The sequence below is a fragment of the Cololabis saira genome, chromosome 1, assembly GCF_033807715.1.
Source record: "Cololabis saira isolate AMF1-May2022 chromosome 1, fColSai1.1, whole genome shotgun sequence".
Classification (NCBI taxonomy): Eukaryota; Metazoa; Chordata; class Actinopteri; order Beloniformes; family Belonidae; genus Cololabis; species Cololabis saira.
The window spans coordinates 7939090-8083268 of NC_084587.1; the positions used below are offsets into that span (position 1 = coordinate 7939090).

At 39.7% G+C, this 144179-nt stretch overlaps 7 protein-coding genes and 1 long non-coding RNA gene across 10 annotated transcripts in view; 2 read left to right on the forward strand and 6 right to left on the reverse strand.

Annotated features, from left to right (window-relative positions):
* Window positions 1-11715, reverse strand: part of usp43a (ubiquitin specific peptidase 43a) — a 305451-nt gene extending 293736 nt beyond the window's left edge. The window contains exons 1-2 of the mRNA XM_061733346.1: window positions 11445-11715; window positions 6535-7133 (exon numbers count right to left, since the gene is read on the reverse strand). Of these exons, the coding sequence (XP_061589330.1) occupies window positions 6535-7128 (594 nt within the window). The 5' untranslated portion in view covers window positions 7129-7133; window positions 11445-11715. The remainder of the gene's footprint in view (window positions 1-6534; window positions 7134-11444) is intronic.
* A 27614-nt stretch (window positions 11716-39329) lies between these two features.
* Window positions 39330-40272, reverse strand: LOC133450636 (uncharacterized). Its single transcript, XR_009783118.1, has 5 exons — window positions 40158-40272; window positions 39983-40071; window positions 39704-39865; window positions 39499-39561; window positions 39330-39390 (listed from the first exon to the last, which is right to left on the reverse strand). It is a non-coding gene; the product is annotated as an uncharacterized LOC133450636 (long non-coding RNA).
* Window positions 40273-52352: 12080 nt separating this feature from the next.
* LOC133450641 (tripartite motif-containing protein 16-like) lies at window positions 52353-54602 on the reverse strand. 2 transcript variants are annotated; one of them, XM_061729433.1, is made up of 2 exons: window positions 52898-54602; window positions 52353-52816 (listed from the first exon to the last, which is right to left on the reverse strand). In XM_061729433.1, exons 1-2 carry the CDS (start codon window positions 54563-54565, stop codon window positions 52772-52774), a joined length of 1713 nt encoding a protein of 570 aa, XP_061585417.1. In that variant the 5' UTR covers window positions 54566-54602; the 3' UTR covers window positions 52353-52771. The 2 variants fall into 2 exon arrangements, with proteins under 2 accessions (XP_061585417.1, XP_061585408.1); XM_061729424.1 differs by having other exon boundaries at window positions 53342-54580.
* Window positions 54603-58024: 3422 nt separating this feature from the next.
* On the reverse strand, window positions 58025-81231 carry LOC133454688 (cilia- and flagella-associated protein 52-like). The gene is made up of 14 exons (XM_061733446.1): window positions 81174-81231; window positions 79322-79521; window positions 77259-77395; window positions 77043-77171; window positions 75188-75287; window positions 71869-71985; window positions 71681-71781; window positions 69122-69289; window positions 66252-66400; window positions 65954-66099; window positions 64723-64874; window positions 63364-63466; window positions 59146-59257; window positions 58025-58248 (listed from the first exon to the last, which is right to left on the reverse strand). The coding sequence occupies exons 1-14, from the start codon at window positions 81229-81231 to the stop codon at window positions 58067-58069; spliced, it is 1854 nt and encodes a 617-aa protein (XP_061589430.1). The 3' UTR covers window positions 58025-58066.
* A 1224-nt stretch (window positions 81232-82455) lies between these two features.
* Window positions 82456-92161, reverse strand: LOC133454788 (zinc finger protein 501-like). Its single transcript, XM_061733546.1, has 3 exons — window positions 92120-92161; window positions 89299-89356; window positions 82456-87936 (listed from the first exon to the last, which is right to left on the reverse strand). The coding sequence occupies exons 2-3, from the start codon at window positions 89345-89347 to the stop codon at window positions 86780-86782; spliced, it is 1206 nt and encodes a 401-aa protein (XP_061589530.1). The 5' UTR covers window positions 89348-89356; window positions 92120-92161; the 3' UTR covers window positions 82456-86779.
* Window positions 92162-95613: 3452 nt separating this feature from the next.
* LOC133450069 (cilia- and flagella-associated protein 20-like) lies at window positions 95614-102465 on the forward strand. The gene is made up of 6 exons (XM_061728811.1): window positions 95614-95697; window positions 96028-96107; window positions 99278-99389; window positions 99499-99687; window positions 99779-99916; window positions 102460-102465. Exons 1-6 carry the CDS (start codon window positions 95614-95616, stop codon window positions 102463-102465), a joined length of 609 nt encoding a protein of 202 aa, XP_061584795.1.
* Window positions 102466-103812: 1347 nt separating this feature from the next.
* On the reverse strand, window positions 103813-117548 carry LOC133454884 (TBC1 domain family member 24-like). 2 transcript variants are annotated; one of them, XM_061733715.1, is made up of 11 exons: window positions 117370-117548; window positions 116486-116688; window positions 114624-114876; window positions 112645-112758; window positions 110895-111311; window positions 108550-108789; window positions 108278-108433; window positions 107954-108017; window positions 107472-107570; window positions 105546-105876; window positions 103813-104401 (listed from the first exon to the last, which is right to left on the reverse strand). In XM_061733715.1, exons 1-11 carry the CDS (start codon window positions 117528-117530, stop codon window positions 104235-104237), a joined length of 2205 nt encoding a protein of 734 aa, XP_061589699.1. In that variant the 5' UTR covers window positions 117531-117548; the 3' UTR covers window positions 103813-104234. The 2 variants fall into 2 exon arrangements, with proteins under 2 accessions (XP_061589699.1, XP_061589620.1); XM_061733636.1 differs by having other exon boundaries at window positions 112645-112761.
* Window positions 117549-124910: 7362 nt separating this feature from the next.
* Window positions 124911-144179, forward strand: part of stx8 (syntaxin 8) — a 100091-nt gene continuing 80822 nt past the window's right edge. The window contains exons 1-6 of the mRNA XM_061734623.1: window positions 124911-125029; window positions 128025-128124; window positions 128953-129047; window positions 129276-129386; window positions 138915-139045; window positions 141565-141657. Of these exons, the coding sequence (XP_061590607.1) occupies window positions 125013-125029; window positions 128025-128124; window positions 128953-129047; window positions 129276-129386; window positions 138915-139045; window positions 141565-141657 (547 nt within the window). The 5' untranslated portion in view covers window positions 124911-125012. The remainder of the gene's footprint in view (window positions 125030-128024; window positions 128125-128952; window positions 129048-129275; window positions 129387-138914; window positions 139046-141564; window positions 141658-144179) is intronic.

Consider the following 144179-nt stretch of genomic DNA (forward strand, 5'->3'; position numbering starts at 1 on the left):
GAAGGAAGGAAGGAAGGAAGGAAGGAAGGAAGGAAGGAAGGAAGGAAGGAAGGAAGGAAAGAGGAAGGGAAGAAGGAAGGAGAGAGCAGGGGGAAAGAAGGAAGGAAGGAAGGAAGGAAGGAAGGAAGGAAGGAAGGAAGGAAGGAAGGAAGGAAGGAAGGAAGGAAACAAGGAAAGAAGGAAGAAAGGGAGAAAAGAGGAAGGGGAGAAGGAAGGAGAGAGCAGGAGGAAAGAAGGAAGGAAGGAAGGAAGGAAGGAAAGAAGGAAGGAAGGAAGGAAGGAAGGAAGGAAGGAAGGAAGGAAGGAAGGAAGGAAGGAAGGAAGGAAGGAAGGAAGGAAGGAAGGAAGGAAGGGAGAAAAGAGGAAGGGAAGAAGGAAGGAGAGAGCAGGAGGAAAGAAGGAAGGAAGGGAAAAAAGAAGGAAGGAAGGAAGGAAGGAAGGAAAGAAGCAAGGAAGGAAGCAAGGGAGAAAACAAGGAAAGAAGGAAGGAAGGGAGAAAAGAGGAAGGGAAGAAGAAAGGAGAGAGCAGGAGGAAAGAAGGAAGGAAGGAAGGAAGGAAGGAAGGAAGGAAGGAAGGAAGGAAGGAAGGAAGGAAGGAAGGAAGGAAGGAAGGAAGGAAGGAAGGGAGAAAAGAAGGAAGGAGAGAGCAGGAGGAAAGAAGGAACAGGAGAATTAGGTCATTTTGACCCAAAGACAGCACAAGGGTTAAAGTCCAAGACAAGAGGAACACAGCCAGATGAAAACTTATTTTGTCTAAAAACAACGTGGAAGCACGACTGAGGATCAAAACAAACCAGAATGCTGACAGAAAGATGTCTCATCGTTTATCGGCCTTAAGGCACAGAGTTTTCCACAGAAACAGCTCATACCCACTGTCAAGCACGGTGGTGGAAGGATGATGATCTGGGCCTATTTCTGAAACCACGGGGTCTGAGAAACATGCAGATCTCCTAGAATATTATGGTATACAGTTACTCTGGATACCAGAGTGTTTCTAGAGATGAACGTCAGGCCGCATGGAATCCTGTCTGAGAGCTCTGGTAACGTTGCGCTGTAAATAGGACGCAAATCCAGGGGAGCAGGAGGCAGGAATTCCAAGAATGGTGATTTATTAACCCCAAAAACAAAACCAAAAGCGCTGCAAAGCAGGGTTGACAAAAAAAGAAACACAAGAGCCAAAATCCAAAAACCTGACAGGTCACATGGAGGGAGGAAACAGTACAGACCAGCGCGGATCAAGAGAAAAACAAGACCAGATACACGGAAGGGTTGACGAGACACAGGTGCAGACAATCAGGGCAGATGGGACACAGGGAAGTCGAGACAGAACTCAAACACCAAGACACGGGCTTAGGAATGGCAGATATTTTACCGTTCACGATATACCGTCAAAAAAATTCCCCACGGTAAGAATTTGTATCTCACGGTAAAAACGATAAATTCCCGTTGATGACGTTTTTGTGTAAAGCTGATTTATGGTTCTGTGTTAAATCCACGCACATGAAGGAAGGAAGGAAGGAAGGAAGGAAGGAAGGAAGGAAGGAAGGAAGGAAGGAAGGAAGGAAGGAAGGAAGGAAGGAAGGAAGGAAGGAAGGAAGGAAGGAAGGAAGGAAGGAAGGAAGGAAGGAAGGAAGGAAGGAAGGAAATGAGCCAGAAAGAAAGAAAGAAAAAAATGAGCCTGTAAGAAAGAAAGAAAAAAATGAGCCTGTAAGAAAGAAAGAAAGAAAGAAAGAAAGAAAGAAAGAAAGAAAGAAAGAAAGAAAGAAAGAAAGAAAGAAAGAAAGAAAGAAAGAAAGAAAGAAAGAAAGAAAGAAAGAAAGAAAGAAAGATAAATTCCCGTTGATGAGGTTTTTGTGTAACAAACATGGCGGATCTGAGTCATTAGTCATTATTAGTCATCGGTTTGTACTCATTTAATTGGTTTTTATTCATTCAATTTAATTGGTGTAGTTTAGTAGCATTTAGTATTATTTTAGAGCAGTGTTTTGGCTCCAAAGACTGAATGTGCTGATAGATTTATAGTTACAAAGGTGGAGTTGCTCTTGGCCAAAACTTGGTCAGCGATCCAAAGCTCAACGGTCAAATCTACACGAGACGGCTGAGAAATGAAAGAATCTGTGATTGAATGTGTTCCTCTGAGCAAGAGCTGGGTTGCAGGTTCACCGCCGTCCTTTAAAAACCCGGGACGGATGCAGAGCGTGAATCTGCTGCTCATAACAACTCGACCGACTGTGTGTGTGTGTTTGTATATGTGAGTGTGTGAGTTCCTTCACACCATGTGAGATATTTCAGGAATGCAGAAAAACCTCTCGACGGGGGGAGACAGGTGAGATTACTGCAGTTTGAGACTAATCAGTAACCAGGTGGCATGTAAACACCAAACTCCTCCCACTGATTCAGACAACGAAAAGTGTCACGTGACACTCGGGCGGAAACGAGACCTCTGAACCCCCATCCGTCGAGTTCTCACCTCCAGCGTGTTGTTTTGAGTTGCTGATTGGGAGATTTGTTGCAATTTGAACAAGATGCTTGTGACACATCCCCACGAGGATCTGCCCACACAGCTCTCACCAGCGCCGTCTGCACAGTCGAGCAAACTCCGTCCCTCAAGTGACGTCGGACAGAAATAACCAGTTTCTGTGTTTTTAATATCCGAATCCTCAAATGAGGCACACATGGAAGACAACTTGGTTACATCTTCCGGTTGCTATGGTAACTCACGTGCATAGATTTAAACAAAACTTAAGTGGAAGGTGGTGATGATATTGGAAATGTTTATGCGGAGTTATGCAGCTTTAGCGTCCAGAAAGACTGCCTGGATCCAATATACAGGACTGTCTCAGAAAATTAGAATATTGTGATAAAGTTCTTTATTTTCTGTAATGCAAAAATGTCATACATTCTGGATTCATTACAAATCAACTGAAATATTGCAAGCCTTTTATTTCAATATTGCTATCATGTCTTACAGCTTAAGAAAACTCAAATATCCTATCTCAAAAAAATTGAATATTCTGGGAATTTTAATCTTAAACTGTAAACCATAATCAGCAATATTAAAATAATAAAAGGCTTGCAAATATTTCAGTTGATTTGTAATGAATCCAGAATGTATGACATTTTTGTTTTTTTAATTGCATTACAGAAAATAAAGAACTTTATCACAATATTCAAATTTTCTTAGACAGTCCTGTAGGTGTTTTGAAATCAGATGTGGGCTGGCAGTGTGAAGTTCATCAGTCCTTCCTGCAGCAAAGTAAAGTTGCTTTCGTCAACGAGAATTATGACTAAATATCGTCGTCAACGAACCTTTATCACCTGAGGAAAACGAGACGAGACGCAACAAGATGGGGAGAAATGCAGAAAAATAAATATGTTGTAAACTCAAATTAGAGTCTTCTCTGTCTGGAATGAATGTATTCTTGAGTCTATAAAGTCACAATAATATAATAATAAGATAACCTTGTTTGGATTGTAAAATGGGTTTGCCTAAATACAATTTTTAACTAAAATAAGACTAAAATGGTCAGACTTTTAGTCGACTGAAATTTGACACGAATAAAAGGAGAATGAACGTGACTAAAACTAATAAAAACTAAAATGATAGCTTGACCCAAAGACTAGACTAAAACTAAAATTGAAACAGGCTGACAGGAACAACACTACAGGAAAGCTACCCCACATCATGATACCACCACCCCCGTACCTCACAGTTGGGGATGATGTTCTGAAAACCCCCCTCCCTTTTATTCCACCAACCTCAACAACGATAATTCTACCACGGGACGCATCTTCAGAAACGTAAGATCTTTGCTCCCATCGGCTGCTGCAAACTGTAATCTGGCTTTTTTTGTGGTTAGTTTTGGAGCAGTGACTACGTTTACATGCAGTCGAAATTTGTGTTATTGGTAATATTCCGGTTACTGAAACATTCGGAATATTACGTTTCCATGCGTGAGCAAACAGGGTTATCCCTGTATACATGGTAATTAATCATTTGGGATATCTCCATCAAACTAGCGACGCACGGAGAACATCATGACGCAATTTCCGTCATTTCCGCTTCTTCTTCCTGTATCCAAATTCAAAACAAATGCTGCTTCGCGCAACTTTTCGCTCACCTTCTTTTAAATCTCGCTATCCCGGTACTTTCTACCGTCTACAAATGCAGAAATGTTCATATCCTTCATTACATTTATGAAGTGATTAGTCTCCTCCTGGTCTTGCGTTCTCCGTGTTTATAAGAACTTCCTGGACTCAAAAGACCAGGATTCCTTGCAAACAGAGCATGTGCAGAAAACAAATTCCTGTTCCGTTTGATGGGGATATTCCGTTAGGCGTTTACATGACCGAATATTCGGGTTTTAAAAGGAGTAACCCAGGGGTCATATTCGGGTTTTTACATGAATTTTACATGAATATGAGCAAATTTGGGTTATTCAAAGGGGTTATTGGTGTTTACATGGCCGTGCAAATTCCGGTTTTTGCCAATATTCGGATTTTAAAAGGGTTATTGATGCATGTAAACGCAGTCAGTGACTTTCTGCTCATATCAGAACTAGTTCCTGGTTTCAGCTAGCATCTCCACGAGGTCTTTAGCTGTTTGTTCTGGGGTCCGTTTGCACTTTTAATCCAGGACACAGGAGCCCGGTTCTGCCTGAGCGGTATGATGCTGTTTATACGCCCAACCGACGGAGCAGACGAGCGTGGGATGTTCTGGCTTTTGGAAATCAAACCAAATGAGGAACCGGACTTGTAAAGCTCCACAGTTCTTTTTTTTCCCATGATGTCTTGAAACAAGCCCCTTGCATTTGACTGCATCCACATGTTTGCCTCCAATTAACTCAGGTGGTATCAGTTAACCAATCAGAAGCTTCTAAGGCCCAAACATCAGTCGCCCAAATGTTTCAGGCCAGAATCAACTCCAGTGTTTTTAAATAAAAACATCTGGGAATCCCTATCGACTTAAAGCAGAACATTTACTTAACTTTCCGGTCAAACATGGAGAAAAAATGGTGTAACTTTATCTAAACTACAAGTAAACTTCCAGCTGCAGCTACCTCATTTCTGTATTTTTGAGTTTTTCCATCATTTTTCTTTTTATCTGTTCAGTTTTTGTTTTCATTTATTTATTGTCTACCTCTGCTTGAACTTTGAGTAAATTGGGTTCATGCATGATTTGACCACTTTGTTTAATATTTTGAGTACTTTCATGTGGCGACTAAAAATACAGAATTTACTGCACTTTAATCATCAAAATCCGTAGGAGGTAGGAGATAAATGTGGAGATAAAGGTGGAGATAAAGGTGGAGATAAAGGTGGACCAAATACTGTATATACACAGTTTACCCTTACAATTATGATATTATCGTTGTTTTTTTATAAATGTTTTTACTTCTATACATTTTTATTTTCTTTTGTAATTATATATTATCTTTTTATAGATTTTTTAAAATTTTCTCATATCATTTTTGTTTTTTTTTGTTTGTTTGTTTTTTAAATAATGCTACTATTCTTTTCTTAGTTTCTTTTTGTAATTCATTTAAATTACTTTATTTTATCAATTTACTTGTATTTAGATTTGATTTGATTGATTGGACACCATCATTCCATAAAGTAGTGATTCATTGTCTTTGGACGTTCATTAACAACGTAATTAAGGCTGAATCGGCTCTTATTCAGCCACCCACCGGACCCAGTGGCGCCACCAGGAGGGGGGCCAGGGGTGGCCATGGCCCCCCCTACAAATTTGCTGGCCACCCAAAGTCCACTGGCCTCAAAAAAAAAATTTTTTAAAAAACACTTGCCGGTCACATAGATTCTATCGTCAGTTATGCGTTTCATCTCAAAATGCTCATTTGGGCAAAATGCATATCAGAAGGTGTTTCTTTAAGTATTTCTGAGCCTAATAATAATAATCAAAACAGACATATTAATAATATGTATAAAAAATGCATATATATATATATATATATATATATATATATATATATATATATACACAAACAACCAGACACACTCACACTCACACCTAGGGGCAATTTAGAATCATCAATTAACCTAGCATGCATGTCTTTGGACTGTGGGAGGAAACCGGAGTAACTGGAGAAAACCCACGCAAGCACGGAGAGAACATGCAAACATATATATATATATTATATATATATATATATATATATATATATATATATATATATATATGCCTTTAGGTTTTTACCAACATGGTATTAACCATTAATATATATGCAGACAAGTTAGAAAGTAAAAAAAAAGAAGTATTTCTGAGCCTGTATACTACAACAGTATAATAAAGTCCTGTAATGATGGCTTTTAGTTTTGGTGTCCACCCCAAGAATTGAAGTGGCCCCCTCTGGCACCCCCTAGGAAACATTTTTGGAGGCGCCCCTGACCGGACCTGGAGCTGAAAAATTATTATTTTAGTTACTTTTTTTAAGTCCATTCAGGTTTATTGATTCTATATGTCAAAAATATTGCAGGAAAACGTGCCACAGGAATCTGTCAGAAAAGCCTCACCTTGAAGTCCACGGACAGCTGCGGCGTGTACTCCAGCGTCCACAGGGCTCGAACCAGCGACGCCAGCTGCTCGGTGACCTCCCCGCGGGCCCCGTCCTGGACGCCCCCGGGGACCCCGGGGCCCCCGGGCACCCTGGGGTCCCTCCGGGGGCCCCAGGGTGCCCCCGCCCCCCCCTTGTACTGCTCCAGGCCCAGGTGCTCGGCCAGCAGGTCGGTGTTGCTCAGACACTGCACCACGGCGTTCATGAAGCAGGTGTTTCCGTGGTTCTGGAGCCCCAGCGCGCCGGGGGTCTGCTGGTCCCCGGGGCCCCTCAGGACAGAGCCCCGGGGCCCGGGTCCGTCCCGGGCCCCGGGGCTCCGTCCTGAGGGGCCCCGGGTCGAGAAGCCGCCCCCGAAACCTCCATCATCCTCGTCCTCGTTGCGCGTCTGCGGCTCCGGGTCCCCCAAGTGCGCCAAAGTGCCCAAAGTTTTCAGGATCCGCTCCATGAAATTCCCGAAGGACCGCAGCGACTTCCTCCTCTTCAAGCCCCCGTGCTTGTATTTCTTGGACGTTTTGGGTTTGAGCGGCTGTTTCCGCACCTTGCGGGCGTCCATGGCTCCTGGAGGTATGATATGATACGAATACTTTATTACGGACTCAAAAGGTTCCATATAAAAATTACAGGTCACACTTTAAAATACATGCAAACATCTGTTCTTCTGTTCTTACACTTAAAACAAGAGTCATTACCAGAAAAATAACTTGTTATTTGACAATTTTCACCTGTTTCAAGTCAATTTTCACTTGAAATAAGTAGAAAAAATCTGCCAGTGGGACAAGATTTATCTTCTCATTTCAAGCAAAAAAATCTTGTTCCACTGGCAGATTTTTCTACTTATTTTGAGTGAAAATCTACTTGAAACAGGTGAAAATTGTTGTTTTTTCCAGTGATGAGTCTTGTTTTCAGTGTAATGAGATTTTTTTTTTACTAAAAATGAGACATTTTAACTAGAAATAATAATATTCTTGTTAAGATTTTGAGTTTTTTTCTGACTCATGGAGTCGACACGTAAATTTAAACATAAAATTCCTCAGCAGAGCATGGAAGGTGGGGACATAACAATTAACAAATAAAGTGCTTGCACTTGTCCATCTTGGAAGCTTAAGGAGGATCCTGAACGCATCATTACACTGCAAAAACTCAAAATCTTACCAGGAATATTTGTCTTATTTCTAGTTAAAATGTCTCATTTTTAGTCAAAAAATCTCATTACACTTAAAACAAGTCATTACCAGAAAAATAACTTGTTATTTGACAATTTTCACCTGTTTCAAGTATATTTTCACTTGAAATAAGTAGAAAAATCTGCCAGTGGGACAAGATTTATCTTCTCATTTCAAGCAAAAAAATCTTGTTCCACTGGCAGATTTTTCTACTTATTTTAAGTGAAAATCTACTTGAAACAGGTGAAAATGGGTGTTTTTTCCAGTGATAAGTCTTGTTTTAAGTGTAATGAGATTTATTTTGACTAAAAATGAGACATTTTAACTAGAAATAATAATATTCTTGTTAAGATTTTGAGTTTTTTTCTGACTCATGGAGTCGACACGTAAATTTAAACATAAAATTCCTCAGCAGAGCATGGAAGGACATAATTAACAAATAAAGTGCTTGCACTTGTCCATGTTGGAAGCTTAAGGAGGATCCTGAACGCATCATTACACTGCAAAAACTCAAAATCTTACCAGGAATATTTGTCTTATTTCTAGTTAAAATGTCTAATTTTTAGTCAGAAAATCTCATTACACTTAAAACAAGAGTCATTACCAGAAAAATAACGTGTTATTTGACAATTTTCACCTGTTTCAAGTCAATTTTAACTTGAAATAAGTAGAAAAAATCTGCCAGTGGGACAAGATTTATCTTCTCATTTCAAGCAAAAAAATCTTGTTCCACTGGCAGATTTTTCTACTTATTTTGAGTGAAAATCTACTTGAAACAGGTGAAAATTGTTGTTTTTTCCAGTGATGAGTCTTGTTTTCAGTGTAATGAGATTTTTTTTTTACTAAAAATGAGACATTTTAACTAGAAATAATAATATTCTTGTTAAGATTTTGAGTTTTTTTCTGACTCATGGAGTCGACACGTAAATTTAAACATAAAATTCCTCAGCAGAGCATGGAAGGTGGGGACATAACAATTAACAAATAAAGTGCTTGCACTTGTCCATCTTGGAAGCTTAAGGAGGATCCTGAACGCATCATTACACTGCAAAAACTCAAAATCTTACCAGGAATATTTGTCTTATTTCTAGTTAAAATGTCTCATTTTTAGTCAAAAAATCTCATTACACTTAAAACAAGTCATTACCAGAAAAATAACTTGTTATTTGACAATTTTCACCTGTTTCAAGTATATTTTCACTTGAAATAAGTAGAAAAATCTGCCAGTGGGACAAGATTTATCTTCTCATTTCAAGCAAAAAAATCTTGTTCCACTGGCAGATTTTTCTACTTATTTTAAGTGAAAATCTACTTGAAACAGGTGAAAATGGGTGTTTTTTCCAGTGATAAGTCTTGTTTTAAGTGTAATGAGATTTATTTTGACTAAAAATGAGACATTTTAACTAGAAATAATAATATTCTTGTTAAGATTTTGAGTTTTTTTCTGACTCATGGAGTCGACACATAAATTTAAACATAAAATTCCTCAGCAGAGCATGGAAGGTGGGGACATAACAATTAACAAATAAAGTGCTTGCACTTGTCCATCTCGGAAGCTTAAGGAGGATCCTGAACGCATCATTATACTGCAAAATCTCAAAATCTTACCAGGAATATTTGTCGTATTCCTAGTTAAAATGTCTAATTTTTAGTCAAAAAATCTCATTACACTTAAAACAAGAGTCATTGCCAGAAAAATAACTTGTTATTTGACCATTTTCACCTGTTTCAAGTCAATTTTAACTTGAAATAAGTAGAAAAAATCTGCCAGTGGGACAAGATTTATCTTGTCATTTCAAGCAAAAAAATCTTGTTCCACTGGCAATGTTTCTACTTATTTTAAGTGAGAATCTACTTGAAACAGGTGAAAATTGTTGTTTTTTCCAGTGTTGAGTCTTGTTTTAAGTGTAATGAGATTTATTTTGACAAAAAATGAGACATTTTAACTAGAAATAATAATATTCTTGTTAAGATTTTGAGTTTTTTTCTGACTCATGGAGTCGACACGTAAATTTAAACATAAAATTCCTCAGCAAAGCATGGAAGGTGGGGACATAACAATTAACAAATAAAGTGCTTGCACTTGTCCAGCTAAGCTTAAGGAGGATCCTGAACGCATCATTACACTGCAAAAACTCAAAATCTTACCAGGAATATATGTCTTATTTCTAGTTAAAATGTCTCATTTTTGGTCAAAAAATCTCATTCCACTTAAAACAAGAGTCATTACCAGAAAAAGAACTTGTTATTTGACAATTTGCATCTGTTTCAAGTCCATTTTAACTTGAAATAAGTAGAAAAATCTGTCAGTGGGAGAAGATTTATCTTGTCATTTCAAGCAAAAGAAATCTTGTTCCACTGGCAGATGTTTCTACTCATTTTAAGTGAAAATCTATTTAAAACAGGTGAAAATGGGTGTTTTTTCCAGTGATGAGTCTTGTTTTAAGTGTAATGCGATTTATTTTGACTAAAAATGAGACATTTTAACTAGAAATAATAATATTCTTGTTAAGATTTTGAGTTTTTTTCTGACTCATGGAGTCGACACGTAAATTTAAACATAAAATTCCTCAGCAGAGCATGGAAGGACATAATTAACAAATAAAGTGCTTGCACTTGTCCATGTTGGAAGCTTAAGGAGGATCCTGAACGCATCATTACACTGCAAAAACTCAAAATCTTACCAGGAATATTTGTCTTATTTCTAGTTAAAATGTCTAATTTTTAGTCAGAAAATCTCATTACACTTAAAACAAGAGTCATTACCAGAAAAATAACGTGTTATTTGACAATTTTCACCTGTTTCAAGTCAATTTTAACTTGAAATAAGTAGAAAAAATCTGCCAGTGGGACAAGATTTATCTTCTCATTTCAAGCAAAAAAATCTTGTTCCACTGGCAGATTTTTCTACTTATTTTAAGTGAAAATCTACTTGAAACAGGTGAAAATTGTTGTTTTTTCCAGTGATGAGTCTTGTTTTAAGTGTAATGAGATTTATTTTGACTAACAATTAGACATTTTAACTAGAAATAATAATATTCTTGTTAAGATTTTGAGTTTTTTTCTGACTCATGGAGTCGACACGTAAATTTAAACATAAAATTCCTCAGCAGAGCATGGAAGGTGGGGACATAACAATTAACATAAAGTGCTTGCACTTGTCCATCTTGGAAGCTTAAGGAGGATCCTGAACGCATCATTACACTTCAAAAACTCAAAATCTTACCAGGAATATTTGACTTATTTCTAGTTAAAATGTCTCATTTTTAGTCAAAAAATCTCATTACACTTAAAACAAGTCATTACCAGAAAAATAACTTGTTATTTGACAATTTTCACCTGTTTCAAGTATATTTTCACTTGAAATAAGTAGAGAAAAATCTGCCAGTGGGACAAGATTTATCTTCTCATTTCAAGCAAAAAAATCTTGTTCCACTGACAGATTTTTCTACTTATTTTAAGTGAAAATCTACTTAAAACAGGGGAAAATTGTTCTTTTTTCCAGTGATGAGTCTTGTTTTAAGTGTAATGAGATTTATTTTGACTAAAATGAGACATTTTAACTAGAAATAAGACAAATATTGTTAAGATTTTGATTTTTTGCAGTGATATGCTACCTGCAACTTCTTTATCTTGGCTTTGGTGGTATAATTCCACCAAAGGTGAGCTGTTTAAGAGGTGTACAAAAGGCTGTGAATAGACTTACCTTAACATCAGCTGCACGTATGGAGAGACCGGGAGGAGGAAGGAAAGAGCGCACCTTTGCGCTCCCGGACCTCAGCGCTCCGGACGCACCGAGCCGCCGCCAATAAGGCACATAATCACGGTTATTGTTATTATTCCTCCACCTTCTCGCTCCCAATCCGTGACAGAAAAAAAACCAGAACCAGAAATCCTCCAGAGTCCCGAGGGGTCGACTTCCTCGTCGCGGCGCTCCGACGTCCTTCCGCCGGCAGCTCGGCTCTCCCAGCGCCGCTTGTCCGTCCCGGTGTTCTGACAATTTCTGCTACCTGCCGAGAAATGCTACTTTGTGGTTCTGCGCATGCGCACAGTCGATTTTCAAAGTTTCGACCGTCATTTCTTGCACGATGTAAAATTGATAATATGGGATGTTTGAGTATTTGATCCTTCAAAATACACTACCCATAACATGAATTGCATTACACTTTGTGAACATTATACGATAAAGAGAAAAAAAACGCAATTCTTTTGCTTTATTTGTTAATATTAATTCAGTCATTCGCCTTTATTTAGCCAGACAGGTCATTAAGAACACATTCTTATTTACAATGACGGCCTGGCAAGTGACAAGGACCACTTGGGGGGGGAAGGAAGTGGATTTAGGGAGTAAAACAATAAAACTGTAGCTCTACAAAAGGTAGATGCTCCATTAGGGAGCATTTTTTGATAGGGTAGCAAAAATCGACAGAACACCAGGACGCGGCGCGGATAGACCGGGAGGATTCATGTAAAGCACTTTGTGTTGCACTCTACCTGTATGAAAAGTGCTATATAAATAAATAAAGTTTAAAGTTTAAAGGAAGGAGCACTCCCAGACCTCAGCGCTCCGGACGCACCGAGCCGCCGCTAATAAGGCACATAATCACGGTTATTGTTATTATTCCTCCACCTTCTCACTCCCGATGACAGAAAAAAAAAAACACAACCAGAAATTTCCTCCCGAGTCCCGATCATGGGGTCCCGATAGGACCGACTTCCGCGTCCTTCCGCCGGTGTTCTGTCGATTTCTGCTGCTTTGCCGAAAAATGCTCCCTAATGGTTTTCTACCTTTGTAGAGCTACAATTTTACTTACTTACTTTACTTACTCCCTAAACCATTTCCTCCCCCCCCCCCCCCCCCCCCCCAGTGGTCTTTGTTACGACGGAGTATTAGGGCCAAACAAAAAAACAAAAAAAGGAAATTACGAGAATAAAGTCATAATGTGATTAGAATAAAGTCATAATATTACGAGAATAAAGTCGTAATATTACGAGAATAAAGTTGTAATATATTATAAATATATAAATATAACTTCACAAGATGCTCAATATTCTTCATTTTAACACATGGAGAAGACTCCTCTTCCTGTTAGAGTTCTCATAAATTACCACTTTATTCTCATAATATTACGACTTTATTCTCGTAATGTCACAACTTTATTCTCGGAATTTTACGACTTTATTCTCGGAATTTTACGACTTTATTCTCGTAATATTACGACTTTATTCTATTAGACTTTATTCTTGCAACATTACGACTTTATTCTCGTAATATTACGACTTTATTCTCATAATATTATGACTTTATTCTATTACGACTTTATTCTCACAACATTACGACTTTATTCTCGTAATTTTACGACTTTATTCTCATTATTATGACTTTATTCTCGTAATTTCCCATTTTTTTTGTCTTAGTTTGGCCCTAATACTCCGTCGTACTTTGTCGCTTGCCAGGCTGTTATTGTAAATACTAATGTGTTATTAATTACTTGTCTGGTTAAATAAAGGCAAATGACTGATTTGAATATCAAATAAAGCGCTAGAATTGTTTTTTTTCTTCTCTTTATCGTATAATGTTCACAAAGTGTAATGCAATTCATGTCATGGGTAGTGTATTTTGAAGGATCAAATACTCAACATCCCATATTATCAATTTTACATCGTGAAAGAAATGATGGGCGTGGCAATCAAACTTTGAAAATCAACTGTGTAAATAACTTTCACTATGAGCTTTGGAAGAATGACAAAAAAAAGCTTCCAGTCCTAAATCTGACAGGTTTACTTCGTGACAAATACGGGTGTTATTATTGTAAATAAGAATATGTTCTTAATGACCTACCTGGTTAAATAAAGGCGAATGACTGAATGCATATCAAATAAAGCGATTAATGCAATTCATGTCATGGGTAGTATATTTTTTTTTTTGTATTTTAAAGGATCAAATACTCAAAATCCCATATTATCAATTTTACATCGTGCAAGAAATGATGGTCGTAGTACTCAAACTTTGAAAATCGCCTGTGCGCATGCGCACAACCACGAAGTAGCATTTTTCGGCAGGGAGCAAGGATCGGCAGAACACCTGTCTGCTGCAGGATCCCGCCCATCGGCCGCTGAGCGACCAACCCCGGGTTTCGGTGGTTAGTTATTATAACAGGGAGTTGTTATTATTCCCCACCTTTCCTCCTCGACAGGTGAACAGCGCTCACCTTTGAACCTCTGTTTTTACAACACAGGGGAAGAAGGAAGTTGAACTAAATACTAGGTGTCAAAAACCGCCCCCTGCAGGACCGATTACAAAAAAAAAAGAAAGTGGAATCAATTCAACTGAATTGAATACAGGACTGTCTCAGAAAATTAGAATATTGTGATTTTCTGTAATGCAAATACAGAAACAAAAATGTCATACATTCTGGATTCATTACAAATCAACTGAAATATTGCAAGCCTTTTATTATTTTAATATTGCTGATCATGCTTACAGCTTAAGAAAACTCAAATATCCTATCTAAAAATATTAGAATTTTCTGGGAATCTTAATCTTAAACTGTAATATTAAAATAATAAAAGGCTTGTAATATTTCAGTTGATTTGTAATGAATCCAGAATGTATGACTTTTTAGTTTTTTTAATTTCATTACAGAAAATAAAGAACTTTATCACAATATTCTAATTTTCTGAGACATTGAGTCCTGTACTTTAAATGACACTTTGCCTAAAAAAAGACGTTAAAATGCTCAAGGTATTTATTGCATGTACTATTATTCATTGTAAGAAAAATGATTACTGGTAACTGGATGAAACCTGACCCCCCTACAATTGCTCAATGGCTGCAGAGGGTAAAACTTGTATACCAGATGGAATTTATGACTGCCCAATTACAGCTTAAAGTACTAACCATTATTGTTATGCGAATTGCTTCTATCCGTATGCTGCTGTTTGAATACTGAACCAACAATGTATAAGTGCATTGTATATGCAAGAACCATTTATGCTTGAAACGTATGACCCAATCTCAGGATGCGTTTTTGTTTTTTTTGTTTTGTTTTTCTGTGTCTCAATTGTCAATTGTCACCCATTATGTGGATATAAACAAAAAAAAATGATGAAAAAAAAATGCTCAGGGTGCTGTGACGTCACAGATCCAGATGATTAGATGATTCAACTGCACGTTAAACCCTCTGTGATCTTCTGATGTTTTTGAAGCTTCTTTCTGAGCTGAAGCGGGGGGTTGGGGGGGGAATAATAATTTTGAGAATAAAGTTGAAATACAATTTCGTGAATAAAGTCGAAATGTACTGAAATTGTACTGCAACTTTTTTCTCGGCATTTTGACTTTTTTCTCGAAGTGCATAATGAGAAAAAAATCCTCTAAATTATTTTTTTAATTTTTCTCCTGCCTGGCCCTAATACTCTTCTGTAGGTTTGTATGGGTCAACGATGACAGCAAGACATAAGCTGTGCTGGTTGCCAATCAAAAGGCCACGCCCCCCCTAATTAATAATGACTTGGATTTATATAGCGCCCTTCTAGGCACCCAGAGTGCTTTACAGAAATCATTATTCATTCATACACATTCTCTCTGGTGGTGGTAGCTACATTGTAGTCACAGCTGCCCTGGGGCAGACTGACGGAAGCATGGCTGCCATATCGCGCCTAACGGCCCCTCCGACCACCACCAACATTCAAACACATTCACACTGGGCAAGGTGGGTAAGGTGTCTTGCCCAAGGACACTACGGCAGCAAACTGGGACAGAGCGGGATTTGAACCGCCGACCTTCGGATCATTGGACGACCCGCTCTACCACCTGAGCTACTGCCGCCCCAATTATTCAGTATTATTTTATTTGTTTTGGAAACAGCAACGCCTACAGGACCCCCCTCCCCCTCCCTCCCCCTCTCTATTTATGTAAAGTGGTTCGGTCCAACTGGAGTAGATAGTTTGTCACAGACAGTTTTCAAAGCTCAGTTCTTCCCCTACTGTAATATATGTCAGCTGTCATGTTGTTCTTCTTTCACAAATATGGTAATTATAGTAAAAAATACCATCAAAATGCATAACTGTATGTAAAATAGCATCAAAAATTTGCAGCTGTGTTGAGGGCCCTTTAAAGATTCTTTTCATGGGGCCCAAAATCCCTAGCGGCGCTGTTGTCTGTGGAGACCAAAACCTTTTTAAATGTTTTATTATTAACTGGTTGTGAGGTTGACTCGGGTTCGGAGCCGGCCCCTAGTGGTCAGTGGCAGAATTGCAGTTCTTCATACTTCCGCCTTGATCTCAACCCGGGTGTTAGATACGGGATGCTTCATCATTCATTTTATCATCTGAACTCGTAATATCAATTATTAATCCCTATATAGTGCACTCAATGTATCCCACAATGCATCATGATAAATAGTGTGCAAGCATCTGGGCCGTCATGCTGAGGACAGACCTGGACCGAGATCAGTGATAAATGAACTATAAAAGTATTTAGAGGTTTAACCTTGGTGATGCGCTGGAGTTGGTTTTATTATGTTCAAAATGCTTAAAGCTGGTTATTAACAACACCAATTATTAGCTGAGTTCCTAAGACAAGCAGCATCACGCCTGGAAAGCAGCTGGTCGAGTTTTTCCACATCAAGAAGTAATTAAAGAAGTTTGTGCTCTTGTTTACATCAGAGGGAGAGACACAAACAGGTCCGGCTGCTTCATCACGGAGAGCAGAACATTAGCGTTTGGGTCCAGTATTGATGTTCGATACAACCGACTTCCTTTTTGATCCAATATTGAGTAAAATTCAGGCTGATATCGGCGATACCGATTCGATACTGATAAATTGTGCAAATACACATAATGTGCTGGTAAATAAAAAGAATTGGTGTATTTTAGATTAAGAATAGAATACATCAGAGTTGCTTATTTAGCTAGTTATTTTAAAGTCAGAAGTATACTGAGGCTGTTACAACAACAGAAAGCCAGAGTTTGAAAAAGGTGTTTCCATCACTAAAAAAAGATCCTTAGTAAAACAATAAAAGAATAATAAACTAAATTAAAGCTGCAAGCAGCGATGAACGGGCCCTCACGCGTGCAATTTTCACCAATAAAGGTCAAGGACTCAAAACTAAGTCCGATGACACCACCCACGACTCTTTATGTCAAACCATTCAAAAGTTATGGCAGAAAGTAGGAACTATCAAATAAGGACCAATCAGATGAAGGGGGGCGCACTTTTTGGCGTCTATCGTCGGCGCCACAGTTTGACGCGGCGCCACGGCCACGCCATTTCACGAAAAATCATGATTTTGATAACTTTAACGTCTTTTGTGTCTCCTGAGCGAGTTTTATGTCAAAGTTCGTTAAAGTAGGACACGTGAAAATGGCATAAAATGCGCCAAAATTACACAATTAATTCAAAATGGCCGACATCCTGTTCGGTCTCGGCCATGGTGCCAAGAGACTTTTCTTTAAGTTGCGACATGATACAGGTGTGTACTGATTTTCGTGCATGTACGTCAAACAGTATTGTGGGGCTTGAGGCACAAAGTTTTTAAGGGGGCGCTGTTGAGCCATTAGGCCACGCCCATTAATGCAAACCATTAAATATCACATTTTTCGCCAGGCCTAGCTTGCGTGCAAAATTTGGTGACTTTTGGGGCACGTTTAGGGGGAAAAAAAGGCCCTCCTTTCGTTGGAAGAAAAACAAGGAAAAAAGTAGTTCCTATGAGCAGCGTGTCATTTACACAAAATCTGAATAGTTTAGTTACTTTCTACCGTATTCCTGATAACGATAAACATTACCACGACTGAAGTATCAAAAGTATCGATATTTTAGTTTGAGAATTGATTTTAGAGCATACGGATCTGGTATCTGAAGTGTCGATATTTCAGTATTGATCCACACATCACTACCATCCAGCCTGCGTTACTGCCTAGGATCATTAGAGGACACCGGTGGACACAATCCCCTGGATTACTGACTACCTGACAAACAGGAAGTCGCCGCTTCTCGGTCAGTTGGACGGCGCTGAAGTGATGGAGGATCTCGGGCTGGTTCTGGTTCTGGTTCTGGTACCTGCAGGCGCAGCGAACGCCATGATAACATGGGCAATAATACGTTGTCACATAATGTGATGAACGTCTTCCTGGCTGCTTCTGTCTTGCCAGACGACGGTTCGTGTTCATATCACAAGACGGTTCACGCGTTGGAACCAAGAAGCAACATTTCAACTTCCAAGGTGAAGATTAAATTGATACACATATTCTACCCTGCAAAACAATATTTATCAAAATTTAAGGAGGATATAGACGTTAATTGTTCTTTTTGCCAAAAGCATCGTGAGACATATTCCTACTTATTCTGGTCATGTGAATTCACTTATAAATTTTGGAGGGACTTCCACAAGTATATTGTTGATTCTGTCTTTTCTGATTTTCATCTTTATTTTAAGAATGTTATTTTTCATAATTTTAATCACAAAGATAGGGACGCTTTCTTTTTTATTAATCTGTTTTTATTTTTAGCTAAATTTCACATAGACAAGTCCAAATTCATCCACAGAAAGCCTGAACTCCTTGTACTAAAAAAAGAACTTGATCAATATATAAGGACAATTTACTCATCAAAAAACACAAAGGCACAAAAGACCATCGCCATCTGTAAATTGCTCAGTTTGACGACATGAAACCTACTCTCGCACATTATGTTGTTTTTATTTTTATTTATCCTTTTAATTTACATTCAACTGTCTTGTCCTTTATATATTCTTTTGTTTATTTCTTTTCAATATGGTGTTCGAATCTCTGTATTTGTATGTTACCCTTGTTCTTAATTTTTCCTTGTATTTAAAGATTTAAATGAAGAATTAAAAAAAAAAAAGAAAAAAAAAACTTCCAAGGTGAAGAAAAACTGGTAGCAAGAAAATGTTGAGTTCCTCAACTGACCACTAGAGGCTCCATTAACCTCCAAGTCCAACTTTATAGCAGAAATAAACACATTTACAGGCTGGTTAAAAAAAAGTAATTATCCTATCACTGAAACCGTTGCCTGTAACTACTTTATATGTATTCTAGACATCTTAAAGGAGCTGTATGTAAGAGCAATAATAAAACGAATCATAAAATGACCCCGATATGTCAACAGACATTTAAAAATCATGTTTTAAAAATCATCATTTCAATCATTGGGCCGGAGCTTCAGGAGCTGTGTGCTGGCCTGCGGTCCCCACCCCTGGTCATCCCGTTGCTGCTTCCACCTGCCTGCTGTGCTGTTGCCGTCCCTGACCCACCAGTCTGGCCCTAGGCAGGAGGGTCCCCCTTATGAGCCTGGTCCTGCTCAAGGTTTCTTCCCTCCTAAAGGGGAGTTTTTCCTTGCCACTGTTTGGCTTAAGGTTTTTCTCCCACTAGGGGAGTTTTTACCTGCCATTGTTTATGTAATAACTGCTCGGGGGTCATGTTCTGGGTATGGGTCTCTGGAAAGCGTCTAGAGACAACTCTGTTGTATTAGACGCTATATAAATAAAATTGAATTGAAAAATTGAATTGAATGTTCATTTCAAATACTTATGTCACTGACAACAGCACTCAAGCCAGGATATTCCAGTTTAAAAAGAGGAGTTGCAGCCCTCAACTGATGTTTATGTTGTCATTTTTTGTTTTGGCCTGAAGCTCCACCCTCCACCTATCTCCCAATCACCAAGTCAGTATTGTTTCTGAAGCTCCACCCTCCACCTATCTCCCAATCACCAAGTCAGTATTGTTTCTGAAGCTCCACCCTCCACCTATCTCCCAATCACCAAGTCAGTATTGTTTCTGAAGCTCCACCCTCCACCTATCTCCCAATCACCAAGTCAGTATTGTTTCTGAAGCTCCACCCTCCACCTATCTCCCAATCACCAAGTCAGTATTGTTTCTGAAGCTCCACCCTCCACCTATCTCCCAATCACCAAGTCAGTATTGTTTCGGCATCCGGGTTGCCAGCTCGGCTCTAATTATGGCAGCCATGGCACCCTACGTTCCTGCTGCATTCTGCAGCCTACCTGGCAACCTCTGGTCGGGGGGAGGAAGGGGAGGGTACACGCCACTCAACAATATTTTGAAAGTGACTGCAGTACCAGTTTTGGCCAATTCTTACAGACGGCTCCTTTAAGATCCAGGGAGGGGGGTCCTGCATGGAGCAGGGAAGAGGGCATGTACTCCGAAATCAGCCTTGGCATCTGAGACGGGGTTTTCCAGCTGGACAAAAGCCTCGTTTAAAGACGTGGGGTTTAAGCTTCACTCACAATCTGAGCAACACGTGAATGCCGTGCAGGCCTGGAGTCGATGTAAAAGGGCCGTTAAGAGGAACAAACAGGTATCGGTTGCCTTAGATGGGGGAAGAAAAAGTTGAGGAAAATCAAAGTTATGTAAATACGTTTGCCAAGGTTGTACCATTAAGGATATTACACAGAGTCATCAGGAATCTGATGCATCTGACAGTAAAGGCTTTTTCTTTTTTTCTGCCACTTTGGGTCAAATTGCTAAGTATGATCCCTTTCCTGAAAGAAAACTAGCTGCAGACGGCGGTGCCAAGTTAACTCGCCACCACATTCACAATGAGCTTTTCCAGGAATTAACGGAAATGGTCCGAAAGCAAATCATTGCAGAAGTCAAGGAGAGTGAGGTGTTTGGTGTCTCGGATTCACAAAGGAAGGATCGGGTGGCTTTAGTGGTGCGTAGCTGCCGTGCACGTCCGCTTCCTGCAAAAAGCCTGGATGCAGAGAGAGTCTGACTGAAGTAGTGGAGTGTCTTGAGGTCTGGATTACAAAACACTGGTGAGTCTGCACAGGTCCAGAGGAACGCAACATCTGCTTTCTACGTGTAATGGACGCTGGTTAAACGCAGTCTAGATCTGGCAAAGGCTGCAGAGCCAGTTGGCACATTGCAAGGCTACAAAAAAGATGCTTAAATGCAAAACAATACGTAAGAGACGACCTAAAGCCAGTTTTAGGTTTCTTGACTCACCAACACTGAGCTCTGCTGGACTGAGGAACAGACCGCCAGAGAAAATGAGGACGTCAACAGAGCTATCATCTGTCAGCCCTCAGAACTGAGAATGGTGGGATAATGGAAAGAGGGGGGCAGTCTCTTGAAAGAGGGGTGTCTGTTTGCCTTCACACAGACCCAGACTCTCAGACACGAGGTCCATTAGACCAGGAGGAGAGACAGACCATCTCCTCCCCTTGATGTAGTTGTTTCTCGGGCCGTAACAGGATGTTTTCCTCGAGATGTGAAATAAAACTGATAGAACCCCCCCCTCAGGACACGTTAGGTCACTTCTAGTCTGAAACTCTTGAGATATTTTGGTTTTGTTGCACCAGTTTACCTTCAAGTTGGTTGTTGAAAATGTGACGTAGAAAAAAAAAGAAAATGTGACGTAGAATCCTCTGGTTTGTATGTTTCATACCTTTATTTTTTACTTTTTTAACTGTAATAATTACAACTTTCACTCCTCGGTGGAGGTGGAAAGAGATGCGTCCATGTTATAGTTCAACGTACGTAGGTACCAGATTAAATAAACAATCCTTTTGTTTAATCTTATAAATGATGGATGGATGGATGATGGATGGATGGATGGATGGATGGATGGATGGATGGATGGATGGATGGATGGATGGATGGATGGATGGATGGATGGATGGATGGATGGATGGATTGATGGATGATTAATGGATGGATGGATTAGTGGATGGATGGTTGATTCATGGATGGATGGATGGATGGATGGATGGATAGATGGATGGATGGATGGATGATTGATTCATGGATGGATGGATGGATGGATGGATTGATGGATGGATGATTGATTCATGGATGGATGGATGGATGGATGGATGGATGGATGATTGATTCATGGATGGATGGATGGATGGATGGATGGATGGATGATTGATTCATGGATGGATGGATGGATGGATGGATGGATGGATGGATGGATGGATGATTGATTCATGGATGGATGGATGGATGGATGGATGGATGGATGGATGATTTTTTTTTTTTTTTTTTTTTTTTTTTTTAACCTTGTCTGCACACATATTATTGATTGATACCATGACGGTAGAAACCAAAAGTGTATATATGTGCATTGTTACTATATTTAATATATATACATATATATACGCACACATATGCGTACACATACATAAATATACACATACAAACCCAATGTTTTTTTTTTGTTTTTTTTTTTTGTTTTTTTTGGGGGGGGGGGCATCCACTGCCAATCCAGGAAGCAGGAACACACGGAGACACACGTCAAGCACTGGAAATCTGCAACAAAAAACCACAAACAAAGCACGAAACCGGCACGGAGCCAACCAAAACAATAACAGCAATCGACCTAAATCTTGAGATCTGATTGCAGTCTGAGCTAAACTACCGCTACCGCTACCTAACCCCAAAAACTAGAGAGCCAGCATGCAGGTGAACAAGCCAGTGTGTATGTCTATGTGTGTGTATGCGTGTATGTATATGATCATGCGTGTGTGTGTGTGTGTGTGTGTGTGTGTGTGTGTGTGTGTGTGTGTGTGTGTGTGTGTGTGTGTGTGTGTGTGTGTAATAAACCAAACAAAGCTCCACCTGAAGTGTATCTATAGTGGGGGAGGGGGGGGAGCAACCCCGCCACCCGCGAGACCAGAGGCCGACACGGAAGAGCCCGGAACCCAGGCCACCGGCAGCCCCACAGAGGGGAGAAGTAGGAGGGAGGCAACCCACCGCCTGCGAGGACCCCCCCCCCCCCCCGGCGGTGGCCGAGGGGGCCCGCGGGCGGGGCCCCCACGGCGCGGGAAGAAGCAGCCAGGGATCCCGCGGCGGCGGACCGCGACCCAGGCAATCCCCGGCCACCCGGTCCGGGCCGGACACGCGGCCAGGAGGCCCTCACCCTTCAGGCCAACGACCCCCACCCGGCAGGGGTGGATGGATGATTGATTCATGGATGGATGGATGGATGGATGTTTGATTCATGGATGGATGGATGGATTGATGGATGGATGATTGATTGATTCATGGATGGATGGATGGATGGATGGATGGATGGATGGATGGATGGATGGATAAATGATGGATGGATTGATGGATGGATGGATGGATGGATGGATGGATGGTAGGATGGATGGATGGATGGATGGATAAATGATTGATGGATGGATGGATGGATGGATGGATGGATGGATGGATGGATGGATGGATGGATGGATAAATGATTGATGGATGATTAAAGGATGGACTAATTAGGGATGAATGGATGGATGAATTAAACAAACAATGCTTTTCTTTACAAGTACGTGGACCCCTGATGAGGACTTACAGGTCCAACCCCCCCCCGTCACATAAAAGTGTTGTTCCTCCTCTGGCAGATCTGCATTAGGATGGGTGTGGGGGATCTGGACGTAGCTCCGCCCCCGTCGGTGCTGACCACTCTGCGCTTGTTGCAGCAGATCCTGGTGATGCTGCCGCCGTGACCGACGCCGGCGTGGGTCACTTCACCCGTCACGTAGTCCCACACCTTCAGCAGCTTGTCCTCACCTCCTGCAGGAAACCAGCACAAATACATTATTAAACTGAAAAGTGCAAGAATCTATTCTTAAAATAAAAGACAGTCCGGAGCTACGGCCACAAAAATAAATGAATAAACCAGAATGTGTGAGCAGAACCGGGGATGAAGGAGAGAGAGAGAGAAACGAGGACTATCTCTGTCAGGGGCATCAATGTTTATAGAAGATAAAAAGAGAAGGACGCAAACGTGATGATAAATGTGCAAAAAACTCCTCCTTTAATCATTTGTTTCTTCTTTTCATGAAGGGAACCTGATCTGATTGTTGGGGGTCTCAGTGTCAGACAAATATAATCTCTGATGAAAGGTAACAAAGAACAAAGAAACCATCATCAATTTAACAAAAATGAAGCCAAAAACAAAAGAAAATCGTGTGGGTAATATTAAGTACTCCCTTGTTTCTTCCATAGGATTTAAGAGAAGAAGTAAATAATTACCTGAGTACTGACACTTGTGGTTGTGTGCTTGGGAATTTCCGTCATTCATGCCAGCGGCCATCAGACCTTACGACACTTTCATCATGCAATACTCCCAAAATGCACTTTAAGTAACATCCATCTGTACATTTACGATATCAGAACATAAATATTTGTATATACTCTACTGTATAAGTGTGTAATATATGTGTATAGATGCATACACAAACTATTCATACAGTTTTCTCTTATTTTGATTTATACAGATTTTTCTCTTTCGTCTTTTTATTGTGATTTTATTCCTTTGCTACGAGTTGAAGCTGCTGCACAAAAGCTGAATTCCCACCGGGGATTGATTTCTGATTCTGTAAAAAGAAGACTGGTCTGAACCATTCAGGTCTGTGTTAACTTAAAGCCAAAAGAGAAAGACATAAGTTGTCGCTAAACATCAAATTGGACCATTTCTGAACGATGTGGAATTCAATGTGCCTCCGTGAGGAAGATTATTTTCAAGTGGGAAACATTTGAGACGTGTTCCTGTCTTAACAGGAATCGATGTCCACGATGTTCCCCAGAGGGACTTCTGGGAAAACCTTCTGTGGAAAGATGAGGCGAAAGTGATGATGTGATAAAGTGATGCTGACAACACCAAACATTTGAACAGAAACACTTGACAATCTTCCATCTACGTCACCCTCCACCAGCGTCCAGCAGTGTTTTCAGGAGGCAAATCTGAAGCAGCTAGAACCTGGTCAGAACCGGGTCCAGAAACAAGACAATTACCTGCAGAACTTCAACCAAGCCAACCAAAAATCAACCAAGTTTCTTCGACAAAGTTTTTAGGTGTCATAGTTGATGATAAATTAAACTGGAAAGAACAGATTGATCATGTTTGTAAAAAAGCAATGAAGTCTCTAGGTATTATTAGGAAGGTGTGTACATTGTTAAATAGAAGTTGTTTCTTAATTCTGTATTATAGTTTAATTTTTCCTTACATATCGTACTGTAATATAATATGGGCTAGCACCTATTCATCCAATCTTCAAAAAATAATTTTACTTCAAAAAAGATTTGTTAGACTGGCTACCTTTTCGGATCGATTAGAACCATCTGCTCCTCTCTTCAAGAAGCTAAACATTTTGTCTGTCTCTGAGGTGAATTCCTTGCAGATATGTTTGTTTGTGTACAAATGTATTTACAACTGTCACAACCTTCCAATTGGTTTTAAGTGTTTTTTTTCTTTGAATTCCGATATTCATTCATATCCCACTCGGCAAGCCAAGAACCTGCACATACCCTATAGTCGTACTTCTCTTAGGCAGTTCTCAATAAGACATCGAGGGTCCATTCTTTGGAATGCTACTGATCCTTGGCTAAAAACATCACCATCTCTGTTAGCTTTCAAAACAAACTACAAAAAAATGCTTTTGCAGTAGAATAATGTAAGGTCACTCAATCATATTAAGTTCAATAAGAGCTTATTATTATATGTATTGTAATAATCTGTACTGTGTGTATGTACTGGTATATTTGCATCTAAACATGTGAATCTACAACTGGTATTTTGATGTGTGTTCTTTTGGGAGAAGTTCTCGATAAGCCTTCTGGCTTCCAACTTCTCCTACACAATATTAACATGTATGTATCTTTTTGTTTTTAACTTGTATGTGGGAATAAATAAAACAAAATAAAACAAAAAAAACAACTTCAGCAGATCTGGGTCAGGGCAGCTGAAACGTAAAACAATGGAGGTTTAGGTACCCTGTGGACCTTAGGAGCGCTCTGCACGCCCGACTGCCCCAGAACCTCAACAAAGTGGATCAATGTTGTGAAGCAGAAGGGGCCGATGGCAGCAGCACACGTCCACACACAAATAGCAGCAATCACATAATAAACATTAAAATGAGAGTGCAAACTGTTTAGCTGTTTAGTGTGACTTCAGTAATATGTAAAAAACAACAACTTCAGAAATAATTTAAAATTTAAGAACACGGGCACATGTAGTTTAAAAACACGGGCACTGCTGAAAGGATTCCTGTTGTCGGTTTTTAAGAAGTGAGCGAAAGGCTTCAAATGAAACAAGTTCAGGCATTTTCAGTTCAAGTTGGAGGGTATTCCACGCAGAGGGTGCAGAGAAACTAAAAGCTTTTTTCCCCAAGTTAGTCCGAACACGAGGAACAGTCAGGTGCAAAGTGTCATTCGACCTTAAAGCATAATGGCTTTTAGTTCTCTGAAGAAATAAACATAATTAAAGCTGCAAGCAGCAATGAACGGGCCCTCGCACTCACGGCCACCGCCCCCCATAAGTATCAGAAATGACACCACCCACGACTTCGTATGTCAAACCATTGAAAAGTTATAGCAGAAAAAAGGGACAACCAATCAGAAGAAGGGGCGGGGCTAATTCAGGCCAATGAAGGTCAAGGACTCCATACAGAATCTGATGACACCACCCACGACTCTCTATGTCAAACCATTCCAAAGTTATAGCAGAAAATCGGGACAACCAATCAGAAGAAGGGGCGGGGCTAATTAAGGCTAACGAAGCTTGAGGACTCATTACAGAGTCCCATGACACCACCCACGACTTCCTATGTCAAACAATTCAAAAGTTATAGCAGAAAAAAGGGACAACCAATCAGAAGAAGGGGCGGGGCTAATTAAGGCCAACGAAGCTTAAGGACTCATTACAGAGTCCCATGACACCACCCACAACTCTCTATGTCAAACCATTCAAAAGTTATGGCAGAGAAAAGTATTCTAGGGGGCGCTGTTGAGCCGTTAGGCCACGCCCATTAATGCAAACCATGAAATATCAAATTTATCGCCAAGCCTGGCTTGCATGCAAAATTTGGTGACTTTTGGAGAACTATCAAATATGGACCAATCACATGAAGGGGGGGCGCGCCTTTTGGCGTCTAGCGTCGCCACGGTAAGACTTTTGAAAGAGAAAAGTAATGCGTGGTGTCGCAGGATGTAGACGCACATTTTGATGTATAACACACCTGGGTGCACGTTGCGGTTCGGGCTGAATTAACTGCCGAATGAATGGCATAAATTTCGCCAAAATGACACAATTTATTCAAAATGGCCGACATCCAGTTCGGTTTCGGCCATGGCTCCAAGAGACTTTTCTTTAAGTTGTGCCATGATACAGGTGTGTAGTGATTTTCGTGCATGTACGTCAAACCGTATTGTGGGGCTTGAGGCACAAAGTTTTCCGGGGGGCGCTGTTGAGCCATTTTGCCACGGCCATTAATGCAAACCATGAAATATCAAATTTATCGCCAGGCCTGGCTTGCATGCCAAATTTGGTGCCTTTTGGGGAACTATCAAATATGGACCAATCAGATGAAGGGGGGGTGCGCTTGTTGGCGTCTAGCGTCGCCACGGTAACACTTTTGAAAGAGAAAAGTAATGCGTGTAGTCGCAGGATGGAGACGCACATTTTGATGTATAACACATCTGGGTTCACGATACGGTTCAAGCTGAATTAACTCTCGAAGGAATGGAATATATTGCTCCAAAATTACGCGATTAATTCAGAATGTTCAAAATGGCCGACTTCCTGTTCGGTTTCGGCCATGGCGCCAAGAGACTTTTCTTTTAGTTGCGACATGATACAGGTGTGTACCGATTTTCGTTCATGTACGTCAAACCGTATTATGGGGCTTGAGGCTCAAAGTTTTTTCTGTCTGAACCAATCAGATGAAGGGTGGCCGCGCTTTTTTGCGTCTAGCGTCTCCACGGTAACGCTTTTGAAAGAGAAAAGTAATGCGTGGTGTCGCACGATGGAGACGCACATTTTTATGTATAACACACCTGGGTGCACGTTACGGTTCGGGCTGAATTAACTGCCAAAGGAATGGCATACATTTCGCCAAAATGACACGTTTAATTCAAAATGGCCGACATCCTGTTCGGTTTCGGGCATGACCCCAAGAGACTTTTGTTTAAGTTGTGCCATGATACAGGTGTGTACCGATTTTCGTGCATGTACGACAAACCATATTGTGGGGCTTGAGGCACAAAGTTTTCAAGGGGGCGCTGTTGAGCCATTAGGCCACGCCCATTAATGCAAACCATTAAATATCAAATTTTTCGCCAGGCCTGACTTGCATGCAAAATTTGGTGACTTTTTGGGGACGTTTAGGGGGGCAAAAAGGCCCTCCTTTCGTCAGATGAAAAAGAAAGAAAGAAAGAAAGAAAGAAAGAAAGAAAGAAAGAAAGAAAGAAAGAAAGAAAGAAAGAAAGAAAGAAAGAAAAAATCCTACAGATACAATAGGGCCTTCGCACTGCAAGTGCTCGGGCCCTAAATAGACAGGAACCAAGCCAAGAAGAGCCTTATTAATCAGAGTCATCCAGTGTGTAAATCTTCTAACATTCAGAGAAGGCAAGCCAGCTTTAGCGTACAATTCACAGTGGTGAGTGAGATGCTACAACTAGTTATGAACCGTAGAGCTCAGTGGTAGACCGGAGTCAAAGACTGTAGCTGGCTGAGACACACGTCTACACAATATCGCCGTAATCGCCGTTTCTCGTATTAAAGCATTTGCTACTCGTCCCTTTTCTATGAATGGTGATGAGCTGGTCTGTGTTTGGACTCTCAGCTCATCTCAACCACCTTTCTGATCCGGATGAGGTTTGATCATCCTGCAGCTTCAACGGCCGTCAAACAACCGAGTCTCACAAAAGACAGAAGTTATTTATAACCCAGAGAGCAGAACAATCGTAGAAACACAAACCCAAAGCACTTTGTTCTTGTTGTTTACTAATCTCACAGATAACGTGCTATAAATAGACCAAAGCGGACCTGATTACCCCGTGTTTGGAGGCTCACCTTAAATAACTGAATGATAAAAGACCGTTTCATGGGACGTAGTTGGGATTTTGGACCCTCCTGGTCGATCCTACCAGCTAGGCAGTGCTGGTTTCTCCCTCTGACATCAGCAGAACTTCATGAATAAACCTGATCACAACAAACCTGCCATGTTTCACAGACTAACGCCACAGATTCGAACCGTCACCACCAGGAACGGCTATCTGAGAATGGACCGTCGCTGGTTCCTCTGCTGGCGCTGGTTCCTCTGCTGGCACACAGACGCCTCACCAATCAGGTCAAAACATTTAGCTTCTTGACGAGTTTTATTGTAAATAATAAATGATAAGACATCAATAAGTGAGTAATTGCACGGCGCCCTGCAACAGATCTGATTGACCTGTCGGACCTGTCCGGGGTGGAAACCTCCGACCTGACGTGACCTGGAATACAGGAATAGGAGGAAGCAGTTATGGATGGATGGATGGATGGTTGGATGGATGGATGGATGGATGGATGGATGGATGGATGGATGGATGGATGGATGGATGGATGGATGGATGGATGGATGGATGAATGATGGATGGATGCATGGATGGATGAATGAATGAATGATGGATGAATGAATGAATGATGGATGGATGGATGGATGGATGGATGGATGGATGGATGGATGGATGGATGGATGGATGGATGGATGGATGGATGGATGGATGGATGGATGGATGGATGGATGATGGATGGATGACCTGATATATAAATGTCACCAAGAGGTTCTGTGTAAATATGAAGGACGACCTTCCAGCGACCTCCTGTCATCGTGTGTTCTTGTTCTCTGAATCGTTACAGGAGATCAAGTCTAACGAGTTTTACATTTTCAGATTTTCAGATCCGTAAACGTCCCTGCAGAGACTCTCTAAGCCTCTGAGACTCTTTCTGAGGCCTGAATCTCGGCTGAACGCAGTAACCACCTCGGGACGTTGGACTTGTTGGTACGTCGGTGCAGCTGACTGCGTCTCAATCTGCATTTAGACGGAACCAGCGTTCTCCTCCCTCGCTGAGACGAAAGCCTCCCGCCGGACCAAGGTCACGTTCAGGTGACGTTCAGGTGACGTTCAGGTGACGTTCAGGTTACGTTCAGGTGACGTTCAGGTGACTTTCAGGTCACGTTCAGGTCACGTTCAGGTGACGTTCAGGTGACGTTCAGGTGACGTTCAGGTGACGTTCAGGTGACGTTCAGGTCACGTTCAGGTGACGTTCAGGTGACGTTCCGGTCACGTTCAGGTGACGTTCAGGTGACGTTCAGGTGACATTCAGGTGACGTTCAGGTGACGTTCAGGTGATGTTCAGGTGACATTCAGGTGACGTTCAGGTGACGTTCAGGTGATGTTCAGGTGACGTTCAGGTGACGTTCAGGTGACGTTCAGGTGACGTTCAGGTGACATTCAGGTGACGTTCAGGTGACGTTCCGGTGACGTTCAGGTGACGTTCAGGTCACGTTCAGGTCACGTTCAGGTCACGTTCAGGTCACGTTCAGGTGACGTTCAGGTCACATTCAGGTGATGTTCAGGTGACGTTCAGGTCACGTTCAGGTCACGTTCAGGTCATTTTCCGGTGACGTTCAGGTAACGTTCAGGTGACTTTCAGGTGATGTTCAGGTGACGTTCCGGTGACGTTCAGGTCACGTTCAGGTCACGTTCAGGTCACGTTCAGGTGACGTTCAGGTGACACAGACTTCCTCAGAAAGAGGCGGGATTTCATTTCTCTGCAGGACCGTGATGCCTCAGAGGACGGGGAACATAACGCAGTAGATGGCTAGTGGATACCCCAGGCTAGTGATGTGCGAATTAATACTGAAATATCAAGACTTCAAATACTAGATCTGTATGCTCTAAAATCGATTCTCAAATGAAAATATTGATACTTTTGATACTTCAGTCATTTGTAGTAATGTATAACATTAACAACAATACAGTGGAAAGTAACTAAACTATTCAGATTCTGACTAAATGACACTGCTAGTAGGAACTACTTTTTCATTTTCTTTTTTATTGTAGTCCTTTTGTTTATTATTCTCTTATTTATTTTAATGGTTTTACTATTTTACTAAGGATCTTTTTTAGTAATGGAAACACCTTTTTCAAAGACTGGTTTTTCTGTTGTAATAGCTCGACTGTATTGTGAATGAGGCCACTAGTTTACTAGTTACTAGTTTACTTCTGACATTAAAATAAATAGCTAAATAACTGATGTATTTTATCCTTAAAGTATCTAAATTACACCAATTTGTATACATTTACCAGCACATTATGTGTATTTGCACAATGTATCGGTATCGAATCAGTATTGCCGACACAATTTTACTCAATATTGGATCGGAAAGGAAATCGGTTGTATCAAAGATCACTACTCAGGGTCGTACAAAGGAGAAGCAAAATATCAGAAATGGAAAACAATCTCTTTTTTTTCATAGTTGTAGAATCACTCGCTCTTATCATTTCTGAGAAATAAGACGCAGAAAAGACTTCACAACGATCGATTTCACAGCTGCACGAACCCTCTTCGTTCATTCACAAAGTTATCGTCTCCAAAAACTCTGTCAGGGATGACTCCTGCTTCAGTTTTCAACGGCTCGTCTCTATCTTTGCGTCCGACTGGAGCGTAAATCTCAGCGTTTGCTGACTAAGTAACAACCCGAGTTCTTCACAAACACGTCTGTGAGCGATAAGAGCTGCTAACACCGCTGGGAACTTTCTGCAGTTATCTGTTTCACGCTGCGTGATGAAAGCTGCCGTGACCTCCCCCCTCCGACCTCCTCCTCCTCCTCCTCTCCCGTCTCACTTCGGCAGCTTATCAGAGACCTGTGTGAGCCGTCGTGGACCATCTGTGTTCCCTCCATCCCGGCCAGAACTGGCCCTCCGCCTCCACCCGGGCCTCCAGGAAATTAATTACAGGGAGTACGAGCACGTCTGAAGTGCCGGCCCGGGACCCGCTGTCGGCTCACCTCAGATGCACCGCATGTACGAGTCTTCTGCAAGGACATTTTCACTTGTCTTATCGTCCTCACGGACCATTTACACCTGCTATTAAATCATCCTCATGCAGAACGCGTCCTAAAGTCATAACGATCAGTTTAGATGAAGGTGTGCAGAGGGCAAAGCCTCCGTCGTAGCAGACTGACAGTCTCTCCAAGGCTTTTCCACTGATGCGATGCATCAGAAGTTCAATCATCAATATCTAATGATGGAAAGTCGCCAGCGGGGAGATGTGGGCGACAACTGGTCCCTCAAGCAGACAAATGTGACGTTTCCTGTTGATGCCGGTCCAAATTCCCGGAACTGAATGGTATGAGGGTCACGTCCACACCATTTCAACGGGCCTTATTTTATCGAGGAAAAGCTGAGGCAGAGCGAGGGCATGTCTAATTTCCCTCTTTTGAGGTTAATAAAAGTTTTATTGAATTGAGCCCGTGGCACCTACGGAAGAGTATTAGGGCCATGCAGGAGAAAAAATATTTGAGAGGGGGAGTTTTTTTTTTATTGTGCACTTCGAGAAAAAAGTCGAAATTTCGTGGATAAAGTCAAAATGTCGAGAAAAAAGTCGAAAAGTCGAGATTAATGTTGAAGTAGAATTTTGAGAAAAAAGTCGAAATGTCGAGAAAAAAGTCGAAATGTTGAGAAAAAAGTCGAAATGTCGAGAAAAAAGTCAAATTTTAAGAAAAAAGTACAAATGTCGAGAGAAAGGTCGAGATTAATTTTTAAGTACAATTTCGAGAAAAAAGTGGAAATGTCGAGAAAAAAGTCAAAATTTTGTGAATAAAGTCGATATGTTGAGAAAAAAGTCAAAATGTCGAGAAAAAAGTCAAAATTTCGTGAATACAGTCGAAATGTTGAGAAAAAAGGTGAAATTTCGACTTTTTTATTTTTTTCTCAAAATTGTATTTCTACATTAATCTCGACATTTCGACTTTTTTCTCGACATTTCGTCTTTTTTCTCGAAGTGCACAATAAAAAAAAATCTTACACTCTCAAATTTTTTTTCTCTTGCCTGGCCCTAATACTCTCATCCCCCCTCAACTCCAGTACTGCCTACAGTACTTCAAGCAACGTTTTAGTTTTCAGCCAGTGTCCTTATCTTTGTGTTTAGAGTTTTTTGTGTTTTAATTGTTTTTATTGCTTGCTTTGAGCCAGTGGAAACAAAATTTCGTTCCACTTGTACTTGGACTTTTGGTATATATATATATATTTTGGTATTATAAAGTGAACCTTGAACCTTGAACCTTGCATCATCTTCAGCATCTGCATCATCATCATCATCAGCATCTTCTGCATCACCAGCATCAGAATCAGCATCAACATCATATCATGGATCTCTCCCTGACCCAACCTTCCATTTATTTCACTTCTCTTCTCGCTCCACATTTAGATTTTTCACGGCCTACAAGTGTCCTTGGGGGCGGGGCTTGTAGTGGGCGGAGCATGCAGTGGGCGGGGCTGAGAGTGGGCGGGGCTTGGGGGTGACGGAGCGCCGTAGCGCCACCAGGAGAGACGGAGCATCGCTATCTGTCGTCTCAGGCTCGGAGCCCGAGTTCAGGGACGAGCAGATGGTGGATCTGGCTGGTGCTTCGGCGGCACAGTCACATCCGCAGGAAGACATGAACACCCCCCCCCCCCCCCACACACACACACACACACATACACACACATACATTCATTCCACACACACACACTCACACACCCTTAATCAGCACAACTTACTTCCTGCCTCTCAGCGCTCCGGCGGGTGTTAGCACGTGGCCGGGTTCGAGGGCCGTGGTTGAAGAGAACAATCAAGCCAGCGAGAGTCTCGCCACCACGGCTGTGAACTTCTGACCTTTATTGCAAATTCACGTCCCTCAGTTAGTCGAAATTACCCCGTAAACTTGGGGAATGTCTTTGCCCCGGCGGCTGGCGGGCAGCACGATGGCCTCATTACACCGAGCCGAGGAACCAACCGCAGGGTTTTACCACTAATGTGCGGTGGGATCCTCCCACTGCCTCTTGCTCTCACCATCACACAGTTAAAACAAACACAGATACAATATTCAAACTTCAAAAAACAGCAATAAGAATTGTAAATAAAGCGGCCTTTAGAGAATCAACAAACCCACTCTTCATTAAACTGAGAACACTCAGATTTAAGGATCTGGTCGACTTCAAAACTATACAAATCATGCACGAAGCCAATCAGCATCAGTTGCCACAAGACATCCAGAAGTTGTTTCAAATAAAAGAAAATAAACACAATCACAGGGGAATATGTAATTTCAAAAAACAGCATGTACGAACAAACATCAAAACCCATTGTGTATCAGTGAAGGGAGTTCATCTGTGGAACAACTGCAAAGATGAAAGTAAATCATGCAAATCACCAAGTAAGTTTATACAAATCTTTAAAATCAATACTCTTAAAGCAGCACAACGTAACTTTCAGCTTTTCTGAGTTTGGCGGCATCTTGTGGACAAAAGCGGTATTGTTTTACCAGAAAGAACACTACGTTTCCCATGAGCACCAGCTCGTACTGCCGGAAAAATCCTGTCCCGTCGCTGCATTTGTTTTGATGAGAGGAGACGGGACGCTTTTCTGTTTCACCAAGTGAACAGAAGGAACGCAAAAAAAGATGTTAAACTGCTGGAAAGGAACTGGAATTTACCGGGATATCTTAAACAAGGAAGCCAGGGAGCAGTATATGGAGAAAATAATGATTATTAACGGTCTGGATCCATATGAAATCCCTAAGAGATCCCTGAATCCCTGAAGAGCCATGTGTTTCAATAAATTTGTATAATAGTACAACATACAGTACATGTTTTGTATCCCTCTTACTTCTCTTTTCTTTTTTTTTGACTGCTATATTATGTTGAAGAGGCGTGAGCAATATTTTTGTTTTCCTCGTGAGATTTTTTTCCTCTGCAGCTACAAATAAGAGTTAATATTTTTTCCTCAACAAACTAGTTTTATCTGAAGATTGGGGTTAATTGCACCGCAGAGAGCTGGCCAGCAACTGCGTTTAGCTGGAGAAGTGGGGAATAAAACCCGTGTTTTGATCCGACGCCCATCTGTGTGAGTGTTTGTAGTTTAAGGCTGTTTATGGTTCTGCGTTAAATCGACGCAGAGCCTACGGCGTAGGGTACGCGGCGACGCGCGCCGTACGTTGGGCGTCGCCACGTACCCTACGCCGTGGGTCTGCGTCGATTTAACGCAGAACCATAAATCATGCTTTACTGTGTGTTTGGTCGTTACAGCCGCGATCCAAAGCGAGCCGACGGCTCTTTCACTCTTTTACTTTGTTATATCAGATACTTGGCCTGCGTGGTTCTGCCTCCGAGCAGGAAACCGTTGAAAAGTTAAACCATTAGGGTCTTTTCCCCACGTCTGTTATGTGGAGCTGCTGCAGCCATAACGCAGCAACAGCTTCTGCGGAGCTCTGAGCTCCAAGCCCCGCCCATTTTCGTCTCGACTGCGAATAGGGAAGGAGGGGGAAGTGACGTATGCCGTAAAGCAGTCAAAGTCGTAACGATTTGTAGTTTTTTAGTGTGGCAGGGTTCCTACCATGCTCCTCAAAGTTACATAGTGCCAGTGAAGGCGATACAGACTCCCTCAGACCATGACAGAGGTTTCATTAAACCTGTTGGAAGTTGATGTACCATCACAATGACTCTGGAAATATGATATTAAGGTGGAAAAGTTACGTAGTGTCGCTTTAATGGATACAAAATTGAAATGGACACATGAACTGACAGCTGGGAGGGAATTCATGAAAATCGTGCACTTGGTGACAAGTTTTTGATATTTGGCATGGTGTTAGGTATGGACATAAGGTTTTCAAAAACCACCGCAAACAAATTGGGATGGCCCGCACTTTTCCTCAACTGTGGCTGTGTGGTTTCCTGTAAGGGAAACTGTAAATGCTACCGAGCTGGACTCCGCTGTACCACATTTTGCAAGTGTGAGGGGGGCTGCACTAATGATGAAGAGTGAAGTAACTATGATTTCATACTCTGGGCCCAATAAGCGAGGCGATAAGAGGCAGCATTGTAGGTGTTAAGTGAGTTTAAATATGCACAGCTGATGTTTTTTGTGTGTTATTTTAATAAAATCCTATTCTTTCACTCTGACTTAGTTCTGAGGTTCTGTTCATCTTAAGCCTGAATGAAGGCCACTGTGCTCACCCAATGAGATTGACACTACAGTGATAGTGACCTGTCCAATAAACAGAAAATTGCATTCCTTGGGGGGGAGAATAGGGGTCTAGACCCCTATACAATATTTTTATGTGACTTAATTCTAGAGATTTTTCTGCAAAAAATGACCTTGAAAATCAAATTTGACCTTCAACATGACCTTGAAATAAGAATTTTATCTCAGAATTGAATTCTTAGCACCAAAAAAGTAGAGAAAGTGACAATATACAACAATCTAGGACTAAGAGAAGCTGAGACATGACCTTTGGTCTTTTTGGCGGGAGCCATTTTGAATTTTCTGCAAACCGGCCACTAGGGGGCGTCACAATTTGTTTGCGGTGGTTTTTGAAAACCTTATAACTAACACCATGCCAAATATCAAAAACTTGTCACCAAGTGCACAATCTTTATGATTTTTGACAGATTCCCTCCCAGCTATGACAGCCAGTGACCAAAGTGCCTTGCTCAGCTGAACCACCTTTTCTTTCTCTTTTATGCTTTATCTTTTGGATTTCTGTGAAATGAAAAAATTGTAAAAACAGAACATTAGAAGGAGTAGGACTAGAAAAGTTTTTTGAAACTTCATTCTACACCCTTTCAAACAGGAAATATTTATCTACATATAGATTTGTCTCTTTAATTTGCTTTGTTTTACTTATATTATTTTATGTATTCTGATTATTTTTTGTTTTAACCTATTTGAATAAATAAATAAATAAATAAATAACAAGTTTAGAATATAATAACATCATAATGTAGCACTTAGATGGTGAGCGGCGAGTTGCCTGCAGGATCCTCTAACCACGGCCGATGCTCAGTGATTTATTTATTTATGTGTTTTTGGTCTTCAGGCACATCAGCTCAGCTCTACACTAGTGTTGTTTTTGTCAGCTTGTTTCAGTTTTAGTCTAGTCTGTGGGTCGAGCTATCATTTTAGTTTTTATCAGTTTTAGTCACGTTCATTCTCCTTTTAGTTGTGTCAAGTTTCAGTCGACTCAAAGTCTGAGCATTTTAGTCTTATTTTAGTCAGAATTGTCCAGGACCATTTTAGTCTAGTTTTATTCAAAATTGTATTTAGCCAAACCCATTTTACAATTCACACAAGGTTATCTTATTATTATTATTATTATTATTATTATTATTATTATTATTATTATATTATTGTTACCTTATAGACTCAAGAATACATTCATTCCAGATACAGAAGACTCTATTTTGAGTTTACAACATATTTATTTTTCCACATTTCTCCCCATCTTTTTCTTTTTCAACGACACATTGGGTTTTCTTTTCCACGTCTATGTAGGAAAGTGGATCCAAAGATGGATCTTCTTCTTCTTCTTCTTCTCCAGCCCCAGAGCAGATCCCTGCGTTTCTCTCTGTAACTTTGTTTTTAATTGACGTGAAACTAGAGCTCTGCGTTAACGGCATCAGCCTCTAACTCTGCAGCTGCATCTTCTGGATCTGATTCCTGCTGCAGCGACTGGGATTGAGGACTAACGTCACCCAGCAGAACTAAACCAGAGAAACTACTGGAAACATGGACATTAAACCAGAGAAACTACTGGAAACATGGACATTAAACCAGAGAAACTACTGAAAACATGGACATTAAACCAGAGAAACTAATGAAAACATGGACATTAAACCAGAGAAACTACTGGAAACATGGACATTAAGGATCTTTGGTAGAACATTTCGTCTCGTTTTGGTCAACGAAAATGAGAGTTTTTATTTTGTAATCTACATTTTAGTATCGTTTTTATTCCTCTACGATATTGCATTATATATGGTGGTGATAAAGGTTCGTTGAAGACGATATTTAGTCGTTGACGAAAGCAACTTTACTCCAAAGCAACCTAGGAAACTTTTACGTCTCCAGATCTTTCTCGTGTTTGTTCTCATCACCTTCGTGTCATTTCTTGGTAGTTTTGTGCCTCTCAGGTTATCCCGAAAACACGCGACGGCTACTTTTCACTGATGAACTTCCTTCCCACTGCCGTGGAGATGTGCTCAGGTATCGAGGACTAACAATGAGGCGCTCAGGTGGTGTTTTGCTCCTTTCTTCCTGCATGCTTGTCTCAGGATGTGTAACGTCGGTGCCACGCTCTCTCTTCGTTTCACCTTTCTCTACTAGAAACAGGTCCGTCCAGCGTCAGAGCCGAGGCCTTTTGTCCCTCGGCCACGTCTTTGTGTGGGAACAAAGACAAACGGAGGGTTTCAGCGCAGGGCCGGTTCTAGAAAATGATGATCAGAGGGGGTGCACGTTCCTGGCGCGTTATTCAACACTAAATTATGCATTTTCTCATAATTTCAAGTGGAATGATACTAGCAAAACAAGAATATTTAAAGTGTATTTCAAATGCTTTATTGCAGCAATATTGCTGCAGAACAAAGAAAATGCTACATTTAGTCTGGGCTACCTCACCCATCAGACAATCTAGCAACAGATGTTTTTTACCCTGAAAATAAAACATAGAAATTCAAACTAATTTTATCTATACTCAAAACCAGTCATTTCAAGTGGAATGATACCAGTCAAACAATAATATTTAAAGTGTCTTTCAAGTGCATTTTTGCAGTAATATCGCTGCAGAACAAAGAAAATGCTACATTTAACGTGTTAACGGTGCAGCAGAGAGCAGCGTCTTGCTGGTGCAGGTAACGCAGATGAGTGATGTACACTAAGGGCCAATCCCAATTCTCCTTCACTCGCCCTTCTTTTCTCCACTCGCCCTTCTTTTCTTCCCTAAGCCCTAAAAAAGAAGGGGGAGATTTTAGGGCACTTGAGATCTAGGGCACTTGGCCCAGGTGCCTGTCCCAATTCTCCCCCTACCCCTCGTTTCCATCCCTAGCCTGATCAGGAAGCTGAGAGCCAAAAGCTGTTTTAATTTCAGCTGTAGCGCTGTTAATATGGCACGTATATTCCATATAAAAAAATGTGCACAGAAATATTTACAAAAAAAAAAGTTTGCAGTGTATGTGCTGCTACTGCTGATGAGGTGTCCTGTCCACCATTTTCTCTAAAAGGTTTAGGAACCTGTCCATATGTTCTTCATATAGTTTTGTACTTGTGTGGTTTTACTCACTTGGAAATACTTTTAAATTGTCTAATAAAACTTGTTACACAACAGTTTTCTCTTCTGGGGTTTCTCAAAGTAAGGTAATGTCTCAAATTATAAACTGTACAACGAGATCAATAGTAAAATAAGGATAGTGAGAGAATCCGCAGTAAAAAAGGCTTTATTTGCTATATTCAAATACAATTTTTAAAAAGAAAAGAGTAAACATTGCACGCAAAACAAAGAAAGGTGCTGTTCCATATAAAAAAATTTGCACAGAAATATGTACAAAAAAAATAAATTGCAGTGTATGTGCTGCTACTGCTGATGAGGTGTCTGGTCCACCATTTTCTCTAAAAGGTTCAGGAACCTGTCCATGTGTTCTTCATTCTTTTGACATCTTCTGTCTTCTTTGGCGGCCTCAGCTTGAAGGAAGTCCTGCATAGAGAATTTCTTTTTTTGGGAAAGTGAACCTGATGCCTGAAGCTTCCAGCTTCCTCTTCCAGCTGGTGAGGCAGAGCTTGAGGCCGATGTGCTGGCGTCTTCCAAAGTGTTCTGAGATAAAAAAGATGGATACACATGTTGATTACACACATGACTGGACTATCATACACACCCACAACATCATACCAGGTTCATTATCACTGTATGAATAAAAATTACCTCTGTGCTTTCCTCTGAATTTGTCAGAGAGGACACCGGTGAGGATGGAGGGTCGATTATGTTCTGAAAAGAAAATAACAGTTAGATCTTCAGGTACTGTAGTGTTTTATTACTCACAATCAGGAGAACCACCGGTCGTAGCACAAGCTAGCTATAGGAAGAAGGACTGGGGAATAAGATTGTGCTTTTTTACTGCTAAACTTACCATGAGTATTTGCGAGGGATCTTCATAAGACGCCAACAAACATGGAGGCTGGATTGAAGGTCTGGACCCCAAAAGCTCATGCATATCTTTGTAGAAAGGCCATGAGGCTGCTGTGGCCTCCCCACTGTCTGTCTCGGAGCCGGTTTTAGGGGTTTTGAGGTCCTGCATAAGACACACACACACACAATTTACAGAAGATTATTAATAAATACTTGTATTTTTTTTTGTTAAGCATCATCTCTTCAGCAGATAATATTAATTACCATAACCATTGCTTACCTTATATATCTTTTTTAAGATTTTCCAATTTTTTGCCAATTTGTGCTGTGGTCACCTTCCCCTCCAGTTCCAGCTCTTTGATGAGTTTCCTGTAACAGAAAACAGTGATGAATAGTAGTTATACCATGGTTAAGGACCCCATCACAGATATTCTGCAAGCAGATAGATCACTCACTCCCACAGTGGTTTAGCAGCATATTTCTTCTTAGTAAAATTCTCCTCGTTGTTAGTCCTAAAGCTTATTAGGTGTCGGACCTGATCCGGAGTCTCTGGAGTGAAATGTGATTACTGCAATGCACAAACGTCCTCGTAAAAAAAAACAAACAACAAAAAGAAAACGTTTGAACTATGATAACAAGGCAGCAAGCAACGTTATTACTTCGTAACCCCCCCCAAATAACGTTGCTGCCTTATAGTAATGTGAAATATCCAACAAATTTGTAGAAAATATGAGAGTTAACGAGTAGTTAACAGGACACGGCAATGTTATCTAGCCGACTCATCATGAACAGCCACATATTGCATTATCTTACGTTAACTCAGAATCAGAATCAGCTTTATTGGCCAGGTTCTAACATTGTCCAACAAGTAATTTGACTCCGGTAATTTCACTCACACACACACACACACACACACACACACACACACACACACACACACACACACACACACACACACACACACACACATCGGCCTGACAGCTGTCAATCACGTGGCGCTGAAAACTCAGATAGTCACGGACTGACTCAGTTCCATCTTTGATACAGCTTAAATACAAAACAAACTGGTCTAAAATTACACTATCTATTTAGATAGATATAGACACAGCGGTGTATAACATGAGCTCTATAACAGAGAATATACTCTAGTCTAGTTGACAACAACACACAGCTAATTCAAATAGGCAGGTGGTCAAAGCTACCACAACATTCTGATAAAGAAATTATTTATGAAGGTTACACTCAATCACCAATGGCAGTCGACTCTTCCATAAAACTTTGTACATGCTTAGTCCTCTTTTAAAGTTTAGCGCTCATCTCCTTCATGGCCGCAAATTTGCCGAGTCGGCAAATTGGCTCTAACTGATTTATGGTTGTGCGTTACACTAACGCAGCGCCTACGGTGTAGGATACGCGGCGATGCGCGGAGGCTCTGCGTCAATTTAACGCGGAACCATAAATCAGGCTTTCCAGCCAATCAGCGTTGGCTCACGGCCCCGATGCGTTCAGGACAGTTGTAAAGTAAGAATTACTCTACACTGGCCGCACAATGCACATTTTATCGTAATTATAGCCTACAATTTACGATTATATATGAACGTATCACACAAAACGGGGCCCTAACATTGGGCCCTATGAGCTTGTAAATTTATTTTAATTTACACATGTTTGAAAGCCGAGGGCCCCCATTGGCTCCAGGGCCCTGGGCACACGCCCACTTTGCCCATGCGGTAATCCGTCTATGCCTGCAGGTTTCTGGGAGTTTGTTCCAGATCTGTGGAGCGTAGAAGCTGAATGCTGCTCCTCCGTGTTTGGATCTGGTTCTGGTTCACAGACTAGACCTGAACCAGAGGACCTGAGAGGTCTGGATGGTTGCTATGGCAGCAACAAATCCCTGATGTATTTTGGTCCTGAACTATTCAATGAGCTATAAACGAAAAGTATTTTAAAGTCTATTCTCTAAGATACAGGGAGCCGGTGTAAAGACCTAAGAACTGGAGTGATGTGCTCCACTTTCTTAGTTCTGGTGAGAACCCGGGCAGCAGCGTTCTGGATCAGCTGTCTGGTTGACTCTTTAGTCAGACCTGTGAAGAAACTGTTGCAGTAATCAATTCGTCTGAGCTAAACGCTTGGATGAGTTTTCCAACCTCCTACTGAGACATTAGTCCTTTAATCCTGGAGATGATCTTCAGGTGAAAGAAGGACGACTTTGTAATTGTTTAAATGTGTGTTTAAAGGTTCAGCTCCGAGTCCATGACTACACCCAGATTTCGGGCCTCATTACTGGTTTGTAGCTGTAAAGCTGTGCGCTGACTCTTAAACGCTCTTCTTTTGGTCAAAAAACAACTACTTCAGTTTTGTTTGTGTTCAATGAAGATTATGTCACATCCCCTCATTGATTTGATCTCTGAATCTACTCAACGTATTGTCTCCTGGTAATGTAGAGTTGTGTGTATCATCTGCGTAGTTATGGTAACTTAACTTGTTGTTTATTAGTATTTGAGATAGCTGAAACATGTAGAAGTTAAATAGGAGGGGTCCGAGTATAGAACCTTGGGGAACACCACATGGAGCTTTTGGTCATTCCAATATAAAGTTACCTATTGACACAAAGTAGCCCCTGTCCTTTAACTACTCAAATCAATCAACTACTGTGCCAAAAAGTCCGACCCAATTCTTCATGCGTTCTAGTATTATACCATGATCAATGGTGTCAAATGCTGCGCTGAGGTCCAATAGAGGGAATGCATTGACGTCACTTTCCCACTGGACCAGCCCCCTTACTCGCTCTGAGTGGCAAAAACAGCTGCAACTAGTGGAAAAGACGTGATACCATTATCGGCTTAAATTAAAGGCAGTTGGACTTGACAGTGACCCGTACAGTTACCCCAAGAACCAGTGGTCCATGGACATTAATATTTGGCCACGAATCCAGTTTCCTGATATTTATATGTACTTAATTACGCCGGGGAAATACACGAAGCAAAGCTTGAAGGCTTACAAAAGTCTTGACGCTTGGTCCGACTTCAAGGCAGGATTTGTTGGTGAAATTAAAGTGATGAGGACACCGAACTTTATGATTTGACCGTTAAACGTTAGCTACCCAAAAATCCAACATTACCTCAGGCAGTCTGTAAAATGATCACTCAAATTTCTTGCTAAATCTATGAGTACAGTCGATCGCAAAACAGCTCTTTCCCATTTTAGATGTTTTCAAATGCTCAAACTGAAAGTTTACGCTGCCACTCAGTCTTTCTGACACTCAGTCTTTCTGCCACTCAGTCTTTGTGCCACTCAGTCTTTCTGCCACTCAGTCTTTCTGCCACTCAGTCTTTCTGCCACTCAGTCTTTCTGACACTCAGTCTTTCTGCCACTCAGTGGGCGTAGCCCGCTGTGAAGTCGCATCTGTGACGTCATGCGCATTCCCTCTATTGTACCAGCAAGGTGGTTCTTCCACAGTCTGTATTTATGTGGAGGCCATTGAACACCTTGACAAGGACAGTCTCAGTGCTGTGGTGAGCACGAAAACCGGACTGGAGGACGTCAAAGCGGTTGGTCAGAGTTAGGAAGGTATCTAACTGTTGAAACAGCTTTTTCAGTAACCTTACTGATGAACGGAGGATTTGAGATTGGTCTGCTATTTAGTATTAGGAACTTGTCCAGATTGTTGCTGTTTTCAAGGTCTGCGGGGACAACACCTGACAAAAGAGATGAGTTTACGATCTGAATCACATCAGACGCCACGACGGTTAAAACATCAAGACAACAGGAGGTTAAGTTTAGCTGATCCATAATATCCTCCAGTTAATTGCGTAAAATTGTGTCATTTGGTCGGGATTGATTTTAATTGGATATTTTCTTAGTAAAGAACTTTATTGCAGCCCCTTGTAGAGTGGAGTTAGGATGCTGCTGACACAGGAGGGTTCGTTCACCGGTCCGTAGCAGCAAACAAACAATAGCAGACTGTTATTGGTGTTTTTGTTGATGATTTCAGGAAAGAAGAATTCCCTTACATTCCTCAGTTGTAAATTATATCTGTGAAGTCTGTCTTTATAGATATCATAGTGAATCTGAAGCTTTTCAACACTCCCTTTTTCCACTTCTTACTAGTGGGACATTTCACCGGAGACAACTTTCACCTTAGTGGGAGTATTGACATCTGAAATGTTAGAGTGGACGTTATCTAGTAGTTCATTTACTGAGTTACAGGACCAAGTGGGGGCAGGAGAGTGGTTAAAGGTTTCAGTTGAGTTGTCCTTAAAAAAGTGTTTTTTATGACTTCTCTTTGGGTACTTGAGTCGATGGAAATGGTGCTTTCAAAGAAAACAGAAAAGTGGTCAGATGAGGCCACGTCAGTCACAAAGACCTTGGAAATGTTAAGACTCTTACTGATGATCAGGTCCAAAATATGTCTGTTTCAAATGTTGAGTCAAAGGGCCAATCCCAATATAACACCCTACTTTCTACCACTAGCCCTCACTCACTAGCCCTTGTAATCTTCCCTAGGGATTGGGACACCACTTGCTACGTCACTGCGTGGTTTACGTTCGGGTACGTAAGCGACTGCGTAGTTACGTTTGCACATACGTCACACCATATCAGGAAGCCGAGAGCTAAAAGCCGTTTTAATTTCCACTGTAGCGCTGTTAATATGCCACTTTATTAAGTTTTAATATTTTTTCAGGTGTAAAAGTAACCGTTAAGATCCCCAACCTGGGCTCAGTTTCAAGCCTGTTAAGAAATTTGCCCCAATGTTTTCAGGGGATGAGAAGACCCGCCGGCTCGGGAGCTGATTTATGGTTACGCGTTAAATCGACGCAGAGCCTACGGCGTAGGTTACGCAGCAACGCGCGCCGCACGGTGCGCGTCACCGCGTAATCTACGCCGTAGGCTCTGCGTCGGTGTAACGCGGAACCGAAATTAGCCTTTATTCTGGCGAGATCTGAAAAGACTTCGCAACAACGGGCAAGCGAGTGATTATGTACATTCACTGAGTGAATATTATGAACGTAAAATATATACTTCTCGCTAGAAATGTAATCAAATAGCATTTTTTTTCAGTCTGCAAATGATGACGTAAAGCATTCTGGGAAATGTTTCTGGCCCTCGGTCGCGAAGTCAGCATCTGAAATCCCTCGCTGTGTAGGGCTAGATTCATACACACTAGCCCCTCGTTATGCCCACTAGCCCTAGATGCAAAGAGGAATTGGGACACCACTACCCTCACGGGAACGCGCAAAGTTTAGGGGTAGGGGTGAAAAGTAGGACTAGGGGGGGATTGGGACTGGCCAAAGTTGTGATTGACAGTGTTGATGTTTGTATTCGGCTTTCTTTTTCTGGGACCTATCAGCACTTTACGGCGTTTTTCCCTGCCGGTAATCTCACCGCCTGAACTCGGTACATATCAGCTTCTCTCTGGAACGTTCTGAACTAAAACAGCCTCGTCATCGTTGATATGCCGCGGAGACGGATCGTGACGCCACCGTGAAAGAACAGTTTGTGGAGGAGGTTGGGGGGGCGGATGATGGACGTTATCAGGAGAAAACCTGATAACGATGACCTGCAAAATCTCGTTAATATTTCTTGCTTATTAACTGTATATTATTCTATGACTTATCCTTATTTGATTTATGGTAATATTGTTTGGGCAAATACATACCCTTCCAGTCTTCATCAACTTTATTTAATGCAAAAACGATTTGTAAGACTTTACTTTTTCTAACTCTACGGAACCCTCTACTCCTCTGTTCAGAAAACTCAAAATTCTTTCAGTATATGACATAAATATTCATCAGATGTGTGTTTTTATACAAACATACGTTTTTGCCTTTTTCTTTACCACTATCGTTTAGTAATTTTTTCACATATAATTCTCAAATACATTCATATAATACTAGACAGATTCATCATCTTCATCTTCCTTTTTATAAAACTAAACACGGCCAGTTTTCCCTCAGATATCGCGGTGTACAGATATGGAACTCCAAATCTCACATTATCAAAAGCTCTGTTTCTCTAGAGATTTTTAAAAGAAATTTATCATCTCATTTCATTCACATTTAAAAAATGTCACACATTTTCTTTGTTGATTTTTTTTTTTTTTGTTGATTTTTTGTGTGTTGATGATCTGTAACTTTGTAGTCTAACCTTCTTTGTTTTTTGTTTATAGTCTTCGTCTTGTTGTGTTTTTGTTTTTGATTTTTTTATAATTACTGTTTTACTTCCTAAATTGAGGGGAGGTCCACTGCATAAGCCTGTTGGCTTTTTGACCTCTCCTGTCACATTTGCTTTACTATTTTGATTGCAAGTGTTACTTTTATTGTGTGCAAACTAATAAAATAAAATAAATACAAAATAAAATAAAAATAAAAACATGAGATCTGGGCGTGGTGCGAGTCTCATTCCAATCCTGACGAGGTTTTTCACCTTGTCGGTGAAATCCAGGAGTGGAGGGAGTGAGGAGGAGGGTGGAGTTCGGGGGGAAGGTTTGGGGCCCTCTGTATGGGCCGAGGGGGGCTCCACTTGTCCTGTAGGATTCTGGGAAGACTCCACTTGTTGTGGTGACGTATTCGTCTCCTCCCGCCGTCCTCCGTGCTCCTTCCTTATCTCGGCAGGCTGTCGTCCTTCAGAACGTCGTCTCACCAGTTGTTGTTGATTTCCACGCCTCCTGTTTTTCGGTTCTGATTCACAGAATAAAACCTGTCTGAGAAAACAGCTGCGCTCCGTATTTATTAGGACTGAATCCATCTGCCTCAAAAAGATGTCTGGTTCCCAGGAAATGTTGAAGTTGTCAATAAAGCTCACTGGTTATTCAGCAAAAGCATCTTTAGGCCCTTTGTTGAGCATCAGGAGCTCTTTCTGGAGCCTTTTACGGTATCTGGTCTCCTACTTTCCTCTTTAATACCATTGTCATATTTTTATTTCTTTGAATCAAAAAAGAATACGACTCTGTGTTTGACGACAGCTATTTTGTGTTATTTTATAACTTTGTTGTAGTTTTTTTTTTTTTTAATTACGTTTATTGGAAAGTGTTTTTTTTAAATTGCATAATTTGTAATTTGTTTTTGCTGTTTTTTATTATTACATTGATTGGAATTTGATTTCTTAGGAAAAAGGGACAGATAAAATAACCTTAGTCTTCTTTCTGTTCCCTTTCATTCAAGGAAAGAGATTTGTTGTAATTATATTGAACTGTTATTTTAATGAATGAAATAAAGAATAAAAATAGATTAAAAAAAAGTAAAAAATACTTTCCTCTTCTGTTTGTAGACGACTTTTCCTTCTGGGAGTCAAGGTCTTGCAGAAGTGGAGCAAACCTGTTTTGTCTGGGAATTCCTGTGTTTTTCTGTCGGTTTGCTCCCATCGTTTAGCCGTAGCCACAGTCTGCTGGATTGATGACCACAGTGTTCATGCATTCACATTGTGCATGCTATAATAAAAGCTTGTATTAACATTTGATTCCGTTCTCTGGTTTTCTTATGGTGCACCAGACAAACGAACACGAGGATCTTTCATTCTGTTTGTGTTTCTTCTGCGTTCTTCTTTTTCATGTCCTTTTTATGTGAGGATCTGCAGCGTATTAAGAGGAGACACGAAGGCTGAAGGTGGCCGAGGAGGCGGTCGGCCCTGTTTGGAGGTTTTATCCTGAACTCTAGTGGAAACACACTAACACTGACTCCTGAACACGTGTGAACGTCAACATCCGCCATGAACCCTGAAGCACAGCTCTGCTGCCATCTGGTGGTCGCTGTGGAGAATGCAGACAGTCAGGGACTATTACGAGCAGAAAAAACAGAGATTAGATCAACCTTAATCAGATTATGTCCATGTAGGCCAGGGGCCAGATTCACCAATATGTTCTTAAGAACAATCTTAAGAAAGGTCTGTATGATCATATACATACACTCATACACACACATAGACATACACACTGGCTTGTTCACCTGCATAATTGCTCTGTAGTTTTTGGGGTTAGGTAGCGGTAGTTTAGCTCAGACTGTGATCAGATCTCAAGATTTGGGTCGATTGCTGTTCATGTTTTGGTCGCCTCCGTGCCGGTTTCGTGCTTTGTTTGTGGTTTTTTGTTGCAGATTTCCAGTGCTTGACGTGTGTTTCCGTGTGTTCCTGCTTCCTGGATTGGCAGTGGATGTCGTCACCCCCGTCACCCCACCCCCCCCCAAAAAAAAACAAAAAAAAAAACACTGGGTTTGTATGTGTATATTTATGTATGTGTACGCATATGTATGCGTATATATATGTATATATATTAAATATAGTAATAATGCACGTATATATACCTTTGGTTTCTACCGTCATGGTATCAATCATTAATATGTGTGCAGACAAGGTAAAAAAAAAAAAAAAAAAAAAAGAAATGTCTTAAGATCTAAAATTAAGCAGTTCATAAGGAAGTTCTCAAGTGAAATTCCTCAATATTTTCTTAAGAACCGTCTTAAGAACTGTCATTTCTTACGAATTTCTTATTTTTCCTACTTAAGAACTTCTTAAAATATGTCATTGCATTGCACGCGCCAACAAACAACATTTATACATATATTACAGGTAGTTTGCGTCTTAACCGTCAGTCACTCACTAAACATGGAGAAGGAGAAAAAGAGATGCAGGAACTTTTCAAGGTTATGGTGGATGAGATTAATGTGTTGAAAAAAAATACTATTGGGGAAATTTATAATAATTAACTACCACGCTAACTAACATGCTAACTAGCATTTAACAGGCTCTTTGTGTAATTAATTACAAAGTATATCCTCAAACTATGACCTACTAGTCTAAACTTGTCTAAAATGTGTTGAAAAAGGTGATATTAGAGTCTTATTATTATTATTATTATTATTATTATTATTATTATTATTATTATTATTATTATTATTATTATTATTATTATTATTATTATTACCTTTTCACAGAAGAAATTTTAAGACAGGTCAAGGTTGTCTTAAAGTTAAGAAAAAAGTCAAGAACCAATTTGAGAACTTTTATTTCAAAAATACCATTTATTCTTACGTTTTTTCTTAAGAAGAAACTTAAGAATAAAGTTGAGAAAATACTTAGAACTTTTTTGGAGAATATGACTTCTTCTCTTTTTTCTTCTTAAGCCTGAACTTAAGAAAAAAATGACACTTAAGAAGATTTTTTTTCTTAAGAATGTTTTTTGAATCCGGCCCCAGGTTTATAAAGTGTTTGTCCGGATTTTAAGCCACAGGTTTCGCCGCTCTGGTGCACGGTTCTGGAGTGAAACATCCAATCGTGCTGATTGGTGGAAGCCTGCCGTACGGAGCAGTAATCGTCCACTTTCTTCAGTTCCACCAGGGACATCTGTGGAGCGAGTGTGGAGCCAGAGATATTTCCTCAGGGGCTGCTTTGATGTTCGGCCACTCTCTTGATCAGATGACAGTCAGCCTGATAGATGGTCATTGATCCGTTCGTAAATGTGAGCGCAAACTCTGCCTATTAAAGATCAGTGCACGTCCCCCGTAGGTCATCAAGCGCGGATGTAAGAACCTCTGGTGACATTCTAGATATGGATGGAGAACTGTTATCGTATAACAATGTTTGTGCTAAATTAGTTTTTTTTTTGTCTCCCTAAGCAATTCTGCTGCCTCATTAATGCTATTCCAAAAGCATTCTTACTCTTGGCGAAAGAGGTGGTTTTACATACCATGCCACTGTTAACTTTACCAAACCTATTTATTGGTGATATACAATTCCTTGACAAAAAATGCAACAACCGTTTAATCAGACAGAATTTGACAAATGACTTATACCCAAAATAGATAGAGTACTTGATTTCAGAGATATAGATCCTGACAAAGTACTACAGTTAAAAACTGAATTCTTATGTTATCCTTTACCACCAAAGAATTACATTTTAAACTAATTAATGATATCTATCCTTCTCAGGAATTCCTTAGATTAAGATTCAATTTTGAAAGTAATGTATGCTCATTTTGCAACTCTGAAATTGAAACCACGGAACAAATTTTCTCCTCTTGTAGCCAAATATTCTGGAACCAAGTGGAAGAATGGTTTAGACCCGGGGCCTCAAACTCTCTTGTGGCCCCCCACCTTAATATGAAAGGTAATGTTAGTGTGGCCCGCAAGTTTTATATTGTAGCAACCCCGCTGTTAGCAGCTGTGTGGAACAATGTTATGATATTCTGGTTTCCTACTGTGTGTATATGCGGCATACGTGCGAGTGAATTGGGGGACGGGGGCAGTACTGGAGTTGAGGGGGATGAGGGGGGTGAGGGGGGATGAGGGGGGATGGCATCCCCCCTGAAATAAAAAACGGTCCAAATCCTCCCCCCTGTAAAACTGCCATCCTGCCTTTCCATCCCTTATGTCATTTCATCAGTGAATGTGGTTTTACTGCTATTTCTCATTTAGAGTCATAACCAGAAAAATAACTTATTTGACAATTTTCACCTGTTTCAAGTAAATTTTCACTTGAAATAAGAAGGAAAATCTGCCAGTGGAACAAGATTTATCTTCTCATTACAAGCAAAAAAATGTTGTTCCACTGGCAGATTTTTCTACTTATTTTAAGTGAAAATCTACTTGAAACAGGTGAAAATTGTTTTTTCCAGTGATGAGTCTTGTTTTAAAGGAGCCGTCTGTAAGAAATGGCCAAAACTGGTACTGCAGTCACTTTCAAAATATTGTTGAGCGGCGTGTACCCTCCCCCTCCTCCCCCCGACCAGAGGTTGCCAGGTAGGCTGCAGAATGCAGCAGGAACGTAGGCTGCCATGGCTGCGATAATTAGAGCCGAGCTGGCAACCCGGATGCCGAAACAATACTGACTTGGTGATTGGGAGATAGGTGGAGGGTGGAGCTTCAGAAACAATACTGACTTGGTGATTGGGAGATAGGTGGAGGGTGGAGCTTCAGAAACAATACTGACTTGGTGATTGGGAGATAGGTGGAGGGTGGAGCTTCAGAAACAATACTGACTTGGTGATTGGGAGACAGGTGGAGGGTGGAGCTTCAGAAACAATACTGACTTGGTGATTGGGAGATAGGTGGAGGGTGGAGCTTCAGAAACAATACAGACTTGGTGATTGGGAGATAGGTGGAGGGTGGAGCTTCAGAAACAATACTGACTTGGTGATTGGGAGATAGGTGGAGGGTGGAGCTTCAGGCCAAAACAAAAAATGACAACATAAACATCAGTTGAGGGCTGCAACTCCTCTTTTTAAACTGGAATATCCTGGCTTGAGTGCTGTTGTCAGTGACATAAGTATTTGAAATGAACATGATTTTTAAATGTCTGTTGACATATCGGGGTCATTTTATGATTCGTTTTATTATTGCTCTTACATACAGCTCCTTTAAGTGTAATGAGATTTTTTTTACTAAAATGAGACATTTTAACTAGAAATAAGACAAATATTCTTGTTAAGATTTTGAGTTTTTGCAGTGATCCATTTGACTTATCCTGTGAAGGACAGAGTCATATTGATAAGTTCAGAAAACAGTTTTTTATTGTTGTGTTTTGATGTATTTGATGTAAGGCCAGTGGATATTTAAAGCTTACAGAAGGCTGCATTTAACTGCTGCAATGTCATTCGCATACATACATACATACATACATGCATGCATACACACACACATGCATGCATGCATACATACATGCATGCATACATGCATGCATGCCAGTATGCATAGTGGCATGCATGCATGTATATATATGCATGCATGCATACATGCATACATACATGCATACATACATGCATGCATGCCAGTATGCATACTTGCATGTTAGACTTATGCATAACGAAATAATGCATCAAAATGATTAAATGAAAAATTTAAATAAGAACGTCAACTATAGTTATCAGTAAATCATGAATATAAGGATCTAATCTGATCTAATCTTTTTGTAATTGCAGATCCCCCCACAATAAAATGCTGGTGAGGTGGAGGAGGACGGGGTTTTCTGTAACCTGCAGAGGAGCTGCAGCCCGGACCAGGAGGAACCAGGACATCCACAGATCCAGACCTGGAGGAAGACTCCAGCGGTCCGGAGAGGAAGCAGCAGGACGTAGAGGTGGACGTCTCATCCGTGGATCTCTCTCATGAGACGGGGAAGCTGGTGAACCAGGACCAAAACTCTCACCCGGAGGAGAGTCTGGTGAGTCGGGACTAATGAGGCTCATGTCGTCCTCCGGGGCAGCGCTCCACTCCGGTCTTTCAGGACCACACAAGTCCAACCACCCCCTCCTGGATGATGAGCCTCATCTCCTGCCCCACCAGGGTTGCAGGTTCCACCCCTATTTACGGTTCTCAAAGGGAACCATGTGGGCGTGCACTTGTTTAAAGTTCAGCATTGAGGTAGTTTGAACCCCTGCTCCGTTTATTACTTTATTATCAGTTTGGACCCAAGCTGGAGTGCGTTGCTGTTGGTCAGTAACATTTCAGTAATCATTAACTTTGTGCTCGTGTCTGGAAAATCAAACTCAGAAATACTTGAATCTTTAGTCAGCATTTTTGTTCAAAGGAGTTTCTTCTCGTCTCCGTGGTGCAAATAAAGAGCTGTTGGGATTTGCTGGAGTTTCTTTAAAGCGTGACGGTTTATTTCTCTCTCACACGTCAACAAACAACTATCAACAAGTCAGAGACAGAACAAACATCCGTCACCATTTCATGAACTTTGACCTCTGCAGCGTTAAACAAGAACCGAGCAAATCTCAGAAAGTCGGTGCGGTCAGATACGCTTTGCTGTTATTTCACCTTAAAAACGTCTTCACAAGAACATTTGGTTTGCTAATGAAGGAGGAAACCAGTGTGAATGCAGACATGACATCAGAGATGAAGAAGGTCTGGTGGGTCGTCTGAGTCCATGAAGTGGAAGAAAAAGAGTTGAAGAAAAGAGAAATACAACCTAGAAACACATTCAAACTAACAGTTAACAACAATTACAACAAAGCTCATTTCTATTTTTTTTATACAAACATAGAAGATGTTAATAACGTGAATATTTCTCAGGTGAAGCTACAAAAGAACGACTTGTACCTCCATAAGAGGAAATAACAACAAAACATCAACTTATCTACAAAAACGTCCCTCCATCCATCAGAGTTTGAGAAGTTCGTCTCTGAGAAGAAAAGAAAATCAATAAAAACTGAGATGAGAACATGAAGAGGAAACACGTCTACTTGAGTTTACAGAACTCAACTGATTCTCCAGGACTAAACTCGGAGTAAACCCAAACTCCAGCGTGTAGCGGCTGAGTGAAGGAGGTCTGGACTCTGTGGAGGAGGGTCATGGTTCCAGAGACGCTGTAGAAGGACAGAACACCTGCTCTGTGATTCAGGTAAACTCCTATTCTGGAGCTCTGAGGACCTGAGATGGAGGTTGTGATGTTGTTGTGAAAAAATTCATAACTGTCTGAGTAACAATATAGTGACCAAGATTTATCATTATATCCAAATCCACTTTCCTTCCACCCCCCTGATCTGCTGATATTCTTGTAAGAAACTGCTACATCAACTTCACCTGCTGTCTTCTCCACCTCCCAGTAATGACGTCCAGTCAGACTCTCTCTACTCAGGACCTGAAACATTCTAGTGAATCTGTCTGGATGACTAGAATAAGACTGATGTTCCTTCATTAAAGTCACCTTTCTGTTCTCCTCTGACAGTAACAGCTTTGTGTTTACTGTGTTTGGATCCAGAGTGATTTCACATGAATACTTCAAGAATCCAGCTCTGCTCGTTGGTTCTGGTTCTGGTTCTGGTTCTGACAGTAAAACATCCACTTCAGTGACGGCCAGTGAGACGTTTGTCCACATGTCTCTCAGGATGTCCTGTAGTTGACCTCTGACCTCTGACACAGCTGCTGTCACATCCTGAAAGTATCTGAGAGGACGGATGCTGATGCTGGAGGAGTGTGTGAGAGGACGGAATGGTGACAGTGAGGGGCAGCTGTGGAGGAACTGGTTGTGGTCCTCGGTGTCTGACAGCTGCTTCATCTCAGCGTCTCTCCTCTTCAGGTCAGTGATCTCCTGCTGCAGCTTCTCCTCCAGCTCTCCGACTCTCCTCACTTCAGTTTCCTGCTGGGATCTGATCTGCTGCTTCACATCAGAGCTTCTCTTCTGGAGGAGAGAGATCAGCTCAGTGAAGATCTCCTCACTGTCCTCCACTGTTTCATCAGCAGACTGATTGATGGCCTCCACCTCCTGCTGAAGCAGCTTCACATCTTTCTCTCTGACCTGGATCTCCTGCTGGATCTGTTGTCGACTCACCTCCATCTCTCTCTGCCTCTCAGTCCTTTCTGCTGCAGCTGAGACTGTGTCGTGGCCTTTATGTTCATCCACAGGGCAGAGATAACAGATACACTTCTGATCAGTACGACAGAACATCTTCATCACCTCACCGTGACGGGGGCAGATGTTGTCCTGCAGGTTCTTGGAGGGATCCACCAGCTTGTGTTTCTTGAATGTAGATGAATCATGATGAGGTCGAAGGTGTTTCTCGCAGTAAGAGGCCAGACAGACCAAACAGGACTTGATGGCTTTCAGTTTTCTTCCAGAGCAGACATCACAGGCCACATCTTCAGGTCCAGCATAGCAGTGATCAGCAGGAGCAGCTTGGAGTCCGGTCTTCTTGAGCTGCTCCACTAAAGCTGCTAACATGGTGTTTTTCACCAGCGCAGGCTTCGTGGTGAAAGTCTCTCTACACTGAGGACAGCTGGGGAGTTTCTTCTCTCCTTCATCCCAGTAGGATTTAATACAGTTCATACAGTAACTGTGTCCACAGGGAATAGCCACCGGATCCTTTAAAACCTCCAAACAGATGGAACAAGAAAAGGTTTCCTGGTCCAGCTGATCTCCTTTCTGCGCCATTTCACCTCTCGGTAACTGAGACTGAGAAAGTTTCACTTCCTCAAAGCTGAAACTTGTCTGAGCGCTGATCTACAAATCATGCGTCTGTGCAGAGAACGGAGGCTGTCAGCTCTCAGTGTTCAGCTCGTGTTGTTCAGACCCGTCTTCCAGCTGCAGATCTGCGGGGGAGGGAACCAGGAAACTGGTCCGATTGGATCTGCTGGTCTGAGAGCAGGAAGAAGAGGGAGGTTCTTCAGCACCAGAATCCAGGAAGAGGAACAACTCTGGATTTAACCCTTTTATATCAGACTCCAGTTTACAAGGAAACCTCTTTTTACCTCAACTTGTATTTAGTCACAAATAAAAACACAAAAATGTAACTTAGGTTTTCATTTTAGACACATGGATTATTTTATAGTTTATAATTCTTATGAATTTCACATGAACAGAAATTTCTACACAATTTTTACATGTTTGTTCAAAAGATGGAGGGGGGTCGGCACAGGCCTCTGAAAGTAAATACAGCTGTGTTTCAAAGTAAATGGTTGAATAAAAAGCAATAATTAAATGGAAGAGAGAAAGGAAAATGATACTGAATGAATTCAGGAGTGTTAATGATGCCCACTGTAAAAACCACTAATGACTGGTTAGCTGAGGAGTTGGCCCGCTACAGGGTGTCCAATAAGAAATTGAGCCAGAGATGTCAAGTCAGTACTTTTTGTGCAGTTTATTGTGAAGCTGGTACATGGTATGTGGTTCTGGAATAAAACAAACAGTTAAACATGTATATTAATTATACACCTCTGTATAATAACCCAATTAAAAATTTATATCTTAAATGAAATATAACTAAATGTAAGCTTGCAGCTTTAATTTATTTTGTTTTGAGTATTACTGGTACCAAATGAGTAAGTGAGCAAGTTCAGAGCTGTTATAGCCGGGAAAGTGAACTGAGTGTCCGAGGCGCCATTATCGTTGTGTGTAGAGCTAGTGTTAGCCGTGTCTCGGCTAGCTGGGAGGAGACCGCGTGTGTGTGAGGGAGCAAAAAATTGTGCGTGAGTTTCCTGAGTGAGTATGACCATTTCTTGACCGGGTAACAATATGAAAGCAATTGAACTGTTTTTGACGCTGACGCTCGCGTCGCATGCAGTGTGGACACGGTGTTACTCCTCTGCGCGAGGGTTTGAGGGAACTGCAGTTATTCGTGAGTACTGAGAAACACTTTCACAAGAATATATAAGCTCCAACTCAACAAGTGCGCCAATGATATGGTACCTTAACTGACTTGCAAAACCCCGGGTATTAATTTTTATTTTATTTTGATGAACTCAAGGGTCACCACGTTAAAGGTATTGTGACATGAAAAACACATTTTTCTTGATTTTTTGTGTTTTGTTGGGTGTCTTGACATCAATTACACCCAAAAAACAACAAACTTTTAACATTCAGTGTATTGTGTGCTTTCTGGGATTTTCCGCATAACTATGCAAAAACGGCGCATCTGGTTTGGTGGCGGGCCGTGACGTAAAGGGCCGCTAAATCACCGCCCCCTCCACCCAGCTCCCTGCCTCCTCTCCTCTCCAGCGCACCATAAAGGCTGATTTATGGTTCCGCGTTACACCGACGCAGAGCCTACGGCGTAGGGTTACGCGGCGATGCGCACCGTACGCTGAACCCTACGGCGTAGGCTCTGCGTCGATTTAACGCGGAACCATAAATGAGGCTTAACACGGAGCTGTTTAGAGCCTCTTTTGTTCTAATCACCGGAGGACAACTGCTAAGAAGACCCGCGGCCACTGACTGGACTTAAGATAAGGGGACACTGCTGCTTGCATGCCTTTATTTTTATGATTGTTTGCGGTGGACTACTTCGCCGTGCTGCTTTTCCGTGCATGCTTCGCCTGTCGCTCCCGGCTTAACTCTCCGACGCCGCTGTGAGCGTATGGCTGGGTTGGAGGAGGTTTGGAGGAGGAGCGGCGCAATGATTGACATGAAAGGGGGAAAAGGAAGCGTTTTTCACGGCGCAAAAAAACACTGTCATAAAAAGCCAGGAATGGAGTACTAGAGTGAAGTTTTTTTTGTTAGTGTTAAAAGCATGTTAAAAATGATGTCACAATACCTTTAAAGTAAAGGGTGATGGCCTATGTTTTTTTTTTCTTTTTGTGTAATAAAACACTTCTTCCTGTTGAAACGTGTATTTGCAGTCATAAATGTTTATTTGAATGTGGTGTTATCAGGGCTATAGTGTGTTAAAGGTACATGCATGGGAGTATTGTGGTTTATAATAACAATGACTAAGTTTACATGCAGTATAAAATTCGGGTTATTGCTAATATTCCGGTTACTGAAACATTCGGAAAAATGTGTTTCCATGCGTGAGCAAACAGGGTTATCCCTGTTTACACGGTAATGAATCATTTGGGATATCTCCATCAAACCAGCGACGCACAGAGAACGTCATGACGCAATTCCCGTCATTTCCGCTTCTTCTTCCTGTATCTAAATCCAAAACGACAACAATAACAGCAGCACGGCGGATAATCGGACCCGCTGGTACTGTTTTGTTTCTTGGCCCTGTAGTTCCCCTTTTTCAGCGTCTTCCAGCGGTGCTTGATCTGGTCTAGAGTTCATTCATGCGCAGAAAACAAATTCCCGTTCCTTTTGGTGGGGATATCCCGTTAGGCGTTTATATGACCAAATATTCGGGTTAGAAAAGGAGTAACCCAGGGGTCATTTTTGGGTTTTTAAAAAACGGAATATGAGCAAATTCTGGTTATTCAAAGGGGTTATTGGTGTTTACATGGCCGTGCAAAACCGGGTTATTGCTAATATTCCGGTTTTAAAAGGGTTATTGACTGCATGTAAACGCAGTCAGTGTAGCTATAAAATAAGCTAACCAGGCCTCTGCATCATAGTCAGAGTCATACGCTCTAGGTTTAAGTAAACCCAGTTAGACGTTAATATTTTCGTGGACTCCCTTCAATTCAGCTCCCATGCTGGAGGTGTCATCAGGTATAAGGGATTTTGCCATGACCAAGCTGTAATAAAATAGTTGGTTCGGAGGGCTACATATAATAATTGTAATAGTTGCTACTTCGAGGTTTTCACTGCTTCTTTTTGGAACGTAACCCCCGCGAAAACGAGGGATTACTGTATTTATAAATATAAAAAGCTCCTATTTTAAGTTATTTCATTGGCGTTGTCCTTAATTTATCCATCAAATAAATAATAAAGTATTACATATATTATTAAATATATTTTATTAAATATAAATAAAGTATTATATATTGTTTCCTGAGAAGAAACACTTTTAATTGTATATAAATGAAAAGAGTAATATATAATACAAACAGTGTACTTTTTATTGCATTTAAAACAGGAACAGTAACAACATGTGGTCTGGTAGTAGAATCCAAGACTCACTTAACACTTAACGATAAAAACACGTATTAATAACAGTTTTTCATTTAACCCACAGCCGTACACGTGGTACTGTGTGTGGTACAGGTTGGTATTGGTGCACTAGGAGGCGGGCGGGTGGGGGAAGGTCCAGCAGAGCACGGCTCCGCCGCCGTCGGTGCTGACGACTCTGCGGTTGTTGCAGCAGATCCTGGTTCTGGTGATGCTGCTGCCGTGACCGACGCCCACGTGGGTCACTTCTCCCGTCACGTAGTCCCACACCTTCAGCAGCTTGTCCTCACCTCCTGTAAGAAAACAGCACAAATATATTACAAATATTGGGAGGGAGGTTATAATTTAAGGGGAAACCTAAACTTCAAATCTTTATTCGTACGTACAACAAAAATACGTTTTTGTGTATCAGTTTGTGGAATTACACTGTGGAATGGTTTGAATTTGGAGTTAAAAGAATGAACATAAAACAATTTAAGAAGAAATATAAATACATAGTTTATTTGAAGTATAAAGGTAAAGACTGTGTTTAAAGATCAGCAGCTGTGTGTGTTCTGCTATTTGTCATTTTGTCTTTGTATGTTTATATACTTAGATATACGTATTATATTTATATAGTTATATTATATTTATGATAGAGCTTGCATCTTGTATTGTACAAGGTGTTTTTGTAAAAATTATATATATTTTTACAAATTAGTGTATAGTATAAAAAATAAATACAGACATAATTTATGTTTAGTTGTGGAAAGGGGGTGGGATTAAATAAATGTATATTTCCTCCCACTCCTTTTCGAACATGTAACTTGAAATATGTGTTTTGATGTTGGTTTTTTTCTTTATGTGGTGGAATGGCCACCTGTATTTGTTTTTTTAGTATTTTTTTCTTGTTTTTTACATGTTCGAAATAAACTAAACTAAACTATTAGACTGAAAAGTGCAAGAATCTATTCTTAAACTAAAATACAGTCTGGAGCTCCGGCCACGAAAATAAATGAATAAACCAGAATGTGTGAGCAGAACCAGGGATGAAGGAGAGAGAAAAACAAGGACTATCTCTGTCAGGGGCCGGGCAGCGAAGAGAAATGGAAGTTTACTCATTTATCTTTGTTGAGGTGTAATAACGCTGATGTGGAGGAGACGCGGGAGCAGCTGGAGCAGCAGCCGGAGGAGCAGCAGGTGTAACGTACCTGTCACAAAGTGTCGGCCGTCCTGCGTGATGTCCAAGGCGTTGATGGCCCCAGACGGCGAGGCCCTCAGCTCTCTGATGGCAGCGTCGTGGTACACCTCCCAGTACACCACCTGCAGATGACGTCGAACAAAAAAAAACATGAAATAAACTAACGACATCAATGTTTATGGAGACAAAATGAGGAAGCAGAAAAACGCAATGATGAACGTAGCTTCTTTACAACTACGGTAAACAGAAAAACCACATCAGGAAACACGAGGGTCGACCTCTTGTCTGCAGGCTCTTTTAAATCATATGTTTTTTTTTTTGTTTTTTTTTTTAAAGTAACCCTGATCTGATCCTTAGTAATAGACACATGTAACTTTTTACAGAGAAACCATTATTCATTTAACAAAAATGAAGCCAAAAACAAAAGAAACCATGTGGGCAATACTACAGGACTGTCTCAGAAAATTAGAATATTGTGATAAGTTCTTTATTTTCTGTAATGCAATTAAAAAAACAAAAATGTCATGCATTCTGGATTAACTACAAATCAACTGAAATATTGCAAGCCTTTTATTATTTTAATATTGCTGATTATGGCTTACAGTTTAAGATTAAGATTCCCAGAATATTCAAATTTTTTGAGATAGGATATTTGAGTTTTCTTTAGCTGTAAGCCATGATCAGCAATATTAAAATAATAAAAGGCTTGCAATATTTCAGTTGATTTGTAATGAATCCAGAATGTATGACATTTTTGCATTACAGAAAATAAAGGACTTTATCACAATATTCTAATTTTCTGAGACAGTCCTTGGCCGGGTTTCCCAGATCAGTTAAGTAGTTCTTAACAGCGAAAGACTTCTTTCAAACCTTCTTAAGGAGCCTGTGAAAGAAAATCGCGTTTCCCAGAGTCGCTCTTAGCTTAAGTATCTCTTTCATTAAGAAGGAAATGAAAGATGCTGCTGACCCAGTCTTTACAACCATCTTAGTGAACAAAGACTCACAGATCCAGCCGCGTCAGGCAAATCAATATCACACCAAGCAATGAGATATTAAAACAATGCACCCTGCACAAATTTTGATCTATTTTATACTTTAGATTTATATTGTTTAGCATTTATTGGTGACAGCAAAGGGGGAAAAAAAAGAAAAATAAGGAATAACAAGTGTGTTCCTGTATCTGCTTTATGCTTTACGCACAAATAAAACGATCATCATGAATATCATTAATTTGATAATTTGGCTGCTATACAGCATATTCTCGCTGCAAATCAACCGCGTCACCGTGCGCGAAGCAGAACTGTTTTTATGAACGCATTCGTGCGTCAGCACTTCAGTCCCCTGGATGTGCTGTCGGACCGGGCTGTCCAGGCAGCCGGTACACCGATCCTCCTGCCCAAGCGCACCTATGTGATGACAGGGAAGCAGCAGCTGAAGAACGGCCTTTGATGAATCGTTCATTACAGTCTCAAATATAATCAATGGTGTCGGTTTATATTAAAGAATCTTTTTGCCCAGAAGAAAAAAGAGCGAAGACAACGACCCATAACTATTTTCTTCTCTTGAAAAGACCCACTTGCACCGCGGGCTTTAGGATAAAAAGACGCTGCAGAGTCGGGATGCAGCATCAGAAGAGCAGTGGAATACGTGCGTGGCGGGGATGATCTCCGCAATTAGAAGCCCTCTATAATTGTAAAAAGAATTTCACTTATCACAGGTTCTTTTTGGAACATAACCCCTGCGAAAAACCAGGGATTGCTGTAATTCCACGTTGCGATTTGCGAAACTCGCCTTCTCTTGGCTCATGTTTTTGAACGCACACACACGCCCACCCCGTTTCCTCCCGGTTTCTGCGTGTGGGGAAAAAAAAGCCTCACTGTAGCCAGAAATAACGGAGTAACACACCGTTTGGATGAAAAAGGGTCATTGAATTATATTTATCATCTTAATTTTTAATTATAACGCACAGGCAGCAGGGAATTAGTGCGTTAGGCAGCAGTGCTGCATGTGAAAATGCGCTGATAGTGATCGGTGATCGATTTGCCTGGCATCGATTGATTTGGTTTCAGAACCGGACAGCTGCTCCAAAGAGCTTCTGAAAGAGCGAAACTAAAGGACGGTGTTAAGAAGTCATCTGGGAAACACCCGTATCTTAGGGTTGTCTCTTAGTTCAAACCTTCTTTGGAACCTTCTTAAATCCTTAAGAGAGGTTGGATCTGGGAAACCCGGCCCTTGTTTCTTCCATAGGATTTAAGAGGGTAAGTTGCAGCCAGCTGCTGCTAAACATCAGCCCTTGAAGTGATGGAGTGATCAGCGGGAGTGAAGACCTCCAGAAAGACTTATTTAGGGTTTCCTGAGTTAAAGTGATCATGTTTAGACTTGATGTCCGTGTTTGCTGACAAAACCAAACATTTCAACAGAAACACTCGATAATCTTCTACCACTTTTCTACCGACGTGTTCAGGAGGCAAATCTGAGGCCGTCCGTCTGGCAGCTTTAGAACCTGGTCAGAACCGGGTCCAGAAACGGACAATGACTGTGTTTACATGCAGTCAATAACCCTTTTAAAACCCGAATATTAGCAATTACCCGGTTTTGCACGGCCATGTAAACACCAATAACCCCTTTGATTAACCGGAATTTGCTCATATTCCAGTTTTTAAAAACCTGAATATGACCCCTGGGTTACTCCTTTTAAAACCCGAATATTGGGTCATGCAAACGCCTAACGGGATATTCCCATCAAATGGAACATGAATTTGTTTTCTGCACATGCTCTTTTCGCAAGGAATCCTGGTCTTTTGAGTCCAGGACGTACTTCTAAACACGGCGAAACGCAAGACCACGCCACACTTTTGGAGTGAGGAGGAAACTAATCATTTTATAAATTTAATGAAGGATAAGAACATTTTGGCATTTGTAGACGGTAGAAAGTACCGGGATAGCGAGATTTACAAGAAGATGAGCGAAAAGTTGCGTGAAGCAGCATTTGTTTTGAATTTGGATACAGGAAGAAGAAGTGGAAATGACGGGAATTGCTTCATGACGTTCTCCACGCTTCGCTGGTTTGATCCAGATATCCCAAATAATTAATAACCATGTATACGGGGATAACCCTGTTTGCTCACGCATGTAAACGGAATATTCCGAATGTTTCAGTAACCGGAATATTAGCAATAACCCGAATTTTGACTTCATGTAAACGTAGTCAGTGATGAGCAGAGGTCCCCCTCTCCCCCCATGAGAGGAGCCTGGCGTCTTCCATCGTAGCTGCTTGAGGTTTTAGTCCTGCAGCCTGATAACGGGACGAGTCCCGCTTTAACTCCTGGTACCTGTTTTGTTTCCCCCAACTGAAACGTATCTTGAGATGAATTCGACTCTGTAAAATCGTTGTTACTGCTGTTGGTGTTTGAAGCAACCCGGAAGGATTAGACTCCACCTTTGTAGTGAATGAATGTTCTGACTGGAGCCACAAAACCACCGGGAAACAGGATTGCAATCCAATGTTGTGAATGAACGAGTTCAAATGAACGCATTCATTGAACACGTTCATTTCTGTGAGAACGTTGAACTGAACGCAACATATTTACAAATAAAGAACTAGAACGTGAACTTGTTCATTCTGCAGATGACGAACTGTAATTAGAACTGTTCAGATTATGTGAGTTTCAGCTTCACTGTTTAGGTCCAATTATTACAGAATAATCCTTCGCATTTCACCAGCGGCCGGCGCGCACATTTAAAATACTCAACGAGACGACAACTTCACACTACATTACCCACAATGCAGTGCACACACTAGCATAGCAATGGGCACCAGCTCCACGGCAACGGTGGCCCGAGCCCGGTGCAGTCTTTACATGACCAGTGGAGAGGGAGACGTTGCAGACGCAGCGTCAGCATCAGCGAGACGTCAGATGATGATCCGCTTATCATTATCTGCGGGAATTTTACACATCGTCTCCCAAAGAGTCCGATGGTAAAAATCTAACCTTTAATTTTTACATCTCACCTAAAAATATTGAAATGAACTGAATTTGAACTAGTTCAAAGTGAAAATGGTGAACTATGAACGTGAACTGTTCCTTTTTAACTATGTGAACGGAACTCTGAACTAGTTCATGAGAAGTAGGAACTTGCACAACACCGGTGGGCTCTACGTGCTGCACTCATCTTTGTCCACGAGTGTCTCCAAATAAAGGAGAAAAAGAAGAAAAAGGAGACGCACCTTTCTGTTGGTGCCGACGGTGATGATCTGGTGCTCCTCCGGATGGTAGCAGATCGCCTGGACCATCGTGTTGGCAATGATCCTCTGAAGACTTGTGAATCTTCTAAAAGAAAAGATGCAGAAGAGAGAAACACCAAGATTTAAAACTCACACCTGGTAGAAGCAGCTACTTTCTACACGTTTGGAATAATATAAGTCGAAGCAGGAAAATCTCTCGATGTTCTCATTTAGCTTCGCCGTAAAACAAAAGAAAAAACCTCTTGATGAACGTTTTCATCTCCTGACAGAAGCCTGGAGCTTCAGCTTTTCTTTATAAAGATGCAGTGGATCTCCTCTGAGTCGTACAACACAAGATTCACGTGGATGAACAATGATCAGCTGGCATTTACAGCGTTTCATACTATTAGTAATATAAGTACGGAAGAGCATTAGGGCCAGGTAGGAGAAAAAATGATTGAGGGGGGAAGATTTTTTTTTTTATTGTGCACTTCGAGAAAAAAGTCAAAATGTCGAGAATAAAGTCGAAATGTCGAGATTAATGTTGAAATACAATTTCAAGAATAAAGTCGAAATTTCGAGAATAATGTTGAAATACAATTTCGAGAAAAAAGTCAAAATGTCGTGAATAAAGTCCAAATTTCATGAATAAGGTCAAAATTGTACTTCAACATTATTACACAACATTATTTTTTCACAACATTTCAACTTTATTCTCGACATTTTGACTTTTTTCTCAAAGTGCATAATGAAAAAAAAAAAAATATTATTTTTATTTTTCTCCTGCCTGGCCCTAATACTCTTCCGTACTATTAAACCATGAACTTCTGAGGTATTTTCTTTTCTACTGTGCACTAATGAGGTCAATATAATCTCATGGCGGTTGCACGCTCCTGTCCATGTTGCTGTATTGAAGGCGTTACTATATTAAAGGAGCTTGAGGCTCCTTTTAAGAAATGAGACTCTCTAGCGCCACCCTTCACCACGACGGCCGTTGGGGGTACTGCAGCCAACATTGAAGCCGGCACGGGAGAACGGGGAGAAGACGCACATGCAGCGTCATGTGACGTCACATCTGCAGCCCAGCGCGGGAAAATCGGGACCGAATTGCAGCACATTTTGCAGCACACAGCCTGTTCAAGGCAAAGGAGAAATACACTAGAGGGCTCATTCTTTTGGGTTTGGAACGCTTCATCTGACATTATTACTAGAAAACTTAAAATGTATACGGATTTTTTTCATAAATCTTGCCACAATCCAGCCTCAAGCTCCTTTAAGTATAAATGAGTCCTTTTGGATTCACTCTGGTGTGTTCCCCTCAGCGAGGCGGCGGTGTGACGTGACGTGACGTGCGGCACTCACACCAGGTCCCAGATGATGCAGGTGCCGTCCGTGCTGGTGGTGACGCACTCTTTGTCGTCCACTTTCAACTTGAGGCAGGTGACGGCGGCTTTGTGCTGCTTCATGGTCTCCACCAGCCGATGGCCGTGTTGCAGGAGCTCCCAAACCCGCACCTGCAGCGCGACAAACAGACACATTAGCTTCACTGGTCAGACTGGGGTAGGGGGGTCCAAGATGGCGGCGGGGCTCTCAGCGTGTCAGTGTTGTGAGTGACTTTGGGTTTCTGAAGCTACTTAAAATAAAACAAACATATAAACTGAACTGAAATGTACGGAAGAGTATTTTTATTGTGCACTTTGAGAAAAAAGTCGAAATGTTGAGAAAAAAGTCAAAATGTCGAGATTAATGTTGAAATACAATTTCGAGAAAAAAGTCGAAATTTCGAAAAAATAAAGTTGAAATACATTTTGACTTTTTTCTCGACATTTCGACTTTTTTCTCGAAGTGCATAATGAAAAAAAAATCTTCCTCCTCTAAAATATTATTTCTATTTTTCTCCTGACTGCCCCCTAATACTCTTCCGTATAAATGTTATTCAGCACTTTGGAAGGTTCTTTTTTCTCCTCCAGTAAGCAGTTTCTGTCAGGACCTGGTTCAGCGTGGCCCAACATCGGCATTAAAATAACAAACTGAATCTGAAATCCCACAATTCCACCCTAATGAGTATGCAAAAAAACAGTATGTGAGGTTTTTTACTGCGTCCGAAACATTAGTACGTACACAATAGTATGCTCTATCCATACTCATTCTGGAGAAATGTATTAGTGTGGATTGATGGACACTAGCTAAGCAGAAACTTCCCACAATGCAATGCAGCGGTGTTTGGTTGCTGCGCAGATACGTATATGTCATAAGTATAATATTAAGTATAATAATATTATTATATAATATTAATATTATAATATTCGTATATAATAATATTATATAATGTCATCTTGTTTGGGCCAGGAAAAACGGGAAAGAGCGGAGCGTTGCTGCTACTGCTGCTGTGACAGGAGTTGTTACCATGGTAACAACTCCCCCTCCCAACGGCAGGAAGTGCCGTGTGCGCTCGGAATAGTACGTCCGAATTAATGCATACTACTGATATTTACTCAAAAGTATGCCGAACTAAAGTATACTTTTTGAGTATATACTGTTTAGTATGGCATTTGGGACGCAGCTAATGAAATGGTTGCATAAACATACTGACCATTCCCCCCCCGCCTCCACTGACGATCCTCTTGCAGTCCTTGGTCGCAGCGATTGCGGTCACACCTACTTTGTGTGCATCGGTAATGAGGCGCTTCAGCCGTCCAGTTTCAGGTGCAAACAGACGAATCTTGTCATCGCTCCACCCTGGAACAGAGCGAAACCCATCTTAATCTATCAAATATGATTCAATCGTTTTGGAGGGTATGTCTCTCTTCTCCACAGATTACTGCAACAGCTAAGGGAGGGCATTTTTAAAGATGATCTCTCCTTCTGGCGTGTGTCTGCCTGATTCTTACCACTGACGAGGCCCTGGCCATCAATCATGAAGTCCAAGCAGTTGCAGATCGTCTTGGGAACGCTGATGCGGACGATCTCTTTGGGCTTGCCTACCTGCCACAATCTGATGTCTTCCTCAGAGCAGGTAGCAAACAGATCAGATGTTCCACTGGCACATAAATACAAAGAGAGTTGGTGTGGGTTAGTGTGCAAAATGATTCAAATCTAGTTAAGACGGATATAAACATATTTATTACCATAATGAAGATGGATTCAGTACTTTAATTTGGTTTCAGGCAAAAAAAAAACAAAAAAAAAAAAAACCAGTGACAAAGGTCTCCATCTAGAGGGCAGATTAGAGAATTGAGCTGGTGCTTCAGAAACACGACACGGGGGTTCATGAATTCACAAACGTTTGTGCTGTCCATGTACCGTAAACCACACAGATGACGCTACCACTGTGCTTTTAAAATTTAAAAAGATAAAATGCCAAGGAACATCTGGAACAGCTGCTGCTACTGAGTTGGAAAACCAGACGCGTCTGTGGAAATGTGAATCGAAGCAGGAAGCGCCTGACGTGAAAGGTGGTGACGCTGCGTCATGCAAGGTTTTTTTTAATCACCGTTTCACCTTTTACCACAGAAAAAACTGGAGAAAGCAACGAAGGAGGGGCAGCGGTGTCGCACAAGAGTCAGATCCGACGACACGCTCCACTTAAAGCAGCTGTGTACAGGGAAGACTAGGCAGCACAGACGGTGTTTGTTGTGACTTGACTTGATTTGACCCAAACAAACAAGAAAAAACCTACAAGTCACTGAGGCGCTGATTTACCAGTAACAGATGATGCGTCTCCTTGGGCAGCATGTCAGCTGAATGAATGATTGTTCATAAACATCCTCTGTGATGCTCAAAATGGGTATTTATTTCTACACATGATCTCCTTTCTATCCATTGAACTACGTGCACTTATAAAGCTATAACTTGCTATAACGTAATTCTCAGTTATGTGAAATAAGACCTGGAAACAGGCATTGTGGCATAGAATTGTCAAATTGGTTTAATTCACCATACAGATTACTTTTGTAATACTGTATTTGACCCGGCCTTTGTACGTTTTGACCGTATAGAAACTTAATTCTTTTCATTTAAAGAATGAGATGTACCTGCTGTACTCTACTGCCCTTACTTTTTAACAACTTGTGCTTTTTATTAGTTTACCTCTTTTCTTATCATTTTATTTCATTTTATTTGTTATTTACTGTTTAATTGTGTCTTGCCGCTTTTAATGTTGATGTAAAGCACTTTGAATTACCTTGTGTTGAATTGTGCTGTACAAATAAACTTGCCTTGTCTTTCATGAAACCAGTAAAGCTGTAAGACCAAAAACTGCAACAAGTTAAGACGGTCAAAAAACTGTGTGCTCACGGGCAAACAGCACACCTGCCCGGGATTAGCCTCAACTTTCTGAAACCAATTCCCCCAAACTCCATATACCACCTACTGTGCAAAAATGGCACTATAACAATTCACACACAAGTTATTAATGGGAAGCACAACACAATACAAAATTGGCTCTAACAGTGTTGTTAATGTTTGGGCCTGCAGACGCTAAGGCTCTTTGCAGCATCATCTACATGCTGAGTAAATGTAGAAACATCTTGAATCAAACAACACTACACAATCTGTACTGTGCACTCATATTACCATATCTGATCTACTGTGTTGAAATTTGGGGTAATACTTACAAGAGCACCTTACAAAGGATATGCACATTGCAAAAAAGAGCAGTAAGGATAATAAATCATCCTGGGTATCTCCATCACACTAATCCTCTATTCTTTAAATTACAGATTTTGAAATTTATTGGCTTTATGGCTGTTCTAATTTATGGAAAATTAGAACAGCCGTAATAATGTTCAAAGCAATAAATAATGCACTGCCTAAAAACATTCAAAAAATTATTCAAGATAAAGAAGGAAAATATCATCTAAGAGGAAAACTACATTTTAAACAACCTTGTATACGTACTGATCTTAAAATCATGTGCATGTCAGTCTGTGGGGGAACTTTGTGGAATGATCTTGATGAAGAAATCAAACGAAGCACTAACTCTTTACAGTTGAAAAACACATACAAGAAAACAATTCTTGACAAATATAAAAATAAGGACCTCTAAAGAACTCAATTTACCTTCTGTATGTATTTTTTTTATTATTATTCTGTTCCTTAGGTGATTAATCATATATGATACAAATGTAACTGCCTGCATTCATGGATCATCAAAGAAGTGACTGGGAAATTACATTTTTGAGTTTAGGATATTGTAGGAAGCTAGTTTAATTATGCCTTGATCTTTGTTTATTAATTGTTTGTGTTGTATTTATTTATTTTTTGTTATTATTTTGTCCTTTCTTCCTTTTCTTATTTTATTTAAATTTTTATATTTTCTATAGCATATGATATGATATTGTGAGGAAAGGACAGGACTAAATAAGCATTCTGCTTCCTCCCGTTCCCTCTCCAACACATTATTTTACTGTTGTTCTTTATTTCTGGATGAGACTGTTAAATAGTTTTTGTCTTTTTTTAAATATTTTGACGCTTTTAATTTGATGGCGATTTGTTGTTGTTCGAGATAAAGCCAACAATAAACAATCTTCTCCTTAAAAACTTCTGTCTCTGTGGCTTTCAGGGCAAAGTGACACTTGAACACAAAGACGGAGTTTCATTTCTCTGGATGTCGGATAATTCAGGGAGCAACATCGTATGTCTCTTGCCAAATTAAAAAAAAAGTAAAACAAAAGAGTATCTGCTTCTTTGACAGGAAACACAAACAAACAGCAGCAGATGGTAGATGTGCCATCATGACTGGGGGCAGCGTCCCACTTACAAGGGGAAGACTACGTCCTTGACGGCGTTGGTGTGGCTGGTGGACGCCAGTTCTGCTTGGAAGCTCTCGTAGTCGAAGCGATACACCTGAGCGGCCTCCGTGCCAACGAAGATATGCTGATCATTTCCTCCAGTGATGGAGGTCACGCCGCCTTCCAGCTGGACTTTTCTAAAGTGGAGAGACAAATGCAAAGAGGGAAACACTGTGAAACAAATAATTACTCATTAGCTCATTAGATTTGGCTGCTTTTCTGCAAGTATTTGTCATGAAATGTGAACGATGACAGCAGAAAGAGTCACAGCAGAGATCAGCGGTTTCTCGTCCCGCTGATGCAGATAAAGTAAGTGAACTCATGGAGTTAGTGGTACCGTATTTTCTGGACTATGTCGCGTTTTTTTTTTCATAGTTTGGCTGGGGGTGCGACTTATGTGTGAAATTATTAACACATTATTACCGGTTTATCATCTCACATGTTATTTTCACACTAAACCACAAGAGGGCGAACTGCAACTGACGATGAGTCTGACGTAAGCGACGTAGAAGAGGAAGCGCTGCATCTTCTACATCTGGAGTTAGCAGAGTTGTTTAAAAGTGACACCAAGGATGAAGATTTCATTGGATTTTAGTTATCTGGAGAGACACGGATAGTTTGGTAAACTTCTTAGCATGTTATTTATGCTATAGTTATCTGAATAACTCTTAATATGTTATGTTAACATACCAGGCACGTTCTCAGTTGTGTCATGTAACGTAAGCAAACCGTACAATTATCCAGCCTGTTGTTGCTTCTATTCTATTTTTATTTTAAATTGTCTTTCAAGATTACATGTTTGTTCTCGGTGTTGGATTTTATAAAATAAATTTCCCCTCAAAATGCGACTTAAACTCCAGTGCGACTTATATATGTTTTTTCCCTTCCTTATTATGCATTTTATGGCTGGTGCGACTTGTACTCCGGAGCGACGTATAGTCGGGAAAATACGATAAGTGCTTTCAGCATATCTGGATCAGAGCTAGACAACATTCAGGAGCTATTTTGACCATTTGCAGGATGTCTGGTGTGAACGGCTCTCTTGACGTCGTTCCGCAGCATCTCTGTGAGGTTGAGACCTGGATTCTGACTCGGACACTCCAAAAGGTACATTTTCTTTTCTGAAGCATATCTGTGGTGGATTTACTTCCACGTTTAGGGTGATTGTCCTGCTGCAGTGATAATCCTACCTCTATTGGACAGAGAGCCTGACATTATCTTGGAGGAGATAAACCTGGGAATTCTTTTTCCTCGACGAAGACTAGCGATCCAGGCCTAGATGATGACGACTATTCCTCCCAAACAATTCAAGCCTTTAACTGTTCCTCGTGGGGTCTTCTCTCCCTCAGTGAGGATCCTGTATCGTCCCGTTAAGAGTCATTATAGAGGGAATGCGCATGACGTCACAGATGCGACTTCACAGCGGGTTACGCCCACTGAGTGGCAGAAAGACTGACTGGCAGAAAGACTGAGTGGCAGCGTAAACTTTCAGTTTGAGCAACTGGAAAACATCTAAAATGGGAAAGAGCATTTGGGCGATCGACTGTACTCATAGATTTAGCAAGAAATCAGAGTGATCGTTTTACATACTGCACAAAAATAAGCTTAAGAGAGACAAATGGATCGCTGCAATTCGCAGAAACAACTGGATTCCAGGCACTGAAACGTGGATTTGCGGTTCCCATTTTGTATCAGGTAATGTTGGATTTTTGGGTAGCTAACGTTAAACGGTCAAATCATAAAGTTCGGTGTCCTCATCACTTTAATTTCACCAACAAATCCTGCTTTGAAGTTGGACCAAGCGTCAAGACTTTTGTATGCCTTCAAGCTTTGCTTCATGTATTTCTCCGGTGTAGAAAATTAAGTACATATAAATATCAGGAAACTGGATTTGTGGCCAAATATTAATGTCCATGGACCACTGGTTCTTGGGGTAACTGTACGGGTCACTGTCAAGTCCAACTGCCTTTAATTTAAGCCGATAATCAGCTGTTATCCCGTCTTCTCCACTAGTTGCAGCTGTTTTTGCCACTCAATGCGAGTAAGGGGGCTGGTCCAATGGGAAAGTGACATTAATGCATTCCCTCTATAGTTGGACGGCAGAGTCTTGTTATGGACAGTCTGTCCAATTGTTGCCCCAACAATTAAAAGAATCCTTCTCCTTCGACCGATCAACTACTCCTGATCATTTGTCTTCAGAGGTCTTTTTCTGAAGCATGGTTCACTTTAAATGTTTGTCTTTTACTGCAGGGATGCACACACCTGAGTCTAATTAGCATTTGTTGAAGGGGTTCGTTCACTGGTTCACAGAACTTCGAATGTTCCCTCTCGGTGTTCATAAGGACATGAGGAATTTGCTTCATAAAATATTACAATTGTTAAGCGTTATCTCCTTAAGCCAACAGTTTTTGTCCTTTATTGTGACCAAAGATGAAATTCAGATCACGTTTTATGACAAGTTCATGCAGAAAAAACTACCGAAAACCCAAAGGTTGGGGTTGGGGTGATACAGATGACGCAAGACTCACTTCAGAGGTTCGAACTTGTCTGTGGAACACAAAGTGAGGTTGCCGGATCCACAGCCCACCAGCAGCTCTCCGGAGCTCAGCACCTTGAGAGCGCTGACTCCCTGCACAGGAAAAGACAGACGCAATGATTTTAATCATGTGCCCAAAAGAGCTAAACTGAATATATGAGTGTTTAAATAGTGTTTTACATGGCTGTATTTCGCTCTGTCCGGACCGTAGTTTTTCATACGTCCCGTCTTCATCTGGATTTTCATTATGTCTCCACTGGTGGTGCCACAGAAAAAATGGCCATCATCCGCTGAGATCTGTGCAAAAATAAACAATTTAAGACGAGCACCTCACCTCAGCACATGAATCTGATATTTCTTTGAAAGAATCACTGTCTCTGTCAAGACGAATATACTGTAGTTGTACAACCCTAAATGCCTAACACAAAAACAATAAAGATTTCTTGCATCAATGCCGGAGTAAAGAGTAGGTGTAGTCCAGGAGTTCTGAGACAGTATGAGTAGGACATTCACTGAATATCAACACGTAAGAGGAACATCTGTTGTTATTGTGACAGTAGTTGAGCAGGAAACGAGGCAGAGAGAGAGAAGACATGCAGCAAAGGGCCAGAGGTTGGGCCGGTTTTGGGGGTTATACCTGCATATTTTGGGCTGGATTTTAAAATTCTTAACAAACAGGACGCAGAGAGTCATGAGTTAAAGGAGCATGAGGCTCCTTTTAAGAAATGAGACTCTCTAGCGCCACCCTTCACCACGACGGCCGTCGGGGGTACTGCAGCCAACAGCAAAGCCAGCACGGGAGAACGGGGAGAACGGGCATGCAGCGTCATGTGACGTCACATCCGCAGGACAGCGCGGGAAATTCCAGCCCGGAATTGCAGCACATCTGACATTATTACTAGAAAACTTAAAACGTTTACGTTTTATCATAAATCCTGCCTCAATCCTGCCTCATGCTCCTTTAATGGGTTTTTATCTGACAAAATGCGTTCTCTCACCATTGTTATTCATCTTATACGCTAATATGTGTCGGAGCACTTTTAACAAGCAATGAGTCTGTGATTGTTAGCCTGCTGCAGGGAAATGAAAATGACCACGGCCCTGTTGTTGACAACTTTGTCAAGAGGTGTGAAGACTCATACTTACAGCTCAATCTAACAAAGACCAAAGACATGGCAATTGATTTACGGAAGAATGCCAAAACACCTGAACCTGTTAAGATTAAGGGACAAGTGATTGAACAGGTGCAGTCCTGTAAATATCTGGGGACAATCATTGACCCTATCCCTAAAATGTAAAGAGAACTGCAAAGCTGTGAGCAGGAAGGGACACCAGCAGCGAAGTTTTCCCGTTTCCACATTGATAGGACCATGATGACACTTTTTTGTCACGCTTTAATTGAATCTGTTTTAACTTTTTCACTAGCATCATGGTTTGGAAACCTGCCCCCTAAAAGAAATGAGCTCATTTAACCAGATCATTAAACGGTCAGGTCGGCTGATTGGGGAAACACAGCTGGGCCTGGAGTCGCTGTATGCGAAGCAGCTTCTCTCCAGCTCCATCTCAACGATGCCTCCCATCCCTTAGCGAGTGAGTTCCAGCTACTGCCATCAGAACGAAGATTCATAGTCCCCAGAACTAGGACCACACGCTACAGGAACAGCTTGTCCCTGCTGCTGTCTCTCTTTTAAACAAATCATAACACATTAGGTCTATCCTGCTTTTAACTTATTTATTTATATTTATTAGAAACCCTGACCTTGGTTTTACCTCTATTTATACCACGGTCTGTGTGAATACTCGACTCTGATTGGCTGGCAGGTGTACATTAAAAGTGAAAACCTACACCTAGAAAACAAGTCAAATTGCCTGATATCTTTAATATCATTGCGCTGGATCAGCTGCCAGGTGGTAACCACGGCAACGGAGATTCAGAGAAGAGCCGGCTACCGCAGGACGGTAAAGAGTAGAAGTCCGGCAAATCTTAATATAGGACTGTCTCAGAAAATTAAAATATTGTGATAAAGTTCTTTATTTTCTGTAATGCAATTAAAAAAACAAAAATGTCATACATTCTGAATTCATTACAAATCAACTGAAATATTGCAAGCCTTTTATTATTTTAATATTGCTGATTATGGTTTACAGTTTAAGATTAAGAAAATATTCAAATTTTTTGAGATAGGATATTTGAGTTTTCTTAAGCTGTAAGCCATGATCAGCAATATTAAAATAATAAAAGGCTTGCAATATTTCAGTTGATTTGTAATGAATCCAGAATGTATGACATTTTTGTTTTTGTAATTGCATTACAGAAAATCACAATATTCTAATTTTCTGAGACAGTATTTGTCTTGTGTCAAATTAATGACTGTAAAGATTGTGTGTGAGATGCCTTCTCCCATCTACTGCGAAACAAATCTAGCTGGGTACTAATGAAGTCAACTTGAACTTCTACATTTCTAAAGAGCTCACATGGCCAGCTAAGGCCACAGCTAAGGATGGTCAAGAAATCCAACCTTTTGTGCAGAGCTGCTGTTCTGTCGGGGGGGGTTCAAATGTGCAGCATCACAGCGAGGCAGACAGACTGCACACAGAAGCTGAAAGGAAAAGTATCCAGATCCCTAGTGACCGCACTTAATGATGGCCTCATAACACACTACCGACGTGAAACCAGCATCACTCTGAGGGACGACACTCACCCCTCTCATCACCTCGTCTCATTTTTGCCATCTGGCAGGTGCTGCAGGACATTTACTCCCTGCACCTCCTAAATCAGGCCCATTTTACCCTATTTTCGCAACAGTGGTAGCAGCAGTCGCAATTATCTGTCCAAAACTAAAGATGTTCTTCGAAGTGACATTTTCTATTACTCTCTCTTTAATTGAAGACTCACAGAACAAGATCAAGAAAGTTACGGAGAAACAGAGCGAGAACTCTGAGACTTGTGCTCATATTTGCTATCCACCTGTTTTTAATTATTGCTTTTTCCTGCAATTATCCTGTTCTGGCAGGTCTTTTTTTTTTTTTGCTCTCCTCTGCCTTTCAGTCTCTTTCTTACGGAAGAGTATTAGGGCCAGGCAGGAGAAAAATAAAAAATAACATTTTAGAGGCCGAAGATTTTTTTTGTCATTATGCACTTTGAGAAAAAAGTCGAAATGTTGAGAAAAAAGTCGAAATGTCGAGATTAATGTTGAAATACAATTTCGAGAAAAAAGTCGAAATGTCGAGAAAAAAGTCAAAATTACGTGAATAAAGTTGAAATGTTGAGGAAAAAAGGCGAAATTTCGACTTTATTCTTGAAATTGTATTTCAACATTAATCTCGACAAATTTTGACTTTTTTCTCGACATTTCGAAGTGCACAATAAAAAAAAACCTTCCCCTCTCAAATATTTGTTCTCCTGCATGGCCCTAATATTCCGTACTTCCTTCCGGTCCTACTCCTGCATCCTCCTGACACATTAGGGCAATGCTGTGTTCTGGATTCAGATTCATACCTCTATACATTTCACAATCCTCGTCAATTTCCCTGCATAGCACTCTGTGGGGCTGATCTTTCTGTTGGCCAGATCCAGTTCCCAGACTCGTAACACGCCACTGCTCAGGAATGAACAATGGAATTAACATACTAACAGATAATAACTGGTATAATTAATGAAGATATAAAGGCACGTTAATTGAGGAGGCAATTCTGTACATGAGGAGTCATTTCAAAAGCAGATCATGCTAAAGTTAGTGGCTCCTCCTGAATCTGTTGATTTTTAGATTTCTTTGGGGTATAAAAACATTTTAAAAAAGTATTAAGGACATATTACCTCAGATGAACAAAATCATTTTTCACCGTGCCATCATTTATTTGACAAAGATCAAGTTAAAAAAAGTGTGGTGTGGGCAGTACTGTGCCCGGGTCCCGCTCTGTGACACCACGGATACGACTGCGGGGCCACGTGTCTGGACGTTGATGTAAAGGGATTCTTTTAAGTTATACAGATTTCAAAAAAATATATTATTTTAGTTGTTCTCATATAGAATTCAACAAAATATGTAGAGTTATTCCTCTACCATTGAGTCACCTAATTCAGAACCTTTTGGTGTATAATACAGCTTTCAAATGAATTACCAAATCTATGAATCGAAGGATGTACTCTGACTGATAAAAAGTGTGGTAACAAGTTTATTTGTAATGTTTTTAAATCCAGATTGTTGCATGATTTTTGCAGAAGGATAATTCGACAGGATTCTTGCATGGTAAATATAAACACATTAAACAAATTTATTAAATGGCCTATTTTGCCTAAAGTTAAAGAAGCACATTTTAAAATTATGAATGAGGTCTATCCTGTGGCATAATCTTAAAAAAAGATGTAAATTTGAGGTAGATCAATGTTTCTTCTGCAAAAAGGATGAAGAAATGGATCATTTGTTTTATGAATGTCCTTTGTCTCATTGTTTCTGGACAGACATACACAATTGGATATCTCTTAAAATTAATAATGTTCCACCTTTTGAATTAAGCCATATTATTTTATTCATGGATGATTTGGAATTATTCTAATAATTTAATAATATAATAATAATATAATATATTTAATAATTAATTTAATTAATATTTATTTTATTAATATAATTTTGTTACTGGTAAGTACCATATTCATTGTGCCAAATGGAGAAATTGTAAACCCTCCTTCTGGGGTTTTATTAATGATTTTAAGATTTTTTTCACATGTCTCAAAAGAGTAGAAAACAAAAATGCAAGTAAAATAAGTCTAGACATTGCTCGTTATTAGTTATTCTAATTTAATAACTCTTTTCCTTTTCTATGCTCCATTATGTGAATTTAAATGCTTAATTTATTTTGTTATTCATATCCACCTTTTAATTCTTAGAGCGCCTTGTTGTTTTTTTTGTATTCCTTACAAGAATCCTAATTTTTCATTTTTATTTTCCTTTCTTTTCATATTGCATTTAAATTGATATTTGTCCATTATCCTCTTTGAGAGTTTGTATATTTTCAATAAAGTTTTGTTCAGATCCGGACAAGAATGCCAGAAAATCTGCCTCAGGATGGATGATGGGGGGGGTACTTGGTATTTCCCACACTAGTTAGTATGCTTTCAGTTTGTTAAATTAATAATGCCACAGTGAAAAAAGTCATTTTGTTGTGTTGTTTGTCCAATGTTGTATTTGCCTTATAGTAAGACCATTAAGATAACATAATTTACATTTTGTTAAATAAAAAAGAATTAAAGGAGGGGATACTAACTTTTCTGTCTTTTGCAAACTTCTGACACTTAAACAGCATTGATTACGTGAAATGTGGGCCCACACTTGTGTGCAGAACAGTCAACTCACCTCCCGCCAGACACAAATATATTGTCGTTGGTGTTGGAGTAGCGGACGGTGAGACATTGACCTGCACTTCTGGCTGATGCTAGACCTCCACAAACGGCCTCCTTGGTCTCCATGTCCCAGACAACTAGACTGATCACACACAGCAAACATCACACACGTCACTCCCAGGTGTCCTGGTCACATGACGGGAGCCCGGCATCTACACCCGCTGCTTACCTGCCGTCATCAATACCCCCGAGAGACACGAGGTACTTTTCGTTGGGAGAGAAGTCCAGGGCCTGCACTAGGCCCTTGTGGAGCGTCAGGTAGGCGTAGACTGTCCTCTCAGCATAGTTCCAGATAATTATTGGGGCCTGGGAACAAAAAAGGTGCACATTTAAAACCAGAGGTGGGTAGTAACGAGTTACATTTACTCCGTTACATTTACTTGAGTAAGTTTTGGGAAATGTTGTACTTTTAGGAGTAGTTTTGAATCACTATACTTTTACTTTTACTTGAGTAGATTTGTGAAGAAGAAACTGTTACTCTTACTCCGCTACATTAGGCTACGTTGAGCTGAACTTTTCTTTTATCCCTTTTATCCGCGTACGCGTCAATCTCATGACATCACTGAGTGATTCTTTGGGAAAAATGTTTGTTTTTGCATGTTTTGTCACATTTACACAGACTCAAACACACACAGAGTTTCTATGAGTTCATGGGCTTGTTCTAGTTCTGCCTGGTTAAAAAAGAAAAGTACAAAGGCTTGAAATTCTGTGCTACTTGTGCTTTATTTAATTTTTTTATCCTGTTATTATTTAATTTATTTTATTATGTATTAAAGTACTTGAATTTACTTTAAGGTTATTTTAATTTAAGCTATTTTTTTATTAATTTTAATTAATTGTATTATTTTATTGATTTAATTTCCCTGAAGATAATTATTTTGTAGTTTTGTCTGTTTGAATGGTTGTGTTAAAAAATAAATCAGATGTTACTCAACAGTTACTCAGTACTTGAGTAGTTTTTTCACCAAGTACTTTTTTACTTTTACTCAAGTAATTATTTGGATGACGACTTTTTACTTCTACTTGAGTCATATTATTCTGAAGTAACAGTACTTTTACTTGAGTACAATTTTTGGCTAATCTACCCAGCTCTGTTTAAAACTGTTTTTATTTTCTCTCCATGTCTAACAATAAAATTGAGGTCCTTTTTCTCCTTTAGGTCTGCTGGGATTCTCCCTTTTTAACCTTAACGTCTTCTTCCTGGACAGTATGGTGGCATCTTGAGCTGCACTCAGGGATGAACCACATTTCACCTGATTTCTTGTGCTTTTCCCATGATGTCACGCAATAAAACCTTTTGTTTGAAGGTGTGCTTTCAGATATAGCCACAGACGAACCTCCAATTAACTCAGTTAGTCTGTCAGAAGCTTCCAATGCCGAAACAAGACATCGAAAGCGTTTAAGGCCACAGTCAGTTTAGTCCATGTAGACCTTTGACTTTGAATAATAACAAAAATATTTAAAAATTCTCTCTCTCCTCTCTCTCTATACATACATACATACATACATACATACATACATACATACATACATACATACATACATACATACATACATACATACATACATACATACATACATACATACATACATACATACATACATACATACATACATACATACATACATACATACATACATACATACATACATACATACATACATACATACATACATACATACATACATACATACATACATACATACATACATACATACATACATACATACATACATACATACATACATACATACATACATACTGTCTCAGAAAATTAGAATATTGTGATAAAGTTCTTTATTTTCTGTGATGCAATTAAAAAAACAAAACTGTCATACATTCTGGATTCATTACAAATCAACTGAAATGTTGCAAGCCTTTTATTATTTTAATATTGCTGATTATGGCTTACAATTTAAGATTAAGATTCCCAGAATATTCTAATTTTTTGAGATAGGATATTTGAGTTTTCTTAAGCTGTAAACCATGATCAGCAATATTAAAATAATAAAAGGCTTGCAATATTTCAGTTGATTTGTAATGCATCCAGAATGTATGACATTTTTGTTTTTGTAATTGCATTTTACAAATCCTCAGCCATTTGTATATACTCATTTGTTCTGCAAAAAAAATTAAAACAAAACAAAGTGCGGAATATTTCAAGAGAAAACAAATAAATGAGGGACTAGATAAAGGTAGCAAATACATATCTCTGGTGTATAAATACGTACTTTACTGCCCATGGAGGTAGTTTGTCCAGAGGCAATGTATGCCCCACTTCTGGACACTGCAATGCAGGAGATGTTGCCTGTGTGTCCGCGCAGGAACCACTGCTTTCCATCCCTGATGTTCTCCAGGATCAGCGTGGATCCCAGAGGAGAGATGATGTGCTCCTGGTCTGGATGCAGCTTCAGGCCGGAGGGCACATGTCCTGGGGAAAGAAACCATCAAAACAAATACATACAAGTATAAGATATTGGATGATCAGCTGATTAATTTTGAATGCCATGAACACATGGAAAACTAATTATTATCCAGCAATTCCCTTTAATACAAAATAAAAAAAATGAACTGAATAAAATAATTATCTTTCTTAAACAGAAACCTGTCCTGCTTAACTTAAAATGGTATAAATTAAAATAAAACAATAGAAAGAAAGCAGAACCTCTATTCTGTAATAGTGCACATTTCTAGTGCAATAACAAAAGTGTAAACAGAAAGTCTGTAGAAAACTTGTAAACATATTTGTGTCTCAAAGGCCATGAATGTAGACTACAGTTAAACAGAAAAAAACTACTGTGAGAGTCAAATTTTTTGACTCTCACAGTAATACGGGACAAAGTGCGTCCCTTTTCAGCTCAATACGGGACGCGGACTTTAATTTATAAATACGGGACGATTCCGTTTTTCAGGATACGGTTGGAGATATAGTACTGGAGTTGAGGGGGGTTGAGGGGGGGTGGCATCCCCCCTGAAATAAAAATGGTCCAAATCATCCCCCCTGTAAAACTGCCATCCCCCCTTTCCATCCCTTATGTCATTTCATCAATGAATGTGGTTTTACTGCTATTTCAACATTTAGAGTCATCACCAGAAAAATAACACAAGAAAAATAACTTATTTGACAATTTTCACCTGTTTCAAGTAAATTTTCACTTGAAATAAGTAGAAAAATCTGCCAGTGGGACAAGATTTATCTTCTCATTACAAGCAAAAAAATCTTGTTCCACTGGCAGATTTTTCTACTTATTTCAAGTGAAAATCTACTTGAATCAGGTGAAAATTGTTTTTTCCAGTGATGAGTCTTGTTTTAAGTGTAATGAGATTTTTTTTTACTAAAATGAGACATTTTAACTAGAAATAAGACAAATATTCTCGTTAAGGTTTTGAGTTTTTGCAGTGATCCATTTTACTTATCCTGTGAAGGACAGAGTCATATTGATAAGTTCAGAAAACTGTTTTTTATTGTTGTGTTTTGATGTATTTGATGTAAGCCCAGTGGATATTTAAAGCTTACAGAAGGCTGCATTTAACTGCTGCTATGTCATTCCTGCAGTATTTCTGCAGGTGTTTTGGTCAGTGCTATTATTTGTAATATATTATATTATTTGTAATCAGCACAAATTATCTGTCCCCATATGATAAAATCCACCATCCCCCCTGATCTTTTTGTACAACTCGAAAAAAAAAATATATATATAGTACGTAGTCTAACTTGTAACATGCAGATCAACAGTTGGAAGTTGGAGTTTTATTTTAAACATTTTCTGGTATTTTGTTTTGTTTTAATTTTTTTTGCAGATCAAATAAGTATATACAAATGGCTGAGGATTTGTAAAATGTCACAATATATATGTATATATTATATATTTTATATATATATATATATATATATATATATATATATATATATATATATATATATAGTACGTAGTCTAACTTGTAACATGCAGATCAACAGTTGGAAGTTGGAGTTTTATTTTAAACATTTTCTGGTAAGTATACAATGTTAAATGCATTTTGCATCATCAATAATCCATTTTCTGTATGTAAATGTACCGTAAATGTACCGTTAAAACCTACCGTTAAAGCCAATAATAGCCTCCAACTGCAACCTATTCTCCTGTTTTTCAGCAGCCATCGCCTGAGAAAACAAAATGGGTTCAAATGTCAAAAACGGGGATACTTTGGTCATAAATATGTTAAGTTTTTGGTCAATAAAAGTAAGTTTTTTTTACTTTTTGTCGTCAACTTGTCCGTTTCTCGCCGAGGTCTTGTACTGTCCGTTTGCTCTGAAACCAACGGTTGCCTAGCAACCGCCGACTCTCCGGTTGATCGTTCCTGCGCTGCTGCGTTCACGTGCTGTCGGAAACTTCCCAACCTTAAAAAGGAGCGAACGTTAAACACGTTTCTTAAGAAAAGGGGGGGGGGGGGGGGGGGGGGAAGAAGAGGGAAATCAGTTATGGATATTAGCTCACTTTCTACACCTCAGTGGATATTTATGGTACTTGTATGTTGATTTTCTTCTTTCTTGCCTTTTTGAAATATTTTAATATCGGAAAAACAGGCTAAGATGCTTTGTTATAAATTCAACTGCTTGAAACAACAGCTCCAAAACGAATTCAATTATTAATTAGAACACATATGAAAGTAATTGAAAAACTCAATTTAAGAGAAAAATATTTAGAAGAAAAATGCGTCATGAATTCAATCAATAGCAGCTGGACACAAAGCAGCAGCAGTGAAATGCTGCTTTAACGAAGATGCTTTAGGAACCTAAACGTATCATTATGTATTAGTAAATCAAATATTTTGAGAATAACAAATTATCAATACATGATTGTATTAATCATGTATTAACATATACCATATAACATATAATAACATATGTGAGTATCTGTGTAGAACTTACAACGATAAAGTTTAGCATTAAACTAATATTAATTACTTTCTGCATTACTTTATATGTATATATGTATGTTTTTTTTCATAAATTGCTAAGACTCAGAAAATGATAGATAGATGGATGGATGGATGGATAGATAGATAGATTTATTTATTTATTTTGTGTACATTCATTGAAAACTGATTCATTTATTTACAAGGGGTTCTATATGTTCAAAATGTGTGTGAATGCACGTGTGTATAAATCTATTATCTATATGGATATAGCTCCTGTACATAGATTCATACCTGTGTTAATGTTGTTATCCTCTATACTGTGGTTGTGACATAAATCAATACATTTTATTACTTGTATTTTGGACCGTGGGTCAGAGAAGACTGTAATTTCATTGTGCTGTATGTTGAACATGTAGCATATCTGACAATAAAGCTTGAAACTGGAAACTTCCCACCGCTGAGAAAATGTCTGAACCTCTACGTGTCACATCCCGCATCACTTTTCCTCTCTCTCTCCAACATCAAATATGCACGAAAATGGAAAAAAGCAATATCTTTTTCATCATCAATATAATTAAGTCACAGAATGAGTGTTGAAGAAGAAAATGAAAAGGCAGTTTGGATGCTTTATTATTAATTTTATTTATGAGTCAGAGAATGCGGCTGTATTCTGAGAATAAAGGATTTTAAAAAATCCATTTTAACTTGAATTATGGTACAGATTTGCTTCCATAAAAGCTGAATCCAGAGGAAGCAGACCACTTCTGTGTATCGAAGAAGAAAAGAACCAGAGTTTTGTTTTTTCTCTTACGATCCACCAATATTGGTATCGGTAGCAGATACTGCCAAACAATGAGGGTATTGGTGGTATTTACATCCAAGCACGATGTACCGGCCGGTGTTAGTTACGGCTGAAACATTTTACCAGGAACACAGTGACATGCAGGGTTGTGGTTTCCAGACTAAAACAAGAACGATGGCAGATAAAATGGCATAATTCCTCGTCCTTGAGGACCAAACTGTGATCAGGTATTTAAAAAAAACAAAAAATTCTTCTCCGACAAAAAGAATCAGTAAATCAAATATCAGAAAAGTTCTAATGGCGCTTTTCCACTAGTACCTGCTCATCCCGACTCGACTCGCCTCAGTTTGGTTCTTTCCCACTAGGGGTCTAACGTGCCGAGTAGATACTTTTCTGTAACTACTCTGCCGAGGTTCTAAGCGGCTGAGTCGGCTGTATCTGACGTTATCACACTACAGGCCACCGATTGGTCGGGGGGTTGGAGTCAGACGTCTGAGTCAGGATGTGACATCAGAGAAAGAGCCACTCTGACGGCGGATTCTTGTTCATTTTATTCGAGCAGCAACGACAGCAGAAGTCTGTTTGGTGATCGCACTCTGAGGTGCAGATGTTCATAAACCTGGTGCTGAGGAGAGAATTAAAAAGGGATCTAGAGGAGATAAGGAATGACCAGATCTACCAGGAGCTCTGTCACTTCATAGCTGCTCGCGGCTCCAACGGACTTTTCAGCAGCGCCGAGACAAAAAAAGAAAATTAAAAAGTTTTGCTGCGGTCATGCAGGTCTCTGAACAGCTTCTGGACAAAACTTTTCGAGGCTATATCTCACATACGGGGTGTCAACGTTGATCCTGTAATCGCTGTTTTTGGAACAACACCCTGAGACGCACAATTTACTATCTTGCAGTTAAATGCCATAGCTTTCTTAACACTGATGGCTCGGAGGCTAATTCTTATGCAGTGGAGGTTCGGCTACACCGCCCTCATTTAAACACTGGGTTAAGGAGGTGCTTTCTATGATCCCACTAGAGAAGCTGAAATATAGTCAATAGTGGTCGTAAGCAGGGTTATAATAGTTTTGAATTTTTCATTTTAGTTTAGTTTTATTTCGTTTTGACTTTTTCTCCTTCAATTCAGTTAGTTTGAATTCGTTTTTAGTGTGGGTTTGCTAGTTTTTATTAGTTTTTATATTTTCAAAAATGCTTAGTTTTAGTTTAGTTTTAGTTTTAGTTTTAGTTTTGACGTCACGGACCATGAGGCGCTAAGGTGCCGTAGCTGCCAGTTGGAGATAAACGGCCAGAGCGGAATAAATTGATCATACCAAGAGGCTTATATTGACAGGGACGAAAACGGAGGAAATTATATCAATAATTTCATTTCGTTTTAGTTAGTTTTCTAAACACGCAATATAATTTCAGTTAGTTATCGTTTTTGTCTTTTAATTTTCGTTTTTATTTAGTTCAGTTAAAGGAGTATGTAAGAGCAATAATAAAACCAATCATAAAATGACCCCGATATGTCAACAGACATTTAAAAATCATGTTCATTTCAAATACTTATGTCACTGACAACAGCACTCAAGCCAGGATATTCCAGTTTAAAAAGAGGAGTTGCAGCCCTCAACTGATGTTTATGTTGTCATTTTTTGTTTTGGCCTGAAGCTCCACCCTCCACCTATCTCCCAATCACCAAGTCAGTATTGTTTCTGAAGCTCCACCCTCCACCTATCTCCCAATCACCAAGTCAGTATTGTTTCTGAAGCTCCACCCTCCACCTATCTCCCAATCACCAAGTCAGTATTGTTTCTGAAGCTCCACCCTCCACCTATCTCCCAATCACCAAGTCAGTATTGTTTCTGAAGCTCCACCCTCCACCTATCTCCCAATCACCAAGTCAGTATTGTTTCTGAAGCTCCACCCTCCACCTATCTCCCAATCACCAAGTCAGTAATGTTTCGGCATCCGGGTTGCCAGCTCGGCTCTAATTATCGCAGCCATGGCAGCCTACGTTCCTGCTGCATTCTGCAGCCTACCTGGCAACCTCTGGTCGGGGGGAGGAGGGGGAGGGAACACGCCGCTCAACAATATTTTGAAAGTGACTGCAGTACCAGTTTTGGACATTTCTTACAGACGGCTCCTTTAAGAAATGAGACTCATTAGCGCCACCCTTCTCCACGACAGCCGTCGGGGGTACTGCAGCCAACAGCGAAGCCGGCACGGGAGAACGGGGAGAAAGCGCATGCAGCGTCATGTGACGTCACATCCGCAGGACAGCGCAGGAAATTCGGCCTCCGAATTGCAGCACATTTTGCAGCACACAGCCTGTTCAAGGCAACGGAGAAATACACTAGAGGGCTCATTCTTTTTGGTTTGGAACGCTTCATCTGACATTATTACTAGAAAACTTAAAACGTATATGAATTTTTTTCATAAATCCTGCCTCAAGCTCCTTTAACGAAATTGTTTTTTCAATTTTAGTTTTCGTTATTTCGTTAGTTTTCGTGAACGATAATAACTCTGGTCGTAAGGACAGATTTATTCAAGTCTGGACTCCCTTCATAGAATTCATTGAGAACATATCTCTTACTTGATACTATCCTAACATGCTGCATATGAAGTGACCAGCTGGATCTGTGCGCACGACAGAGAGTGTCCCCGTCATGCTTTCAATCCAAAATATAAGTCTATCAAAGTGTGTGTGAGGGCATATCTACATACAGATATAATGTGTTTACCTTTGTTTGTTGATTCTGTTTAATTTATTTTCATTTTATTTATTTATTTACTTATTGTTTCTGACCTTGTGAGGGGTGGGTGGGCGGGGTTGATTTGTTATTGTTATTATATTCTGTTACATGGAAAAAGCTATAAATAAAGTGTTTAAAAAAAAAAAGTGTTGCTGCTTGAAGCTTCTCTCACTCATTTCTTTTTTTTTTTTTTTTTAAATATTTTTATCCCGGTTTTTTCCCATTTTTGCCACCCCGTGCTCCTACCTAAGTGACAGTCCTGGGCATTGCCATCCTCTACCAACCCCGGGAGCTCAGGTCTCCTCCTTAACCTGAGGAGTGAGCAGGCCGCATCTTTTCACCAGACAGGGTGGGGTTTCTCCGGCCGGACGTAGCGCGTGGAAGGATCACGTTATTCCGGCTGGATCCTCCCCACCCCATCTGGCGCCCCGGTTGGCCAGAGGGGGCATGTGTAGCCCAGGACTGTGTGCATGTTTTTGTGAGGGTAGCTCCCATTATCTACCCAAGGGAACACGGGGAGAACATGCAAACTCTAGTGCCACCCTTCGCCACGACGGCCGTTGGGGGTACTGCAGCCAACAGTGAAGCCGGCACGGGAGAACGGGGAGAACGCACATGCAGCGTCATTTGACGTCACATCCGCAGGACAGCGCGGGAAATTCCGGCCCGGAATTGCAGCACATTTTGCAGCACACAGCCTGTTCAAGGCAACGGAGAGATACACTAGAGGAATCATTCTTTTTGGTTTGGAACGCTTCATCTGACATTATTACTAGAAAACTTAAAGCGTATACGAATTTTTTTCATAAATCCTGCCTCAAGCTCCTTTAACTTGATATCGAACACAAGCCACAGACCCAGCAGTACATAGATAATCTCCTCCAGGTTCTACATCTTTAGTGTTGTTGTCTTCTTCATTTAGATACACAATCAAATACGTCACAGCAGCTTGACTCCAACCTCCTACTTCTGATCTGGGTATCGGAAAGAAAAAAAATGAGGACAAGGCGAGTCGAGTCGGGCTGAGTAGGTACTAGTGTAAAAAGCCACAAGTGTTGGCCGATACCCAAAAGTAGAGACATTGGAATCACTATCGGAAATAAAAACTGGTATCGGTATCTCGAGAAAGCTCAAAAAAGAACAAGGAGGCGACCCGGAAGGGTATCAAACATGATAAATCAATACGTGGAACGTGAGACGACCCCTGAAAGGGAAAAGAGGCTTCATCTGGGATACGATCTCTCAGCATTCTTGTGAGGATTCCGCCTGTTTTAAGCTGCCGGGGTTTTCGGACGTCCCTTCAGGACTCGGGTCCTTGGAGGCGTCCAGACACATCTGTCTGTGGGCGTGACTCCGCCGGTGTCGGCTCAGCGAGTGGCTCCAGGAAAACCTGCGTCCGCAGGTCGTGCACAGGTACGGCCTCTCCCCGGTGTGCGTGCGCTGGTGCTTGGTCATGGACTTGTAGCGCGTGAAGGTGGCGCCGCACTCGTTGCAGATGTACTTCTCCGACTTGATGTGGACGTTCTGCTCGTGCTCCTTCATGTTGCCCAGCTGCGAGAAGCCCTTGCCGCAGACGGGGCAGAGGTGCGGCTTCTCCCCGGAGTGCGTGAGGCCGTGCGTGTTCAGGTCCTGCCGCGAGTAGAAGCCCTTCCCGCAGATGACGCACTTGTACGGCCGCTCGCCCGTGTGGCTGCGCATGTGCCGCTTCAGGCCCTCCGAGCGCGAGAAGCTGCTCTCGCACAGCGCGCAGGTGAAGGGCTTCTCGCCCGTGTGGGAGCGCAGGTGGCGGCGCAGCTCCGACGCCTTGAAGAAGCGCATGCCGCAGTCGGAGCAGCAGTGGGGCTTCTCCGGCTGCTCCTCGTGCGTCTTCTCGTGGGCCTTGCAGTGCCCCGCCTCGGAGAAGCCCTTCCCGCAGACGGGGCAGGTGAAGGGCTTCTCGCCCGTGTGCATGCGCTGGTGGCGCGCCAGTTTGTTGAGTTTGCTGAACGTCTTCTTGCAGAAGGAGCACTGGTGGGGCGCGCAGGGATTCTTCTTCTTCTCATGGGTGCGCTTGTGCCTCTCCAGCTTGGACGGCCGGTTGAACACTTTCCCGCAGTCGGGACACGGGTGCTTGTTAGTCCTGCCGTGGTTTTTCTGGTGCCGGAGCAGCTTCTCCTGCTGCGTGAAGCTCTTGTCGCAGTACGGGCACTGGTGGAGGGTCTTGGGCTTCCTGCTGTGGACCGGCTTGTGTCTCTCCAGCTTGGACGGCCGGTCGAACGTCTTGCCGCAGACGGAGCAAGGGTAGCACTTGTCCGACACGTTTCTCCGTGCTCGTTTGGGGCTCCGGGGCTCAACGGGGGCCCAAACATCGTCGTATGTGGAATCAGAGTCGGACGTCGCTTTCTCCTGGAGATCTGGACCTGTCGGAGTCGCAAAGACAAACCTCGGAGTAAGTCCTCGTAAAATTACAAATAATAAGTAGGAGAGCAGATTGGGGGACAGGCAGTTCTGATCTTTGGTTGTTACTTCTTATTCCAGGCACATAGACTACGGAAGAGTATTAGGGCCATGCAGGAGGAAAAATATTTGAGAGGGGAAGAGTTTTTTTTTATTGTGCACTTCGAGAAAAAAGTCGAAATGTCGAGAAAAAAGTCAAAATGTCAAGATCAATGTTTAAATACAATTTCAAGAATAAAGTCGAAATTTCCCCTTGTTTCTCAACATTTCAACTTTATTCACGAAATTTTGACTTTTTTCCTCAACATTTCGACTTTTTTCTCAAAATTGCACTTCAACATTATTCTCGACATTTTGACTTTTTTCTCGACATTTCAACTTTTTTCTGGAAGTGCATAATGAAAAAAAAATCTTCTTCCTCTAAAATATTGTTTTTATTTTCCTCCTGCCTGGCCCTAATACTCTTCCGTACATGGACAGTTTTCATGAGATGATTCCCACAACCCTGATGCCAATAAAAGTTGTGACACTGCAAAATGTAGATTGAAAAAAAATACCATAATGCAATTAGCTTTAATAAACCCATATTTTCACTCACAACAGGACATAGTTTAAACATTTGATTAACTTTTGAAGGAAATAAGTAAAAACGAGATTGGCTGCTCGCATGTGGCTTCGTCTTTGCGTGACGGAGCTAAAGTTGCTTTCGTCTACGAAAATTATGACTAAATATCGTCGTCAACGAACCTTTATCCCCTGAGGAAAACAGGACAAGATGCAACAAAAATGCTGGTCATGTGACGACAACGATAATTAAATATATAATGCAATATCGTAGAGGAATAAAAACCAGACTAAAATGCAGATTACAAAATAAAAACTCTGCTATGTGCGTGTTCATTTTCGTTGACCAAAACGAGACGAACTGAATGGTCAAAAAATATTGAAACAGTCTGACAAAAACAACACTAGACGGAGCCTCAACCTGCATTTGCTGATATGGCGAATTCTTAATACTTTTAATTTAATTGTATCAACCTAATCACATCCAGATTTTCCTCCAAGTGTTTTTTTTTTATTATCACTTTGCTGCAACTGAACTCAACAGGAGCTAATATCTCCTATGAAACGATAAAATGCCTCATTTTCTATATTTTATATGTTATCTATGTTCTTTTGTGAATAAACTTTGGGTTTATGAGATTTAAAAATCATTGCATTGTGTTTTTATTTACATTTTACAGTGCCCCAGCTATTTTCAAATTAGGGTATTTTAAAAAACAACAACAAAAAAAAACAATAAATCAAAAAACATTGGCACGTACTTTCCTCTGAAGATTCTGTTTTACACTCCGGTCCATTTTCTGGAGCCATGGCTGCCACCTAAAGACAGAAAACATTAGAAAAGAAAATGAAATTACCTCATATGAAGGATTAGTGATTTGTTCATTTTGCAAAAGAAACCATTGTTGGGAACTTTAGACTCATGTCGATGCTTGGTATTTAAAAATACATCAAATTATACTGTATTCTGGGTGACACCAGGGATATTAATGATTGATCATTAAATGGATCATAGTGAATTAACTGGAGAAATTCCCTCTGAGATGTCGCCTCGCCGCGGTCCAGGCTGATGCCAACCAGCGACTTGAAAAAGGCCGCTGCAGAGGCCTGTGCTGCTCATATCAACATTTTACCAGTTTTAAACAAATCTGGTATTTTGAATTTCTTACATGACAACATTTTAGCATCAAACGGTTACAAAGAGTCCCTTTTGCAACACATTATTATAGTAGGGATGTTGTGCAGGATATAATATGTAGTGACAATGGCGTTAACCTGTGGAAAAACAGCATAAGTGCATGCATACATGCATATACTCAAAACAGCGGAATTTATCAGGTTTGAGTTTAGAGAAATTGGCGCGTCCGAAATCGCATACTTCCACCCTAATCAGTATGCAAAATGAGTATGCAAGATTTTTTAGTGCGTCCGAAACATTAGAACGTACTCAATAGTATGTACTATCCATACTCATTCTGGAGAAATGTATTAGTGTGGATTGATGGACACTAGCCGAGCAGAAACTTCCCACAATGCAATGCAGCGGCGTTTGGTTGCTAAGTGATACGTATACGTCATAAGTGTAATATTAGGTATAATGATATTATTATATAATATTAATACTATAATATTCGTATATAATAATATCATATAATGTCATCTTGTTTCGGCCAGGATAAACGGGAAAGAGTGGAGCGGTGCTGCTACTGCTGCTGTGACACGTCACTTCCTCCCAACGGCAGGAAGTGACGTGCATACTACTGATATTTACTCAAAAGTGTGCCGAACTACTTTTTAGTTTGGCATTTCGGACGCACCGATTGTCTCCTTAAAGGTTCTTTTCGAAAGGCTCGTTTCCACTCAGCGGTTCGGTACAGTTCAGTTCAGGTCCAGTCCATTCAGGTGAGCGTTTCCACTGCCAGTCGGACCACGGCCCATGTGGAGTCCAGACCAAATTCCTAGCGTGGCTTCATAGTAGTGACAAAATAATAACAAAAGCGAAGCTACCAAAGAGACACTACCAACAGCAACAATGGAGGTCGTCCAGCAGCTTGTTTTTGTTACGCTCGGTTTTTGGTATTTCGTCGGTACAATCCGAACGCTTCATAACCGGTCACTACAACTGGAAGTGCTCCAAACCTGCAGGGGGCGCTTTCAACGTAACAGCTCAATGGACAGACACACGGGATGTAGAGAGAGACCGAACAGCTGACTGTAACGTTAAAATATAATAAAGAAACGTCTCGTAATGTACAGCGTTGTACAGTGATATAAACATCGTATATAAATATACTCAGATAAAAATCACATTTCCGTTCCCGCTGTATGTTTAAACCATGGACGTAAACACTGTGGTTCAGTCAGCTGCGCCCCCTGCAGGTCTGGAGCACTTCTAGTTGTAGTGACCGGTTATGAAGCGTTTTTCTTTTGATGATTGTTTCTTGTTTTATATCGTTTTGTGCTTTGCATCGTTTCTCTATTTGCAGCGCGTTTGATGATGCTGCATTTGTCTTTGTTTTTTGCAGCCGGTTTTTTCATTTGCACCACGTTCCTCTTTTTGTACCTCGTTTTGAGTTTGTGAATTTGAATCGTTTCTGTACTTGAAGCCGTTTTCTTTAACTGAGAGAGCATTAGGCCGTTGCAGTGCGTTTGGCCCTTGTCGGCCACCGTAGAAAACACACAAAATACCGTACCGTACAGCTCAGTGGAAACATAACCTAAGTAACTCATAGCTTCGTCTCCTTTTGGATTCCTCTGCTTCCCTTTAACCAATATATAAGTTTCTACAACAATTCTGTTATAAAAGTAGTTTGAATCAACACTGCAAAGCAGAAATGTATAAAATGTTGTGACAGACTGATAAAGTCATGCAGGAAACAAAGATGCAACTGCAGGCTGCTGGATTTTAGGGGTACTTAGTGTTGCCCACATGGTTTTATTTACACCCCATTCAGGCCTCATCCTTGTTGAATGAACAATAACATTGTAATTAATTATGTTATTGTTCAATTCAGGATGTATTTGCTTAATAATAATTAATTAATAATGAATAATAAAACCAAGGGTGATCAGATCATTTCAATTAGACTTTTATACAAAAATAGTAATAAAATGAGGGCTTCTTTTAACTTTTTTAACAGCCATTAGGAAGCTGATTGTTGCTTTTGAAAGTATTGATTCTGTTAAACAATAAAATCAAAGCTGATCAGCAGATTCTCACCGATAATTGATCACAAACATGAATCAATATTCAATCATTCGAGCCTCGTCTGTGCAGGTATTAATAATCTTTACTTCTGTGGGATGGGAAACCTTAAAGATGCCTTTACAGCCAACAAAGTGAAGGTTGTAGTTTCCCAGCAGGGAAATAAAAACACAGTTTTTTGTCACATTTTCACAAAAAGCTGAAGCTGCTAACCGCTAATGCTAATGTTAGCACGAGTTTGAGGGTAAATGCGGCACATTAAACTTTCCTCCAGCTCTAGGAGTCTTTAATAAGAGGCTTTTACGTCTCCAGATGTCAACACGCCTGGATGGTTTGATGAGAAGAGAAACATCAAAAATCACAACAGATTATTTTACCTGCTCTGAGCTCCCAGCCTGGCGCCTTCACGGACCCTCGGAAATACCAGCACTGCTGCCTTCAAGCGCTCCGAAAAATCACTTCTATTTGTAAATTATTTATTTAGTTCAAAACAGGGACCAGAGGTGTCAAAAGTATTCACACAACTCAAGTTTTTTACTCAAGTAAAAGTATAAAAGTACTGGTTTCAAAACTACTTAAAGTATAAAAGTAAAAGTAATGTAAGGGGGAAAAAAGCCATTAAGGACAAAAGCCATTGAAAATGAATGCATCTTAGTATAATGCAAATATATTAAAGAACCATATATGTGTACTATTGAGCATTAACATGTGTTTCAGAGAGCAGGAGATATGATGACTAGTTGCCTATAAGTATTGTATTTGTAATGGTGCAAAAAGTCAAACTTCAGAGGCATGTTATCATTTATCCTAACCTTTATTGGAATGTAGATCCAAGTTTAGTTGCAGGAATCTGAGGGAACGGATGTAAGAACAAAACTGGACAAGAACATCTGAAACAACCACAACCAAATTCACTCTATCCGGATGGAGCAATTTAACTGATTAGTTTTTATTTAAAGGCCAAAATGAAATAGAGTAACGAGGCTGTTTTTAAAATGTAAGGAGTAAAAAGTATAGATAATGGCGTGAAAATGTAAGGAGTAAAAGTAAAAAGTCATCTGAAAAATAATTACTCCAGTGAAGTATAGATAACCAAAATTTCTACTTAAGTAAGGAAACAAAGTATTTGTACCTCGTTACTTGACAGGGACAGTGCACAATAAGACATTCATCTTTTGCAAGAGAATATGCATTGTGACAGGTTGTAGCAACTTTCTATTTTCAACATGTAGTCCCCTGGGCAGGTTGATGGAATAGTACAAAAAAAATAGTATAGAAAAAGAATAAATAAGTAAAAGAGCAGAACAAAGCAAAAAGACAATAGATAAAATAGATAAATAAAACATGGAAGCAGATTCAACAGAGCATGGGATCTGTTGGCACCTAAGAAACACACACACACACACACACACACACACACACACACACACACACACACACACACACACACACACACACACACACACACACACACACACACACACACACACACACACACACACACACACTTCATAAATGTACACACACTTGTCTTGACAGTAACCAATGTTTGGCAAGATGTGAGAAGGTGTGGTGACTTTTACATGAAATAATGTCTGTTGGCAGAGTTTTCCATTGAGTCATTGCAATACATGAGAATGATGACTTCCCAAATGCAGTTTTGCGTTGGGGTACACTCAGTACTGGAGTTGATGGGGGATGAGGGGTGATGAGGGGGGATGGCATACCCCCCTGAAATAAAAACGGTCCAAATCATCCCCCTTTCCATCCCTTATGTCATTTCATCAATGAATGTGGTTTTACTGCTATTTCAACATTTAGAGTCATCACCAGAAAAATAACACCAGAAAAATAACTTATTTGACAATTTTCACCTGTTTCAAGTAGATTTTCACTTGAAATAAGTAGAAAAATCTGCCAGTGGGACAAGATTTATCTTCTTATTACAAGCAAAAAAAATCTTGTTCCACTGGCAGATTCTTCTACTTATTTCAAGTGAAAATCTACTTGAAACAGGAAAAAAATGTTGTTTTTTCCAGTGATGAGTCTTGATTTAAGTGTAATGAGATTTTTTTAATAAAATGAGACATATTAACTAGAAATAAGACAAATATTCTTGTTAAGATTTTGAGTTTTTGCAGTGATCCATTTTACTTATCCTGTGAAGGACAGAGTCATATTGATAAGTTCAGAAAAGTGTTTTTTATTGTTGTGTTTTGATGTATTTGATGTAAGTCCAGTGGATATTTAAAGCTTACAGAAGGCTGCATTTAACTGCTGCTATGTCATTCCTGCAGTATTTCTGCAGGTGTTTTGGTCACTGCTATTGTTGGAGCCAATATGGGTGTTTTTGGTTTCTTTTGGGTTGAAGTTAATTTTGGGTGTTATTTATATACCAAGCCACAAGGGGGCAGCAATAACCTTGGTAATGGGTCACGTCACACAATTAGGTATTAAATAGACACAGGTGTGTGGGCTCAGCGTGTTTGGGACCACACAGGGAGAATAACGTTTCTTACCGCACGCACGCACGTTAAACCACACTTTATTAAATGTTAAATAAACCACGAGAAAACAACATCCCACAACAAACAACAATAAAGAGAGAGAGAAGACCGGCGAAGCAGACAACAAACACACCTAAGGTGCGTGTAAAGAAAGATTCACCACCGTGGCTAATTGGGTCACAACAGCTATCATTTGTAATATATTATATTATTTGTAATCAGCACAAATTATCTGTCCCCATATGATAAAATCCACCATCCGCCCTGATTTTTTTTTTTTTACTTACAACTCGAGTACTGGGTACTACACTCAGCCCTTGTAACAGATCTTGTTGTTCGTGTTGACTTCTCAGAGCAGAGAGTAACACATTTTCTCAATTTTCTCTATACTTTATCTTTTCTGTTTTTTAGTTTAGTTTAGTTTATTGGTCCTTTCAATTCCCACAAACCCAAAGTACATGTGTAATTCGTTATGTTATACAAAAATATATATTTAATTTTTGGTATACATACATACACACACACACACATACAATTTTAGCTAAAAACCAAGGACCAAAAGGTTTAGACTGAAGCCTAAGCTTATGACGCCTACGCTTTTCACAAAAAAATGTTAGCTTTTACAAACTAGTGCAATGTCATTAATAAATATCATTCCATACAGTATTTGTATAAGCAATAATACGATAATACAATAGTACATACTGTACATACATACACACACGCATACTGTGTGTGTGTGTATGTATGTATGTATATATATGTATATATATATATAATGCACGTGCAGAGGGGGGGGGGGGGGGTGGACTTTGCTCAGATGCCCAAGTGCCCTTCTGTCAAAGGCCTTTTCTTCTTTCTTTTTTTCCAAATGTCTTTAAAAAAAAAAAAAATTCAAGTGTGGACCTATCATGCCATTCATTCACCAATATCATCTAACAATTGATAATAATTCAGTTAAATAAAATTATATGATGAACATTACCCTCCCTGACATGCACCTGGCAGGCCCTCTTCACGTAACCCCCCCCCCCTGCACTTTGCAGGTCTGCAGGAGCTTGACAATTCAACTGAGGATATATTTTCATATATATATATATATATATATATATATATATATGTATATGTGTGTATATATGTATGAAGAACCGGTGTGAACAAGGAAAATAAGTATCCGTTCCCCTAGCAACACCAAAACAATGGAAAACATGTTTAATTATAATCAAATCATAAATGTTTATATTTAAACTTCTCCATTTAAATAGCATCCTCGTTGTCGCTTCAAACGGAACCCTTGGCTGCCAAAGTGTGCACACAGTTTGTGTATTACGACCCAAAAATATTATATACAAACAATGAAAACAATGTTTAAGAACACCTTCCAAGGTGGATTTCTGTCAATCCTCTTCAGCATTGGAAGCAAGCCGCTCCAGATATGGGATAAGAAGGTAAGCCATTTTTTGTGGTAAATGCTACACTTATTGCAAATAGCTTACTTTAATAGTTGAGCTAAGAGGAAGCCCGATGAATTACCTTTCTTAAAACAGTTAATTTCGTTCAAACTGTTTATTTATGCTGATGTAATTGGATAAGGTGGTTTAAACCATTTGCTGTGTTGGTCTTATCTATTCCTCCAAAAACTGCAATCCAAGTGTCGTCTCTAGTCTTTTTTTAACACAATGTTTTTGTGATTTATATGACAGTGACCCTTTTTGGAGGAAATTTCTTACGTATTTTGGTTAAAGCGTAAGGAGATTATTTTATAAATGTGTTCGCAGGTCCGAAATGGACACATCAAGAGAGTCACAGATAGTGATATTCACTCAACCGTGTTGGAAATCGAGGGAACAAACCCCAGGTGAGAAGTATTTGCATATTGTTTAGCCCAGATTCAATCACTTAGACATAAACCTGAAGTAGGGCTGGGCGATATGGACCAAAAGTCATATCTCGATATTTTCTAGCTGAATGGCGATACTCAATATATATCTTGATATTTTTTCTGTGCCATAATTGGGGTTTCCCCCAAAGCATTATAGCATAGCATCTCTGTTAGCTTCATTTTTTTCTGAGGCAAACCCTTAAAAAAAACAGTCAGTTTTAATACAAAGCCTCGTGCCAAATGTCACACAGGTTCCTTTATTAACAGAGGTCTGCACAATATCAAAATGTATAAAACAAATGAAATAAAAATAAACTGCCTGCATATATAGAATAAAATGCTTCTTGAATAAAATAAAACAAATATCCCTTTCCTGCATAACAATTAAATTAAAATACACTGTACAATTAATACAATGTAGACAGTAACAGGCAGACTTTTCCACTGAGGTTGACAGTTGTGCAAATAACAGAACATTTGTGCAAATCTCAAATAAAACATTCAAGTCAATTTGTCACAAAATAAGCTATATCAAAATTATTATTTTTTTTTTTTTTTTTTTTTTTAAATCGATATAAACGATATTGTCTCGTACCATATCGCGTTTGAAAATATATCGATATATATTAAAATCTCGATATATCGCCCAGCCCTAACCTGAAGTGTACGAGGACCTTTATGATGATAAATCATAAAAAATAATAACAGACCCGGATTATCATATTACAATTTCATGTCTTTTATTTATTCCTTTTTGTTCCAGGAATGTTTAATGTAGTAACAAACACAGATAAGCACATAGTCCTTTATTGTGACTTGGTGATGTAGATGAAGATAAGACCACATGGCACATTTTTTTTAATGAATTTTTATTTCGAACATGTATATAAAATGAAAGTAAAAATAATTATAAAAAGATAAACATTTACATCTTCAGATAAACATATGTTCGAAAAAAAGGAGTAGGAGGAAGTATACAGTTTTTCCTAGCTCCTACCCCTTTATAACACTATATATATATATATATATATATATATATATATATATATATATATATTTACACACAATATCCATATAAATATAATCTATATAAGTACTCCGTAAACATGCCTATTATTGCATAATTATCCATATAAGTATATAGACAATATAAATATTACATAAATGTTATATCAATATCTAGAAAATACAACTATTATATACATCTATATAAATATACACTATATAAACTACATAAATATCACATTTCATAATTTTAACTATCCCTCTCAACAGATAATATATACTACATAAATATCTAAACATATCTTAAGCAAGTATAATATACCATTTTTCCCCACCTTATTTGTTTCTCACACTCCCCGTCAACCCATTTCCTCTTCCATATACCTGTTTATAAATAATTTTTTGTATTTCTTTTTAAACAGATTTATGTTATTACTTTGTTTCATTTCAAATTTGCTCCAAATTTTCTGCAAATAAATGCAGAAAACAGGTGCATTCTAAGGTGTTCATCTATGTTTCCTCGCCACTGCACATGCAGCTGATGAATGAAATGGCAAGCCTGATGCTTCAGTCTTTTCCACACATCTTAATTTAGATGAAATCGCATGTCCTTACCAAATCTGTGCAACGTATTATTTGTTTCAAACTAAATGGAGTTGTGAGGATTTGGAGAATGTTAAGATTTAAGATTTTTTGGGGGGTCTAGTGGCCCTTTATTCAAGTTGCAGAGAGGAGAGAGAATGGGGATGACATGCAGCAAAGGTGCACAGGCTGGGATTCAAACCTGCAACCGCTGCAGGAGAACTGTATCCTCAGTAAATGAGCCGTTTGCTTAACCCACTGCGCCACGAGCGGCCGGAGAATGTCATCTTAAAAGAAAAATCACATAAATCTCTTGTTGATAAAGTTGACACATTCAAATATCTTGTACTTTGGATTGACCCGGAACTTTCCTTTAAACATCACATTGATTATACTGTTAAAAAAGCACATGGCTGTGTCGCTTCACTTTACCGTTCAATCAATTGTTTCACACTTCCTGTCAGAAAAAGGTTAATTTCTCAACTCATATTACCACTTGTTGATTATGCAGATATTGTTTATCAAAATACTCCAGATACCCATCTTAAACCTCTGACTGTATTATTTAATTCATTATGTAGATTTGTGTTAGGTTGTCCTTTCAGAACACATCATTGTTTTATGTTTGATTCATTGAACTGGTTTTAACCCAAATCTAGACGGCAATTTCACTGGCTTCAGTTCCTTTTTAAATGTGTTTATTTTCACTGTCCTCCATATTTAAAAGAACTCATGATTCCATATAACTCTCCATACTTACTCAGACATATGAATTTTGCTTTTTTCTTTGTTCCTACAGTTTTAAAAGAGTTTTAAAAGATCATTTTATTTTAAAGCTCCATCAGATTGGAATAATCTTCCCCTCTTTTTGCGTTCTATTACCTCTTTTCATTGTTTTAAATTGGGATTATATTCTCATTTTAAAACAAATTGCCTATGTTTTTAATTTATTTATGTATTTTTTGTGTCCTTTTTTCTATGTATTTTTATTTATTTTATTTATTTACTTATTCATTTATTTTTTCTTTTCTCTCTGTTATGTTATATTTATCTCATTGTTTTGGTTATTTAATCAGCCTACTTTGTAACTAGACTTATGTGGGTAAGGGTTGTGTGTGGGAGGGTGAACAAGATGTCTGTTTGTTTTATGTCTTGTATGTCTGTACTGTAATGTAATATATTGTAATGTTGTATGTTTTATGGGACCCCCTTGAAAATGAGATGTTACATCTCAAGGGGCTCTCCTTTAATAAATTCAAATAAAACCAGGGGAAAGTACAAGTAGATGAAGAAAAGCAATGGAATCAGATACACGATCTTGAAGATTAATTGTGTAAATGATTGATGATTTGATAATAATTTGTATACATTAGAAATTACTTCATGTGAAAGTTTCATATAATTTAATCTTTTCATATTGAGATTGTCAAAAAATAAATTCAAAATAAAATAAATCAATACTTTGATATCACTTGATGCTAAAAATGGAAGGGTGCTTCTATGAATACCATTTGTCATTACAGTAATTCTGCTCTTTTGTTAAATCCTTCTCCCTTCAGCACCACCTATATAACGTGCCCTGCAGACCCGGGGACGATACTCGGCATCAGACTTCCTTTCTTCACCATGATCGTAAAAAACCTCCAGAAGTATTTTAGCTTTGAAGTCGAGGTATAGATTCGGAGATTCTCTGTGTCTTACTGCAATGTTGGGTATTCTGGATGTACAGTATGTTAAAATGTGCTATCTCTGTGTCTCAACATTTAACTACATCTCCAAGGTGTTGGATGATAAAAACGTTCGCCGTTGGTTTAAGGCAAGTAACTTTCAGAGTGCAACAAAGGTGAACCCTTTCAACTGCGCCATGCCCATGAGGCTCGGTGATGGCTGGAACAAGCTTCAGTTCAACCTGTTAGACCTCACCAGAAAAGCCTACGGGACCAATTACATTGAGACTCTTCGTGTGCAGGTTAATACTCAGAGAAGCATACGTGTCACTATGACCTCAATATCCGTGGAACTGATTTCTTTTGCTAAAGTTTCATCTGTTTTGCCCTCAGATTCATGCAAATTGTCGTATAAGGAGGGTGTTCTTCTCAGACAGACTCTATTCTGACGATGAGATCCCAGCAGAGTTTAAACTGTACAAAGCTGTACAGAACCAACAGGCCAAGGTGAGTACGTACATCTGCGTTCTTGTGCAATGTCCTCTAGGGCTGGGGATCGATTCAAATATCAAGAATCGATTCGATTCCGATTCTTAAGATTCAGAATCGATTATCACGCTTTGATTCGATCCGATTCGATCCGATATTGATTTGGGTTACTGTTAATAAAACAGTTTTTTCAGCTGTTGCATGAATTATATGACTGTGTAGTTATGCAACATATTAATACTAGTATTATATTGAGATTCAACAGCAAGTATTGGCAGCTAATGATGCTGTAAGGACCAATCACCTCCCAGAATGCTGATAGAACTGCTTTCAGAAACATCGTGTGGGTCAGAATTACCAAACAGATCCAGGGCAGCAAACGGAGGACGAAAGAAATCGCTTTTATTTTTTCCCCATTTATGAGAATTTGGTTTTTAACATTTATGCAAATGTAACCACAAGACAGTATATAAAGCAAAGAAATATAGACAATGTATGCAATTATAACTGAAAACTTTAATGTTTTCATACCTTTAAACATATTTAAAGGCAAAAACATGGCACTAGTTATTCTCGTGTCCAACAAAATATTCCTTTTTTGGGCATAAACAAAAAAGTACCAAAAGTTGTAATGTAATGATGAAAAAGAAAACGATTTTTTATTTTTTTTTTAATCAATCTTTAGACATATGAATCGATTTTTAGGAATTAATATGAGAATCGATTTAAAATCGGAGAATCGATCTTTTCAACACAGGCCTAATGTCCTCGCCACAGCATTGTGTGACCAGCATGGGGACGGGGTGCTATCTTTCTTCTTCACGCTACTGGCACCTTTTTAAAAGAAAAATAAACAGGCTTTCCAATGGTATAAGATTTATTGCCAAAAAGCATTGTTACAACAAAGAAACAATCAACCCCAAAAAAAAAGCTATTTTTTATCCGTAGTCCCTCAGCAGGTCAGCAAGTGATCAGAGGTTTCATATCCCGACATTTGTAATTAGTGACTACGTTTACATGCAGTCAAAATTCGAGTTATTGCTAATATTCCGGTTACTGAAACATTCGGAATATTCAGTTTACATGGTAATTAATCTTTCGGGATATCTGGATCAAACCAGCGACGCACGGAGAACATCATGATGCAATTCCCGTCATTTCCGCTTCTTCTTCCTGTATCCAAATTCAAAACAAATGCTGCTTCGCGCAACTTCTTGTAAATCTCGCTATCCCGGTACTTTGTACCGTCTACAAATGCCAAAATGTTCATATCCTTCATTACATTCATGAAGTGATTAGTCTCCTCCTCACTCCAAAAGTGTGGCGTGGTCTTGCGTTTCTCCGTGTTTATAAGAACTTCCTGGACTCAAAAGACCAGGATTCCTTGCGAACAGAGCATGCGCAGAAAACAAATTCATGTTCCGTTTGATCAGGATATTCCGTTTGGCGTTTACATGACCGAATATTCGGGTTTTAAAAGGAGTAACCCAGGGCTCATATTCAGGTTTTTAAAACCCGAATATGAGCAAATTCGGGTTCTTCAAAGGGGTTATTGGTGTTTACATGGCCGTGCAAATTCGGGTTATTGCCAATATTCAAGTTTTAAAAGGGTTATTGACTGCATGTAAACGCAGTCACAGATGAAAACACTGTCTTTTCAGTAAAACGTCTCATTGGAACACTTTGACTTTTAACATCAGAACTGATTACCGTATTTTCTGGACTATAAGGCGCTACTTTTTTCATAGGTTTTGAAACATGCGGCTTATACAAAGGTGCGGCTATTCTGTGGATTTTTCTTCCACCGCTCGGGGCGCTCTAACTGGTATTACAATCAAAACTAAGACAAAATAAATGCAAAGACGAATACGCTACTTCTTCTTTAGCAGATAGAAGTAGAAGCAGATTTCAAACAGATAATAGATAAATAAATACAGGTTATTTTCTCTTGGTTCTGTCCCGTTTTAATCAGCAAAGTTGCTGCCGTGTTAAAAGACACTGTTAGGAAAGGATCTATTTAGGTACAAACATGTACATCATTTACAGTTCAAAATCCTTCTGTACATGTAGTAAATATCTAATCTAACAACATAAATATCTGCGGCTTGCATATCTTTTTTTTTAAATAGAGCGGATGCGGCTTATATACGGGTGCGGCTTATAGTCCAGAAAATACGGTACTTATTTGACTTACATGTGATCAATGGTTGACCTCTAATTCATACATAATTCTGGGTGGGCTCCGACAGTTTCCCATTTTCATCCTTTGTACAGCTGGCCTGAAACCACAGACCTCTCTTTTTACCGCCTCTCTCTTTCAGTAAATAAACAAAACCATTTTTTTCTAGATAATTTGTTAAGCAAAATGCTACACTGTTTTTCAGCTTTTACTTATGATACCACCCAGTCATTTTAAAGTGATTTAGTTACGGTTTAGTTACGGTTAACTGTTACTTATCTATAAATACATATGTGTTTGTTTAAACAGCTGTAGACATAATACTGCTGTAAATCTTTCCAGCTGCCAATCCTGATAATTGTTGCCTCAAAGTTTTACTAACACAAGTCCTTTTTGTTTCTTGCAGCAGTAGAGCCTCTGGGTGCGCATCATTCCCAAGATGAGGTCAATCGTGTTCAATGATATGGAAAATAAAGGCCTTCTGATTAAACTGCATTTATGACTATTGCAATATTTAATAGCCATTTAGGGATTAACAACATATTTTTGAATTGAACTGAATGAATGGAATGTTACAGGAAGTTCACAAAGAGGAGGGGGAAAAAACAACTTTACCTCCTAGTCCAAGGGTCGGCAACCCGCGGCTATAGAGCCGCATGCGGCTCTTTAGCGCCGCCCTAGTGGCTCCTGGAGCTTTTTCAAAAATGTTTGACCTTTTTTTCCTTTTTTTCTCTTTTTTTCTTCTTTTTTTCTCTTTTTTTCTTCTTTTTTTCTCTTTTTTTCTTCTTCCTTTTTTCCTTTTTGTTCTTCCTTTTTCCTTTCCTTTTTAATCTCGACGTTTCGACTTTTTTCTCAACATTTCGACTTTTTTCTCGAGATTGTACTTCAACATTAATTTCGACATTTCGACTTTTTTCTCGACATTTCAACTTTTTTCTCGACATTTCGACTTTTTCCTCGACATTTCGACTTTTTTTCTCGACATTTCTCCTTTCGCCATTTGCCTTCATTCTAAGGCTTATACAAGACTTTTCATTTTTTGCGGCTCCAGACATATTTGTTTTTGGTCCAATACGGCTCTTTCAACATTTTGGGTTGCCGACCCCTGCCCTAGTCCATGAGAGTGAAGGTTTCCAGCTAGAGTACAAATATATTAATATTTCATTTGAGGCCAAATCTTGCTCTGAACCAGAATGGTCTCACTCACAATTTAATTCTAAATCATAAATCATTGTTTCAAAACTGCAGAGCTGGTGATACTTTAGAGGTCCTTGGAGGCCAATGAATCATATGTTCATGCATACTGTGGCCATAAGCAATCCTCTGCAGCTCAAAGAGCTCTTAAGCATCTCTGCACCACTTTATTATTTAAGTTTGACGTCTGAGCGAAGCAGAGAACATATATATGGAGGATTTTTTTTGTGCAGGTCCTGCTTCCACATACTCTGCAAGGTCGAAGATATCGGTCACCAACTCTCTACAAAGTTCCCGAACATCCTCCAAACATACAGCTGTCATGATTAGAAAGGCTTCCTCTTCTACCTCCAGTTTCAGACCAAAGCAGTGGATTCCACTGGATCTGCGTTAGTCCCGCCCACTGAGTTTGACGAGTGAAACTGACCGTTTTACATTTCATGATTCACACGCAGTAACATTCCCGCCATAAAATTTAAAATTACCTATAACTTTCCGTTTAGATGGTGAATGTTGTTGATACTGTTTTTATTAAGAGTTTAATAACGGCACTACAACCACAAGAAAACTTACTAAATTATTTTATTTTCCTTTTTCAATGTAGAAAAAAAATACAATAATTAGCCATTCAAAATAAAAACAAATATCTGAACTTACAACCTGAGAGGAGAAACATTCATATACAGTAAAGGTGTTGAGTGTGCAAGCGAAAGAGCGTGGAAGCAGTGCATTATGTAAAATTGTAAATCAAATGCAGCTACAAAATAGAGGAAAACATACAATTACCTCATATAAAAGTACACTATATAAGACAATAACTTGGATATTAGCATAAATAAATCAACTTAATCTTACAGTGTTTGTATAAATTTACATCCCAAATGATAAATAATTGGAAACTCCATACAAATTAGGTTTCCTTAATTAATGTCAAGAAAACTGGTTCAGTGTGGACTAAAACGCAGTTTTGAAGCTGTGATCGTTGCTCTACTTTGGGGGAAAACAGCAGATGGATTGTTGGATTCCCCAAACTTCCAGGGACTGGATCTGGAACCGTCCCTTACAGAGCGGGCTGCTCCTGAACGTGTCACAAGGCTCGGTGTTTCCTCCCTCCAGGTCCGGCTGCAAGCAGAGCGCGTGACCCCCGTCACCCCCTGCAAGAAGACGCACGCACTTATCATTTAAGACTCGTTCTCATGTGAAACCTGGGCCTAGTTTCAACCTTCAATGGCCACGGTTACATGATGTTTTTTAATTCGGAATTAATTATTCCGAATTAAATTATTCTGAATTAAACTATTTTCCTTCGAGTTTACATGGAAATAGTAATTCCGAATTGAGGTTTACATGGAAAACACGTTTGATCAGCTTTATCCAATTCTGCTTAAGGTCTGGGGGTTGGGAAGGTTCTGATTGGATAGGGGGACGGCCCGGAAGTTACGTCTACCGGAAGAAAAACAAACTTAGCCGCTACAACTTTGAAAAGCTCACAATTTTTATCAGTTTTCCTGCCATCTGTTCTTTTAATTATTTCCAGGTCCTCCAAGCTATTTATTAAAGGAGCATGAGGCAGGATTGAGGCAGGATTCATGAAAAAAATTCGTATACGTTTTAAGTTTTCTAGTAATAATGTCAGATGAAGCGTTCCAAACCAAAAAGAATGAGCCCTCTAGTGTATCTCTCCGTTGCCTTGAACAGGCTGTGTGCTGCAAAATGTGCTGCAATTGTGGGGCCGAATTTCCCGCGCTGTCCTGCGGATGTGACGTCACATGACGCTGCATGCACGTTCTCCCCGTTCTCCCCGTTCTCCCGTACCGGCTTCGCTGTTGGCTGCAGTACCCCCAACGGCCGTCGTGGTGAAGGGTGGCGCTAATGAGTCTCATTTCTTAAAAGGAGCCTCATGCTCCTTTAAATAAATGGTCTCTGTTCTTGACCACCGTTTACTGCGTGCTGCCATCTTGAAACTTTGTTTGGAAAACAAGTCCAGCGCAGAATATAAGCGTCATGGAGACAGACTGGCGAGTGAACGAGCAGCGCAGAAAGACCGGAATTAATTTAAAACAGAATGAGTGTTTACATGATCGCAGAATTATTCTATTCGGAGTTAACCAGCCACTTATTAGTTCGGAATTAAGTTTAATTCTGAATGGCCATTTTAATTCGGAATTGGGTGTTTACATGGTCACTCATTTTAAATCGGATTTAATTTTAATTCTGAATTAAAGAGGAATTAAACTTCCCATGTACACGTACTCAATATTCACAAAATGATTCCAGCTGCATGTTTGATTCACGTACCAATAACGAGCCGACTGTCGTCGCCGGCGATGAACATGGAGAACTGCTGCTCCTTCGGCCTCTTGGGCTCCTTGGCCGTCATCGAGTCGTCTAACGGAGCGGATACGGGGCCGGTCAGGTAGCCGGGGTCCCTGTGGTCCCTGTGGTCCCTGGGGTCCCTGGGGTCCCTGGGGGTCTCGGCGGGGCAGGTGAGGGTCGTGATTTCCGTCTGAGAGACACCACGAGACTCCGGAGCAGAGGCGGCCTTGCTGGGCTGGACTGGCCCAGGGGAAGCTCTTCTGGTCATGATGTTGACCATCGCTCTCTGGTAGCGCTCCATGCTGGGACGGAGCTGGAAGAGGGGATACAGACTTTGTTTAACCCTAATTCAATGTTTAAAAAAGTAAAAACTCTTCTAATAAACACCTAATTCCTTTGGATCTTATCTCAAAGGAAACATACTTTGGCCTTTTTTAAGCTTGTGTGTCAAGCATTTTGTGGGATCTTAATTGTTCCTAACATTCAGAATCCCACATAGAAATTTTTTTTTTTAATTAGAAGAAAAAAAAGGAAAGAAAGAGGGAGAAGAAAGTGAGAAAAGAGAAGAGAAAAAACAAAATCCCCAAAAAAAAAAGCACAAATCCTTAACCAGCAACCTCTATTTCTAAGATACAGCGTGTGCAGCATGATGTGATGGGAGAAGATCAGTAAAAGAAATAATCATAGCCTAGATAATTCTTTCTAGATTATTCTCCCCTGATCTGGGTCTGTGATGTCACTGCACCCTGAAAATCCGTAATGACTCGACGAAATACATCTTTTCAATCTGAAGCAACCCCAAACAAAATGGCTCGGTTTAGTATTCCCAGACTTTTTGACTTATAAGCAGTACTCGAGTTGTAAAAAAAAAAAAAAAAGGGGGGATGGTGGATTTTATCATATGGGGACAGATAATTTGTGCTGATTACAAATAATATAATATATTACAAATAATAGCACTGACCAAAACACCTGCAGAAATACTGCAGGAATGACATAACAGCAGTTAAATGCAGCCTTCTGTAAGCTTTAAATATCCACTGGGCTTACATCAAATACATCAAAACACAACAATTAAAAACAGTTTTCTGAACTTATCAATATGACTCTGTCCTTCACAGGATAAGTAAAATGGATCACTGCAAAAACTCAAAATCTTAACAAGAATATTTGTCTTATTTCTAGTTAAAATGTCTCATTTTAGTAAAAAAATCTCATTACACTTAAAACAAGACTCATCACTGGAAAAAAACCCAACAATTTTCACCTGTTTCAAGTAGATTTTCACTTGAAATAAGTAGAAAAATCTGCCAGTGGAACAAGATTCTTTTGCTTGTAATAAGAAGATAAATCTTGTCCCACTGGCAGATTTTCCTACTTATTTCAAGTGAAAATTTACCTGAAAAAGGTGAAAATTGTCACATTTTTCTGGTATTATTTTTCTGGTGATGACTCTAAATGTTGAAATATCAGTAAAACCACATTCATTGATGAAATGACATAAGGGATGGAAAGGAGGGATGGCAGTTTTACAGGGGGGGATGATTTTGACCGTTTTTATTTCAGGGGGGATGCCGTCCTCCCTCATCCTCCCTCATCCCCCCTAAACTCCAGTACTGGTTATAAGTCACTTCAGACGCCAAAAAAATCCCCCAAAAACAAGAAAAAACACAGATTATGTTCCCTTTAACAGCATGATGTCACCCCTGGAAATGTACAAGCTCTCATAAGGATTTCTTGTTATCAAGTTTTTCCTTTAAAGTTAAACACGGGACAACATCTGGAAATCAGCTCTAGCCACCGTCCTGTACCGTGATAATCACAAGAATCTCCGTCAAGTAAACTAAATCATGGATGAAAAAGGAAACATAACGTCATAAATGTTCTTTAAATCTCCCTGAAACTCACCGTGAAGACGAAACACTCCCCCGTTCCAAAGTACGCGAGACCCTGAGAGTCACAGGTTCTCCTTTTGATCACATCTGTCGACAGGAAGGCACCGCACACCTGAGAAATGAGGGGAGGAAACGTATATTTTAGACACAAACTTTATTCCATGAACTAATTTTAGTGTTTACCAAATAAAACCACAAAAACCAATACTACAGTAAGTACTCCTGTACAAAGGAATATAACCAGCCATCAGCCGGTGGCCACGCCCCCATTAAACAAAACATTTTGGCAGTTTGCTCGTCTGGATCATTAAAGGTGTGTTGTAACATAATGCCAAGAGGGAAAGACTTAATAATAAGAAAAAAATGCTACAATATTCACAAGTGAAAGGGAAAAAAAAAGTGTTTTATTTGCTACAAAAATAAAAAATAAAAAAAAACAAGGGGGTCATAACTTTTGCATTGTATTAAAATATTAGCTTCATTGTTCAATTTTACCTCTTCATCCTCTGTTTTGATAATCAGGACCACTGGTTCATGTCCTTCCAAATGTGAATAAAAGCTAAATGAAGAAAAAAAGAGGAAACTTTAGTTATAAATTCAACTGAACTCAGTTAAACTGAATGGATTTAACTCAATCTGTAACATCAATATTTCTTCGTCTGAAGCTGAAGAGAAAATAAAAAGTACTGGCGTGCTAATGATTAAGCTTGTTTGAATGAAACAAATGAAAGTTTTTTAGTTTTTTTTTTAAAAATCTAACAAAGATGAAGGATCCATATCTGATTGAGTTTCCTTGACCGATGACCAAAAGTTACTTACGAGGCGAGACTTCTCCCGTGTTCGGATGTACTGAACAGCCTGACGGGGCTGAACAGAGCGAAGCGCTCGGGGATCCAGGCCCAGATAACTCTCATCTCAGTCCCTGTGAAGACGCTGGAGCGCAAGACGTTGAAGTCGACCGTCTCCACCGTCTGCCTTCAGGGACATTACAGGGGACATATTACGGTGCAATGAAAGTATTTCTATCTGCTGTTTCCAGTTACATCATCCATGAATGACCACTCGGGCTGTTACAACGATGACATCATTACCTCTTTTGTTGTTTGCTGACACCCTTTCGCACGAGTGACTCCTTGTTGGCGTTGAAGAGCAGGTTGAGCTCGGCCCGGGTGGCCATGGGGACACCGAAGGCCCGTTCCAGCAGCTCCTCCACCGTGCAGTGGCGGTCCACGCTCTGGACGAAGCTTTTCATGTCCGCCCTGAAGTCCTCCACATGCGCCACTCGAGACGAGACGGATGCCTTGTAGAGGCCGAGCAGGGCCAGCGCCACCCTGCCAGGGACACGTCAAGTACTCGTGTTGTAAAAAAAAAACCAGGGGGGATGGTGGATTTGATCATATGGGGACAGATAATTTGTGCTGATTTCAAATAATATAATATATTACAAATAATAGCAGTGACCAAAACACCTGCAGAAATACTGCAGGAATGACATAGCAGCAGTTAAATGCAGCCTTCTGTAAGCTTTAAATATCCACTGGGCTTACATCAAATACATCAAAACACAACAATAAAAAACACTTTTCTGAACTTATCAATATGACTCTGTCCTTCACAGGATAAGTAAAATGGATCACTGCAAAAACTCAAAATCTTAACAAGAATATTTGTATTATTTCTAGTTAAAATGTCTCATTTTAGTAAAAAAAATCTCATTACACTTAAAACAAGACTCATCACTGGAAAAAACAACAATTTTCACCTGTTTCAAGTAGATTTTCACTTGAAATAAGTAGAAAAATCTGCCAGTGGAACAAGATTGTTTTGCTTGTAATGAGAAGATAAATCTTGTCCCACTGGCAGATTTTCCTACTTATTTCAAGTGAAAATTTACTTGAAACAGGTGAAAATTGTCAAATAAGTTATTTTTCAGGTGATGACTCTAAATGTTGAAATAGCAGTAAAACCACATTCATTGATGAAATGACATAATGGATGGAAAGGGGGGATGGCAGTTTTACAGGGGGGATGATTTGGACCGTTTTTATTTCAGGGGGGGATGCCATCCCCCCTCATCCCCCCTCAACTCCAGTACTGAGTATACACACCTGTCAAGTTTTGGATTTAAAAATACGGGACATTTTCCACCAACCGCTGGCACACAAAGGAATTAAAGCACATTTATTTATTTTTAATATTTTCCGTTTATATACACATTGATTGTCTTCAAAGTGAAACATTTACATTTTCTTTTAATTTGTAATTTTCACTCATGTGGCTCTCTGGCGCCGCCCTGGTGGTGCTGACGGACCTCGGTTCTTCCCCCATGGGACACACTTATGGCACTTTTCCACTAGTTCCTACTCAGCCCGACCCCACTCGCCTCCACTCAGTTTGGTTCTTTCCCACTAGGGGTCTAACGTGCCGAGTAGATACTTTTCTGTAACTATTCTGCCGAGGTTCTAAGCGGCTGAGTCGGCTGTATCTGACATCATCACAGAGGCCACCGATTGGTCGGGGGGTTGGAGTCAGACGTCTGAGTCAGGATGTGACATCAGAGAAAGAGCGACTCATGGCTTCTTGTTCATTTTATTCGACCAGAGCAGAAGTCTCTTTGGTGATCCAACTATGAGGTGCAGATGTTCATAAACCTGGTGTTGAGGAGAGAATTAAAAAGGGATCTAGACGGGCGATAAGGAACGACCAGATCTACCAGGAGCTCTGTCTTTTCATAGCTGCTCGCGGCTACCAACGGACTTTTCAGCAGCGCAGAGACAAACTAAAAAAATTCAAAAGTGTCGCCACTTGAAGCTTCTTTCACTCTGATTTTTTAACTTGATATTGAACACAAGCCACAGACCCAGCAGCACATCTATCATCTCCTCCAGGTTCTACATCTTTGGTGTTGTTGGCTTCTTCGTTTAGATCACACAATCTCTGCTCCAGGTGCTGAATTGTTATGGAAAAAAAACAGGCTGAGTTGAGATGAGTAGGTACTAATGGAAAAGTACCATAACATCGCAGTTACACGCCTTTTAGAACTTATAACTGAGACCCATCCTGCTCCTCTTTAGGAAAGTAAATTCGATTTCCCATTTTTGGAAATATTTACACAAAGTCTTTGCTTTTTTGGTAGAAATATCTTCTCTGTCGTTACATCCATCTCTGATTTGTTGTTCCAAGTTTGCTCCCGTTTTCGCCACTAACCTCGCGAGAACTGCCACCCAGGCTACAGGAGGGGGCAGTTCTCGCGAGGCTAGTGACAATTCAATTTGCCGTTTGAAAATTATTACATTATATAAGAGGAAATTTACAGGGAAATACTAATGTGAGAGGACGGCGGGAAAGAGCGGTAAAATACTTGACAGGTATGGAAGTGTATTAAACATTTTTCTTCTTGTATCAATCATCTGTGTTTGACGGATCCACTACGAACCTGTAGAGCACCTTGTAGCCCTCCAGCAGGTAGACGTCCAGGACTCTGATGGCGTACGTGAAGGGAAGGTCGGCAAATATCCACATGATCCAGTCGGAGTAGAACTCGAAGAGGTTCTGGTGGGAGCCGGCGATCAGCTTGCGGATGCCCCTGCAGCACCGGTTGGCCAGGTCTCCGAAGGTCATGCAGGAGGCGCGGTACGTGAGGAAGGTCTGGTCCACGTAGCGCTTGTTGGCGTCCACGTAGCAGACGAGGCGGGAGATGCTGTAGAAGCACTCGGCCTCGTCCTCGCTGAAGTGGAGGACGAGCGACACCAGGGCGGGGAGGACGGGGCAGAAGCTCATCTCCGGGAAGTATTTGCTGAGGCAGAGGAGGATCTTCTTCACCGAGTTCAGACCCGCTTTGTTGAGACAGTACCTGGAAACGAGAAGACCAAGCAGTGAAACATCAACATCGTTGAAATACCTATGAACGATGATGACAACAAAAAACTGAACGTTAACTACAGTCCTTGGAGGCGTAATTTAGTTATATTCCGACTGATAAAAGACACTCAAACATTTTTAATTTGCTCATGTGACGAAAAAAATTGAAAAAATCTAAAATGGGAAAGAGCTGTTGTGCGATCGACTGTACTCATAGATTTAGCAAGAAATCTGAGTTATCGTTTTACAGACTGACGAAAAATAAGCTTAAGAAAGACAAATGGATCGCTGCAATTCGCAGAAACAACTGGATTCCAGGCACCGAAACGTGGATTTGCGGTTCCCATTTTGTATCAAGTAATGTTGGATTTTTGGGTAGCTAACATTAAACGGTCAAATCATAAAGTTTGGTGTCCTCATCACTTTAATTTCACCAACAAATCCTGCCTTGAAGTCGGACCAAGCGTCAAGACTTTTGTATACCTTCAAGTTTTACTTTGTGTATTTCCCTGGTGTAGAAATTAAGTACATATAAATATCAGGAAACTGGATTCGTGGCCAAATATTAATGTCCATGGACCACTGGTTCTTGGGGTAACTGTACCAAATATTAATGTCCATGGACCACTGGTTCTTGGTAACTGTACCAAATATTAATGTCCATGGACCACTGGTTCTTGGTAACTGTACCAAATATTAATGTCCATGGACCACTGGTTCTTGGGGTAACTGTACGGGTCACTGTCAAGTCCAACTGCCTTTAATTTAAGCCGATAATCGGCTGTTATCCCGTCTTCTGATGTTTTGCCACTCAGTGCGAGTAAGGGGGCTGGTCCAGTGGGAAAGTGACGTCAATGCATTCCCTCTATAGTCCGAAAAATATGGTAAGTAAGCCTGGATAGGGAGGCGGAGCCATCACAAAGGGTCCAGGCCTCCATCATAGTTTTCCACCAAACTGGTTCCAGGGCTGGTTCTGGTTCACAACTCGTTCAACTTGCGAACCAGCTGAGAACCGGTTAGCTTTTCCATAGCTCGGGTACTAAGGGGAGCCCTGGAACCGGTTTGGTGGAAAAGGGTTAAGAGGGAATTAAGAAACTCCAAATCAACACTGGACAGGCAGGACGCCCACGGTTGAACCCGTCAGCCATTACTCTCCTGAAGTTGGCCTTAAGCTTGTCCCACACGTCTGGTGATATAACGTCCTCTCATCAGGCCTACAAGTGCATTTTGTTTTAAACATATCTAATGCCAGGGTCTGAAAAATAGATTTTTCTTGTGATATACTTCCCCCATGTGGTCAGAAGTCGTGTCGTTCTAAAATGTACCTTGGTATGTCTCCATCTTCCATGTACTCTGGGACGGGGTGGCTGCTCATCTTCTGGTCCCCAAATAGCGTCTTGGCCAGCTCCAAGTAGACGTCTCTGCCCGGGGGGCCGGCCCTGCTGCAGGAGACATCAATTAGGAATGGGCGATATTTTACCGTTCATGATATACAGTCAAAAAAATTCCCCACGGTAAGAATTTGTCATCTCGCAGTAAAAACGATAAATTCCCGTTGATGACGTTTATGTGTAAAGCTGATTTATGGTTCTGTGTTAAATCCACGCACAACGTACAGGAAGGAAGGAAGGAAGGAAGGAAGGAAGGAAGGAAGGAAGGAAGGAAGGAAGGAAGGAAGGAAGGAAGGAAGGAAGGAAGGAAGGAAGGAAGGAAGGAAGGAAGGAAGGAAGGAAGGAAGGAAGGAAGGAAGGAAGGAAGGAAGGAAGGAAGGAAGGAAGGAAGGAAGGAAGGAAGGAAGGAAGGAAGGAAGGAAGGAAGGAAGGAAGGAAGGAAGGAAGGAAGGAAGGAAGGAAGGAAGGAAGGAAGGAAGGAAGGAAGGAAGGAAGGAAGGAAGGAAGGAAGGAAGGAAGGAAGGAAGGAAGGAAGGAAGGAAGGAAGGAAGGAAGGAAGGAAGGAAGGAAGGAAGGAAGGAAGGAAGGAAGGAAGGAAGGAAGGAAGGAAGGAAGGAAGGAAGGAAGGAAGGAAGGAAGGAAGGAAGGAAGGAAGGAAGGAAGGAAGGAAGGAAGGAAGGAAGGAAGGAAGGAAGGAAGGAAGGAAGGAAGGAAGGAAGGAAGGAAGGAAGGAAGGAAGGAAGGAAGGAAGGAAGGAAGGAAGGAAGGAAGGAAGGAAGGAAGGAAGGAAGGAAGGAAGGAAGGAAGGAAGGAAGGAAGGAAGGAAGGAAGGAAGGAAGGAAGGAAGGAAGGAAGGAGCCAGAAAGAAAGAAATAAAGAAATGAGCCAGAAAGAAAGAAATAAAGAAATGAGCCAGAAAGAAAGAAATAAAGAAATGAGCCAGAAAGAAAGAAATGAGCCAGAAAGAAAGAAAGAAAGAAAGATATGAGCCAGAAAGAAAGAAAGAAATGAGCCAGAAAGAAAGAAATGAGCCAGAAAGAAAGAAAGAAATGAGCCAGAAAGAAAGAAAGAAATGAGCCAGAAAGAAAGAAAGAAATGAGCCAGAAAGAAAGAAAGAAATGAGCCAGAAAGAAAGAAAGAAATGAGCCAGAAAGAAAGAAAGAAAGAAAGAAAGAAAGAAATGAGCAAGAAAGAAAGAAAGAAATGAGCAAGAAAGAAAGAAAGAAAGAAAGAAATGAGCCAGAAAGAAAGAAAGAAATGAGCCAGAAAGAAAGAAAGAAAGAAAGAAAGAAATGAGCCAGAAAGAAAGAAAGAAATGAGCCAGAAAGAAAGAAAGAAATGAGCCAGAAAGAAAGAAAGAAATGAGCCAGAAAGAAAGAAAGAAATGAGCCAGAAAGAAAGAAAGAAATGAGCCAGAAAGAAAGAAAGAAAGAAAGAAAGAAATGAGCAAGAAAGAAAGAAAGAAATGAGCAAGAAAGAAAGAAAGAAAGAAAGAAATGAGCCAGAAAGAAAGAAAGAAATGAGCCAGAAAGAAAGAAAGAAAGAAAGAAAGAAATGAGCCAGAAAGAAAGAAAGAAAGAAAGAAAGAAAGAAAGAAAGAAAGAAAGAAAGAAATGAGCCAGAAAGAAAGAAATGAGCCAGAAAGAAAGAAAGAAAGAAAGAAAGAAAGAAAGAAAGAAAGAAAGAAAGAAAGAAAGAAAGAAAGAAAGAAAGAAAGAAAGAAAGAAAGAAAGAAAGAAAGAAAGAAAGAAAGAAAGAAATGAGCCAGAAAGAAAGAAAGAAAGAAAGAAATGAGCCAGAAAGAAAGATATGAGCAAGAAAGAAAGAAAGAAAGAAAGATATGAGCAAGAAAGAAAGAGAAAAAAAAAAGAAAAAAAAAGATAGATCAATTCCCGTTGACGACGTGACCGGACCTGGAGTTGATGCTGTGGATGATGTGGTAGTACGCCTTGGCCCTCAGCGTGTGAGGGACGGCCCACAATCCCCGCCTGGCCATGGTCTTCAGCTGCTGGTGTCCGCTCTTCAGGATCTGCTGGTATCTCATCGCAGCTTCAGGGTCAATCTTCTCCCACTCCACAAACTGTCCGTACTTCATCCCCGAGCAAGAGCAGATCTCCCAGCTGTCCGACTCGGAGATGGTCATCATGGAGACGGTGCCCTTGGCGCCTGAGCAAAACATGCACACAACTTTAACAATTCTGATTAACAAAGCTCTTATACATTCCATTTCATTTTATTCTTTATTTCATTCAAAAAATAAAACAAACAATTCAAATGTTCATAAATTGTGAATGAAAAGGGAGCAGAAAGAAGAAGAATCTTATCTAATCTGCCCCTTTTTCCAAGAAATAAATTCACAAATAACATAAATAAAAAAAATTAAAAAAACAACTAAGTAAATAAAAAACAAATAAAATTACCACCATCTATGGGTATGTTAATCAAACTTAACTAACATATTTCATTATATTTACTTAACATACCGACTTTAATTGTTCTTTTGAATGTAATGTTTGATTTGGATTCTTTGTTTTCTTTATTCAGATTGTTCCATAAACTGATTCCTTTCACAGAAACACAACGTTCCATCAATTTTGTCCTGAATCTTGTTTTTTTTTTTAAATCTCTGTTCCTTTTACATTATACTTGCTTTCTCTTTTTTCAAATCTTTTCTGAATGTTGATTGGTAAAGTTTTTTTATGAGCTTTAAACATAATTTGCAGAATACTATAGTCTACTAATTCATGAAATTTCAACAATTTTAACTGAAGGAATAATGGATTTGTTGGATCTCTATATCGTTTTCTACTGATTATTCTTATGGCTCTTTTTTGCAAAATGAAATTGTGGATTATTGTGGATCTAGTGCCACAAAAGCACGCATTAAAGAGTGACAAGCTGGGAATTGAACCTGCGAAAGCCTCTGCATATAAAGGAGCTGCCAAATAATACAGTAGCTGAGTTTTTGAGCCCCGATTAAAGCAAAACAACCCCATTGTGGTGCTCGATGAGTATAAAAAGCGATCAAAATCACATCCTATGATGGCACCTATAACCCAGAAAAGATTTTAGAGGAACATGTGTTGCCTTCAAGAGCACATCGTCTCCAGAGAAATCTGCATCCTTGAACAAGACAGTAGGAAAGCAGATCCTGGACCGTTTAGGCCGACGTGGATGAGGAGGAAGACGGTCCTGCTACAGGACCGGTCTGACTGCACATTTGCTGCAACAATGTGCCAAAATAACAACGAAGATGCTTCATGACTTCATGCCAGAATGCTTTTAAAGTATTTTAAGAAGGAACGGCAACATTAAAAAGCTTTACTATGAAATCCTGAAATGCAACAAATGGATGGACATTAACAGATGAGCTGCTGAGAAAGATTTGTTCTGTTTTCGGAGACATTAAAATCAAAGTAAATCAAAGAATAAATGCAGTTTCTTTCATTTCATTCTTCATTTCATTGTGCAATAACCAGGACAGTGCAATAACTTTGTGCAATATTACACAACGCTTTTTCTATCCTTATTCTTTTTATGGCACCGCACTTTCTATTTTATTTTTATTTTTATTCTTATTTTTATTTTATTTTTTTTATTTGTATTTGTATTTTTATTTTTATTTTTATTTTTTATTTATTTTTTCTTTCTTTCTTTCTTTATATGGTTGTTTGGCTTTTGGGTGTTTGATTTCCCAAAGGGATTAATAAAGTCGTCTGAATCTGAATCTGAAATTAAAAAAACATATTTTCTTATTTGCGGTTGTATTTCCTACCGTTGAGTTCTCTGGAGAGCAAATGCCTGTTCCCTTTAGACTTGGGCCTCTTGAAGGAGCCGGGAAGGCCAGCTTTGCCCCCGTCTCTGTCCTCCTTCTTGGACTGGAGGGTCTTGAGCGTCGAGCTCGGTCTCTGTCTCAGCGGACTGGACAACGAGCTGAAGTGGCTGTACAACTCCGACGTCTCATAGCTGTAAAAAGACCTTTAAAAACAAAAAAACACAGCTTCAGATCAGTGATCTACTATGGATGAGAATAAAATGAAAGGTAAAGTGTGCAGCTAAGCTGCAGATGAGAATGGACTTGTTCCTGCAAAGATGGACACGAGTGAAGGACTGTTTGAATGTAAATATTTAAGCGCTAACTTGAACAAATGTGACTGAAAATCCGTCTGTCAAGGATTGTCTTGATAACTATTGTAATTGTCATTTTAATAAAGTTAAAAAAAATAAAAACACAGCTTCTGATCAGTGATACAGGACTGTCTCAGAAAATTAGAATATTGTGATAAAGTTCTTTATTTTCTGTAATGCAATTAAAAAAACAAAAATGTCATACATTCTGGATTCATTACAAATCAACTGAAATATTGCAAGCCTTTTATTATTTTAATATTGCTGATTATGGCTTACAGTTTAAGATTAAGATTCCCAGAATATTCAAATTTTTTGAGATAGGCTATTTGAGTTTTCTTAAGCTGTAAACCATGATCAGCAATATTAAAATAATAAAAGGCTTGCAATATTTCAGTTGATTTGTAATGAATCCAGAATGTATGACATTTTTGCATTACAGAAAATAAAGGACTTTATCACAATATTCTAATTTTCTGAGACAGTCCTGTAGTCTGGATGAGAATAAAATGAAAGGTAAAGCAAACGTACCTGGAGCGAGGCCGGGCTGGGGTTTCCTTACTGTCCTCCTTGCTGTAATAAGAGTGAGATCTTTGCCTGATGCTCGTTGCCGTGGAGCTCAGGTCCTGGTCTTTGGGGGGGTCAAGGTTTCCACAAATGGAGAACCTCGGTGTCGCTGAAACGTCAATCATCTCCCGTCTGGTTGTTCAAACATAAGAATTGTAGTGCGTCTTCAGAGCGTCGGGTGCTTTATATCCAACCCCGGGGAAAGGCAGGTCATGTGAGCAGGGCGTGCTTTGTTTGTGGTGAGGAAAAAGTTCCACTCATCTGCCCGGTTTTGAACTTCGCTAACACATGTCTGATTCTGGGAAGCGTCTGAAATGCATCATGGGTCATCACGGGTCAGGGCCAAAGAGAAAAACAAAATTTTTATAGAAATGTGGAAAAACACAGTCAGCTGCCGGAGCTGTTGTTATAACTTCCACACCTCCACAGCCGTTTCCCACAGTCCACGACCCCTAGTTGAGGTCAGATCTTTATTTTAACATCCGCCACTTCTGGTAACCCGGGGGTTTCAGAAAGAGGACGGTTCTGAGGTGTTGAATGCAACTTATTCTGTGAATTTCCTTCACGTGTGGCATCAAAATGTCAAGACGGCGCATTCCAAGAAGTCCCACGCCGTCTATTATTTCACATAACACGGGTGTGTTTTGATTTATACACAGCGATTGTTTGGATGTGAAACAGAGAAAGTCTACAACCGCCTGCCTGTAATGAGGCCGAGACGTAAACAAGTCGTCCCGGAGATGCAGCGTCGATATGCCGAGGTTCAGGTGACCGGACACTTTTACGTGCCAAAAAAACACGTATCTGTCTCTTGTCGCTCTTCGTCTGGAGCAACAGGCTCGTTCTGGGTTGAGTCGACTGTCAGATAATAATAATAATAATTCTTTATTTTTAAAGAAAGACAGTGGATTGGACAGTGGACAGGGATTGATCAACGTTTCCTTGCAGAAAGTAAATGTACCCGAGTTAGCCGAAAGGCTAATTTTCAACGGCAGTCCCTTCGCCAGATGTTAATAGACTTTTTTGAAAAATAAAATAAAAAATGCACAATAGACATAAACACAAATACAGCATGCATGACCTCCCTGCAGCTGTGAGACTACACAACCTGCTCACAGTAGACCACATACAACCTGACAATAAATGTACATAAAGGGAAATAATGTGCAATATCTTTCATTCACTGCAACGTGCAATTATGTAAATATCCATCTGTATATATCTGTCTGTTATCTTTTTATATACTAGTATTTCTTATTATTTATTTTTCTTATTATTATTATTATTGTATATACCAGTTTACTGTTTATAGTGTGTTATTATTATTACTGTGTTATTACTTCTCTATTGATGCCTCTTGTTTTTGCACTATCCCCTTTGCTGCTGTAAACTGCAAATTTCCCCTCTGTGGGACTATTAAAGGTTTATCTTATCTTATCTTATCTTATCTTATCTTATATCACTACAAAGACAGATACAGTGCAAAAATAGAATAGAATAAAACAAATGAATAAAAGTACAGTACAATCATCTTAAATAGCTTGTATTAAAGAGAGCCACTAGCACACTAGTCAACAAGCCAGTCCTTTGCATGAACTTTAAAAGAGTGATATGATGCAGATTCTCTGACTGATTGTGGTTCTGTATTCCATTGGTGTGATGCTCTGAATGAGAACACAGCCTGGCTGAATGTGGTTTTCCTGAATGGAATTGAGCAATCTTTTTTAGTCGAACTTCTGGTAGCTCTGATAGCAGGGGATTTGAATTTTATGAAACTGGATAGTGGAGGAGGAGCTGAATGAGCATGATCTTTTATACCAGACAAATATTTTTGTATATGATGAGATTTTCCCAACTCAGCAGTTTATACTTCTTCAAAATATGGCAATGATGATGTCGGAAAGGTTTTTTATCCAGTGTTTTAAGTGCTTGTTTGTATAATGATTCCAGTGGGTTCATTGCTGTGGAGTGTGTATTGGACCAACTTATCAGACGGTATGTGATGTGAGAGATGATCATAGAGAAGAAGTATACCTTGGCTCTGATGAATCTCCATATAAATGTATATATTGATATATATTGTTACCTTGATGGAAACAAGAATAAACACATTTTGACATATATTGAGCACGTTCAGACTGGATGTCGTCTGAAAGATCTTGTTGTCAGAAGAAACTCACCTCTGATTTTCTTGTGATGAGTTCAATGACCCGGCAGTCCTCGGAAAACAAATACTGGATAACAATGGAAAACTCATGACGGTGCACGTTTACATGCACTAGTTAGAGTCTTACCTTATTCCCACTCAGGGCTCTCGAGCTTTGAAGTCCGGTTAAATCCTTTGCTTGATTATTGCCAATAGCTCGATTTTAGGTTTAGTTTAGACATTTACACTGATCACGAAATAACTAACTTGTGATTTTAGGATTAATACATTTATGTAGGTGCCTTTCCAAAAATAAAGATTTTCTTGTCTAGTAGGAAGACAAAGTTGAATGCTGATATCTAGCTTTATATCTATTCTAAAACCTCAATGACAACATAAAAATATGCAATTATTTATTTATAATCTAATAATCATAATCATAACATCAATTATCATGATGTCACTCCTTTCAGTGGATTTACGCAGATCTTTTTGGATTATTCTAAGACTAAAATTGATTAAATCAAATTAATTATGTTACGTTTGTACACTGTTTTTGCAATATATTAATGATTTCTAAATAAAAAATCTTCTTTTTTGGTATAACTGTGCACTTGTGTAAATTTGTCATTTTTTGATTAGATTTTTGATCTTTTGATTTGATTTATTTGATGCATATTAATGAACACTTAGTCCAAATGATTATGCCTATAGGCTAATTTCCATCCGCAGTCCTTCAACAATAATTGAAATTCAATTGAAAAGAAAAGAAAAAAAGCATGGTATAAACAAAAATACAAAAAATAACTAAAATATCAAAGATCGCCCATTACATTATTGTATTACAGAAAAGCTGTTTACTCTTTATGGTGACTAGCTCAAAATAAACTTAATTAGTCACATGCGGTGGTTATGAATGTCCTTTACGCATATTCCAATCCTATTAATTACACTGTCCAGACATCGTTTCTCTTTGGGTGACGTTCCCATTTATTGCACAGACTCAGTTCAGAAAATAAGAAACTTAAATATCAAATGATGTTGCTGGCTTGATCACAAATCCTGGGTTATGATAAGAACCATTTGCTTCACCGCCGCTCTGCCCTGACTGCTGTAACATCAGCATCAGAGTGAGCCCTCTCTCCTCTAGTGGCAAAACAAGTAAATAAAAACTAAACTAAACACATACACAAACAATTAAACTATGAAATGGCTCCTACACTTTTCATATATACTCATAGGCTGCAGACCATATGACTGGGAATTTATTATTAATATTGAAATGAGTAGAAATATTATAACCAGTACTGGAGTTGAGGGGGGTGAGGGGGGATGAGGGGGGATGGCATCCCCCCCTGAAATAAAAACGGTCCAAATCATCCCCCCTGTAAAACTGCCATCCCCCCTTTCCATCCCTTATGTCATTTCATCAATGAATGTGGTTTTACTGCTATTTCTACATTTAGAGTCATCACCAGAAAAATAACTTATTTAACAATTTTCACCTGTTTCAAGTAAATTTTCACTTGAAATAAGTAGAAAAATCTGCCAGTGGAACAAGATTTATCTTCTCATTACAAGCAAAAAAATGTTGTTCCACTGGCAGATTTTTCTACTTATTTCAAGTGAAAATCTACTTAAAACAGGTGAAAATTGTTTTTTTTTTCCAGTGATGAGTCTTGTTTTAAGTGTAATGAGATTTTTTTTACTAAAATGAGACGTTTTTACTAGAAATAAGAAAAATATTCTTGTTAAGATTTTGAGTTTTTGCAGTGATCCGTGTTACTTATCCTGTGAATGACAGAGTCATATTGATAAGTTCAGAAAACTGTTTTTTATTGTTGTGTTTTGATGTATTTGATGTAAGCCCAGTGGATATTTAAAGCTTACAGAAGGCTGCATTTAACTGCTGCTATGTCATTCCTGCAGTATTTCTGCAGGTGTTTTGGTCAGTGCTATTATTTATAATATATTATATTATTTGTAATCAGCACAAATGATCTGTTTTCCGATTATTCTGATTATCTGATTTTTTCTCGAGTACTGATTATAACGATAGCAGTGACTGAAATTATATTACTAATGTATGGTATTATTAGTGCTATTATAGTGTATTAGTATAATTATAGTGTTATTAATATATTGTGATATTATGCATATATAACTGATGTGTATGTGTGTACATGTACGTGTATTATTGTTGTTTTTATTATACTGTAAGTGTAGTTATGCTAGGAATGTATGTCTGTATGTATTTATGTCTTAGATAAAGATGTCTTATATTTAATATTTTATGTACTTTATGGACCCCAGGAAGATTAGTGGTCGCCGAGGCGGCAGCTAATGGAATAAACAAATAAATAGGCTTGTTTAGCTTTGAATCATTTTTTAGCTGTTTTTAAAAAGCGTTACATGTGGCGCTTTCTCGAATCTGAGCTCAGAATCTGTTCCGGTTCATACAACCTTCAACAGATGAGACAGTTTGACTTGTAATGGTTCATCTGAACTGCACCTCAGAATCAGAGTTTGAACATGCCAAACAGGGAATTTCACTCCGGTTATTTCGCTCACTGTACAGTAAATAAACAAATGGCTCTTATTAACATATATACAATTTTAAAAGTGAAAAGCGCAGCAGTATGAGGTAGACATGGTTAATGAAAGTTCCCAGTTACAGCATATGATTGTGGTTATTTTTATCATTATTGTTATTGCACAGTGGTTTATTTCTCTGAGACTATCAGTGATGAGATTCATCAGAGCAGCAGCTTGCGGCAAGAAACTCTCTCTGTGTTTGGAGGTTTTGACGTACAGAGCTCTGTAGCGCCGTCCAGAGGGGAGGAGTTCTGTCCTGGGTGTGAGCAGAGGTGTCTTCAGTATTCACATTCATTACTCAGGTAGAAGTATAGATACTAAAGTTTAAAAATACTCCTGTAGAAGTTGAAGTATCAACTCAAGTTTTTTACTCAAGTAAAAGTATAAAAGTACTGGTTTCAAAACTACTTAAAGTATAAAAGTAAAAGTAATGTAAGGGGGAAAAAAGCCATTAAGGACAAAAGCCATTGAAAATGAATGCATCTTAGTATAATGCAAATATATTAAAGAACCATATATGTGTACTATTGAGCATTAACGTGTGTTTCAGAGAGCAGACGTGTACAAACCAATAGGGTTTGATATGATGACTAGTTGCCTATAAGTATTGTAATGGTGCAAAAAGTCAAACTTCAGAGGCATGTTATCATTTATCCTAACCTTTATTGGAATGTACATCCAAGTTTAGTTGCAGGAATCTGAGGGAACGGATGTAAGAACAAAACTGGACAAGAACATCTGAAACAACCACAACCAAATTCACTCTATCCGGATGGAGCAATTTAACTGGATAGTTTTTTTTTAAAGGTCGAAATGAAATAGAGTAACAAGGCTGTTTTTAAAATGTAAGGAGTAAAAAGTACAAATAATTGTGTGAAAAGTAAAAAGTCGTCTGAAAAATAATTACTCCAGTGAATAGATAAACAAAATTTCTACTTAAGTAAGGTAACGAAGTATTTGTACTTTGTTACTTGACACCTCTGGGTGTGAGGGGTCTGGTCCTGGTCCTGGACCGGTACAGGTCCTGGATAGATGGGAGGTTAGTCCCAGTTATCCTCTCTGTGGACCTGATTGTCCGTTGCAGTCTGTGCCTGTCCAGTTTGGTGGCTGATCCAAACCAGACAGTGATGGAAGAGCAGAGAACAGACTGGATGATGGCAGAGTAGAAGGTGATCAGCAGCTGCTGTGGCAGGTTAAACTTCCTGAGCTGACGCAGGAAGAACAACCTCTGCTGAGCTTCTTCCAGACAGAGTTAATGTGGGTGGTCCACTTCAGGTCCTGGGAGATTGTGGATCCCAGGAACCTGAAGGTGTCCGAGGTGGAGACAGTGCTGTTGAGGATGGTGGTAGTGGTGTTTTTTTTTTTTCCTGAAGTCCACTGTCATTTCCACAGACTTGTCACACTAAAAAAGTTTTTACTAGTCTTTTTTACCTAATTCAGAGTAAGCCTAACTGCAAAAAGGCTATTCTCAAGGTATAGACATGTAATGTTCTAGATGAGAGCTGCACTACATAAATTAAAAGGTTCATGCTAAATCCGGTGTATTTACATGTACACTGCTTTATGTGGTGGCCATCAATATGCATTTTCCCATCTAAATAAATAAATATTTTTTTTTTAAATAATCTCCAGCATAATGTTATGTGTGTGTGTTCTGAGACAGTAAAGTTTAACATTTTTAGGCTTAACCTTATTTAGTTAGTTGACCCTTAAGTCTGTCAATAGTCCTCTTTTTGTTTCTGCTGCTGCTTCCTCCCACTTTTCTTCATCTCTAACTTGGGAGTCGGACTCCCTTTTTCTCTTAAATATGTTGTAAATCTTTCTCTGCATTTTGATGATGATTCTGTGTATGTGTTCACTGCATATTCCTATAGTCCCTCTGGAGACTGAGCTGAAACATGTTCAAATTTAATCTGCAAATAAAAAAATCTTGGCTGATGTAATATTTATAACTCAATTATATTCATAAGTCTTAAATTTAACCACTTTCGAATGCCAGACCATCTAATAAAACAAATCGACCATTAAACTCGTGTGTGTGTGTTTGTGTGTGTGTGTGTGTGTGTGTGTGTGTGTTTTATGAATTCAAAAATGTCCACTCAAAAGTGGAAAAACATTTTCTGCCTTTTTAAAATGTACAGGACTGTCTCAGAAAATTAGAATATTGTGATCAAGTTCTTCATTTTCTGTAATGCAAAAATGTCATACATTCTGGATTCATTACAAATCAACTGAAATGTTGCAAGCCTTTTATTATTTTAATATTGCTGATTATGGCTTACAGTTTAAGATTAAGATTCCCAGAATATTCTAATTTTTTGAGATAGGATATTTGAGTTTTCTTAAGCTGTAAGCCATGATCAGCAATATTAAAATAATAAAAGGCTTGCAATATTTCAGTTGATTTGTAATGAATCCAGAATGTATGACATTTTTGTTTTTGTAATTGCATTACAGAAAACCACAATATTCTAATTTTCTGAGACAGTCCTGTATTTAAATGTAGAAAGTTATTTTTACTCCATTGTATTGTCCCTTAATTGTTTTCATTTTCATTATTTTCCTCTGCTCTTCATTAAATCATTAAACTCAATGTTCACTCAATAGTGCAAAAACTTCATTTTCTGCCTTGTTAAAATGTATTTAAATGTAGAAAGATTTTTTACTCTATTGTATTGTCTCTTAGTTTTATTCATTTTCATTTTTTTCCTTTGCTCTTCTGCAAAAGCGAACACGGAAACTGGATTTGATCCTCGGCGGGGACCGTAGTGACGTCACAGCCAAAACAACCAGCTGCTGTTGTTGCTGCTACCAGCCAACTATATTCAATATTTGCGGATTTTCGCTTCATACTGCAGTCATCATAATGTCTCAGGATCCCTGGTAGGTAATACATGTTTGTGGTCGACCAGCTGGTCTCAGGTGTGTTTTCTGACGCCTGAAAGCCTCATTAGCTCTGTTAGCCAGTTAATTTAATTAATCGATACGAATGAAAGGTCGTTTTCTTTTATCAATATGCAACATTTTAAATGAACATTCTTATTTTTGCTCCTTGCTAAACTCTTCCAAATGAAAGAAAGTTGCTCAGCTGCTTTTATAGGATCTAAATCACAAAAACAGACCAGGATTTCCAAGGAAAACTTGCACTGATTAAATTCATCATTTTTGATAGTTTTTTTACTACATTAACACAAATCGATCTGGAGTTACGGTTTTGCTTCACAAATATGCCATGTCAAAAGTTTAAAGGTAAAGTTTAAAGCTGTTTCAGTCTCAGTCAATAACGCTTCCGCTTCAGCTCATCACGTGATACCTAGCTGTCAATCAAAACTCGTTACCATGGAAACCAGCAACTATATCCACGTTAACGGTGTGATCAAAATACCACTGTTTCCTTTTTCTCTTTTACCTTTTAGTTATGTAACCAGTACTCGAGTTGAGGGGGGATGAGGGGGGATGGCATCCCCCCCTGAAATAAAAATAAAACATTTAGAGTCATCACCAGAAAAATAACTTATTTGACAATTTTCACCTGTTTCAAGTAAATTTTCACTTGAAATAAGTAGGAAAATCTGCCAGTGGGACAAGATTTATCTTCTTATTACAAGCAAAAAAATCTTGTTCCACTGGCAGATTTTTCTACTTATTTCAAGTGAAAATCTACTTGAAACAGGTGAATTTTTTTGTTTTTTCCAGTGATGAGTCTTGTTTTAAGTGTAATGAGATTTTTTTACTAAAATGAGACATTTTAACTAGAATAAGACAAATATTCTTGTTAAGATTTTGAGTTTTTGCAGTGATCCATTTTACTTATCCTGTGAAGGACAGAGTCATATTGATAAGTTCAGAAAAGTGTTTTTTATTGTTGTGTTTTGATGTATTTGATGTAAGCCCAGTGGATATTTAAAGCTTACAGAAGGCTGCATTTAACTGCTGCTATGTCATTCCTGCAGTATTTCTGCAGGTGTTTTGGTCACTGCTATTGGCCCGGTTTCCCAGATCAGTTAAGTAGTTCTTAACAGCGAAAGACTTCTTTCAAACCATCTTAAGGAGCCTGTGAAAGAAGTCTTTCGCTGTTAAGAACTACTTAACTGATCTGGGAAACCGGGCCATTATTTGTAATATATTATATTATTTGTAATCAGCACAAATTATCTGTCCCCATATGATAAAATCCACCATCCCCCCTGATCTTTTTTTTTTTTACAACTCCAGTACTGTATATAACACACATTCCTCTCCTATTAGTGATTATGTATATACATTCATACTTGAAGGGCTTTTCTGACTGGTTTAACTGATAAAAATGCCAGAAAATATCCCTTTTCTTTGCATTTTTGTGAACAGATGAAAGGTTTAACAAGTCCCAAACTATGTTTTAATATTGTCTTTACCAATGAAGAGATAATATATACTGAGTTGAGCAGTTTATGGATAGTGGTTTTTAAAACTTGACCTGCTCAAAGTGCTAAAAAAATAAGCAGCAAAATTGCCTTTTTAAGTATTTATTTATATTTGGTGTCTCCACAGATCAAAAGTTACGTTTTCTTAAGTCCCTATAGTCTAAACTATAATGTAATACAGGTTTGACCAGTGTACGCTGATCAGAGCCTGTTCTAAGGGGCCTCACTGTGGATTTGTTCTAGACTCGATTCTTGTGGTCTTGTCTCGGTCTCGGAGTCGGATAATGGAGAGTCCGTTGCACCAAGGTGACAGAATCTGGTGATCAGCAGTTCTTCCTCTTGTTAATGTACAGATTGGTAAAATATTTGTATTTTGTATTTGATTTAATGTTTTGGTGCATCTGCATGTGTGTTTGTATTTAATAACAGTTTTGTGTTTATAACGGCCTTGTTTGAATAAATATATGGCTTTATTGGCCTTTGAATAATATTTGCATATAGTTGTGATTGATTAAGCATCAGGTCCATTTCAGTGATGCTGATATACGGTGTAATCTGATTACTATAATGGTAAATAATGTAAGTTCAAGTCGATAATTATATCTTTAATATTTAAAATTCATCTTTCATCTCCAAATTCAGTCCAATTTAAATCAGTAACATTTACTATTCACTACTTTCCTGAGGTGGAGGGGGGTGTTGGAGCTGGTTATTCTGCTAGAGGACTTTGGGACTAGTTAGTAGTCGTGTCAATCCTTAAAAGCACTGGTGTCAATCCTCCAATAGTGTAGAAATAGCGGTAGTGCAGTCGCCACACAGATCTGATCTCAGCTGATGGATGGAAACATTTATAGTGAGTTCAACATCATCATCCACTTCTCTGTGTTATTGAGCTGCAGTTGAAAACAAGCTCATATGGAAACTAGCTGAACCAGAATGATGTTCTACAATCACGCAGGATCAGGAAATTACTAGGGTTCTTTTTGGTCTCGGTCTCGAGCTGAACTAGTCTTGGTCTTGATACTCTCTGGTCTTGGTAGTGTCCTGGTCTTGGTTTAGTTGGTCTTGACTACAAGTGTACCGCACTGCTTAAACACATTTAAATAGTATTTTTGCCCTCTGCCTTCAATAGCCAACTTCTCTCAGGTCTCTCTGAGTCTGAATTTAATTTAATTCAGTTTAAAATGTTCATGTTTACTTCTTTTAAATCAGGAAATGGTTAAATGTTTAGATGTGGCTCAATCTTACAGAAAGACTAAGTGAAATGATCGAAACATTTTCATGAACCATATTAAACATGATCAACACACCCTTTCAATTCAATTTTATTAATATAGCTTCTATTACAACAGGAGTTGTCTCTAGGTGCTTTCCACGGACCCAAAACATGACCCTTATCTGTGTGGTTGCTGTGCCTCCCCACTAGTGACGGCCCAACAGCTTATTTTCATTTTCTCCGGTCTATTTGTCTGCAGGTTGCAGAATTATGACGCCACGTGTCGCCTGGGACAGGAGATAGCAGAAAACATCCATGAAAGGAACAGGCAGCAGAGAACCGGGGGAAACCCTGCAAAGGTGAGCGGTTCTACTTAGGCCTGTGTTGAAAAAAAAACAATTTTCCAATTCTAAATTAATTCTCATATCTAAAAATCAATTCGTGTGTCTAAAGATCGATTTTTTTTTTTTTTTTTTTTTTTTTTCCCAATCATTAAAACTTTTGGTATTTTTTCGTTTTTGCCCTAAAAAGGAATTTCTTGTTGGACACAAGAATAACTAGTGCCATGTTTTTGCCTTTAAATATGTTTAACGGTATGAAAACATTAAAGTTTTCAGTTATAATTGCATAAATTGTCTATATTTCATTACTTTATATACTGTTTTGGGGTTATATTTGCATAAAATGCTCAAAACCAAATTCTCAAAAATTAAAAACGAAAAAGAACGAAAATGGAAAAAATAAAAACGGAATGTGGGGAAAAAATAAAACCGATTTCATAGGTCCACTGTTTCCTCCCTGGATCTGTTTGATAATTCTGCCCCACGATGTTTCTGAAAGCAGTTGTATCAGCATTCTGGGAGGTGATTGGTCCTTACAGCATCATTAGCTGCAATACTTGATGTTGAATCTCAATATAATATTAGTATTAATATGTTGCATAACTACACAGTCATATAATTCATTCAACAGCTCAAAAAACAGTTTTAATAACACTAACCCAAATCAATATCAGAATCGGATCCCATCAAATCTTGATAATCGATTCTGAATCTTAAGAATCGGAATCGAATCGATTCTTGACATTTGAATCGATCCCTAGCCCTAGTTCTACTTTGTTCCTGTTATCACGCCGACAAACAAATTGGTAAATGTCTGAAGTTTGCATGTGTGCTCTGTCCTCTCAGATCAACATGACTCTGCGGGCCTCGCTCCAGAAGCTGAAACAGAACATTTCTCAGCTGAAGGAGGGCCTGCTGCGAACCTCCTCGTCCCGCCGCATGTATCCTTTCCTTCCTGCCACGATGTCCCAATCAACGACAGTCATGAGACTAAAATTAAAGTCGTGCAGGGTGGTGTTAGTGCCTGTAGTGACAGAGATGTTCCTGCAGAGGGCGATGGAGGATCGTAGAAAAAAACTTCCTGACTGGGAGACTTCCAGGAGAGATGGTGTCAGAAACACATTCATGACGGTGGTCAAAGTGAATTTTTCTTGACGTGGTGTCATCAGAATGCAGTCAGAAGCTGACAGGAGACAGAACCTCATCGACGACCTGCTGACCAGAGAGAAACAACTCAACGCCACTTTCAGAGGAGACGCCACAGAGCCCGAACCCACCAGGTAGTAACATCTGCAGGCATTGATGCATCCTGATTGGGATTAGATGGAAATGCCTGCCCCCCTATTTTCTTTTTTGAATCTCTTAAGATTTATTTCGAACATGCATGTTAAAAAACAAAAGAATACAAAAAAGTACAAATATACACACACATTTATATATATATATATATATATATATATATATATATGCTGTTATCCACTTATCGAGTCCTACCCCTGAATCTTACTTACATTTCTTACATATAACAAGAGTTTCAATAAACTTACTTATAAAACGCAAACCAAACACCCCTAGTTTAATAACTATTCAATATAGTCATATAATACTCAATTATAGGTATATATAAATAGTCAAAAACAAAACAAATCAAAGCAAAAAAAACACCCAGCATTTAGTTGTGATGTATGTATGTAATAATAGAAGTATAGTAATATAATGTATAGTATTACATTATCATTACTTCACATTAATACTACAACAAATAGAGAACAATAGACAGCAATGATATCCAATATACTTCATTAACTATATAAGAGTAGATATGCTATATATACTGGTTCATATATTCAAAAAACACGTTCAAAAAACAAAACAAAACAAAAACTGGTCACCCATCTCTCAGCGAGCATCATGAGCCAAATCAAGCATCGTCCCATGATGCTTCAGGGGCCATCATGCACAGAATAAGTTTGTGATTTCCCCCCTTTTGAGGAGAAAAAAACCCCCAAAAGAAACAGAATACGGTAATATTATTATTATTACTATTATTATTGTTGTTATTATCAGGGGTGTGCACAAACCGGTACTCGAGGGCCAGTCTACTGCATGTTTTAGATGTTTCCCCGTGTTTAACACACCTGATTCTAGTCACTGGTCGTCATCAACATGTCATCAAGGTTTACACAACTCTGTTGGTGATGCAGCCTTGTCTATCAGGGTTGTGTTGAGGCAGGGAAACATCTAAAACGTGCAGTAGACTGGCCCTCGAGTACCGGCTTGTGTGCACCCCTGGTTATTATTATTATTATTATTATTAATAATTTATTAATAATTATGTCACGTTCTGTGGCTGCTCAATTAAAATGTTCTTGACCGGAGGGGTCACAGACTCGGTTCTCTGCCGTGTGAAAGTCTGTATCCGGTACAAGAGTACTGGGACATCTCAGTGTGATATTACCGGGAAGAATGTCTGTCTGATTTGCCAGTTTGACAACTTTTTGGCCAATTGTTTTCCATTTTGGATCTTCCTGCTCCACGCTGTTGGCCACACATTGGGAACCCATGATTTGAATATATCAGTCAGTTATGAATGAACTTAGATTTAGAGCTTACATTTAGCATGCAGTCCACACAAGCAAAGAATGAATATGTATAGTTTAAGGGTTGCCCGGAGAAAGACTCTTGTGTCTGACGTCCGCAAAACTGCTGCTGGACAGATTACAAGACTTCTGGAAGCAGATTAGACCAAAATTTGTTTTTTTTGTACTTAATGTCCAGAGCTATGTTTTCACAACGCAGTATTTCTGCGGAAACATCTCGTATCACCGTCAAGCACAGTGCTAAAGGGGCAGTAGAGGCATTTTGGGACTGAGTCACTGTGAGTTTACCGTGAGTCACCTTGAGAGTTGGATGTGAGATCATCGCCCTGAAACATGCAGTGGGACAACGATGAAGAATTCACCAACAAATCGACATCAACATGGTTGAAAAATAAAAGAAATGAGGATTTGAAATGTCTTTGGCGAAGTCCAGACCTTTGAACCTAATTGAAATGTTCTGCAAATCCCCGAAAACCTCAGTTTTGAACAGAAGAATGGACTGAAATTCCTCCACAGTGACGCCAGAGACTGACAAACTCATACAGGAAACGCATACTTCCAGTTATTGCTGCTAAATCTGGATCCAAAAGCTATTGAATCATGAGCGAACTCTGTATTTTTAATTATTCACTTACCTCAGACGTTTTGCTCCTAAGCTTTAAATCTGCCACAGAAAAACCCCCAAAGAGGAGATCTCGATGGGACCCTGGACAGTTTCAAATAAACCTTCTCTTCAGTTGTTGATGAAGAAACTCTGCACGCCTCCGCGGTGCCTTTCACAAATCCTGCACATACCGGAGTTACAAGTGATTTTTTTTTTTTTTTTTTTGGCGCCAAATAACTCTCCTTTTATTTTACTGCTCGTGAGTGCAAAGTGCATTTCTTGAAATCATTGATCATCAAATTTTACTGGATGAATTACGTACTTACTTTGCCATCCCGGGCTCTGCGCTGCAGCGGTGGACTCGTGCTTGTGCGGTTCCCCCGGGGTTTGTGGGAACAGTCCAAATGGAGGTAATAGAAACGTACCCCAGGGTCCTGTCCTCGGCCCTCTGGTGTTCCCAGCTCTACGCGCCCCCCCTGCTCGGACGAATCACCCTCACGTTGCCCCCAATTAGCTCACTGGTGCGTGAGTGCGGCTAAAGCGTGCAGATTTTTAATAAGAAGTATTGTATGAATGCTTGAGTGAGAAATATGTGGTTTGTAGAAAGTTAGGCGATGTCCAGAAGGAGGTTTGCCATTTATTAACAGAAGTGGCCGTTTGAGGCAAAGCAAGGCAAGTTTATTTGGATCGCACAATTCAACACAAGGTAATTCAAAGTGCTTTACATGAACATTAAAAGCGGCAAGACGCAATTAAACAGTAAATTACAAATACAATTATAAGAAAAGAGGTAAAATAATAAAAAGCACAAGTTGTTAAAAAGTAAGGGCAGTAGAGTACAGCAGGTACATCCCATTCTTAAAATGGCAAGAATTACGTTTTCTATACGGTCAAAATGTACAAAGACCGGGTCAAATACAGTATTACAAAAGTAATCTATGCCGATTCGTGTGGTGAATCAAACCAATTTGCAGAGGTGTCAAAAGTATTCACATTCATTACTCAGGTAGAAGTATAGATACTAGAGTTTAAAAATACTCCTGTAGAAGTTGAAGTATCAACTCAAGTTTTTTACTCAAGTAAAAGTATAAAAGTACTGGTTTCAAAACTACTTAAAGTATAAAAGTAAAAGTAATGTAAGGGGGAAAAAAGCCATTAAGGACAAAAGCCATTGAAAATGAATGCATCTTAGTATAATGCAAATATATTAAAGAAGCATATATGTGTACTATTGAGCATTAACATGTGTTTCAGAGAGCAGGAGATATGATGACTAGTTGCCTATAAGTATTGTAATGGTGAAAAAAGTCAAACTTCAGAGGCATGTTATCATTTATCCTAACCTTTATTGGAATGTACATCCAAGTTTAGTTGCAGGAATCTGAGGGAACGGATGTAAGAACAAAACTGGACAAGAACATCTGAAACAACCACAACCAAATTCACTCTATCCGGATGGAGCAATTTAACTGGATAGTTTTTATTTAAAGGCCGAAATGAAATAGAGTAACGAGTCTGTTTTTAAAATGTAAGGAGTAAAAAGTACAGATAATTGCGTGAAAATGTAAGGAGTAAAAGTAAAAAGTCGTCTGAAAAATAATTACTCCAGTGAAGTATAGATAACCAAAATTTCTACTTAAGTAAGGTAACAAAGTATTTGTACTTTGTTACTTGACACCTCTGCCAATTTGACAATTCTACGTCACAATTCCTGCATTCAGAGTTTATCCATAACTTTTTAAAAATCATAAGTATTTAATTTCATTTGATTCAGTTTGAGACGTGGCCTCCTCTCTCTTCTCATTCGTCGTCCTCTGCTCCGCAACAAATATCTGGTGAGGGGAACCGGGACACGAGGAGAAGAGTCAAGGATTTAGCAAATTGCAAGATGAGAGACGGGGGCACAGGTGAAATGTGTTTGGACGAGAGGAGGAAATTATGTCACGTTGTTTCTGCTTCCCGCTTCCTCCGGCACTGAAATGTTTTGAGTCGGCGCCTCCAGGTTGTTTTATACGGAAGAGTATCCGTAGTTTTAACACCGTAGAGGCCGAAAAAAAAAAAAAAAAAAGTCTTTTGGTCTGGAAGCGTCTTCGTACTTTTTTTTTAGTAGTAAATATTTATTTCGGTCAATCACAAACAAAAATCAACAAACAAGATAACACAGGTTTTTCCTGGTCAACATTGTGATTATTTGACCGAAAAGGTCTGGGCTTGAAGCATAAAGCTTATCTTGCCCACCTTTTAACAGAATAGAATATACAAAAAAAAAAATGAAGTATCATAAGTCTACACAAAATAATAATAATAGTAATAATAATAATAATAATAATAATGATGGTGATGATAATAATAATAGTAATAGTAATAATAATAATAATAATAATTATAATAGCAATAATATGATAGTACATATAATGATCGTTCTGAAAACAGAAAGTGAAAAGATGCTAAGGAAACCGGCAAAACCAATGTAAGTTGTCATTTTATCTCATGCATGTGTGCATTCTTCATTGTTTGTTTATTGTGTTTCTATATATGTGTCCATTACCTTTGCTTTGAATAATATCTTGTATGCTTTTATTGAATTTGCTAGTTTAAGGTCATTTTCTAATGAGTTCCACAGTTTTACTCCTAAAACAGATATACATCTTCCCTTTGCAAATTGTAGATGTTTCCACTCGGAAGTGACTGAAACGACAGTTTCATCAGATCGGGAAGATTGGAAAAAAAAGAAATGCCGTTGCCTTGAAAGGAGAGAGCCGTTTTTCTGGTATCTTTCACGAGCTTTGGTTTCGGGGGATTGATCTACTTAGTGGTGCTTTGCACCGGCTTTCATCTTTTTTTACAGACCACACATCCAATTACATAAAAAGGCTCCCTTTTTTAAAAGAAAAAAAAAGAAAAATCTCAAACGACATTGCTAATAAATTAGCTTGGCAAACTGTAATCATGTGGTCATATGGTTTTTAGTTTGCTCAGTGAGACCTAAATTTAATAGTGATATGTGGTGGGTAATTTGGATTTGAGGGCAGGCGTCGGACCCGTTCCCACTGTGTGGTCTCCGAGGACGGAGAGTGGGAGGGGAAGGATTGGCCATGCTTGGATGATCTAAGCCCACTTTTTTCTTTCTGTGAGAGCTTTGGGCTGAAGGAAAGGCATGAATGTTACCCCGAGAACTTTAATTTAACCTTTTAAAACTATAAATTTTGACTATCTCCGTTTCAAACTAAGCCAAATCACGACGCAGCGCCTGTTTTTGGAAGTCTCGCTTCACCCCGCTTGGCCTTTTGCGCTCACCTTTACTCCATTATTCTCTAACCTTTCCTTCTTGTGTTCGATTGCGAAGGAAATTGTTGTAACTAATTAAATCTCGCCTGTCCGAGTCAGTCAGTCAGGATGTGGATGCTCGGGCCCCAGTGGTGACAGTCCAGCAGCTTTGTAGCTGCCAAGAGACGTGCCTGACTGGTTCTGGCGCTAACACCGACTGGTTAATTGGATTTTCACACAATGGGCGCTTGGCGTTGGAGGAAGTGCAGGTCAGGCACATCATCTCATCGTAATCAAACATGTTAGAAAGGTTTCGACTGAACGCCTCGTCTCCACCGCTTATCTGATGGCTTCGCGTCGTTATACTCTCTACATCCGAGCCAAGGACTGCCGGGAGATCTGAAGAGTGACGTTATGCACAGAAACATTAAAAATATGAGTTTCCAAACTTGACAGATGTCTAAATGCATCCCCTTCAGCTCCCTCTCGCTGCACCGGAGCAGCTGACACCTTGCGCTCAGCAGACACAATTAAATCCAGAGACGTCCGACTTCTGAGTCTGAAGCACAGCTTTAAGCTATTAGGAGAAGAATGGGGGGGTTTGAAACCGCACAGCGGAGGTTAGCGCCGCGTATTACAGCGCCGAACGCTGTCTGGTGTCTCACTTTGTCGGGGGAAACCTCCCAAGCAGTCCGTAGCGCTGCCACAGATAAGTCCTTCCACCAGACTAATGAGTTGTTTGATCATCTTTATCCGTTATCTGGAAGGTTGTCTGGAGGAGGACGAGAACAAGCCGAACATGAGTATTTACGTCCAACCGATACGCCTTAATTTTCTACAAACAGACTCCCTACTCCTGTATAAATGTCTGCAACACCGGCAGGGAGGCAGAAGACGGAGGAGAGAGCGGTTGGACCGAGCCAGCTAGACGACATTAGCGCTATGTTGGTGTCATCTCATGCCGGGAAAATGTCCCTCACAAGCAACCTCTATCTTATTAAGCCGTCAGGTGAAAGATATGACAGAACTCCCTCAGAGAAAGCCAGAGGCCTTCTAGGATTCATTTTTCTGGATAATCAGACTAATGCACACCTTCATAACTAGCAGGATAGACGACTGTAATGCTCTTCTTACTGGTCTACCCAAGAATACCATAAATCAGCTGCAACTGGTTCAAAACGCTGCAGCGCGAGTTCTGGCTCAGACCAGAAGGAGAGAAACACATTAGGCCCATTTTAAAATCCTTACACTGGCTACCTGTTAGTTTTCGTGTTGATTTTAAAGTTCTTTTATTAGTTTATTATAAAGCGCTACATGGGCTTGCACCAGAGTATATTTCAGAGATTTTTTTATTCTATGAACCAGGAAGGACCTCAGATCCTCTGGCTCTTCCTTTTTAGCTGTTCCACAGAGTAGAACTAAAAGATTTGGTGATGCTGCTTTTAGCCACTTTTATGCTGCAAAACTGTGGACCAGCCGGAGGATCTGAGAGGAGCTGGAAATGTGGACATTTTTAAACTAAAAACTCATCTCTTTGGTCTGGCTTTTATGTAGCATCAAATTTTATAGTTTTATTCTGTTTAACATTTTTTAAAGGTATTTGTTTTATTTATTTATCTATGTCTTGTAATGTTTTTATTATTATATTTTATTGTTGTGGACTGATTATTTTTTAGCCTTAATCCTTGAACTTTTATCATTTTTTCATTTTAATTAACTATATTGTATGTCAGTGTGCATTGGTCTCCCAGTTTTTATTTTTTTGGTCTCCCAGTTAAAATTTTTTTGTTTATTACGCTTATTGTTTAGTCAAAATGTCAAAGCACTTTGTATTTCACGTACCTGGATGAAAGGTGCTATATAAATAAAATTTGATTGATTGATCGATGCGGTGGTTGCAAACGTTGGATGTTGAACGCTTAGAGCTGCAGGACAGTTTTACCCCTTTTACACCAAACCGGTTCCAGAGCTGGTGCTGGTTCACAACTCGTTCAACTTCCAAACCAGCAGAGAACCTGTTTGTCTTTCCATAGCTCAGGTGCCATTTAACTCAGATGCAACTGAGAAACTTGGCTACCGGTAACTTGCTTGTTGGACTCAAACCAGTTTATTACGTTCATTCTGCCTATTCAGGCTCCCAGGTGCGATATTTGTGCTATTGTGTAGCTCAGGGATCAGCAGCCCGCGGCTCTAGAGCCGCATGTGGCTCTTTAGCGCTGCCCTTGTGGCTCCTGGAGCTTTTTCAAAAATGTTTATCTTTTTTTTCTTTTTTTCCTTTTTTTTTTTCTTTTCTTCCCTTTTCCTTTCCTTTTTAATCTCGACATTTCAACTTTTTTCTCAACATTTCGAGTTTTTTCACGAAATTTTGACTTTTTCCTCGACATTTTGACTTTTTTCTCAACATTTCGACTTTTTTCTCAAGATTGTACTTCAGCATTAATCTTGACATTTTGACTTTTCTCGACATTTCGAGTTTTTTCTCAAAATTTCGACACTTTTCATGAAATTTTGACTATTCCTTGACATTTCAACTTTTTTCTCAACATTTCGACTTTTTTCTCAAGATTGTACTTCAACATTAATCTTGACATTTCGATTTTTTTCTCGAAATTTCAACTTTTTTCTCGACATTTCGAAGTGCGTAATGAAAAAAAAAATCTTCCCCCAGTTATAACTAATATAGATACATTTTTTGCGCCTCCAGACATATTTGTTTTTTGTGTTTTTGGTCCAATATGGCTCTTTCAACATTTTGGGTTGCCGACCCCTGGTGTAGCTAAATAACTGTTGATGTGTTACCACATAAATTTCCCCCAAAAATGTGACTTTTATAGCCCAGTGAGATTTATCTAGTTTTTTTTTATTCACAACGTATTTTTTGACTGATATAGTCCGGAAAATACGGTACGCAAGCCTGGATAGGGAGGTGGAGCCATCTCAAAAGGGTCCAGGCCTCCAGCATAGTTTTCCACCAAACCGGTTCCAGTGCTGGTTCAACTTGCAAACCAGCTGAGAACCGGTTTGCTTTTCCATAGTTCGGGGTGGTAAGGGGAGCCACGTCATTACGTCACTGCAAACGGCAGTTACGTTGCTGCATTTGCGTGAAAGTTGAGTCAACAACAAGATATCTGCTCTAATAGGACTTGGACCACATCTCTAATAGACAGGTTGTCTCCTCCTCAGACCCATGATGCTTTGCTGCATCCAGATTCCTTCTTATTTTGTCTCCCAGTCTCGCTATTGCTGTTGGTCTTAACAACTCCGCCCCCTCCGCTTACGTAAGCGGTTCTTTCCTCTAGCCCAGCAAAGAGTTGCTGCTACCTTGGAACCAGTGTTTCTGCCCCAGAGCCAGTTCTTTGTCCGTGGAAACAGAAAACCTGGTTCCAAACTCAGCACTGTCCCAGAACCAGAACCAGAACCAGAACCAGAACCAGAACCAGCCCTGGAACAGGTTTGGTGGAAAAGGGGTATTGGAGGGAGGCCTGCTGTCCCTAGAGGTGTGAGTGACGTTCTGGTGACAATAACCTGACAGTTATTCAGGGTTGGTACTTGGTAGAATATAAAAAGAATAAAATACTTTTTCTAAAATAAGACAAGTCTGTTGTAGTGAATTCATGTTCTGACTGGAGCCACAACACCACCAGGAAACAGGATTGAAATCAATCAATCATCCAGTTTATTTAAATTCACAAGGTGAATGTTGATTCCGTGAAGTTTCAGGATGATTGCTATGGTTCTAAAAAGAAAGAACAAATTACATTATCTTCACAAATAAATCACTCGAATATGTTGCTCATCACTGGATAACCTAATAACTAGATAATAAAATGGTACCAGAACATCTTGGATTGTATGTGGAGGCAACAATGAGTTAATTAGGGCCCGAGCACTGAAGGTGCGAGGACCCTATTGTATCTGTGACCCTAACCCAACCGATCCTGAATATTCCACCATAGATGGGATCAGGCTCAGACTAAAATCATGCACATACGTTTTCGACCACATCAAATCATGTATTGCTGAATTACAGCCAATTGATGTTTCATGGCGAGCCTTAAAAATGACCTCAAACTTCGACGGATCACTACGGTCACGCCCTCTGGTAAAAACTTAAAAGCTTTGCAATTTAGCGTCGGCCATGTGTCTAGATTGTACAAACCAAGTTGTGAGCCAATCCCATAAAATCTCTAGAATAGAACGTTGTGGGTGGTGTCATTTCTGATATGCTTATGGAGGGCGGTGGCCGTGAGTGCGAGGGCCCGTTCATTGCTGCTTGCAGATTTAATTGACAAATGTGATTTTTAGAGTTTGCTAACTGTCACGATGATGAATCTCAGGTCGTCGTTGATGGGCGGGGGCGGAGCCAGTGGCGGCTCGGCGGCAAACCCGTGGCTGATCAACGAAACGGACGAGACCAAGGGGCTGACGTTTGGAGAGATCAAGCAGCAGCAGCAAAGAATCATCGAAGGTGATTATGTCCGGACTGGAAACATGACTGGACAAACCCCCGTCTGTGACGTCACCCACAGGCCCACTTTATGTCGACCAAAGTTACCCGTGGCAACCAGCGATTTCCTTTCCGGTCCAATATTGAGTAAAATCAGTCTGCGATCGGCGACACCGATACATTGTGCAAATACACTTAAAGGGATTGTGACATGAAAAACAATTTTTTCTTGATTTTTAGTGTTTTGTTGGGTGTCTTGACATCAATTACACCCAAAAAACAACAAACTTTTACCATTCAGTGTATTGTGTGCTTTCTGGGATTTTCCGCATAACTGTGCAAAAACGGCGCATGTGGTTTGGTGGCGGGTCGTTACGTATAAACCCGCTAAATCACCGCCCCCTCCACCCAGCTCCCTGCCTCCTCTCCTCTCCAGTGCACCATAAAGGCTGATTTATGGTTCCGCGTTACACCGACGCAGAGACTACGGCGTAGGGTTACGCGGCGCCGCGCAACGTACGCTGAACCCTACGGCGTAGGGCTCTGCGTCGATTTAACGCGGAACCATAAATGAGGCTTAACACGGAGCTGTTTAGAGCCTCTTTTGTTCTAATCACCGGAGGAAAACTGCTAAGAAGACCCGCGGCCACTGACTGGACTTAAGATAAGGGGACACTGCTGCTTGCATGCCTTTATTTTTATGATTGTTTGCTGTGGTTCACCCTCCTGCTTTTCCGTGCTTCGCCTGTCGCTCCCGGCTTAACTCTCCGACGCCGCTGTGAGCGTATGGCTGGAGGAGGAGGAGGAGGTTTGGAGGAGGAGCGGAGCAATGATTGACAGGAAAGGGGGGAAAGGAAGCATTTTTCACGGCGCAAAAAAACAGTGTAATAAAAAGCCAGGAATGGAGTACTAGAGTGAAGTTTTTCTTGTTACACTCTTTTAGACACATTTGAGGGATGTTGGCCAAGACTTTTAATAGTGTTAAAAGCATGTTAAAAATGATGTCACAATACCTTTAATGTGCCGGTAAATCTAAAAAAAATTTGTTTTTTTAGATAGTTTAAGGATACAAGACATCAGAGTCACTTATTTAACTATTTATTCTAAAGTCAAAAGTAAACTGAGGTAACGGCCTCATTCACAATACAGTTGAACTGTTACAACAACAGAAAAAGTGTTTGAAAAAAGGTGTTTCCATCACTAAAAAATATCCTAATTAAGATAATAAAACCATTAAAATAAATAAAAGAATAATAAACAAAAATAAGAACTACTATACGAATGAAAATGAAAGAAAGTAGTTCCAACCAGCAGGGTGTCATTTAGACAAAATCTGAATAGTTTAGTTACTTTCCACCGTATTCATGTTAATGATATACATGACCACAAATTACTGAAGTATCAATATTTTTACTTGAGAATCAATTTTAAAGCATACAGATTTGGTATCGGAAGTATCGCTATTTCAGTATTGATCATCACTAGTGGCAGCCAGCTCCTTCAGCGGATTCACACCAGAGGAGCGTTGGAGCTGCCGGTGAACGATTAGCTGTCGTTGGGAGTCGTACAAGCTGCCGATTGCTTCGCTAAGCTTCACGTGGTACGATGATGTCTGAAGAGGAAGTGATGATGAGTAGTCATTGGCTAAGCTGACTGTCAATCAACCGTCTACGCCAGATATAATAATTAAATGTACTGTTTTATATAAACTCCCCTGATGTAACACATAAAAATATATACATTTCAATAAAGTCAATCTGAACGGCCACAGAGCGTAGCTGGAGAATCTGTTGATTTTTCAAAATAAAACTACTGGAGCGGGCTGTGACTGTCACATCTATATGGAGGCTGTGGGTGAACAATTCAGAGCGTCTCAAAATAGAGATCTAATCACGCCGGAAGAGATGTTCATCCTGGAAGTCGACTCGATCCAGGGACAGGAGGCTAAAAATGAAGCTATTACAGCACATTACAGCTGATTGATTATAGGTGTTGGCATGAACATCTGTATCGGCTTCTGGCAGGTCAAGCCTTTTCGAGGATCGTTTCGTCGTTAATGTTTTAAACATGCAGGAAGCTGCTGTGAGCAGCCTGGATCGTACTAAATTAGTGTTGTTCGAACTGATGCCAGCGTAAAGAGCAGCATTTTTGAGTTTTTTCCCCGGTTCCGTCCTCTGACATCCAGCGGACTGCATGAGGCACGACTCTGTTGCAGCTCTGCTTGTTGTCAGTGGGAGATCAGAAAATCCTGTTAAGAGGGTGAAACCAAACCACACAGAGGTTTGTAGACCGCTGCGGGATTCCTGGAGGAGCTGGGTAATGCTGGGTAATGCTGGGTAATGCTGGGTAACGGCGAGCGCCTGCCTGAGCTCGTGGTTAGAAAGAGAAAATAAAAGGCAGAACTTCTCTTGAATTCCTTTCCGTCTCATTGATGCTTTATATTCCTTTTACGACGCCTACTTGACACCGGTTAATTGCTTTTGCTCTTGATTCTCGTTTCATTACGCGGGAAATCTCACGTTTTCTCTCTCTGTTTCCAGCCCAGGACGCGGGCTTGGACGCCCTCGCCGCCGTCATCGGCCGACAGAAGATCATGGGCCAGGAGATCGGCAATGAGCTGGAGGAACAGAACGGTGAGTTTGATCCGCCACGTCGGACGTGTTTACCCCGCGGATTCCTGGATCGTTACATCCCGGAGTGAGAAAGCAGTCGTGTTTGGTTTGGGCCGTGGAGGTGCTCTCTCCTCGCTCTCCTCGCGCACCTCGACCTCACGGATAAACGCAACCTCTCTGATCGTCCAGCTCAAATAAACGGAGACGTTGGCCTTCTGGAATCAGATCTGCCCGGAGCTGGTGGAGCTTTTGAGGTTATTCCTGGCAAAAAGCGGCTCCTCCGTCCATAAATAGCTTCACAGGTGGAAGGCGCCGCCCAGAACGGAGTGCGGTAACACGGGACGGTTTTAGACTTTCAGGACGCGCCATTTAGCGACGATCGTTTGTCGACGAGCGAACAATCAGATACTTTAATGCATCGCTCCCGGAGCGTTGTTTATTGGATGGATCCCCATTAGCTGCCGCCTTGGCGACCACTAATCTTCCTGGGGTCCATAAAGTACAAAAAACCTAAAATGCACATATTTAAACTAGAACATAAAGGAAATAAGTGAAAAATGGACTATATATGTTGTTGTAAAGTCTATCCAGCGTGACATTGGTGATAAATTTGCTTTTGTCATCACATAAATATGAAACTACCATATTCTAGCCATTCAGAATCCAGCCCCACTCTCACAAAGATTTTTGGTTGTCATTACATGTCTATGTCATGTTTGACTTTACTGGTGAAGTTTGTTTCACAAATGACATTTTAATCAACTAAGTACATTTACAACTTACGTGGTCTTTTGTGTTCTGCTGCAAACTTTGCTGTTCTCTATTGTTTAAATTGTGTTTTTGTATTTTGATTGTTGTACGGCGACCTTGAGTGCCATGAAAGGCGCCTAACAAATGAAATGTATTATTATCATTATAAAATATTACATAAATGATAACGTCTAAGACATAAATACATAGTCATACATTCCTAGCAACAACAACAATAAAACACATACATTTACACACACAGACACGCACGCACACACACACACACACACACACAGACACGCACACATCAGTTATACATGCATAAGATCATAATATATTAACACTATAATTATACTAATACACTATAATAGCACTAATAATACCATACATTACTTATATATTTTCAGTCACTGCTATCATTATAATAATTCTACTAATTTCAATATCAATAATAAATTCCCAGTCATATGGTCTGCAGCATTAGTGAGCCTTAAGTCGTTTTTTAAAAGTTAATTTGTCTTGTGAGCGAGATAGTTTGAGTAGATTAGTGTAGCCTCACTGTAACGAGCCTCGCGCTTATTTTTATCTTTTTTTTTATTTAAATTTAGTTTTAATAAATATATATAATGGTAACTGCTCCGATGTTTACACTGACATTGAATCCAGAGCATGCATCTTTTTTCAGATGAAGATGTAGAGAAAAGCTGCAGCAGTTCAGCACATTACGACGTTACCACGGCGACCCGCTTAAAAGATGAAACAAACATACTTGGGACGCGATCCCCCGTCGTAAAAATGTCAATAATTCCTCGGTAATCATTTTTATTTTATTTGAACGAACCAGAATAAGTCCCATTTGGCGAGTGGGCGCTAGATTTCAGCCCTCAACACGGTTTATGTTTATAGCTCATTTAAAACTGACCGCAGAGCTGCACAGGCTCAAACAAGTTAAAAACTCCCAAATCAACAGGGAAATAAGCAAATATATATCATAAAGCAAAAATAAAAGCATAAAAACAATGTCTAATAAAATTCTAAGGAGTATATATTTATATTTATATTTATATATATGACGCAATTAAAAATAAAATAGAAGCCAAGTTAGCCAGTGAGTTAAGAAAGGCTCCATGTTTACACTCTGTGTGTAGTACAGAGTATCAGGGCCGTGCAGGAGAAAAAATATTTGAGAAGGGAAGATTTTTTTTTCTATTGTGCAGAAAAAAGTCAAAATGTTGAGAAAAAAGTCGAAATGTCGAGATTAATGTTGAAATACAATTTCGAGAAAAATGTCGAGATTAATGTTGAAATACAATTTCATGAATAAAGTCCAAATTTCGTCTTTTTTTCTCAACATTTCAACTTTATTCATGAAATTTCATCTTTTTTCTCAACATTTCAACTTTATTCACGGCATTTTGACTTTTTTCTCGACATTTCGACTTTTTTCTCAACATTTCGACTTTTTTCTCGTGCATAATGAAAAAAAATCTTCCTCCTCTAAAATATTATTTTTATTTTTCTCCTGTCTGGCCCTAATACTCTTCCTCTCTAGTGATCCTGGTGAATAAAAATAAATGTATTTTCGTTTTGAGGCCTACACCAGGCTAAGTGAGGTTAGATATTATTAAATGTGCTTCTCCGAGATACTCTGTCTGCACGATAATGAAACCTCAATCTCACTGGGAGTTAATCTAAAGCAAATAGACTAATACCGAAGTCGTTGCTGATTTTCTGGACGGCTTCAGATGAGATTTGCTGCCCGTCTGCAGTCGTCTCATACCTCGAGTACCGTC

Bases quoted from the DNA above. Each gene is read 5' to 3' on its own strand.
- LOC133454688 (XM_061733446.1), bottom strand. From the start codon at position 81,231: ATGGCTGCTGAAAAACAGGAGAATAGGTTGCAGTTGGAGGCTATTATT. The intron at 77,172-77,258 runs GTAAGCAGCGGG...GTGTGTGATCAG, and splicing joins GGGGGTATTGATGACGGCAG to TCTAGTTGTCTGGGACATGG. The intron at 59,258-63,363 runs GTGCGTCTCCTT...CGTCATCTGCAG, and splicing joins CCGTCGGCACCAACAGAAAG to GTGGTGTACTGGGAGGTGTA.
- LOC133454884 (XM_061733636.1), bottom strand. From the start codon at position 117,530: ATGATTGACGTTTCAGCGACACCGAGGTTCTCCATTTGTGGAAACCTT. The intron at 116,689-117,369 runs GTACGTTTGCTT...TTGTTTTTAAAG, and splicing joins CCAGCCCGGCCTCGCTCCAG to GTCTTTTTACAGCTATGAGA. The intron at 104,402-105,545 runs GTACGTGAATCA...GTCTTCTTGCAG, and splicing joins CGACAGTCGGCTCGTTATTG to GGGGTGACGGGGGTCACGCG.
- LOC133450641 (XM_061729433.1), bottom strand. From the start codon at position 54,565: ATGGCGCAGAAAGGAGATCAGCTGGACCAGGAAACCTTTTCTTGTTCC. The intron at 52,817-52,897 runs GTTGAGTTCTGT...TTTTCTTCTCAG, and splicing joins AGTTTAGTCCTGGAGAATCA to AGACGAACTTCTCAAACTCT.
- LOC133454788 (XM_061733546.1), bottom strand. From the start codon at position 89,347: ATGGCTCCAGAAAATGGACCGGAGTGTAAAACAGAATCTTCAGAGGAA. The intron at 87,937-89,298 runs GTACGTGCCAAT...CGACTCCGACAG, and splicing joins AACAGAATCTTCAGAGGAAA to GTCCAGATCTCCAGGAGAAA.
- LOC133450069 (XM_061728811.1), top strand. From the start codon at position 95,614: ATGTTTAAGAACACCTTCCAAGGTGGATTTCTGTCAATCCTCTTCAGC. The intron at 95,698-96,027 runs GTAAGCCATTTT...ATGTGTTCGCAG, and splicing joins TCCAGATATGGGATAAGAAG to GTCCGAAATGGACACATCAA. The intron at 96,108-99,277 runs GTGAGAAGTATT...TTCTCCCTTCAG, and splicing joins ATCGAGGGAACAAACCCCAG to CACCACCTATATAACGTGCC.